Source organism: Panthera leo, chromosome A3 (assembly GCF_018350215.1).
Source record: "Panthera leo isolate Ple1 chromosome A3, P.leo_Ple1_pat1.1, whole genome shotgun sequence".
Classification (NCBI taxonomy): Eukaryota; Metazoa; Chordata; class Mammalia; order Carnivora; family Felidae; genus Panthera; species Panthera leo.
Genome location: NC_056681.1, coordinates 99349310 through 99480026, shown reverse-complemented (window position 1 = coordinate 99480026; position 130717 = coordinate 99349310). Strand labels below are relative to the sequence as shown.

The 130717-nt window shown below is 41.8% G+C and overlaps 1 protein-coding gene across 1 annotated transcript; it reads right to left on the bottom strand.

Annotated features, from left to right (window-relative positions):
• Window positions 1-52368: 52368 nt before the first annotated feature.
• KCMF1 (potassium channel modulatory factor 1) lies at window positions 52369-130515 on the bottom strand. The gene is made up of 7 exons (XM_042932849.1): window positions 130397-130515; window positions 82840-83007; window positions 78166-78305; window positions 62713-62814; window positions 59318-59492; window positions 56959-57241; window positions 52369-52992 (listed from the first exon to the last, which is right to left on the bottom strand). Exons 1-7 carry the CDS (start codon window positions 130410-130412, stop codon window positions 52731-52733), a joined length of 1146 nt encoding a protein of 381 aa, XP_042788783.1. The 5' UTR covers window positions 130413-130515; the 3' UTR covers window positions 52369-52730.
• Between the last annotated feature and the right edge of the window lie 202 nt (window positions 130516-130717).

Here is a 130717-nt window from a genome sequence, read left to right as displayed (position 1 = left end):
CCAGAGAGCTCCGGCGCGCACACACTCACTCGCATTCACACTCGCACACCGCTCACTCACACCTTCCGGGGGCTGCGCCTCCCCGCCGCGCGCACCCCCGCGCCCCCAGCCTCGTCCTGGCCCCCTCCCTTGCGCCTCGCCACGCACCCCCGGCGGTCCTTCCCCACCCTCCGGCCCACCCCTGCCACCCCCTAAGCATCCCCTAACTTTCTTCCAAAGAACCCCCACAACTCCTCACCGCTTCCACACACCCCTCCCACCGCATCAGCGCGCTGGCGGGCGGCACTGCCCCCTGCGGGAAAGCTTCGGACACACAGACTGGCCGCGGACACTCGCTGCCTGGAGTTCCTCGGAGCACTGGACCCCGCCAGCCTGCTCGCCCTCGCCAGATGCGTGGGGCAGAGGATCGGGCCTATTTATGGCATCCCGGAATACGCCGGGTGGCCTTCTGCTCCTGCTCCCGTGGGGTTCCAACGCGCCCCCTCCCTAGCCCGGGTTTTTTACCTTGTTCAGGTGCCTAAAGTCACCCGCCACTAAAATCCCATAGATCACCTGCGCCCCATAGTTCCCGACCGGGTCCTTCTTTAAACGAACAACTCAGTCTTGGTTTCAGAAAGGGTTCGGATTTGGTTCGTTGCGAAGGAAAATTGTGTGCTGGTGATCTCTGGAGTCGTTCACAAAGCTGCCTCGGTAGCCAAGGAGCATATAAAAAAAAATACCCAACCAGTCTCATGCTTACTTAAAGAAATGCCTCTTGTAATTACATTAAGCTAGCATCCCTCTCCAAACAGTTCCGGAAAGTTTTAAAAAGTAGATCCCGTGTCATCCACAGTAGGAACTGTTGGTGGTGAGAGCATCCATTTTAAGACCAGACTGAAAGGCAGTATGGGAATAAAACTGTTTTCAAAACTGCCAGGGGAGTTTTCTACAGCGATTCCTCCCCAAAGGGATAAAGTCACAGATACAAGGAAGTGCAAAGCAGCGGGGAGGTTGGCAAGGTGAGTTCTGGGTCTTACAGCGAGTGCCCTGCCCCGTGCAGCAACCAGCCCAACAGAATGAGGCCCCTGCGCCTAAGGATCCTAGACTGATTTTTGGAGAAACATTAAATGAAAGTCAGTGTATATGGCACTCATTCATTTTTGTCTTTTCAAAATTGCATATATGTGTTTGTACCAGCGCAGAAAAAAGTCTGAGAAGATGAGCAAGTTATCAAAAAATACATCCGAGAAAGTGGAGAGGAGAGGAGCCTGTCTTGTTCTGCTTTCTACATATTTTGTTGTCTGTAGCAACCAGAGATGCCTTATCTCCTGTTTACACAATTAATACATGAATGCAGTCTCAAAGCTTCTTCAAACAACATCCTTGGATCTCCAGTAGTATCTTGAGTAAAAGTAACAGTACCTCTTTCTGGCTTGCCACACCTCCCTCCTGTTAAGCACTGTTACTTGTTAGGTGTACCTTCTAGACATTTTTCCTGGGCATGTGTAAACACATACACAAATATTCAAATTTATTTTCACACATATAGAATTGTACTGTTCACATTATTGTGTGATATTTCCATTTTATAAGTTTTTTAAATGGGTGACGGGTATTTGGTTGTTGTTGTTTATTATTTTTTGAGAGAGAGAGAGAGAGAGAGCGCGCATAAGTGTGAGCGGGGGAGGGGCAGAGGGAGAGTGAGAGGATCCCAGGAGGCACTTAGCACAGAGCCCGATGTGGGGCTCCAACTCATGAACTCATGAAAAACCATGACCTGAGCCGAAATCAAGAGTCTGAAACTCAACTGACTGAGCCACCCAGGCACCCCTATACGTTTTTAAAAGAAAGTTTTTCATGTGGTCCGTAAAACATATTAGTTTGCCATGGTTGCTGTAACAAAGCACCACAAACTTGGTGGCTTAAAACACCAGAAATGCATTATCTCACTGTTGTGGAGACAGGAAGTCCAAAATGAGTTTCACTAAATCAAAATCAAGGTGTTAGCAGGGCCGAATTCCCTCCTGAGGCTCTAGAGAGAATATATTCCTTGCCTCTTCCAGCTTCTGGTAGCTGCCAGCATTCTGTCACATCCCATCACTCCACCTTCAGCCTCTGTGGTCACATTGCCTCCTCCTTTGTCAAATCTCTCTCTGCTTCCTTCTTATAAGGAAGGACACTTGTGATGTCATTTAGGGCCTACCCAGATAATCTTGGATAATCTCCCCACTCGAGATCCTTAACTTAATCACATCTGCAAGACCCCTTTTCCTTATAAGGTAACATTCACAGGTTCCAGGGATTAGTACTTGGACATATCTTTGGGAGTGAGCCATTATCAGCCAGCCACACCTATCAACCTTGAAGAAATGCAAACTGAAACAGCAAGAGATACCATTTTTCATCTCCTAGATTGCCAAAGGCAGAAAACAATAACACCCAGCACTGGGCCCTGTGCTGTAAAACATACAGCTGCTGGGCATGGTTGTGTCACATTTCTGAAGGGAAGTTTGGCAATAGCTATTAAAAACCTTTAAATGTGTGCACTCATCTATACACTTCTAGGATTTTATACTAAGAAAATAACCAGGCGCACAAGTAAACCTACAGAAATGTGTTCATCATAGTAAAAAGCTGGAAACAATCTCATTGTCCCCAAATAGGGAATTGTTACATAAAATCGTGATGCATTCATCCAATGGAATGTTATGACATTGTGAAAATGCTTGTCAATGTGGAAAGAGGCTCGTGACAGTGAAAGTAGCAGATTAAAATTAATGTATATAGACTTCTGCTTTCCATTCTAATGGAATACTAAGGTCAAATTGACTTTTCCATCAAGAACCATTATAGGGGCCCCTGAGTGGTTCAGTTGGTTAAGCATCCAACTCTCGATCTTGGCTCAGGTCATGATCTCACAGCTCGTGAGATTGAGCCCCACATAAGGCTCTGCGTGCTGTCAGTGTGGAGCCTGCTTGGGATTCTCTCTCCCTCTCTCTCTCTCTCTCTCTCTCTCTCTGCCCTTCCCCCACTCATGGTCTCTCCCTCTCATTCTCTCTCAAATAAATAAATAAACTTAAAAAAAAAAAACAAGAACCATTATAAATGTTGGATAAAATGCTAAAATAAAATGACAACAACAAAACCCAGCTGATTTGAAGGTATCAGAGTCAATCAAATCAGCCAGGACTTAAGGAGTCAAAGAGAAGGAAAGTTCACTGAAGGGAGTTTATATTTACTACTGTTTTATGCTCTTGGGGCGTTTGGTGACTTACAACATCAGGCAAAGAGGCCTAACAAAAAGCTACTGTTCAAAGCAGGCAGACTACAGCCTCCTGCCTGTTTTCATAGGTCCTGTGAGCTAAGAAGGTTTTGGGGTTTTTTTTTTACATTTTCAAATGGTTCCCAAATAAATCAAAGAAGGATAATAGTTTGTGATATGAAAATTATATCAAATTCAAATCTCAGTGTTGATAAATCAGGTTTTAATGGAACAGAGATAGCCATGCTAAGTTTACATGGTACCTTCACAGCTTTCACACTATCATGTCAGAGTTTAGTGCTTGCAACAAAGACTGTTTGTGGTGTTCTCATTGCTTTATGCCACTACTGTCTACAGAGTAGGGATGAAGCGTTTCAGATGCCATGTGTATCACTCAAATTTACAAAGCTTGTGAGGAAACAAGGTGTTTATAGCCTGTAGTACTTATTATATTATTCACCAGCAAGTAGTTTGCAGAAAATATTTACTTTTTTGTTTTGGATTCCTTTTACAAGGCATTAACTACCTGATGAAATTTTTTCCCAGGTTGTATTTTTTGGTTTACTATTTCTGAAGGAATGAATATTCCTTCCAGGTGGTCCAAAAGTTTCCTGGCATGCACCACCAAGCTTAATATAGAAGTATACATTTGAAGTGCTGTTCACATTGCTACAGTAGGTTCCTGGTGTATCTGCTGTGGTCATAATGAATTTTCCCAGCTATGCCATTTAGTCTTTTCGTAAATACGGAGTTAAGTCATTTTTATGGATGAGTTAAGATTTGAGCAAGAGGACACAGCCTACTCAAGTCAATGAGTTAAAGAATTTTCCCATCTATAAAAATCCCACTGAATCATCCCAATAAATGATTATTAAGCATTCTTTGGACTTAAAAAATAAAGTTGTGCAAGGAACCCATCTTTCCTGCTGTTCTTAAGGTGGAGAACATGCAAAATCCAAAGTCATGAGGATTTGGGCTTGCATTTGGGCTCTGATAATTACTATGTGATTCTCGCAAGGTCAAGTTAATGTCCTGAAGCCTTGGTTTCCTCATCTATGAAATAGGGAAACAACCACGGGTTGTCCTGTCTGCTCCTGATTATACAGCCAAATCAGTTGTCAAGGACACCTTTGGCCCAATTTCCAATTGGGGAAATATGAAATATGAGGTATAGAGGAGATGACAATTTATCAGCATAAGTCTTATTATTTAGTATTTTCCTCTAACAAGTTCACTTTCCTTTCACGGTTTACTGTGGACTTTCCAGCTTCTGATCATTTTGTGTTATCATTCTCAGCAAAATTACATAAGTGATATTTTCTTTTTCTCTCTGATTTTGAAAAAGGAGGTGGCACTCTAGTCCTTTCCTCTAACAGCAGCTTAAAACATATTCCAGTGTTGAGGCACCTGGCTGGCTCAGTCGGTGGAGCGTGGGACTCTTGATATCGAGATTGTGAGTTTGAGCCTCACATTGGGTGCAGAGATTACTTAAAAATCTTTAAAAAAAAAAAAAAAAAAAAAAAAGAAAGAAAGAAAGAAAGAAAAAAGTATTCCAGTATCTCAAAGTGGGGCATACTCAGTTTTGATAAAGGGAACTAATTTTTGCTACCAGAGCCCTATGATCAACCAAATTCTGGTATAAACTTGCCAATCCCAGGGGCACCTGGGTGGCTCAGTCAGTTAAGCGGCCGACTTCGGCTCAGGTCATGATCTCGCGGTCCGTGAGTTCGAGCCCCGCGTCAGGCTCTGTGCTGACAGCTCAGAGCCTGGAGCCTGTTTCGGATTCTGTGTCTCCCTCTCTCTGACCCTCCCCCGTTCATGCTCTCTCTCTGTCTCAAAAATAAATAAACGTTAAAAAAAAAAAAAAAAAAACTTGCCAATCCCAATTCCTATCATTTTTTGGGGTTATTTATTTATTTATTTATTTATCATTTTTAAGTAGGCTCCAACACAGGGCTTGAACTCATGACCTTGAGATCAAGTGTTGCACGCTCTACCGACTAAGCCAGCCAGGCACCCCATCTTTTGGGTATTTATTTATTTTTATTTTTATTTTTGAGAGAGAGAGAGACAGAGAGGGGGACAGAGGATCCGAAGTGGACTATGTGCTGACAGTCGCAAGCCTGATGTGGAGTTCACACTCACAAACCATGAAATCATCACCTGAGCCAAAGCTGGATGCTCAACCAACTGAGCCACCCAGGAGCCCCTCTTTTGGGTTTTTAAATAGTATTAATCTACTATCACTTTTCCAAATTAGGAAAGGAATATTGGTTCCCTCCACCCCCAACAATCTGAAGCAATACGCACCAAGCAGTAAGCAGTGCTATTTTCTGGAGATAAATTAATAGGGACTGGGTCTATTACCTTCTACATTGTCTGTGTGTAGGTATGTGTGTTTGTGTATATACATGTATTAGGTTCATACAAATATATATTGAAAAAAATTGTGCTTTTTTTAATAAAAAATGGACAATTCATAAAATGTTGAAAAAAATAGTAAAAAGATAAAAGGAGACAAAAGCATGTTGCAGAATTGATGTGGGCAAGACACATTTGCCATGGCTGGCACTTTACAGCGGTTTCCATCTCCCACATTGCTGGCTCTGTATGGTGGCTGGTGCTGCTGACCTGCAGCCCTGCTCCCCAGGGGAGCTCTACCAGGCTGCAACTACCAGTGCACCAATGAGCACGTGCCATGATTCTGCTTCATTAACTCCTGATTCAAGGTCCAAAGTGAGGATGTGCGCTTGCCAAAGTCTGGGTCATATATCCTGTATCACAGCTGTAAGGAAGAGTGGAAAGTGAGTGCTAGAAGAACAGTTTTAAGTCAGGCTCTCAGGAAACAGATTCTGAGAAGATTTGTGTGCAAGTTTCTGGGGACGGGAACGACATCTGCAAGTGAGGGAACCAGGCTGGGTTGAGTTCCATAGAAAAGCTGAACTGTAAAGCAGTTGCAACAGAAGACTCCCTCGATCCCACAGGGAGTTCTGGAGATGGAATATTCCTTTAGATTTGCCCCAGATTGAGGCAAGGAGCCAGACCCTTGTTCTCTTACACTGTCTACTCATTGAATATGGGCCGCCGTGAGAGTGGGGGCAAAGTCTTGGGCAAGGCCACTCCCCTTTGCCCAGAGCTATTTATAGGGAAAGATTCAGCCGTGAGCCATTGGTAGCCAATACTGGCAGCCGAGGAGATGAGTGTCTCAGTCCTAAAGGGGGAATTCTGTGTGGCACACCACAGCATCCACTATAGTCTGTCCCTTGCACCATCTGGATCTGCTTCCTTTCTGTAGTCAGTTCGCTTCATCTGGGAACAGCTCTAGGTTTCTGAATGATCTCATTTCCTGGGAGAACTTTTAAAAGGTTAGCAAGATCATCTACAGCCCTTGCTTCAGCTCGGCTCATTCCACAATCTCCCTCCTTACAACACATTCTAGTCTGAAATTTCTCTTACCTGCAATCTAGATGGCTCACCCGATGGATGGCCCAGATCCTGCATACTGGAATAGTCTGAGCCCATAGTCAGCATACTTTCTTAGAATACAGCTACTTCCTTTATCCATTTACCATAAATGTTGACGAGGGAGCAGCAAGAGAATTTTCAGTGAATCTCTTGGGTGAAAATGCATTCTTTCCTACCTGGATTGAGTACAGTCTCTCTCCTTCTGATGATCACAATTAGTTAATTAACCCCATGACAATATGGCTATGTCTTTCCTTTCTTGCTAGTCTCTTGTCACAAGGAACCCAAAGTGACTGGGCAGTAGCGATAGGGAACATTTACTCTGTCCCCTAGAGGAAGCATTCTTCTCTGGGAACCAGGAGCTCCAGAACTTAAAATAGAGGGAATAGGGGGCTACAATTTTCCAAGTAGGTCAGTGGAAGTAATGGTAAGTGGGTCCACTCTGACTCCTATTCCTTGGTTTCCTGACTCACATGGTCTGTCTGTTGTGGACACAATACCATATAATGGTCATTGAGGTAAGATGTATATTGCATCCTGGAGGATAATGTGCCGTTCTTATTGAGTATCATCTCTAAGCTGGTACTTCAGCTACACCTTCAAAAGGCTATTCCATCATTTTATCAGTCCAGAGGCTTCTGAGTGGTATGGTATGCGATAGGATCAGCAGATCCCATCATCATGTAGCCACTGCCACATCCTCCTTGCTGTAAATTGGATCTCTTGGGTCAGAAGTGATGTTATGCAGAATTAATTCCCTACTGGTAGATTACTCCATAAGTCCTCAGTTAGGGCATTCTCCGGGGTACTGCAGGCAGAAAAGCAAGATTATGTCTATGACATGTATTAATTCCCGTCAAGAGGAAGCAACACACCTTTCAGAGGGGCCCAATAATCAGCTTGGCACCAAGTGGCTCATTGGTTTCCTTGAGGGATGGTGCTATATCGGGGCCCCAGCTTTGGCTTCTGCTGCTGGCAGGTTAGGCATTGCATAGCAGTGGTAGCTAGACCAGCTTTGGTGGTTTGGAGCTCCTGCTTCGGGCCCATTCATAGTCTCCAAACCTGCCACAATGACTCTTCCATTCCTGAGCCGATTGGGTCAACACTGGGGTAGATGATAACAGGTTGGCTGTCGTCCACTGCCTGAGTCATTCTGTCTGTTTGGTTGTCTGGTGGCTTTTCTGGGGGTGGATGCTCTTGTGTGGTCATCGAAATGCAGTACAAAAATATTCACATATTTTGCCCACTTCCTTAGGTCCATCAATATGAAGCACTGGCAAACTTAAAGCCCACAGACCAAATCCACCCACTGTCTGTTTGTAAATAAAGTTTTATGGGAACAAAGCCATGATCCTTTATTTAGTTGTTGTTGTTTATGGCTGCTTTTGCACTACAACAGCAGAGTTGAGTAGTTGCAATAGCAACTCTTTGGCCTGGAAATCAAAAGTAGTTGCTCTGAACCTTTACATAAAATTTTCGAAGACTACTGATCTACTTGCTTCTTTCCAAAACCTTGTCCCCAATTTCCTTTCAGGTCCTTGGTCAGTGAAGCCATTTGCCACTGCTTCAACTCTGTATATTTTCACCTTTGGCTACTTCTCTTTCTACACTGAGTAGGTGACCAGATGTATCACCCAAAGTTCTCACCATTGGTAGGAACTCCCCCTCCCCGATACTTTTTCAGGGTCACTCCTGGGTGAGAGAGTACTGTACCAGCAGTCCGCTTTTGGCTTATACCCACATAGCAAGGCAGTTCACCCAAGAATCAGCCTTAACTTTTTGCTTCTATCTTGAGCTTGTAGTCTCAGGAAGAGGCATCGGTGCATCAGAGGAGGGTGACACGGGGCTCTAAGTGCTTGGGTAGCTTACTTTGGCCTCTGGCCCAACTTGATAGGTACTACTTAAATTTTATGATGAGTTGCTGCCAGGCTTACTCAAACTTATAACTTGGTAGGTCTGAGAGAAACCGGGTCATGACATGCGCCACGTGGTCACTCTATGTCCCATAGTCAGATTTTTCATCTCCGTCATGGTCCGGGAGCATTAGGAGCTGTTTTATAGTCTTGGATTTGCCATGCACTCCTCACAGGTCTTCTCTCACCGTAGGAACCTCCATTATCACAGTCTCTTGGATTACATGGTCCAATGGCAGGGTTGCTTGCAATGTCATGGGAGTCAGTTGTAGACTTTTCTTGTCCTGGGCCCCACCCAGTGTTGTCAGCCTTCCAAGTGATCCAATAAATAGGTCAGAGCAGTTCTCCCCATTATGAAACATTCTATCTCCAAAACCCAAAATGGCTATCAAAGTGTTGTGCTTCCTTATCGGTGGATCTTTAAACACTTTACTAATGTGGTGGGGTCCAGAATCTCCCAAGGATTTAACCTCACTTCTCTGGTGAGCATGACTTGCTATTTCTTCCTCACACGATCCACTTAACGCAATGCACTGTTATAGTGGACCAAGGTGATGCTCTTCGGGATGTTGAGATAGTCCAGATCTATTGGAACTATGTTATCATGGAGTGCCGTGCTGAATTTAAAATATGTCCACACATTTGGTAGAGCATGTGACTCTTGATCTCAGGGTTATAAGTTGGGGCCCCAAGCTGGGTGTAGAGATTATTTAAAAATAAAATCTTGGGGCATCTGGGTAGCTTAGTTGGTTAAGCATCTGACTCTTGATTTCAGCTCAGGTCATGATCCTACAGTTTGTGAAGGCCTGTGTCAGGCTCTGCACTGTCAGTGAGGAGCCCGCTTGGCATTCTCTCTCTCTCTGTCTCTCTCTCTCTCTCTGTCCCTCCTCTGCTTGCACTCATGCTCTTTCTCTCCCTCAAGGATAAATATACATTAAAAAAAAAAAAAAAAAATCTTAGGGGTGCCTGAGTGGCTCAGTCAGTTAAGCATCCAACTTCTACTCAGGCTCATGATTTCGAGCCCCGTGTTGGACTCTGTGCTGACAGCTCGCAGCCTGGAGCCTGCTTCAGACTCTGTGTCTTCCTCTCTTTCTCTGTCCCTCCCCCCCCCCCCCCCCCCCAGCAAAAATAAACATCAAAAAAAAAAGAAAAATTAAAAAAATAAAAACTCTTAGAAAAAATATGTCCACAAATTCTTTCACATTCCTTGCTTTAGGAGGCGGAGCCTAATGTCTCTTTTTTGTTCTGAAGGAAGTTAGCTGCCATGTTGTGAGAACACTTAAGCAACCACAAGCCCATGTGATGAGGAACTGAGGCTTCCAGCCAATATCCATGTGAATGAATCATCTTGAAAGTGAATCCTCCAGCCCCAGTTAAGCCTCCAAATGACTGCAGAACTTATAGATACCCTGATTACACTCACATGAAAGATTCTGAGCCAAGACCACTCAGCTAATTTCCTCCTGCCCTCCTGACTCATAGAAAACTGTGAGATAATAAATATTGTCTGTTCCAGGGCTTCTGGGACACGGTGCCATGAGATGCTTCTCCCTAGTTATACGTGTACAATCCTGAAGTGTGAGGAATCTTCATCAATGGGGGCAATAGCCAGTGGGCAAAAGCTCCTCCAAGCTTCTCAGATGGTCCCACAGAATCAAGCACTAGTTACGTTTTGTGGTGGCCAGTTCGTCAATGCATCCTTGTACTCACTTTCTCTTTTTCCTCGTTTCTCTCTCTCTCACTTAAAAAAAATTTTTTTAATGTTTATTTATTTTTGAGAGAGAGAGTGCAAGAGTACGAGTGAGGGAGGGGCAGAGAGAGGGACACACAGAATCTGAAGCAGGCTCGAGACTCCGAACTGTCAGCGCAGAGCCCGGTGCAGGGCTCCAACCCACGAGCCATGAGCTCATGACCTGAGCCAAAGCCGGACGCTTAACCTACTGAGCCACCCAGGTGCCCCTCTCACTTTTTTAAATTGAAGTAAGCTCTACACCCAACGTGGGGCTTGGACTCATGACCCTGAGATCAAGAGTCACATGCTTTACCAACAAAGCTAGCCAGGTATCCCTCCCGATTTCTGTCTTCTTCACTCTTGTTCTCTGGAATCACCTTCCCCAAAGGCGATCTTTTGTCTGCTTCCAGGAAGACCTACAAGATAATGGAAAAAAGGCACTTGACACAATTCAAACCTGGTTTTTATATATTTAACTGCCCAAAAGTTAGCATCTTATCTTACTTAATATAGAAATACTGAAGTCAGGAACAGTGCTGCTAGTGTCTCCACTATGATTTAACATGATTTTGGAAGTATCAGCCAAAACATACACAAGAGAAAGCATTTTAGACAAGAAATACAATAATTGGAAAAGAAGAGAGAAAAGGATCTCCATTTGGCAGCACACCTGGCAGTCTGCAGATGTCTTTTGCTTTGACAGTATTTGGATGGAACAGACCCAGGGATTCCCCTTCTCCCCACCTAGGAACACCCCCCAGTGTCCTCTCCATTCCCATCTCCAGACCATCTCCTCGTCCATCCCCTTGCCTCCCAGACCAGCTAACACCATTTTTTGTGCTTAGCCACTTGTCACCAACCAACTTGAGCTCCCAAATTCGAATTATTCCACCTACATGGAGGCCATCGTCAACCACCTGGACGACCTGCACCTGCTGGCCTCCAACACCTGTGTCTCCTGGGCTTCTATTTTGAGCATGAGGTTGTGGCTCTGGAGGGTGTGGCTCTCTTCTAGACCTGCAGAAGCCACCCCAAGATGAGTGGGGCTAAGCCCTGGACACCATAGAAAACACAGTGCCCTGGGGCACCCCAGTGGCTCTGTCCATTAAGCATCAGACTCTTGGTTTTGGCTCAGATCATGATCTCACAGTTGGTGAGTTCAGGCTCTTCACTGTCAGTGCAGTGAGAACTCCTTCTCTCTCTGGCCCTCCACAGCTTGTGTTCTCTCTCTGTCAAAATAACTAGATTAAACAAAAAGGGAGGAGGAGGAGAAAACACGGTGCCCCTGGAGAAAAACCCAAACCAGGGCCTTTGACAACCGCAACCTTGGGGTTCTGCCCACGCAGACCCCCACATCTGAGACTTTCTGGAGAACCACTTCCTAGATGAGGAGGGGAAACTCATCAACATGATGGCGACCACCTGACTCACCTCTGCAGACTGGTCAGCCACTAGGCTGGACAAGGATCTCTTCAAAAGGCTCACTCCCCGGGGCACCTGGGTAGCTCAGTTAAGCGATCAGGTCATGATCTCACAGTTCGTGAGTTCGAGCCCCACATTGGGCTCTGTGCTGACAGCTCAGTGCCTGGAGCCTTCTTCAGATTCTGTGTCTCCCTCTCTCTGTGCCCCTCCCCAGCTTATACTCTGTCTCTCTCTCTCAAAAATAAATAAGCATTAAAAAATAAAGGTTCATCCCTCAAGTAAGACTAACAGTGTGCATAGCCTGGCAGACTTTGAAGGGGTCCCTCTGGCACTCCCCTGTTGTCTGGGCTTCTGCCTGACCTTTCCCCTGCAGCCACCAAGAGGCTTTCAACCACCTTGGAGCCCCCACCCAAGCCGTGCACCAAGTGGAAACAATAAGGCTTTTCACAGCAAAAACACAAAACAAAACAAACAACAAACAAACAAAAAAGCAAAAACCTATCTCTGTTTGCAGATAATATAATTATTCAGGTGGAACATCCAAAAGAGTTGAAAGGAAAATAATCATAACAATAAGAAAATTTAGTAAAGTAACATGATATAAAATCAACATTAGAAATCAACAACGTTCATATACACAAACACTAAACAATTAGAAAATATAATGAAAGAGAAGATTCATTTAAAATAGCAAAGGGGTGCCTGGCTGGCTCAGTTGGTAAAGCATGTGATTCTTGATCTCCTGGGTGGTGAGGTCAAGCCCCATGCTGGGCACAGACTGTACTTTAAAAAAAAAAAAATTTTTTTTTTAATCTTGAAAAACAAAGTAGCAAGGGGAGCCTGGGTGGCTCAGTTGGTTAAGCATTCGACTCTTAATTTCAGCTTAGGTCATGATCTCATAGCTCATGAGTTCCGGCACCAAGTTGGGCTCTCTACTGACAGTGTGGAGCCTGCCTGGGATTCTCTCTCTCCCTCTCTCTGCCCCTCCCCCACTCGTGCTTACGCACTCTCTCTCTCTCTCTCTCTCTCTCAAAGTGAATAAACATTTAAACAAATAAAAATAAAGTAGCAAAAATAAAATAAAATATCTCGTGCAGACCTAAAAGAAATGTCCAAATGCTATATTGGTGAAAACTACAAAACATACATAAAAGATACAAAAGTGGACTTGAACAAATGGAAAGATGTACCATGCTCTGGAATAGAAGGGCTTATTATCATAAAGATGTCAATTCTCTCTAATGTATGTGATGCATTAATCATGATTTCAATGGAAATTACCATCGGGTTTTGCTTTTTCGTTTTCATAGAACCGAACAAGTTTATAATATAAATATGTTATAGAAGAATAAACAAGGAATAGAAACATGGAGAGGCTAGCCTCCAAGAAATTAAAACATTAAAGTCTGTATGACTAAAACAGTATAGAAGTGACACGTGAACAGACAGAAGGACAGATGGATGGAATTGAAGAGAAAATCCAGAAATAGGGACGCCTGGCTGGCTCAGTAAGTGGAGCATGTGACTCTCCCTCTTGGGGTCGTGAGTTCAAGCCCCACATTGGGCGTGGAGCCTACTTAAAAAAAGAGAGAAAGAGAGAGAAAAAAATCCAGAAATAGACCTAAGTGCAAAAGGAAATTTGGCATGCAACAAAGGATGTATCTCAAATCAGTGGGGGAAAAGACAAACTTTCAAATAAATGGTGTTGAGACAACTGTGTACCCATATGGAAAAAGGTAACATGAAATCCATTATTCTCATGCATTGGAATAAATAATAAATGAGTAGGAGATCTAAATGTGAAACATGGGGACACATGGGTGGCTCAGTGGGTTAGTGTCAGTCATGATCCCACAGTTCGTGAGTTCGAGCCCCACATTGGGCTCGCTGCTGTCACTGCAGAGTCTGCTTCAGATCCTCTGTCCCCCTCTCTCTCTTACCCCCCTCTCAAAAATAAATCAACATTTAAGAAATAAACAAATAAATTTGAAAAATGAAAACGTATAAATACTAGAAAGAAACTGGAGTGCATTTCCTTATAACTTGGGAGTGGGGGAAACAATAATTTGATAAATCAGAAGAAACAGAAGAAAAGGTTAATAAACTTTACTATGTAGATATAAATATGCTTTTGCAGGGAGAAAGAGAGAGAACGTAAATTTTCAAAAAGCAAATTGATGAACTGGGAAAAAGTATTTATAATTTATATCACAAATGGCTAATGCTCTTAATGTATGATATGAAGTATTCTGATTTTTAAAATGAGATCAATATATGAACATAGATAGGAAAAGAAATGCAAATGGCAAAGATGCTCAATCTTTTTTATAATAAAGGAAGTGCATATTAAAATTACTCTGAAATAACATTTCTTTCCTATCAGATTGGCAAAAATCCAAAAGTTTGACAACATACTCTGATGGTGAGATGTGGGGAGTTGAGCTCTCTTATATGTTTCTCATGGAATGCAGAGTGATACAATCTTTATGGAAGCAATTTGGCAATATCTAGCAAAATTAACTATGCATTTATCCTTTGATTTAGCAATCCTACTTCTAGGAAATCTATCCCAAAGACTCACAGGTAAGACTACGATCTAACATACAAACAAGGAGCATTTTGTACACTATTTGTAATAAAAAAGTCTGTACATAATCCAAAAGTCCATCAGTAAGGACCTGGTTAAATGTTACATTCATGCAATCAAATACTGCATAGATGTAAAAAGCAGTGAGAAACTCTATGGCTATTTGTGTCCCCTCAAATTTTACCTCTTGAAGCCTTAATTAACCCCCATGTGATCATATCTGGAGATAGGAGAGAGCCCTGCGTCAGGCTCTGCACTGACAGTGTGGAGACTGCTTGGGATTCTCTCTCTCCCTTTCTCTCTCTGCACCTCCTCCTTACCCTCTGCCCCACCCCTCCCCTATATCTCAAAATAAATAAATAAAATATCTCAAAATAAATAAACTTAAAAAAGAATTCTTACTTGGATATTTTACATCATCCAAGAAGATCTAGTCTCATTACAAATTTCTACTATAGAAGATGTTAGTGAGATGTGATGTGCAATATGTGTGTTTTTTCCCCTACTGAAAACTAAAAATGACTTTTTAGCCAAACTTCCTTAAAAATATAGTAAAAAAAAATAGTTAAGCTTAGCTTAATGTAACTGATTTCTTTACACAAAATTTTTATTTTTATTTATTTTTTTAAAGATTTTATTAAAAAAAATTTTAATGTTTATTTTTTTTTTGAGAGACAGAGCACGAGCCAGGGAGAGGCAGAGAGAGAGGGAGACACAGAATCTGAAGCAGGCTCCAGGCTCCGTGCTGTCAGCACAGAGCCCAACATGGGGCTCGAATCCACAAGCCATGAGATCATGACCTGAGTCGAAGTTGGACGCTTAACCAACTGAGCCACCCAGGAGCCCCTAAAGATTTTATTTTTAAGTAATCTCTACACCCAACGTGGGGCTTGAATTTACAATCCCAAGATCAGCTTCTGCCCACCGAGCCAGCCCGGTGCCCCTACACAAAATTTTTAAACAGCTTTATTGAAATGTATTTCACATACAATTGCAAGTGTTCAATTCAGTGGTTATTAGTACATTTACAGATAAGTGTGACTATCGCCACAGTCAATTTTGGAACATTTTCATCATCTCAAAAAGAAGTCCCAGCTTGATGGGAGAAGCTGCAGCCATATTGCAAAGGGGCATGCATACAGTAATGAAAGGAATTTGTGACCATTTAAAAACCAATCCATCACATGCAGTGACATCATATTGTATCAAAAAGCACAGAAGCTATAAAAGACAAATGGAGTAATTTCATTTTAAGAGAGAGAGAGACAGAGCATGAGCAGGGGAGGGGCAGAGAGAGAGGGAGACACAGAATCCAAAGTAGGCTCCAGGCTCTGAACTGTCAGCACAGAGCTCGAACTCACAAACCGTGAGATCACGACCTGAGCCGAAGTCAGACACCCAACCGACTGAGCCACCCAGGCGCCTCAAATGGAGTCATTTCAAAAGGGCACAGGGGACACCCTGAAGGGGCTTCCACTGGCCTAAGATGGGACAATTGGAATTTCCTTTAAAATACTCCAGAAAACAAACAAACAAAGTTGGGGTATGGATAGATGAAATAAGATTGGCAGAATGTTGAGAAACGTTGAAACTAAGTTATGGACACATGAAGTTTCATTTTCATTAATTTACATTAATTTTTAATGTTTTGCTTACATTTAGGAGAGAGAGGGACAGAACGCGAGCGGGGAAGGGGCAGAGAGAGATGGAGACAGAATCCGAAGCAGGATCCAGGCTCTGAGCTTTCAGCACAGAGTCCAATGCGGGGCTCAAACCCATGAACCGCGAGGTCATGACCTGAGCTGAAGCCGGATGCTTAACCGACTGAGCCAGCCAGGTGCCCTACTAGTCTCTTTACATTTGCTGTATTTGAATTTTCCTTAAGACAATTTTTAAAATATTATTTAATATGTAAAAATGTTAAAACTATTATTAAATTTTTAAAACTATTATTTAATATTCAGAGTAAAAAATTTAGGAAATACAGAAATATAAAGAGTATAGAAATTATCGATGAATCCCACCACTCAGAAATACAATTATTGGACTGTTCTTCTAGGCTGTTCCTATTCGTATGTGCAAACCCTGGTCTCTCCAGCATTGCTCAAGAGTGTCATTAACCATCATTAAATAAACACAGGCTTCTGCCACTCTCCAGGCAGCCGCACCTCACGGTTACCTGTGGGAGAAGCAACTTGCTTGCAGATTGGCACCTGTAATTTAAAGTCTCTGTCCCTGGCACTGTGGTTTTGGGGCACGTGTTTGAAACCAGGTTTTGTTTTGTTTTGTTTTGTTTGTTTTTTTGCCCTGAGTCATGATCTTACTTGGGCAGGTCCCTTCTGGCCCTCACACAGGTCTGTCCTTGAACTTGCTTAGCTGCCGATTTCTGCGCAGTTTGTCAGGGCCCACTCCCTGCAAAGGGAATTGGGAGTATGCCATAAACCCATATATATCTTTTAACGTAAGCTCTATGCCCACATGGGGCTTGAACTCACAACCCCAAGATCTACCGACTAAGCCAGGCAGGCACCCCGTATACTTACATTTGAAGTCAGCCCATCGTAAACGTACCCCATGCATTTGGAGAGACTCTGTCCTCCACCTTTATATATTACTGGGTAACAAGAAGCGCTGAATTTTTTGGTTTAATTTATATGGATTTATTTTGCAAACTTGACAAATCAGGATCATACCCTACTTCGTTCATGTACCATGAAATATACTTTATGCTATAATTTTTAGTGCCGGCATAATTTTCTGAACTCTGCATGTTATACATTGAAATTTTCCATAGCATTTTTCACAGCTCTAAATAATGCTGCAATGGGTGGTTTTGTAAATAAACCTTCCCCTCCCTCTCTATTTCCTTAGGACACGGTTCTAGAAACGGGATTACTGCATCAAGGCATTTGAACATTTAAAAACTCCTCCTATGCATGTGTGTAATATTTTTAAGTATTGTCAATATGTTATGTGAAAAATGGCATCTTCCTCTGATTTGCTTTTCTTTGATTACTAGTGAATCTAAAGCATTTTAATGATGCTGGGGAAAGCCCGGGAGATTTTAAGGGGAAAGAGGACACAACTCTTTTTTGAAGGACAATACTTTATGTAATTAAAAAAAACATTTTTTTTAATGTTTATTCATTTTTGAGACAGAGGGAGACAGAGCGCAAGTGGGGGAGGGCAGAGAGAGAGAGGGAAACACAGAATCTGAAACAGACTCCAGGCTCTGAGCTGTCAGCACAGAGCCCAATGCGGGGCTTGAACCCACGAACCATGAAATCATGACCTGAGCCGAAGTCGGACACCCAACCAACTGAGCCACCCAGGTGCCCCAAGGGAGGACAATACTTTAAATGTGTGTCATATCGACTTTAGCAGTGGTAAAAGTGAGTGGTAGAGAATGCCTGCGTGGCTCAGGAAGTTAAGTGATGGACTCTTGATTTTGGCTCAAGTCATGACCTCACAGTTCTTGAGAATGAGCCCCACATCGGGCTCTGCACTGACAGTGTGGAGGCTGCTTGGGATTCTCTCTCTCCCTCTCTCTCTCTCTCTCTCCCCCTTTCCCCTGCTTTCTCTCTCTGTCTCCAAGTAAATAAACATTAAAAAAAAAAAAAAAAAAAAGATGGGGCCCCTGGGTGGCTCAGTCAGTTAAGTGTCAGACTTTGGCTCAGGTGATGGTCTGATAGTCCCTGAGTTCAAGCCCCGATTGGGGTCTGTGCTGACAGTGCAGAGCCTAGTTAAAATTCTCTCTCTCTCTCTCTCTCTCTCTCTCTCTCTCGCCCTCTCTCCCTGCCTTCTCTATCAAAAATAAATTAATAAACTTAAAAGGAGAAGAAGAAGAAGGAGAAGAAGGAGGAGGGGGGAGGGGAAGGAGGAGGAGAAGGAGGAGGAGGAGGAGGAGAAGTGAGTGGTAGAGTGCTGAGGCCAGAGAGACTTGGGCTTGAAGTCTAGCACCTTCTAGAGTTGACCTTGGGCAGGTTTGTTGTTGGTTTCTGCATCTGTAAGAAAGGAGTCATGGGAGTACCTCCCTCCTTGTGTCCTGTGGAGACCTCCTGGGGCAACCCACCCACAGTTCAGCTTGTGCCTGCCCTGGAGTAAACACTCAACACATCACTGTCAGGGTCATGACATGTATGGACATTGGGAAATATTCCAAAATGTTAACAGTGATTGTAGCTGGATAGTAATACTTTGTGTGAGTTTTGGCTGTGTGTGGGGGGTGGGGTTTCCCTTACCTTGTTCTATATTTTTGAAGTATTTTACATTGATCATGTGTTACTTTAATGCATTCAAAAAACTTTCAAAAATGTGTTTTTTAAAATGCACCTCCCAGCTGGAAGTCCTCACTCCCCAAGGTTTGCAAACTTTTCAGCACTAAGCCGGCCCCCCAGGCAGCTGCCCCCCACCCCAGCCGCAGCTGCCTGCCCGGAGTCTCAGCAGGCTGCTAGGATCAGTGTCTCGGGGCTGCCTGCCAGGTGCACAGCTGTGACCCCTTGCAGCTTGAGCTGCTCTAGCCACGGTGAATCGAGGGCCCGGCTGGCCCGGGAGAGGGTCCTGCCGGAGTTGAGCAGAGATGAAGGAGCCAAAAACTGCTGTGCTCGCCCCAGCCCATCCGGTACCACCATCTGTGTTTCTGGCCTGGCAAACCCCAGCAGGCCTTGGATTATTTTTAGAATTGACAGAGGCCTTCCAGATCACCTAGCCTGTGGTTCAGCCTAGGCTGCACATAAGACTCATTCCGGAAGCGTCTTGAAACAAACGGATGCTCAGGTCCTACTGCGGACCTACTAGATCCGAAAATCTCCGGAGGTGGACACTGCTGTCCGCGGGTGATTCTGACGGGCAGACAGTCCAAACTCTGCAGTTCACTGTCGGAGGCCTGGAAGCCAAAGAGCGTCAGTCACATGGTACACTGCGGGACTCACACACAGACCTCAGTCTGTTAATGCAGACAGATCTTCCCAGTACTGATGTATCGAGAGGTCTGAGTGGTTTACAGAGATTTCCTTGGACATCATCTCAATTAGTCCCCATAACACGGGGTGAGGAAGGTGACTAGATATTATCTCTGCTTTGAAGACTAGGAAACTGAGGCCCAGATGGGTGAATTCCAAAGTCTGAGATAGACCAGAGCTCTAATCTGACTTAATTCCCAAGATGCCCAGAGGCATGATTCCTTCCAGGGGGAGACACTCAGGTGAGAATGCCTTGGAGGGCTTACATTCCTGAGCCCTGCCCTAGACCCACTGTATCAACACATCTGGGTGTGAGGGAGAGTATGTGCAGTTTCTAGAAACTCCTCAAGGGACTAAAGCCTGAGGATCATTTCAGGTGCATCCACTGTGGTGACCCGAGGCTAAATAACAACAGAATATGCCTATTTAGAATTTAGTTTCAATGGGCACGGGGTCGGGGGTGGTGCGGGACAGGGGGAGACTTCTAAGTTCAAGATGGATGAACAAAAGAAAACCTCAAAAACATTATAATTAATACTCTCAGAGAGATAAGATGCTACATTTATTCAAATAAGATAGGATGGTACTTAATTTTAAAAGGAATGGCAACATTGAAAAGTAAACAAAATTCTAAGCGACGGTGACTTTTAACCCCAAATCTTGGCTTAGCCACACTATCAGTTAGGTATACCTAAAGACATTTTCAGATTTTCAAAGTAAAAAATGAACCAAACGGCAAATAAACACACAAAACAATGTGTCCTTTCTCAGAAGGCTATTGTGTATCAGACCGAGAAACCAACCAGTTCAGATCGGAGCAAAGGGACAAAGGACGGAGAAATCTAGATGGATGTCTTCAGGAAAACAATGGACGGGATATATTTGAACCTATGGAAAATCATAACAAGAGGCATTATATGGAGCTGTGGGAATGTAGGGGAAACCTTGGCCAGAGACTTGGAGAAAGCTAAACAAATAAGAATGAGGCAGGGGCAGCTGGCTGGTTCAGTTGATGGAGGGTTGTGACTCTTGATCTTGGGGTTGTGAGTTCAAGCCCCATGATGGGTGTAGAGATCACTTAAAAATAAAATTTTTTAAAAAAACATTAAATATAAATTCTATTTTAGTTGTAAATGTTTCTAGTAAATAAACATTTGGGAGGGGCAGAGAGAGAAGGAGAGAGAGAATCCCAAGCAGGCTCCGTGCTGTCAGCATAGAGCCCGAATGTAGGGCTCGATCTCATGAACCGTGAGATCCTGACCTAAGCCGAAATCAGGAGTCCCCCAAAAAAGAAAAATAAATTAAAAAAAAAAAAGAATGAGGCAAACACAAAAAATAATGTTAGAAATTAAATGTAATTTTAAAAAAGTAATCAAAAAAAGAAGAGAGAAAAAAGGAAAAAAGAAAGGAAATGTAATCCAAATACTTCACCAGGCTTAGTTGTGAACAGTATTTCATAGGTATAATAATGGAAACACCGATTATCTATTTCACCAAAAACTGTGATACATTAAAAAATATTTAACGTTTATTTATTTTTGAGAGGCAGAGACAGAGAGACAGAGCATGAGCAGGGGAAGGACAGAGAGAGAGGAAGACACAGAATTCGAAACAGGCGCCAGGCTCCCAGCTGTCAGCACAGAGCTGGATGCAGGGCTCTAACCCACAAACCACAAGATCATGACCTGAGCTGAAGTTGGATGCTTAACCGGCTGAGCCACCCAGGCGCCCTGCAAAAGTGTGATACATTTATTTATTTATTTGTTTATTTATTTTTAATTTTTTAATGTTTTTTATTTATTCTTGAGAGAGAGAGAGAGAGACACAGAGTGTGAGCGGGGGAGGGGCAGAGAGAGAGGGAGACACTGAATCCGAAGCAGGCTCCAGGCTCTGAGCTGTCAGCACAGAGCCCGACCCGGGGCTCAAACTCACGAATCATCATGATCTGAGCCGAAATCAGATACTTTACCGACTGAGCCACCCAGGCGCCCCAAAAGCGTGATACATTTGAAAGCTAGGGGAAGGGGTGCTTGGGAGGCTCAGTCGCTTAAGCATCTGATTCTTGATTTCAGCTCAGGTCATGACCTCACGCTTCCTGAGACTGAGACCCACATTGTGCTTTGCATGGACAGCACAGAGCCTTCTTGTGATTCTCTCTTGCCCTTGCGTGCTCTCTCTTTCTCTCTCTGAAAATAAATAAATAAACGTAAGAAAACAAAAGGACATAGGAAGGAGGGAAGTGTAAGTTTGAGAGCTAACGCCCCTTTCTGCCACAATGGGAGAAAGTGAAGGGAGAAAGTGAAAGTCAGTGAAGACTGAAGGGATAATAAGTAAAACTGATTATCAAGAGTTAACAGAACATACATGATATCTAAAAATATAGAGGTAAATGCTAAGAGAAAATGAGAATAATTGAAAGCGGTTGCTGCTAGGGAGTTGGGGCAGGAAGAAAAGGGGAGAGAAGGGAAGAACCAGGAGACTCATGATTTTCTTAGACTTTTAGCCATTGTTTGACTTTTTAAGTTATATGTGTGTATTACTGAATCAAAAGAAAGAAAAAATCATTGCGTCCAAAGGTAAATTCCAAAAATGTTGGACCCCGGGGCACCTAGCTAGCTCAGTCAGTGAAGCATGCGACTCTTGATCTCAGGGTCATGAGTTTGAGCCTCATGTTGGGTGTAGAGGTGACTTAAAAAAGAAGAAGGTTTGACCCAACAGCATCTTTGTTTGGTTGAATATCAGGAAGGAAGGAGCACACATTTGCAGCACATGTGCCAATAAAAGATTTGTGGGGAGAATATGTAAAGAATTCTTTCTTACTCATCAATGAGGGAGGGGGGCTGAATCTAAAAAGAAATGGACAAAAGATATAAACAGGAATCATGAACAGTCCACAGATCTATGAGAAATGTCTCACTAGAAATCAGAGACACAAATAAAATAAAATAAAATACGATTAATAAAAATAAAATATCATTTTTTCTTTTTTTGCCTTTTGCTTTTTTCTTTTTTGATATGATTTTAACATTTTATGGTGTAGTCCTCTTTATTTTTGAAGTTTATTTTCTTTTGAGAGAGAGTGAGCGCAAGAGGGGGAGGGGCAGAGAAGGAGGGAGAGAGGGAATCCCAAGCAGGCTCTGCACAGCCAGCACAGAGCCGGACGCAGGCCTTGAATCCACTAGCCATGAGCTGAAGTCAGAGGATCAACCAATTGAGCCACGCAGGCGCCCCTTTTTGGGGCTTTTTAAAACAATGACATTTTAATTTTGTTTTGCCATCTTTTCCTTCTGCTAGTAGGGAATTCATATACACTTTTACATTCTTTTAGTAGCCAGGTATACATAAGAAAGTGTGGAGATAGTATCTTAACACTCTTTTTGAAAAAAAGCCAAGGATCTTGTGTATTTGTCCAGTATTTTAGTTTTGTGGTTAACTCTACAAATTACGCATTATGATAATTAATTATAATATACAGTACATATTCAGATTTCCTATATATTTACAGATTTCTTCGTTATTTCTTTTTGCGTTTCCGTTTTCTTCTTCCTGAAGTACAGGAGGAGACACTGTCAGTACCCCACCCAGATCTCTCTCCCTGGGTTGGTGCGCCCACTCCTGTAGCTGCAGTGAGTGTGGTCTGCCCAAACCTCACAGCCCTGCCTTGAGGACGGAGTGCCAATGACTACTAGCCAATGATGGGAGGGCTGGGACATAAGGCCAGCCCCCTTGCATCAGAGTGGGACAACTCGGAAGGGCCATTTGTGCTCCAGAGCTCCCCGTGGGATTAGTCTGTTGGTGGACTTCAGCTGACTCTTGCTTCCCTCATTTCCTTCCTAAGGTGTCTCCTGAGAGTACTATCTCAATAAATCGCTTGCAGGAGAACCCCAACACAGGCTCTGTTCTGAAGGATTCTGACCCCACGACGGCATCCTTTGTATGTGTCTACTCTTTACCATTTTCCCCATTTTGTTTCTCTGAAGCTGTTGATTTCCTCCTTCTTCTTGAAAAGAAGGTATTTCTTTTCCTCTTGGCCCTTTAAAGAGATCATTTTAAATAAACATGTGAGAAGATGTTCAGTATCATCAATCATTAAGGAAATGCAAATCAAAATCACAAAGAGATACCACTTCAAATCCACTAAAATGGTTATAATGAAATAGATGGGCAATAACAAGTGTCAGCAAGGATTTGGAGTAATTGGAACCCTCACTTATTATTGTTGGGGATGTAAAATAGTGCAGCTATTTTGGAGAACAGTATGGCTGTTCATCAAAAATTTTGACATAGGGGGCGCCTGGGTGGCTCAGTCAGTTGAGCGCTCGACTTCGGCTCAGGTCATGATCTCACAGTCCGTGAGTTTGAGCCCTGCATCGGGCTCTGTGCTGATAGCTTGGAGCCTGGAGCCTGCTTCGGATTCTGTGTTTCCCTCTCTCTCTGTCCCTCCCCCACACGCGCTCTGTCTCTCTCTGCCTCTCAAAAATAAAGAAAAATAATTTAAAAAAAATTTTAAAAATGTTGACATAGAGTTATCATATGGTCCGGCAATTCCATCCCTAAATATCTATTTCAAGAGAAATGTCCACACAAAAACTTTTATGCGAATGTTTATAGTACCATTATTCATAACAGCCAAAAAGTGGAAACAGCTTAAATGTTCATCAACTGATGAATGGATAAACAAAATGTGATATATCCATACAATGGAATGCTATTCAGCAGAAAGAAAGAAAGAAAGAAAGAAAGAAAGAAAGAAAGAAACTATTGATCCATACAACATGAAAGCAGGCTAACTGAAAGAGCTTAGACTCAAAGACCACATATAGTGTGATTCCATTTATATGAAATATTCAGAACAGGGAAATCTGTAGAGACAGAAAGCAGACTGGTAATTGTTTGGGGCTGGAGGAAGAGAGGAGAGACTGGGAAGTGACAGCTAGTGGATGTGGGATTCCTTTTAGGCGGGATAAAAATGTCCTAAGGTTGATTGTACTAATAACTGTACAACCCCATGACTATACTAAAAACATTGAATTGTGTACGTACTTTTTTTTTGTTTGTTTTATTTATTTTGAGTGGGGAAGGGGCAGAGAGAGAGGGAGAGGGACAGAGAGAGAATCCCAAGCAGGCTCTGTACGCTCAGTGCAAAGCCTGATGTGGGGCTTAAACTCACAAACTGTGCGATCATGACATGAGCCAAAGTCAGACAGTTAACCGAGAGAGCCACCCAGGTGCCCCTCAAATTGTGTACTTTAAATGGGTGAATCATATGGCATGTGAACTATATTTCAGTAAAGCTACTTACAAAAAGATATTAATCTAGCAATTGAATTCCTTGGTATTTACCCAAATGAATTCAAAACTTATGTCAACACAAGAACCTGAACAAAGATGTTTATAACAGTTTTATTCATAATTGCCCAAGCTGGGACACAACCAAGATGCCCAAACCAGGAAGCAACCAAGAGGATAAATAAACAGTGGTACATCCAGACAGTAGAATATTATTCAGCACTAAAAAGAAATGAGCTATCAAGCCATGAAAAGACATAGGGGACTCTTAAATGCTTATTACTAAGAGAAAGAAGCCAATCTGAAAAGGCCGTATACTGTATGATTCTCACTATCTGACATTCGGGAAAAGGCAAAGAAAGCTATGGAGACAGGAAAAGGATCAGTGGTTGCTACGGATTGGGAGAGGGAGAGATGAACAGGCGGAGCAGAGGATTTTTAGGGCAATGAAACAACTCTGTAACCTACAATGGTGGACACATGTCATTGTACATTTGTCAAAACCCATAGAATGTTCAACACCAAGAGCGACCGCTAATGTAAACGTGGACTTTCGGTGACAATGACGTGTCCTTTCAGGGTTGTCAGTTGTAACAAATGCACCACCCTGGGCTCATGTGGAATACATGGGAACTCTGTACTGTCTGTTTGGTTTTGTTGTGAACCTAAAGCTGCTCTAAAAAGAAAATCTATTTTGAAAAAAAGAAACGAAAAAAGTGACAAGCACTTATATTTTTAAGAAAAAGATATTTTGCCACCTTCTGGTTTCCATAATTGCTATGAGAAATCTACTGACTATCTAATTGTAGTTTCTTTGTAGGTGACCTGACCATTTTCTGTGGTCTTTTAAAAAGATACTCTTAGATAAGCTCTATGTCAGCAGCTCCGCAATTCACTGCACTGCGTCCAGATGTTGGCTTCTTTTTATTTGTCTTATTTCCTGCAGCTGCGAATCTGGTCTGTTTCAGTACATATTAGTCTCTTAGCCATTCAACGATATCACCCTTCCATCCTCTCTAGCCTCTCCTTCTGGAGTTCTGATGGACATATGCTGGGCCTTCCCATTCTACCTTTCTTGTTTTGTAACCTTCTCTTCATATTTTCTATCTCCTTGCCTCCCTCTCTTGCCATTCTGGATCATTTTCCTCTTCATCTTTGTGTAATCTATTTAACCTTTTCATTAAGTTTTTTTTTCCTTCACTTTTCGAGACAATTGTAGATTCACATGCACTTTTTTTTAATGTTTATTTATTTATTTTTTTTTAAACGTTTATTTATTTTTGAGACAGAGAGAGGCAGAGCATGAACGGGGGAGGGGCTGAGAGAGAGGGAGACACAGAATCGGAAGCAGGTTCCAGGCTCTGAGCCGTCAGCCCAGAGCCCGACGCGGGGCTCGAACTCACGGACCGCGAGATCGTGACCTGAGTTGAAGTCGGACGCTTAACCGACTGAGCCACCCAGGCGCCCCTAATGTTTATTTTTGAGAGAGACAGAGAGTACCCGCGCGCGCGCACACACACGCGCGCACACACACACACACACACACACACACACGCGCGCGCGCGCGCGCGCGCAAGGGGGTGGGGCAGAGAGAGAGAGGGAGACCCAGATTCCAAAGCAGGCTTCAGGCTCTGAGCTGTCAGCACAGAGCCCCACGCGGGGCTCAAACTCATGAACCGCGAGATCATGACCTGAGCTGAAGTCGGATGCTTGACTGACTGAGCCACCCAGGCGCCCCAATTTCAGGATTTCCCTGTACCAGTGATTTCCTTTGTCTCTCATTGTTTTGCTTTTTCAACAGGGACGTCTACAGCAGCTAGCCCGTCTGTGTCCACCGCATGTGGGGGCGGGGGGGCAAATATCTTTCCTCTTTCATTGCACAAATTCCCAGAGCAGGACCACGGCTGAGTACGGGAAGTGCACCTGAGGAGCTTCATCTACACCTGATCGTGACCTGGGAGATGAAATTCTGGACTTTGAGCTGATGCTGTAATGGAAAAAGACTTTGGGGGACCTTGGAAAAAAGAGTGAATGTATTTTGCATGAGATCCGGACGTGAATTTGGCGGGGGGGGGGGGGGGGGGGGCGAACGTGGACTGTGGGCAGCAGCTTCTAAAGAGGCCCTTAGTGATCCCACCCACAAGCGTTCCTGTGTCCCTCCTTGAATGTGGGCCGCAGAACCTAATACCCTTCCCGACACCAAGAGCACCTGAGCAAGGCACTCCAGACCCAGACGTCGTGGTTCGATGCATAACCCTGGGCAGCAGGTTCCCCAAGCCAGCAGGGCTGACGGACAGCGGGCCGTGGCATCTCCAGCGGCTCCCGAGACCCACGCTGCCCTGGCTCTCCCCAGCCTCTCTGCCTGCGGCTTCACGCATCCTGACGTCCTCCCCGGGCCTATCTGCTCTTCCTGCTCTCGCAGTCCCTGCGAGAGCACTACCTCCCTAGGCCGCAAGCTCCACACTCTCCCACAGAAACCTCACACTCCGCAGGGACCTGAGGAGGAAAGCAGTCGCGGTCACCTTGGAAGTGTCAGGGAAGGAAAACATTCTGATTTTTCAGGGACCCTAGCTCTCCTTAGAGCCCAGGATCCTCATCTCTGGAGGTGGGGACGGGCGCTGGCCCCTCCATGACGTTGCCACGTCCTTAGTCACCGCCCTTCTGGACAGACCTGCTGCTGCTGTGCCGGCGTCTGTGTCCATAGCCTGTTCCTAATGCGAAGGTCGTGCTGGGAGACTGCTGATTGACAGCTGGAGCTCCTTTGGGGCTCATTAGGGGAAGCTGGGTGGGGATCCTGACAATTGAGCTCTCTCCTGCCAACCCCAGACCCAGGCAGCAGGCAGGGAGCAGGGGGGACAGGGGGCAGATCTCCCTGGGCTGGATGTCCCCTGCATCCTGCCAGTTCGAGGCCCAGCTGTGCCCACGGCTGAGGGGGAGGCTGCACCCCTAAAGGCCCAGCACTGGACTGGAATATTTGCAAGTGCCGTGCCTCCTTCCCGTGGGTGTCCTCAGAGCCCCGCCATATGCCCTTCGCTGCTTTCCATTCTAGAGCCCCGCAGGCTACTCAACACCACTTCCAGACTCTTCTTCCCCCACTTCCTGGGCTCGTGACACACTGGCCTGGCTGTCATCATTATGACATGTTGATTTAATCTCCAAAGAGCTCTTTATGAACCATAGTGCTAAAAACTATATGTAGACTCTACGTCCACATCTCTATTCATAGCATAGGCTAATTTTCTATTTCTGTGTATACCCTTTTATGTTGTTCAAATATTTTTAAAAGTTTATTTATTTTGAGAGAGAGGGAGAGAGAGAAAGAGAGCAGGGGAGGGGCGGGAGAGAGGGAGAGACAGACAGAATCCCAAGCAGACTCTGAGCTGTCAGCACAGAGCTGACACAAGCGGGGTCTGAGATCAAGCGGGGCTCAAACCCATGAACCATGGTATCATGACTTGAGCTGAAACCAAGAGTGAGATGCCTAACTGACTGAGCCACCCAGGCACCCCTTGTTCAAATATTTTCGTATCTCTTTAGTTACTTTCAAAATCAGGAAAAAATAATAGAGATTTCCAATTTGGAATGTGATTATTTTCTCTCCTGGTGATCAAGTACAAGTACTCCAGAGGCTGGCTGATAGTACTTGGATCCCTGTCCTGAGTAACCTTGAGCAAGATACTTAATCTCTCCATTGCTTTAGAATCCTCACGTGGAAAATGGAGTGAATAACCGTCCCTCCCTCAGGGGGCTGCTGTGAAGATTAAATAAGTCAATGAGTTTGAAGTGCTTATTGATACATAGTTAGTCTTAAAAGAGTATTTGTTAAATAAAAATGGAAAATTCATGGGGCTCCTGGCTGGCTCAGTTGGTAGAGCATGTGACTCTTGATCTTGGGGTTGGGAGTTCCAGTCCCACATTGGGTGGAGAAATTACTTAAAAATGGAATCTTAAAAAAAAAAAACACACAACAGAATCAGGGGAGCCTGGGTGGCTCAGTTGATTAAGCGTCCAACTTTGGCTCAGGTCATGATCTCACGGTTCATGAGTTTGAGTCCCGTGTCAGGCTCTGTGCTGACGGCTCAGAGTCTGGAGCCTGCTTTGGATTCTGTGTCTCCCTCTTTCTGTCCCTCCTCCGCTCGTGCTCTGTCTCTTTCTCAAAAATAAATAAAACGTTTAAAAAAACATTTTTTTAAAATTAAAAAAAAACATCAGCTCAGCTGTCTGTGGAAGGCTGGTGAGTCACAGGGCCAATGACTCCCATCTCCGCCACTGCTCTGATCCTCCCCCCTGTGGCCCCTTCTCCCTAAGGTCAGGATGTCAGAATTTGCGTTAGTTCCAGTTACTGCTCCAAGCCATTGGTCCAAGACACTGCCCAGTCCGTAGGCCCCTGCAGGTCCCATGCACCTTCGTCAACCTCTGCCTGTGAATTCTGCCCTGACAACAACCAGGGCCTGTGGACAGGCCACCCACGATGTGGCTCTCTGACTTCCCAGTTCAATGAATCCCACCAGGATTCCTGTCCCTCCAGGGCCATCTTGGAGCCATAGGACCGTTCTGACCTTGAACCCAGACTGCAACCACCTGATCCGCCAAGAGCACCACGCCAGTCCGTTAGCCCAACCAGGTATGCTGGTCCCGCACTGTGGAGCATGGCTTAGGACCAAGTCCCAGCCTTCTTGCCTTGCTGAGTGTGAAGCAAGGAGCTCCTCTCTCTGCTAGTGAAGCCCTAGCAGGGGCTAGGTCACCCCTCTCTGCTAGTGAAGCCAGTGGTTCCCTCCTGAGGGCCCGCCACTGACATCATTCTCTTTCAGCGCCCCCACCCCTGTCATCACCACACACGTCTGCTTGTCTTGGGATAGAGAAGTTGAGTATTCACCCAATACTTGACTGTGGCTGAAGGGTCTGCTTCTAAGCTTTCTCAAGTTGTCGTATCAGGGTTGTTTTTCTGAGGGTCTCAGTTCCTCACTGGGTGTTGACTAGAGGCCTGCCATAGCTCTTTGCCATGTGGACCTCTCCACTGGGCAGCTCCTAAGGCAACTGGCTTTCCCTAGAGCAAGCGAGTGAGAGCGCCAGAAGGAGTCCCCAGGAAAGAAGTTTGAGTTGTTTTGTAACCTGTGATACAGCGAGAAATATATATTTGGCCTTTGTCCCCAGTGCCTGACACGGAGCTCCTAAATCTCAGGGAACTTCCTGTTAGCAAACATGAGAGCATCTTTTGCCCTAATGAGGCAACTCTTAGCAGACCTCTGGATAGCTTCAGGATGAATGCTGGTCACCAGAAAGACAAAGGTATGATTAGGTGGTTGGAACTTTCAGCCCTGCTTCCTCCTCCAACTCCCTCCTCCCCAACCTTTGGGTAAGGGAAAGGGGCTGGAGGTTAAGTTAATCACCAACTGCCAATGATGTTTTTAAAAATGTTTGTTTGTTTGTTTATTGAGAGAGAGAGAATAAGTGAGTGCGCACGAGCACGTGCAAGCCAGGGAGGGGCAGAGAGAGAGAGAGAGGGAGAGAGAGAATTCCCAAGTAGGCTCTGCACTGTCAGAGCAGAGCCCGACTTGGGGCTCGATGCCACAAACCATAAGATGGTGACCTGAGGCTACAACAAGAGTCTGAGGCTTAACTGACTGAGCCAGCCAGGTGCCCCTCAGCTGCCAGTGATTTAGTCAACTATGCCCACATAATGAAATTTCCATAAAACCCCAAAATGATAGAGTTTAGAGAGCTTCCAGGATGCTGATAACATTGAGGTGCCAGGAAGGTGGCACACCCAGAGAAGGCATCGAAGCTCTGAGACCCTTCCGCCATACCTTGCCTCAGGCACCGCTTCCATTTGGCTGTTTCTGAGTAGTATTTTTAAAAAAAATTTTTTTTACATTTATTTATTTTGAGAGAGAGAGCAAGCAGGGTAGGAGCAGAGAGAGAGAATCCCAAGCAGGCTCTGCGCTGGCAGCACAGAGCCTGATGTGGGGCTCAAACTCACGAACCACGAGATCATGACCTGAGCTGAAATCAAGAGCTGAGCTCAACCAACAGAGCCACCCAGGCACCCCTCTGAGTATTCTTCTTAATAATAATTTGATGATAGTAAGTAAAGTGTTTCCCTGAATCCTGTGAGCCATTCTAGTAAGTTACACAAACTGACAAGCTTGTTTATCAGAAATGCAGATGGCAACCTGGGACTTGTGACTGATATCTGAGGCCAGGGGGAGGGCGAGAGAGTCTTGTGGGACTTAGCCCTTAACCTGTGTGGTCTGTGCTAACTCTGGGTAGTTAGTGTCAGAAATGAATTAAATGTAGGACACCCAGCTGGTCAGAGAGATTGTTGGTGTGGAAAAAACTCACACATTTGGTGTCAGAAATGTTGTGACTAAAAATGGCTCAAAATTGAATCTTGGTTAGCAGAGAAAAGAAATCAAAGGCATAGAGTTTGGAAAGGAGGAGATAAAACTGTTTCTATTATCAGATAACGCGACGGTCTGCATAGAAAATCCCAAGGTCTCGACAAAAAAACTCCTTAAACTAATAAGTAAATTTAGCAAGGTCACAGGATACAAGGCCAATACACAAAAGGAAATCATATTTGTATATGCTAGCAATGCACAAGTGGAAACCAAAATATACAAAGAAATTAATACCATTTATAATACGAAAAAATGAAATGCTTAGGTATAAATCTAATAACACATGCCCAGGAAAACTACACCCTGATGAAACTCATCAAAGAAGATCTAAGTAAATGGAGGAGAGTGCCTGGCTTGCTCAGTTGGTAGAGCACATGACTCTTGATCTCAGGGTTATAGGTTCAAGCCCCACATTAGGCGTAGAGATTATTCAAAAATAAAGTTTTTTTAAAAATGGGGAAACATACCATGTTCATGACCTGGCATGCTTAACACAGTAAAGATGTTAGTTCTCCCTAAATCCATTAAACTCAATTCCAACAAAAATCCCATTAAGGTTTTTCGTAGACATAGATGAGATGATTCTGAAGTTGATAGAAAGGGGTGCCTGACTGTCTCAGTTGGTGGAGCATGAGACTCTTGATCTCGGGGTTGTGAATTCAAGTCCCACATTGGGTATAGAGGTTACTTAAAAATAAAATCTTTTGAAAAAATAAAATAAATAAAATTGATATGTAAAGGCTAGGAATAGCTAAAAATCTTTTTTTTGAAATAGCTAACATAATCTTGGAAAAGAAGAGTGAAATTGAAGAAATTATACAACCTGCTTATTTATTTAGTCATTTATTTTTAAAGTTTATTTATTTATTTTGAGAGAGAGTGAGCATGAGCAGGAGAGGGGCAGAGAGAGGAGAGAGAAAATCCCAAGCAGGCTCCATGCTGTCAGCACAGAGCCTGATGCAGGGCTCGATCTCACAAACTGTGAGATGATGACCTGAGCCAAAATCAGGTGCCCCATATTGTTTGTTTGTTTGTTTGTTTAAAATGTTTATTTATTTTGAAGGGGGGTGGGGAGAGAGAGAGGGGGACAGAGGATCTGAAGAAGCAGGCACTGTGCTTACAGCAGACAGCCCAACTCAGGGCTTGACCTCACAAACCGCAGGATGGTGGCCTGACCCAAAGTCGAATGTTTAACTGACTGAGCCACCCAGGTGCCCCCATACAACCTATTTTAAAGCTAAAGTAATCTTGGGGTGTCCAACTCTTGATTTCAGCTCAGGTCATGATCTCACCATTTATGAGATTGAGCCCTGTGTTGGGCTTTGTGCTGACAGCTTAGAGTCTGCTTGGGATTCTCTCTCTCCCTCTCTCTCTCTCTCTCTGCCCTTCCCTTGCTCTGTCTCTCCAAATAAATAAATCCCTTCCCCCCCCAAAAAAAAAAGAAACTAAAGTAATCAAGGGGTGCCTGGCTGGCTCAGTCGATAGAGCATGTGACTCTTGATCTCAGTGTTGTGAGTTCAAGCCCCATGTTGGGTGTAGAGATTACGTAAAATAAAATCTTAAAAGAAAAAAAAAGCTAATGTAATCAATACATTGTGCTATTGGTGAATGTTTAGATGCGCAGACCAATGAAATAGGACAGAGAGTTCAGAAATATATCCACAGAAACATGGAGATTTGATTTTTGACATTGGTGCAATGGAGGAAGGATAATCTTTTCAACAAATAATATTGGAACAATTCTAATCCATAAACAAACAGAAAACCCACTTTGACTTAAACTTCATGCCTTATTTTATTTTAAAGATTTTTTAAAAGATTCTATTTTATTAAAAAAATTAATGTTTACTTATTTATTAATTGTTTTGAGAGAGAGCCAGGGGACTAATTGGGAGGGGCAGAGACAGGGGGAGAGAGAATCCCAAGCAGGCTCCAGACTGTCAATGCAGAGCCCAACTCAGGGCAGAACCCATAACCATGAGATTATGCCCTAAGCTGAAATCAAGTCAGATGCCCAACTAATTGAGCCACCAGGCGCCCCTAAAGATTTTATTTTTGAGGGGCGTCTGGGTGGCTCAGTCAAGCGTCCAACTTCAGCTCAGGTCGTGATCTTGCGGTCCATGAGTTTGAGCCCCATGTCAGGTTCCGTGTTGACAGGTCAGAGGCTAGGATCTGCTTCAGATTCTGTGTCTCCCTCTCTCTCTGCTCCTCCCCTGCTCACTCTCAGTCTCTCTTTCTCTCTCTCAAAAATAAACATTAAAAACAATTAAAAAAATTTTTTTGAGTAATCTCTACACCCAACTTGGGGCTCAAACTCACAACCCAGAGATAAAGAGTCACATCTCCACCAACTGATCTGGCCAGGTGCCTGCCTGGTGCCTTACTTTAAGAAATCTGTGTATTTAATTTATTTTGTGTGTGTGTGAGAGAGAGTGCATTGTGTGATAGCTGGGGAGGGACAAACGGAGGGAGAGAGAGAATCCCAAGCAGGCTGATGGAGCCTGATGCGGGGCACAAACTCATGAACCATGAAATCATGCCCTGAGCCAAAATCAAGAGTCAGACACTTAGCTGACCGAGCCACCCAGGTGCCCCCTCATGCCTTATTTTTAAAAATTAAGTCAAAATCTGGGGCGCCTGGGTGGCTCGGTCAGTTAAGCGTCCGACTTCGGCTCAGGTCATGATCTCACGGTCCGTGAGTTCGAGCCCCGCGTCGGGCTCTGTGCTGACAGTTCAGAGCCTGGAGCCTGTTTCAGATTCTGTGTCTCCCTCTCTCTCCGCCCCTCCCCTGTTCATGCTCTGTCTCTCTCTGTCTCAAACATAAATAAACGTTAAAAAAAAAAATTAAGTCAAAATTGAGGCACCTGGGTGGCTCAGTTGGGTAAGCATCTGACTGCAGGCCATGATCTCACAGTTCGTGAGTTCGAGCCCCATGTCGGTCTCTGTGCTGACAGCTCAGAGCCTGGAACCTGCTTCCAATTCTGTGTCTCCCTCTCTCTCTCTGCCCCTTGCCTGCTTGTGCTCTGTCTCTCTCTCTCTCAAAAATAAACAAACATTAAAAAAATGCTTTAAAAAGTTAAGTCAAAATTGATTATAGGGGCATTAAAAACATTTGTGCATCAGAGGACATGAATAGATATTTCTCCAAAGAAGGCAAGAAGACAAACAAATTGCCAATAATGACAGAAAAAGATGTTCAACATCATCAGTCATTAGGAAAATGTAAATGAAAAACACAATGAGATACTACTACACACCCACTTAGGATGAAGATTGTTTGTTTATTTATAAAGAGAGAGAGGGAGCAAATGAGCGAGGGGCAGAGAGAGAGAGAAAGAGAGAGAGAATATCATGAGGAGCAGAGAGAGAGAGAGAAAAGGAGGGAGAAGCAAGGCTCGTGTTTTCTCCAAAGTAGGGCTGGAGCTCACCTGGTGTGGGACTTGAACTCACAAAGCGTGAGATCATGACCTGAGCCAAAGTCAGATGAGCCACCCAGGCACCAGAGAAAAAGGAATTCTTATACCTTGCTGGTACAAATGTAAAATGGTGCAGCCACTGTGGAAAAACAGTTTATTCTTCAAAAAGTTAAACAGAATTACCACATGACCCAGCATTTCTGCTGACTCAAAAGAATTGAAAACGAGTACTCAAGCAAATATTTGTACATATATACTGTATTCATAGAAGCATTACTCATAACAGCCAGAAGATGGAAACAACCCAAATATCCATCAATGGATGAATAGATAACTAAATTGTGGCATATATAAGTGACAGGGTATTTTCAGTCATAAAAAGAAATGACATTTTTTTACCTTTTTTTTTTTTTAAGTAAACCCTACCCCCACTATGGGGCTCGAACTCACAGCTCTATGATCAAGAGTCGCATGCTCTACCAACGGAGTCAGCCAGGTGCCCTAAAAGGAATGAAATACTGACACATGCTACAACATGGATGAACCCTGAAAACATGCTAAGTAACAGAAGACGTATTGTTTGATTTTATTTTATGCAATGTCAAGATAGGTAAATCCATAGAAACAGAAATCAGATAGATGGTTGTGGTTGCTAGGGGTTGCAGGGAGGGGAAAATCAGTATAGGTTTTTTCTTTTTCTTTCTCTCTTTTTGGAGAACTGAAATGTTTTGGAACTAGATAGAGGTGGTGGTTTCATAATATTGTGAATATACTAAAAGCCACTGAACTGTATACTTTATTTTTTAAGCTTATTTATTTATTGAGAGAGAGAGAGAGTGAGAAAGAATGAGCAGGGAAGGAGCAGAGAGAGAGAGAGGGAGAGAATCCCAAGCAGGCTTCATGCTGTCAGCACAGAGCCCAGTGCAGGGCTTGAACTCCCAAACCGTGAGGCCATGACCTGAACCCAAATCAAGAGTTGGACAATTAACCAACTGAGCCACCCAGGTGCCCCTGAACTGTGTACTCTAAAATGGTTAACTTTATTTTATGTGAATTTAAGCTCAATAAAAATTAATTGTATAGTTCTTGGATGATGTAACAGAATTTCGTGGTAAAATAAATTTGTAGATATAAACATATAAAGTAAAACCATAAAACTTTTAGAAGAGAACATTGGAGACAATCTTGGTGACCTGGGGTTAGGCAAAGAATTCTTAGCCATGATACTGAAGGAATGATCCATAAAAGGAAAAAACATTGAACTTCATCAAAACTAAAAACCTTTGCTCTGTGAAAGACACAATTAGGAAAATGGAAAGATAAGCCAGCAGGAAAAATTATTTGTACGTCATGTATGTGATAAGGGCTTGTGTCTAGAATATATGAAGAACTGAACTGAGTAAACAAACAACCCAATTAAAATATGGGCAAAGTAGGCATGTCACCAAAGAAGATATGTAAATATCTCACAAGCATATGAAGATGCTGAATATCATTAGCTAATCTGGAATAGTAAATTAAAACCACATTGAGATACCATTACATGCCCATCCAGATGGCTATAATGAAAAGAACTGCAGGGATTAGGCCACTTTGCAGGTATGTCTATTACCAATACACTTTGGGAGACGGAGAAGTGTCCACTGGGTAACACAAACCTCAATGCATCTACTCCGAACTGGACTTTGGCCAGAACTCCATTTATTGCCATTTATGACCTGACCCCTAGATGCTCCTATTCTTCTTTTTTAAAAAAGATTTTATTTTTAAGTAATCTCTACACCCAATATGGGGCTTGAACCCACAAGCCGAGATCAAGAGTTTCACATTCCACCGACTGAGGCCCCCAGGAACCTCCTATATGTTCCTATTCTAACAAGGGACCGTGATTACATTTTGGGTCTCAGGTCATCAAAGTCAACTGGGAGTCTGTGGCCAGTGGTCCTCAAAATGTTTGGGTATTTTCCTTTTCCCAATGCCCAATGACCCAAGCAAATAGCCATAAGTCCCTCTGGGAGAAGGCCAGAAGGAATCATTACACATTCAAGTGCCACATGTTACAGGGTCCTTCAATCCTGGAGTTCTAGACTCTTCTTCAATCAGCGGGTTCCGGTTTTGAAAACTGACTTTGGGTAGCAACTGGACAAGGCAGTGTGACTTTTTATTGGAGCAACTGCTCTTAGCTTCATCATCATGACCCTTGATGTTTCCTCTCGCTCCATGGTTCAATTTGAATAGTACCCTTGTTGGCTAACCGACTATTTTGCCTGTGGTTATGCCAAGTTCTATTAACTGCCTCCATAACTCTCCTCCACCCTGACCCTGCTGGCTGCCACTTCAGTCTTGCTGCTCACTGTGATAATTGCAGCCCCCTGGCTTCAAGCAGTTAAGCACTGCCACTCTTTCCATATTGCTTTGGAGTCCTCTCTGGCCACTGCAGGGGAGGAGAATGGGTCCACAAGGGAAATGATGGAGGCAGCTTTGATACGAGGCAGTCGGGCCCCAGACACCACACTTTTACCCAATTCCCACTACTGCCTGCGAAACCTAGAAAATAAATATTAAAATGACCCCTTGGGAGCCTGCAAGGGCTGAGGGCTGGGCACGGGGCTGCCTTTGCATTTCGTGTTGATCCACTGCCCCCACGTGGCCACAGCCCAAACTTCATCTTCGTTGGTTCCCCAACAGTGGCCTACCCTTCAGATTCTGGCCCCTGCTATAAAGACCCTCCAACATCACCCTGATGGGAAGCATACCCCCGCTGGCCTCAGAAGGCACTGTGTGGCTTTGGACTGGGTACTTACCCTCCTGGGCCTCATTTCCCTCCTTTCTAAAATAGGGTGATGATAGCAAAGTAAGTGAAATGATGAAATAAATTAATACAACTAAATTCGTGGATCAATAAGGGCCCAATAAAGATAAGCTCTGGTGCTGTAATGCTCAGAGGGGCGCCTGACTGGCTGGGTCGGTGGAGCATGTGACTCTCTATCTCCAGGTGGTGAGTTCGAGCCCCACAATGAGTGTAGAGGTTACTAAAAAAAAATTATTTTTTTAAATTAGGGGCACCTGGGTAGCTCAGTTGGTTGAGTGTCCGATTTCGGCTCAGGTCACGATCTCATGGTTTGTGAGTTCGAGCCCTGCATGGGGCTCTGTGCTGGCAATGTGGAGCCTGCTTGGTATCCTCTCTCTCTGCCCCTCTCCCACTCTCACTGTCTCTCTCTTAAAATAAATAAATCTTTCTTAAAAATTTTTTTAATGTTTATTTATTTTTGAGAGAGAGAGAGAGACCTAACATGAGCAGGGAGGGGCAGAGAGGGAGACACGGAATCTGAAGCAGGCTCCAGGCTCTGAGTTGTCAGCACAGAGCCTGACGCAGGGTTCAAACTCATGAGCTATGAGATCATGACCTGACCCGAAGTTGGATGCCCCACCAACTGAGCCACCCAAGTGCCCCTCAAAATAAATAAATATTAAAAAAAAGACTTTTAATTTAAAAATCAGTAGATAAATCAGGTGGCAACTGTCACCGTCCTACCTGTGCTACAGTGGGTGAACTGCGAAGTCAGCTGCCAATGTTGGGGCTCAGCCTTCAACAGTAGGCCATCCCCTTTTCAAGGTTCCTTGAGAAATGCTCCACTAGATTAGCTTGGTTCTTGCTGGCTTGACTCAGATCACTGCTGAGTAAAAGGTGTAGACATTGCTGAGATAATGGGAGGCCTGGCTCAGACCGTGATTTGGAGATTCAGAAGTCCCTCACTAGAGAATGCTCTACTGCTCTCAACGCTGGAAGGACCTTCGTCCCAGGCTGGGGTCATAGAAGTATGTGTTCTCCCCAAACCTCTCCTTCCTGGACCAGTTGTGTGAGACCACCAGGTGCCTTCCGGGACAGGATTTCTGCCCTTAACACAGCCAGCTTGGGCCGGAGCGGGGATTCAGTCCCAGACCTGACTCTCCCCAAGCTTGGCCCTGTCACTAGAGCAGAGCCTCCCTGCCTCCTTGTCAACACAGAGCCCATTCATGGGCACTGATCGCCAGCCTCGTAGACCCAGAAAGGGAGCCCTGCCCCTGCTCACCTACCCCCATCACTGCTAAAGTGATCCCTTCAACCACAGACACAAGCAGAAATGTATCATGAGCTGCGGCCTCTCGTTCCCAGCAATTAGCCAAGCTTGTCCATCTTGAGGACAGAAGAGACAGCTGGAAGACCAGGCTGGTAATTGAAGAAGGCGTAGGTGAAGGGCCACGACTCAAATGTTCCTAATGGGCGATGACCTCCAGCCTGCGGAATGCTAGATTTTGGAAACAATGTTCAAATAATAGTGTAAAGGCCACCAGTTTAATTCCTAATCCTGAGAAAGAAATTTATGTGTATTCCTGGGCCAGAGTTTATAAAAGTTTTCAAGTGGCTTTAAGTGTCTATCCCAAAATTTTCCCAAGGATGGCTTTCTAAATGTTCCCAGAGAGACTTTTCTGAGCTCTTGGCTCCTCTGAATTTGCCATAGTAAAGATAAGGCAGAGATTTTGAAGCGGTTAGAGAAGGACATTAGAAGAACAAATCATCTTGTGTTTTCTAGAAATGTCCTAATTTTAATTTACCGTCATATCAGATATCATGCCAGATGGATTTCATTCTGTCCGATTTGAGTCAGACCACCTGGGTCAGGATCTTGGCTCTGGCAGTGACGAGACCTGGAAAATTTATTTGATCTGCTGTCTTAGTGTTAAGCATTCCCCAGCAGCAGGGCGGTGGCCAGCGGCCCTGCAAGGATCATCACTTCAGCTGCGGGGCTGGCCAGCCACACCTCCACGGGCTGGGCTGAAGGAGACGCTGAGCACACGGGGTCAGACAGAATGTTTGTTACCTACACTGGCAGCAAAAGCAAAGTCAGCGTGACACCAGCTCCTTGTGTCCCGAGTCCCACAGGATGGCACCGAGCTGGGACCCAGATAGCAGATGGCACAGGCAGGGAGCCACTCTGCTGTGCAGAAGCCAAGTGTCACCTCTAGCCTAGCAGCTTTATGGACTTAGGCGGCGGCCTGCAGACGTCTTGTGGAAGCAGGGAGAAGGGGAAAGTGCTGCACTTCGGGCACCAGGAAGAGGGATGAGAAATGGCCCCGCAGCAGGCTTCGGGAAGATAGGGAGGTGGGTGAGAATCGGCCCCAGGGCAGCGGCCCACTAGGCCACTTCTCTCCAGCTGCTCTAGGAGGAATCGCTGGGCGCTGGGCGGGCCACGGCCCCTGTGCCAGACTGTCTATGTGGACATGTGCAAGGTCGCTGGGTGCCAGGGCAGAACTGCTCTCCTAAACTTACCCTCATCGTCTGTAAGATGGGGATATTAGGGATATCTAACATCATGGGGCAGCTGGCTGCAGTTCAAAGAGCATGCGACTCTTGATTTCGGGGTCGTGAGTTTGAGTCCCACACTGGGTGTAGAGATTACTAAAAAATAAATAAAAGTTTTATAAAAAAAGGAATATCTAACATCTAACATCTTTTTTTTTTTTTTTTTTTTGAGATAAAGTTCATATAAGGGGTGCCTGGCTGGCTCAGTTGGATGAGCATGTGATTCTTGATCTGGGGGCCATGATTAAGCCCCCCATTGGGTGTAAAGATTACTTCAATAAATCAACCTTAGAAAAAAGCTTATATAGGGGCGCCTGGGTGGCTCAGTCAGATAAGTGTCCGACTTCCGCTCAGGTCATGATCTCATGGCTCATGAGTTCGAGCCCTGCGTTGGGCTCTGTGCTGACAGCTCAGAGCCTGGAGCCTGCTTCGGATTCTGTGTCTCCCTCTCTCTCTGCCCCTCCCCCTGCTTGTGCTCTCTTTCTGTCTCAAAAACAAGTAAACATTTAAAAATTTTTTTAAAAGTTTACGTAAAATTCACCATCTTAAAGTGTGTCTAATTCTGTGGTTTTTAGTGTATTCGCAGAATTGTGCGGCCATCACGGCTACCTATTCTAGAACATTTTCATCACTCCAAAAAGAAACCCTTACCCATTAGCTGTCAGTCACTCTCCACCCTTTGCTCCCTCAGCCCCTGGGGAGCACGAATCCACCTTCTGTCTCTCTGGATTTGTCTGGTCATTTATTTAAACGGAATCATATAGTATGTGGCCTTTCCAGCTTCTATCACTTGGCATACTGTCTCCAAGGCCCATCTAAGTTGGAGCATGGGTCAGGACTTCATTCCTCTTTATGGCCAAGTGATATTCCATTGTGCGGATGTATCATGTTGGGTCTGTCCCTCCACCACTCGAGGGACATTTGGGTTGTTTCCACTCTTCGGCTATTATGAGTAATGCTGCTGTGAACATTCAGGTTTGCATTTTTGTGTGAACATATGTTTTTAATTCTCTTGGGTGCATACTTAGGAGTGGAATTGTTAGCTCATACAGTGACTCTGTACTTAATGTTTTGAAGAACTGCCAGGCTCTTCCGCTGGGGCTGAGTATTTTATACTGGTGTGTATTTAAAAAATTTTTTTAAACATTTACTTAGTTCTGAAAGACAGAGAGACAGAGCACGAGCAGGAGAGGGGAAGAGAGAGAGGGAGACACAGAAGCAGAAGCAGGCTCCAGGGTCTGAGCTGCTCGCACAGAGCCTGACGTGAGGCTTGAACTCATGAACCATGAAGATAATGAGCTGAAGTCAGACGTTCAACTGACTGAGCCACCTAGGTGCTCCGATATACTAGTATGTATTTTTAAAAAATCATGAAAACCACTCTTAACAGAGCCTGGCCCACAGTGTTCATTCTTTCATGCCTTAGATAGTTATGGAGCACCTACTATGTGCCAAGCATTGTTGTAGATACTATGATATAGTGGTGAAAGATAGAGAGCTGGCATTCATGTGTGTGTGTGTTTATATGTGTGTACGGATGCATGATTATATGTCCATGTACATATGTGTGTGTCTACATGTATGTTTGTGTGTGTGCGTGTGTCTACGTGTATGTGTGTGCATGAGTCTATGTGTGTGTGTGTCTACATGTGTCTGTGTGCATGTGTGTGTGTGATGGGAAGGTGATGCTGATACAAGTCATGGGGAAGCAATAAAGCAGGGAAATAAAGCAGGCTGGGGAATTCTGGGCGGGCATGGGATGGCTGTTTTTTGAGAGAGAGAGAGAGAGAACCAACAAGGGAGGGGCAGAGAGAGAAGGGGACAGAAGATCCAAAGCAGGCTCCATGCCGACAGCAGAGACCCCAATGTGGGGCTCGAACTCACAAACTGTGAGATCGTGACCTGAGCCAAAGTCAGATGCTTAACCAAATGAGCCACGCAGGTGCCCCATGGGATGGCTATTTTTCCTTCGATGTTTGGGGAAGGCATCAGTGACAAAGGGTAGGAGGTGAGGGAACATGGCCTTTCCAAGAAAAGACAACTGCAGAGACCAAGGTCCCCAAGTTGTGGTGTGCCTGAGGAAAAGCAAGGCGGCCAGCAAGGTCAGAGTGGAGGGAATAAAGATAGCAGGGGGTGGGCACAGGACAGTAACAGGAACCACATCCTGCAGGGCCCCGGGCCCTGATGAGAACTCTGGTTTCACTCAGAGAGATGGGAGCCATTGCAGGGATTTGAGGCTCCTGGCGATGGGGTCTCCTGAGTTCTAGCGAGGTCCTCCAGCCGCCGTGCTGAGAGGGAGTGGGAAGAGACAGGGATGCCACACTGCGGCATGCCCCTGACCCTGTAGGGGATGACACTGGTCTGGGCCAGGGACAGCCCTGGAAGTGGTGGGAAGGGTCCAGTTCCTGGATAAGTTGTGGCAAGAGAGCCAACAGGATTTGCTGATTAAATGGATGTGAAGTTCGAAGAAAAAGAAGAGTAGAAAATGATTCCAACAGCTTTTGGTCTAAGCAACTGCAAGGACAGAAAGTCGTGGTATGTGATGAGTTGGGGCATCTTCGCTTTGTTCACGGCAGAACCCCACGTGCCGAGAACAGTGCCTGGCACATAGTAGGGCTCAACCAGATGAGTAAATGGAAAGGTGACAGGATCCTCGGGAAGGCCTCTATCAGTACTTATTTTTTGACACCTATGATCACCACACCTAGGGTGACGCCTCCCTCCCCCTGGTCTCAAACTCTTCAGAAAAAGATTCTTGTGGCTTTGTGTGTGTGTGTGTGTGTGTGTGTGTGTGTGTGTGTGATTTTACTAGGTCACTGATTCTCATGGAGATTTTTGCCAGAATCTTTTACAAATGTTTGCAGTAGGGCAGGCTAATTGAATCAATGTATTGCCTTTACCCAGGTGCATGCGCTCTGTCTTCTGGGATTTGTTCCCAGGAGAATCCTGGGCTGTGTTCTCTGCCTTCTGACCTGCCACCTACTGTTTATTGAATGGTTACTTTGCACCCAGCACTATGTTAACGCAGTATTTAATACTATCATTAGCTTCACTTAATAGTGAGGAAATAGACATGCTTTTTTTTTTTTTTTAATTTTTTTTTCAACGTTTTTTATTTATTTTTGGGACAGAGAGAGACAGAGCATGAACGGGGGAGGGGCAGAGAGAGAGGGAGACACAGAATCGGAAACAGGCTCCAGGCTCCGAGCCATCAGCCCAGAGCCTGACGCGGGGCTCGAACTCACAGACCGCGAGATCGTGACCTGGCTGAAGTCGGACGCTTAACCGACTGCGCCACCCAGGTGCCCCGACATGCTTTTTAATTCAGGTTAACTTGACCAAGACCACACAGCTTGTTAAGCGGGTAGATCCTAGACTGAAACCCATCTGTGCTCCCAACCACTGCACTTCATCTTCTCCCTTTTCTGGGGTGGGTGTTCCCTTGGTAGGAATGTTTCCATGGCAACTCCTGCATTCAGAGGCAGACTGGACCTTTCCAACTCTAAGCTTTAATTCCAGAGCCCCATTCTCCAGGTTTCTCCCAAACGTTACCTGTAACTCACCTTGATTTCGAGCCACTGCTCTTGATACAAAATTGTGCATCTCTTAATCCTCACCATGAATTTTAAATTTTAACCTTTGACCAAGGAACACCATCTCTTCTCCTCTTCCTCCTTTGGGGTGAACAATACCAGTAATCCAGGGAATTCTGCAAATTTCAGACTCCTGTCTGGAATGGGCTGACCAATTATTGCCCAGGACTTACCTCCTAATTCAGGCACGATTTGGGTACTTATGAAATGGGAAAAGGAACCTCAAGATGATGAGCTCAACCCTAATTTCTTTGTTTTTAAATTTTTTAATGTTTATTTATTTTGAGAGAGAGAGACAGCATGAGCAGGGGAGGGACAGAGAGGAGAGAGAGAGAATCCCAAGCAGACTCTTTGCTGATCAAGAGTTGGGCGCTTAACCAACTAAGCCACCCAGGCACCCCTAAACCTTAATTTCTAAAACTGAAAATTCTTATCAATTCTCCTCATTCATTGTAATCTTTCCAACCACTTCTTTCCACCAGTCTTACTCCATTCTTTCTCCTGATTGCCATCTGTTATGTCTGGTTACAGAATTGAAAACATCTAAAAGCTGAGCATTTCCAAATACTTTGTCAAATACTGCCCTAAACTCTACCTGAAATGCCTCATAATAATGTATACAATGTCTGCCTTTTAACAGTATAATAAGATGTGAAAATCGGTATTAGTTGCATCCTTTAATAAATCTTAGCCAATCCTGGGGCTCCTGGGTGGCTTAGTCGGTTAAGCATCCAACTTTGGCTCAGGTTATGATTTCATGGTTCATGAGTTCGAGCTCCACGTGGGGCTCTGTGCTGACAGCTCAGAGCCCGGAGCCTGCAGCCTGAAGCCTGCTTTGGATTCTGTGTCTCCCTCTCTCTCTGTCCCTACCCCACTCACACTCTGTCTCTGTCTCTCTCTCAAAAGATAAATGAACATAAAAAAAAGAAAAGAAAAGAAAAGAAAAGAAAAGAAATCTTAGCCAATCCTGGGCTGAAGGCAATCTGAAACAGAGGAGGGTGAAGAGAATGTCTGGCACGAGAGCCACTGGACAAACACCTGGGTGAAAGTCTACACGGTGGGTTTTAGTTTACTCAGGTGGACATGTCTGGTGCTCTGTAACCACAGAACGGTGAACACTTGCACAAAAACTCTACAAAGAATTAAAAGTCTCGGGGCACCTGGGTGGCTCGGTCGGTTAAGTGTCCGACTTCGGCTCAGGTCACGATCTCATGGTCCGTGAGTTCGAGCCCCGCGTCGGGCTCTGTGCTGACAGCTCAGAGCCTGGAGCCTGCTTCGGATTCTGTATCTCCCTCTCTCTGACCCTCCCCCATTCATGCTCTGTCTCTCTCTGTCTCAAAAATAAATAAATGTTAAAAAAAAAAAAAATTAAAAAAAAAAATAAAAAAAAATAAAAAAAGAATTAAAAGTCTCATTGAAATATGCTTCAAGTATTATTAAAATATATACCCCACCTTCCTTCTCAGATACCCTACTTCATAGTCTCAAGCTCTAGAGCCCCAGGTTAAAGCTCTTGTTCAGGCTAGAGGCCAAAATTCTGTGATTTCCACCACCACTTTTTTTTTTTTTAAAGATTTTCTTTTTTTTTTTTTAATTTTTTTTTTAATGTTTATTTATTTTTGAGACAGAGAGAGACAGAGCATGAATGGGGAGGGGCAGAGAGAGAGAGGGAGACACAGAATCGGAAGCAGGCTCCAGGCTCTGAGCCATCAGTCCAGAGCCTGACTCGGGGCTCGAACTCACGAACCGCGAGATCGTGACCTGAGCCGAAGTCGGACGCTCAACCGACTGAGCCACCCAGGCGCCCCAAAGATTTTCTTTTTAAGTAATCTCTACACCCAACACGGGGCTTGAACTCACAACCCCGAGATGAGTCACATGCTCTACCCGCTGAGCCAGCCAGGTGCCCCTCCACCATCACTTTTAACTCTACTATTACCTGGAGGCAGTTTGGTGCTCAAAAAGGGAAAACCAACAACGGTCAAGAGGCCAACAGGGACCCTGAAGAGGAAAAACAGTTAATAAGGAGCAAAGCCTTGTCCTCTCTCTGGTCTTGGGTGGGTGGGGCTCATGTCACGCCAATGAAGAAATTCTGGCGAGTTCTTCCCAATTCCTTCTAGTCTCACTCGCCCTGTGAATTTGTAAGTAAGTATAAGTGAGTATTCCAAAGTCCTTTTCTGGACTGAGGACTGAGGCCACACCTCCACCTCTCAGGGTCAGCATAATCTTGGTGGTCTTCCTAAACGACATCAGCAATGGGTCTTAGGGTAATCTGGGCGGGGCCTGAAAATTCTGTAGGCAAACGGAGCTAAAACTTCGGGTGTCACCGGAAGCATTAATGAAACATACATGCACAGACAGAAGCCAGAAGGAAATAGAAAGGAAGCAGAGAGGGACAAGAGGAAAAATAAGATATCCATGGGGTGTTTGATACTATAAAATTCCCTGTAGAACAGCTAAGACACTGGTACCACAGATGTCTGAGTCTGTGGTTGGGCATTACTTATATCTTTTTGTAAGTTTTTTCTTTTAACGTTTATTTATTTTTGAGAGAGAGATAGAGCGCGAGTGGGGGAAGGGCAGAGAGAGAGAAAGAGAGAGAGAGACAGAATCCGAAGCAGGTTCCAGGCTCCAAGCTGTCAGCAGAGCCCGACATGGGGCTCGAACCCACGAACCACGATATCATGACCTGAGCTCAAGTCGGACCGACTGAGCCACCCAGGCGCCCCAAGGACACTACTTAGATCTTACAATGATACGATACAGCCACTGAAGTCAAGCTCTGTTATCCACATGAATGAAATGAAAAGTGATGTGCGTAACACAGTTTATTTATATATGCACCCAAGAATATATTCGGATCAGAAATCGTGGGAAAACTGGGTGGCCAAGTGGTGATGTTACAAAAAATAATCCACATATGGGTTCAGTGTAGCCTGGGAGCCCGTTATAATGTCTGCAATTTATTCTAAAATGCTACTGTGCAGTCAGTGTGATATTTTCCAAGGTAGCTTTGCTTCTAGGAGTAGTCCGCTAAGAAGGTGGCTGCCATCCAGCTGGGCCACACTCCAACGACTGCTCCGACACGCTCTTTTGCAGTTCGACAGACTTTAATCAGTACTGCACATCCGAAAATGGCTTGATTTTTTCTTTTGAAGATATTTATTTATTTATATTTTCGAGAGAGACAGGATGTGAGCAGAGCAGGGGCAGAGAGACAGGAAGACACATAATCCAAAGCAGGCCCCAGGCTCCGAGCTGTCAGCACAGAGCCCGACGCTGAGATTGAACTCACAAACCTCGAGATCATGACCTGAGCTGAAGTCAGATGGTTAACCGCCTGAGCCACCCAGGCGCCCTGAAGATTTTAGGTAATCTCTACACCTAATGTAGGGCTTGAACTCACAACCCCGAGATCAAGTCCCATGCTCTACCGACTGAGCCAGCCAACTGCCCGCCGAAATTTGTTTTTATTGGTGCAACTAGTCTCATGAGAGGCTGTCATAGACCAAATTAGAGGCATTCAAGACTGGCCAGGATAGTTTACGTGACTAGGGTATAAGAATCTATGAAGTCTTCATTCCCTAGAGATAGTGGCTGAGGCCTGCTTCCCAGCGGCCTGGTCCACTTGCTCATTTAGGATTACAAAATCTCACCCTAGGAATATTGCTGCTTCTACCTCCCGTAAACCTTTTATATAGGGTGTGGTCAGAGCGTCTGAAAGGAGAGCTGGGTATTCCTCCAATTTACAGAAGAGGATGTCCCGACTGTTTTGGGCCAGCTTTGCTAGTAAATGCAGACTGATGTTTAATGTGTCCAGCAGAATTTGAAACGTGCTCAAAGCTGGCAGCAAGATTTAAAGGAATAGCTCAGGGGTGCTTGATGGCTCAGTTGGTTGAGCGGTTGACTCAGGTCATGATCTCAGTTTGTGAGATCAAGACCCGCATCGGGCTCTGCGTGGACAGGGTGGATTCTGCTTTGGATTCTCTCTCCTTCTCTCTCTAAATAAATAAATTTAAAAAAGAAGAGAAGAAAGCAAAAAGGATAAGCTCACTCACCAGAGCGGATTGGACGCCTTCTCTATGAAATGCAAGACTTGGTGATCCTGAAAACGTTCCCAACTGGGTGAGGGAGAAAGGCTCTTCTAGGAAATTGTTTCTGAAAAATTCTCTTACAGGGAAATGTGTGTAAAAATTGCAAGTTGTAAATGATGCTTAGGCTTAGACCAAAGCCCAGTACCTACTGAGAGCTCAGAAAGTATGAATGAGGAGAGAGGACAGGAGTGGTGGTGGCTTATGTAGACAGAGGAGCCAACCAATCACAGGTCACATCCACTGTCTACAAAGGAAACAAAGTCAAGACTCGGTCCTTGGTGCGTTGTAAAGGATTAGTAAACACCTCTCAGACTGGAAGAGAAAAATCGTCAGTCTAGGCCTGAGGAAAGTGGCCCTTACAGGGGTTTGTGCACATGTCCACAGGGGTTTTCAAATCACATATGTGCACTCATCAATGTCTGTGTGCGATCTGTGTGCCGAGGAACATTATCAGGGACACAAAATCATACTTAAGGGTTTCTATTTTTTTTAAATGTTTTTTTAATGTTTATTTTTTGATAGGGAGTGCAAGCAGAGGAGGGGCAGAGAGAGAGGGAGACAGAGGATATAAAGTGGGCTCTGGGCTGCCAGCAGCAAGCCTGATCCAGGACTCAAACTCACAAACCCCGAGATCATGACCTGAGCTGAAGTCTGACGCTCAATTGACTGGGCCACCCAGATGCCCCTTAAGGGTTTCTTTTTAATTGAATCTTTTACCAGTTGCTGTAAAGTTCAACCGACTTTGTAAAACTGCAGGGAGCATCCTACTTTGTAATATGAGGAACCTAAGCAAGGCACTACCCACCTGATAACAACAGACTAAAATGCCATGTGGATTCTAGCCTGTGGGCCAGCTTCACTGAGAGATGAATAATCTTTCAAATCTGAAGGACGTGGCAACAAACATTTATATACGAGACGTGCTGTGGGGTTCCTTAAATAAGTAACTCCCCAGGCTCATATACTTATAGAACAATTATTTAACAGAGACGGGCTGAGAAAAAGAAGAACGAAGAGCTGATGAGTACTACTCTGAAACAAAGATAAAGCAGCATTTAGATGCTTAAGCATGGTTGAAGCTGATGGGCACAAGAAATTGGATTTTTACACTATACTGAAAAACAAAGTCACTTGAACATGGCTTTGGGACACTGTGATGAAATTACTCAGATAAGGCCATGTTTAAAGCCACAGGATTTCGTAACATTGTCACAAAAGCTCAGAAAGTCTGCAAACTGCTGCTCGACTTGCATTCCAACTGCAAATGCCTTCCCACTCCAAGCTGGGGACAGGGCTTTGGTTACCATGTCCGTCCGAGGGAGATCTGTTGTGGTTTTAAAGTGTCTAGTGGAGCTTTATAAAGAGCACAGAAAAGCATGACCTTTGTGTCAGCATTAACCTCAACATATAATTCTGGGAAACTTTTGTACCTAGTGTTTTACTTACTACTGCCCGTGAAGTAAGTTTTACTTGTGCCTCCAAAGCTGTGCAAGCATATACTTTAAAAACACAAGGTATCTTATATAAACATGGTTGTAGGCTTTCTTTTACTAAACTGGTACATTTGTCGAAGAGCTTTTAGTGCCTACTCCTCGTTTACGCTTAGTTTTTATACAGTCCAGTTTCATAGGGCCGTACTAATTGTATTAGGTCCCAGTTATACTAGACTTATTTAAACAAAATTTTTTTTATGTTGATTTTTGAGACAAAGAGAGGCAGAGCATGAGCAGGGGAGGGCAGAGAGAGCGAGTGAGAGACAGAATCTGAAGCAGGCTCTGGGTTCTGAGCTGTCAGCACAGAGCCCGATGCAGGGCTCAAACCCACGAACTGTGAGATCATGACCTGAGCTGAAGTCAGACACTCAGTCGGTTGACTGAGCCACCCAGGTGCCCCTAGACTTATTTTTTATTGAACAATGTTCAATGGCAGGGATCCCACTCTGACCTTTTTTCTCCAGCCACCTCCTTCCACTCCCCTTCCTCTTGACCAACTCCCCGTTTACTTGCCCTTAAATAGATAATGGGATGCAGTTTTGTGTTACTTCAGTTACTGTAATATTGGATCTGCTATCGTAAGCTACATTTCTTTGGGGGCCAAAGGGAGAAAGGACTTTTTATATTATCTGAATCTAATAAATGTGGTAAGAACCGGCTACTCTGTTAAGGAACAAACCTGGGTTCCAAATTTTTTTTTTTTTTTTTTTTTTTTAAGTAACAATACAATCTAGATACAAATCTGTGTACTTCACTGGAGATATTGTATACAATACGGATATTGTATCTTACGACTGCAGCTACAAAAAAGCATAGGTGTTTCTTTTTGTTCAAAAGAGCTGAAATATTTTAGCAAATGGAATGAAAAACAATCTGAGGAAGTCATGAGATAGATTCTACATTTCAGTCAAATCCCAAATTCCATTGTTCTCCGTGATGAAATATCCAGGAGTGTGAGGTCTGTAAATATCCTACACACAATTATGGCTTAGCGGGAGTTACTTTGGGATTCTTAAACACACATTGTGTTCCATAATTCACACAGAATAGAAACAAATATAGTTTTGAACATTCTCTGAAGGGCGTCTTCTTCACTATACATTTTTTTTCTTGGGTTCTGTAGGGTCATGACATTAAACTCCTTCCAGAACACCTTCAGCATAAAGAAATTATATCCAAGCAGGAAATAAAGACAGGAACTATAGAAGAGCACTTCAAACTTATACCCTAGACACTCAACACTCAACAAAAACCTTGCAAAACTCAGGATCTGGTCCTTAGAAACTTGGAGGTGTCGTAAAACAGTGGCATATCGATTTTGTCTCCTCCACATCAAAATCTTTGTAATTATTTTTATTCAATAAATCCAATAATATGTTAATTCAGAAACTAAAGAAAAAGGACACAAGAATTTGAAGGGCTTAAATATATTTTTTATATTGATAGTCTGTGTCTTTCTACCCTAAAATACATTATTATTGATTACATACAGGATGAGGTGAGGTATTTGTAAAATATCTGGTAAAAAATAATTAATATACAGTATTCTACATGAGATGGAATCTTAGGAACCTTTAGGTCTTCTGAAGTGTTCAACTGATCATCTAGATTAAACTGCCCTGAATGGATTTACAGTTGTTCCCTCAAACCATGTCAAAAAAGGAAGGCTCTTACATTTTCCCAGAATTTGTGAAGAAAAGGGAAAGCACATAATTGGCAATTTCTATTTCTCACATCCACAGTAATGCATTCACACAAAATCAGGACCTCCACGTTTAGCATAAAAAGAAAAAAAAATCCTGGATTAGATATATGATATCCATGAATAATGAATGGTTAGGCTAATTCAACAACAGCAAAGAAATTCAAGTGGTCAACAGTCTTGAAAATGCTTTATTGAAATGTGTGACTTATGTGCAGAAGATGTGTTTGAAAAGACCACAGCTTGAAAACTGGTTTTTGAAATGTCTCAACAACCAATTGAAAAAAAGGAAGGAAAAAAAAAAAAAAAAAAAAGGAAAGAAAGAAAAAGAAAGAAAAAGAAACAAAAAAGAAAATCCCTACTGGGCTGGACTTCTAGTATAACCAGAAGCCTGGTGTAAAATTTTCCTTTAAAACGTTTTCCATCACAGAAACTAAAGAAAACAAAGCTATTATATTTGGAAATTGTTGTGGAGTCTGAAGTTTCAAAGCAGGAGAAGAAACAGTTTTTAGACATGTGGGGTGACTTCTTTTTTGGTTACATTTGGACGAACATGGACTTCACAGTTCTCAGAAGAACACCGAGGGCGTTCAAGTCTGTATGCTTGTCGTGTTGAAGGAACGGAGAAACACAGACGGGAAAGGAAAAGGACGACAGGAGAAAGAGAGGAGACTGGAGAAAGGAGAGCTGGAACAAGACATGATTAGGTTAAGTCTAGTTATAAATTTATCAGAAGCTGTGCGCACCTTTTTTAAAAGTCCTAAATTTACATTCCAAAAACTGCCCCCCAACCCCCAAACCCGCTGTCCCTGCCTTGGAGCCATTGTGAAAGTCTATGCACAAAAACTGAAACAGAAAATAAAAAATATCCCGGCCCCTCCAAATCCCAAAAAGCTGTACATTTTTTTTTTTTTTTTTTTACACATAGGATTAATAATATAGGCATATAGGTGGCATGATTCAATTAAAAGGCTTTTACTTTTTATGCCGGAAAAAACCCAATAAATAAAAGGTGCTAGAGTTAGCATTAAGAATTTGGTTGTGATATACTGACAAAATCTGGGAAGGCAAATCCTCAAAGCTCCCCTGATCTGATCTGTCTCAGCAAACTATGAAGCAAGTACACAAATAACGCAAAGTATGATTGAGAATGTGAGATTTTCAAAAACAAAGACAACATAATCCAGGTTAACTTTGTTGAACAGTGAATAAATGAAATTCATCTACACCTGAATAAAACATATTTAACAATCGAAAAAAATTTTAAACAACCACAAAAAGTAAAAACTTTAAACAAACATGAACAGGATTTGATTTTAGGGCGCACAAACGCCCCTGCAGCAGATTCCGACAGTAGCTTTACTGGTGCGTCTTCTAGAGATGAGTTAAGAGAGACAGGCTGAGCTCCGCACGGGTAAGAGGACTGACAGGGCGACAGGACAGTCACACAGGGCGGAGCGCGACACCCGGCTACGACCCCCAGATTCCGCTGCAGAGCCGGCTTTGTGCGTAGGAGGCACACAAAGAAAGGTGATTCAGGCAGACATTATTCAAAAGCTACTTCGTCACGTAACTCTTTTGCCGTGTAACCCTTGAATAATGTTCAGGAAAGCTTTGGGCTTTTATTTTTGTTTAAGTTTTACTCCTTGTATTTAATTTTTTAAATAACAAGGTCACTAAAACTCATGCACGCTGCAAAAAACCTCATGCAGTAGTTAAGGTAAACCATCCAAGCAGTTTTTATTCATTAATATTCATAAATACACACAGCAGCTTCATTAGAGATTTCAATTTTCCTCTTCAGTTTGAATGTGGAGTATTAGGAGAGCCTTTTGCATGTCAAGGTACAGGAAGCAGAGATCACCCCTGCACTGCTACCTACATTTACCTGCTAGAAGTAAAAATTAGTTAAGTGGAAATGATTATCATATATATTTTCTCTCTTCCTTTGAATGTACACAATGTAACAAGAGTGACAGACCTGAAATTACAATCACCAAACAAACCCAAGATAGTTGTTGTCCACTTTCATTGGCAAATACAGCACAGAGGACATTGTCTGCGAATTGGGATGTCATCAAAGAGGAGGTGGTGGAGGCTCATTTCCTTTATTACTCTCTTTTAAATTTAGGTTTTCTAAAGCAACATCTAAAGGCATAATATCTACACAGCCCATAGCACCGAAATCTGCCATCTCCCCCCGTTCATCCTCGTCGGAGGACGAGCTCTCTTCGCGCACTAGAGTGGACAGAAGGAGCTCTTGGACAAACAGGCTGCGGTCCGCGCGCTCACTTTCCATGGACTGGCGCTCTGTTTCCGACATTTTAGGATCGTTCAACCTGCGAAACAGAAAAAAGAAACGGTCTTACCGGTAAGATGTCAGCGCACAAGTGCAGGGTCAATTTCGACAATGTCTTCTGTGCCAGCTTTTAGGTGGCAGAACTCGGACTCTGAGACATACTGCTGAAACACTCTGCTCTAATGTATCACCTCCATCATGTTGAGGTGAACTCCCCACACTTCGAGCAACACCGCTACCCAAATCTACGCTTTCCTTAGGTTCAATGAGAAAAAATACACTTAGACTTCTCATGCTCCCTCTGGAAAAAGTGGTGGTGAGCACTTTTCAGAGGAAAACAAAATTTCCAATAGGTAGTATGCTTGACGAAGTAGTGAGTTCCTAACCAGAATTTCACCCGTGGGCAGTAAAACGAGGAAAAGGAGCAACACTGGTCACAAAAACTAGTGACTAGAATATTTGCCTGAAAAAAACCCCTAGAAGTTCCTTTGACTTTTCTCTATTACTTCCATCCAATTCTTCCTAAAATGAAGATACCTCCCGAAGGGTGAGAGGTCAGGAAAACACACACACACGCACGCATGCGCATGCCCTCCCCCCCCTGCCCCAACCCTGTTTCTCCTACCCAGGACTGAGCAGCAGGGTGGACTAAGAGCCGGGTATGCTCATCTGATATATGCACTTATGAAATCTGCATCACGCTGGGAAACTTGGTTCATCTGCATGGACACTGGACAGATGTTAAGAGCTGAATTCTTGTTACTCACCTGATAAATGACTTAAGCAAAGTTCTGCTTAGTTTCAGTTATTGATTTTATTTCTCTACATTCTTAGTGTCAAAGAAAGAAAGGGAGGGGAGCCTGGGTGGCTCAGTTAAGCATCCAACTCTTGGTTTTGGCTCAAGTCATAACAGTTTGTGAGATCAAGCCTGCTTGGGTTTCTCTCTCTCCTCTCTCTCTGCCCCTCCCCAGCGTATGCACACACGCTCTCTCTCTCTTACTCTCAAACTAAATAAACTTTAAAAAAAGGGGGGGGGGAGTAAAGAAAGAAAGGGATACTAGCTGGAGCACTGGGGTCAGGACAAGTAACCAAACAGGGAGAAGACTGTGAGAGTGCAAGGGTGCCTGGCAGGCATGTATGACAGGTGCCTTGCCCAGAGATGGTGCACTTAGAGCCCATGCTCCTCAGGGACAGGCACCTGCTCTCTGCTGTCCTATCTATGCTGAAAGTGACAATACATACCGGGCCCTTACTATGGGTCAAACTCTGTCCTAAGTGCTTTCTGTAGGTTATTATCTCTTTTAACTCCTATGAGTTAGGTCATATTACTAACATTTTACAGGAAGAGGAAGCTGAAGCAGAGGTTAAGTGACATGCTCAAAATCTTAACAGCTGTCAAGTTCAAAACCACTGGATGATTACATCTATGGCTCAGAGACAAATGAAAAGATCTAAATTTCAGAACTTGAAGCAAAAGGATCTGAAAAGTAATTACATAAAAGCCATTAAATTCACACTGGAAGGAAATGACTGATGATACACAGAAGACTACCTACACAGTGAGCAAAGCAGAGACATATAGCCTGAGATCCCCAACACTTTGGAGAGCATGTAATTGCAATATTACTGTTTTTTTTTTTCTTTTTTAAGACGATTAAGAGTCACATGCTCTACTGACTGAGCCAGCCAGGTACCCTATAATATTATTGTTTTTATTTTTAGTAAATAACTGAGAAAATATTTCATTCCTAAAAAGTAGATAAAATCTGGTACCAGGGCTAGATCTCCTAATGTGCCAAACTTCATTTGGGATCTAGAAGTAACTGCAAAGCTTGTGAAGATCTTCAAACTGGGAGTTAGCCAGTTAGCTGACTCTATTGCCAAAAAGACTGAAATCTGACCCAAGCACTGCAACAATAATTTTCTAAAAGATCCACAGTTTGGATCCAAAGGCAACGGTTTCCCCACGATGAGTTCCAGGGTGTCATGAACAGGAACTGTGCCTGGTTAAAGAGGCCAAAGATAAGGCTTGGGCCCCACATAGATCACATAAGGGCTATGTGACCAGAGACCAGGTTTTTTCTTTGGAAATACTACAGCCTTGAAGCTTTCCTCCCCTTAAAGATTCATAATGCGTATTAATATAGTTAAAGTTCTGAGAAGCCCAATAATAAATGAGCTACTTTTGTTAGTTAGTTTTGCCCAAAATTGTTTGTCAAGAAAAAAAACCTGAACATAAGTAACTCTACATGTTCCTTAGAATATATAAAGTCCCAGGTAACGTTTTTCTGGAAATACTACCTAAGATAGATCTTACCAGTCAGGATCAAATGATACAGTGAAAGGTAGGAAAAGTGGTCTGTAAACTGTAAGATATGTGCAACGTACTGTTATCAGATGACAGAAGGGGCCCTTCAAGAAGCTATGACCAGAATCCAGGAAGGCTGCTCAGAGGCCACCCACACCACGCCCTGGGAGTTGGGTGTGGTGTAGAAGAACTAGAGAGAGAAAAATCCCAAATCAAGCCCACTGAGTTTCAGGCTAAAGAAAAAGAACGGGCCAAGCGTCAAGGGTGAGAAGATGTCTTTTCCAAAGACATTCATTCATTCCACCCACAGTCAGTGAACTCTCAGTGGATATACACACTGTCAGGTCTCCTGTTTGAGGTAAGTATCTAGATCTGCCAAGCTGGAAGACCCAAAAAGGTAAGGCTACATGGTAGCAAGGGTAGCTCCATCTGTGGCTCTGCGGTTTATGTCGAAGCAACCTTTTCTGGTAATCACCAAGCACAGTTACTGTCTTTGCAGAGATAATCCCAAGGTAAATTCCCCCACCTGAAACCTCCTCCTTAGACCCCTAACAAATGAGTATAACGGGAACCATTAATTGGGCCTTTATTATATGTCAGATACTGAGCTAGACCATACATATACCAATATTCCATTTCATCCTCAAAATAATTCTCTTTCTCATGAGGCAAAACTCACAAGCTGTTGATGATAAGATTGAGGTATAGAGAAGTGATTTGCCAAAGGTCCGAACTAGGTAGTGGCAAACCTGGGGCTCTAGACAGGGGTCCGCAATCATTTTTTATTCTGCATCCAAAACATATTATTTATAACTAGGCACAGGTGCCACTGTACCAACAGAGACATTTACAAGTATGATATAAATGAAATATACAGAGAACTAATATTGTCTTCTAGCATCAGTTTGGAGATAACTGATACATTACACTGCTTTTCTCCTTCACTTCCCAGTTTTTACTTTATATTCCTCTATGCTCTGTTAAAGGCCCAGATTAGTCCAGGTTCATTACCTGTTGAGCCTAAGTCTTCTCATCACTGCTCTTTCTAAAATTCCTTATGTTCTTAAAAGTCACATAAAATGCCGACAGGCCTGGGAGAAAAAGATGTTCAGTTGCTGATGGTAATTTTCAGAAGCAGGTAAGAACTCTATTCCATCCAGTAAAACCATTTTCTGTATGTACTGCATACAGTCTTTTTTGCATTATGGTAAAAATTTTTGAAAACTGTCACTTTTGTTTGTGCCAATTTCAAGAACTTAAATCCTGCTTCTTTAAAAATTCTCAGGAGAAAACCACTATGTTGTGAAATCCTCTCCCCTACCTTTTATGTTTCACAGCTGACTGAAACTGGCAATAAAAGGAAAGCAATGTTAATTATGACAATAAAGATGCCTAATATGTCCCCAGAATGTAATGAGAATGGTGTTTCAGTTGTACGGGCAAAACGGGGAAAAAATTCACATGAGATGATAATTTACTGTCAGAACGAGACCACTAGCAGTTCTGTGTTAACCACTATTCTTCATATTCTCGGAGAAATACTGAATATGCGGTTTTGTGGAGAGATTGTAGTTTTAAGGGTCGGATCAAACACAGCCTTTAAGAACACGGACAAGGCACAAGAGAGAAAAGATCATTTCAGACCACGTGGCGCCAGCCAAACACTGCTTGTCAAAGCTGTGCGGACAGACGAGCTACCTTGTTAAAAGAAACTGGGAATTGTGGACAGTCTGCGGACTGCTTTCCGTGTTGGCGATGTTGGTCGCTGCCGTGGACTGCGTGATCGTGGTGGTGACGCCGCTCGTGTTAGCGCGCCGGGTGGCGTTGCGGGCGGTCTCCAGCTGCTGCCGTGCCGCCTGCGCGTGCTGCCGCTCCAGCTGCAGCTGCATCTGCAGCTGCTGCAACTGCGAAGCGGAAGGGCCCGAAGAGTTAAGCTGTCCTCCCGCGGACCGCCTCACTCCTGACAGCTGAGACAGCAGCTCTGCCAACGGAAACGAAGGGGGTTAATGTCTCGTCAGATGCTGCGGGAAACAAAAGGCTGAAGGTCGCGCTCTTTTAGAGGAGCATTAAAAACGATGGCCAACAGGCAGGTGGGTATCCATGGCAACATAAAGTTCAGCTGGGAGCTCAGCACCTTTCCTTTTATTAAAGATCTTATTTGTAGGTAGTAATCTCTACACTCAACGTGGATCTTGAATTTAACAATCCCAAGACCAGGAGTCGCATGCTCTACTGACTGAGTCAGCCAGGCACCGCCCCTCGGTACCTTTTAGAATGCCTCCTGGAGGTAGCGGCTGTTGTGCATGGAGAATGCAAATCCATGAATATTAACCGACATACAATTATTTTTAAGCAGAACATAACAGATTGTTGCTTAATGGACTGATTTAGTTATACTTTCTCTTAATATTGTAGTAAATTAAAGTGGATCATCTGCTGGCCCAATCATAATATAAACCTTCTCCATACAAGCTCCATGAAAGGAGGGGTCAAGTCTACCATTTATACTATTCCAGCTCCTAGAACAGTGCCTGGCGCATAGTAGGCCTCGAACATTTACTCAATGATTGAATGATGATCCGAATTACATCCAAGAGGCCCAGATCATTTCTGTGACCCTTGCACCACTCATCTTTGCCTTGTCTCTGGTACTTTCTGGTACTGTCATTTGAGAGTCCTGGAGTACCACTGGACTATCACTGGTGATGTTCAGTAAGGCTGACATGCTCCTGACTGTACAGCCTAGTTAGTGGCCTGTTACAATCCAGACTCTCTTCTTTCGATAAGGTTGAACTCATCAAGAGCAATGTGGACCTTTGTTCCTGAGTCCTCGTCTAAGTAGGATGCAGGAAGCGCCTTGTCCCACATGGGAGAGTTCCACCTAGCTCACATGGAATTACGTGGAATTGTCTGCCTTACTAGCAAATACTCTTCATCGTTAAAATTCTTTAACGGGTGTTTCTGTTTTCTAGCTCACTGTTGTTTTATCCCACAGGTTCTTACACCATTCTTTCATATAGCCTATAACTAAAATAAACTAATTTCCATCGGCAGAAAAAATTGGAAAGAATTTCTCACTTTTGAATTTTGTTTCCAGAAATGAACTTTTACAGCCTACTAACAAAGACAGTAGGTAAATATTCCCTTTGGATGAAGAAGTATTTTTTAAAATCCCCAAAACTCAGTTCACAGGGTTTATTGCACATCCAAATGCCCAAAGCACATTTGGAATTTAGAGGTTATATCTGTAGGTCTGTACATTTTTAAGAACATTTTATGAGTAAAACTGTTCCTAGTTTGTACCACAGATCCACACTTACCAGCGTCCCAGGGTGTTCTGCAAGGTGCATCACGATTTTCAGGCACATATTCACCATGCGCACACATTTCAGAACTTGTACAGGCTTCCCAGAGTCTTACCTTAGCCTGTCTGTGTTTCGTGCATCTTACAGTCTCATGCTACTGTGATTTCTGACATTGTATTTTCACCTCCAACCTCTTTGCTCTGCTGCTGGCTTCCCAGGTTGGTCATGTACTAAGCCCAGAAGACTTGGCTATGAACTACATTTTCAAATGTTGTCGTTTTTTAAATAAGATTTTCTCAAGCTACTGAAACACATACTTTTCAGTATGTTCCCTAAGAGTATAGTTCTCAAATCAAGGCAAGAACAGAGAAACTCCTACTTTACTTTCTTCTATGAGAAGAGCTTAATTCTCTAGTCTTGTCAATTAGTTTTATTATCTGTGTGCTTGTGGGGGTTGAACCATGGAACTCTGAAATCTTTGATCATTTTCTTGGGTTTCAATACAGGCCACAAATAGAACCCAGAGCCATTTCTTAGTATCTTCTGCTCTAAGTGCTTAAAGAAATGTCAGAATGATATGAACTACTTTATGTTGCCCACTTTTAAAATATTTTATACTAATAAAATTCGGGGGAGTTCTGTGAAGGAAGGTAGGAGCATGATGAGAGACTAAAACGACAAATTCCACCAAAACATTTTAAAGGAAGGCCCCCTCCCTGGCCATTTCCTTTATTAATGGGAAACTAACTTACCAGCTATAGGATCCATGGCCTCCCTATTGCTTGGAGAATATGAACTCTGAGAGGAAGAAAGTCCACCAGTAGAACTGCTAGTAAAGTGCATGTTTGATCTACGAGCACGAGGACCTCCTAGTCCCCGGCCAGGGTGAAACATTCTACGTACATGTCGAACACCACTCGATTCATCGTAACTCCAAAGTTAAGAAAAGAACCCAAGTATTTCACAGAAAGAAAAAAAAAAAAATCACTCGAGCCCCTGTTAGACAGACATGCAGATTTCCTAAATTGTAAGCATTTAAAAATAGCACATTTCATTTAGAATGCAAACATCACAACCATATCTACAAGAGCTATTAACGCTAAAAAAAAGACACTCAAATATAAAGCAACATGTGAGTGAATGAGTGAGTGAGTGAGTGTGTGAGTGTGAGTGTGTGTGTGTGTGTGTGTGTGTGTGTGTGTGTGTGTGTGTGTGTGTTTTCAAAGGGAAAAATGTTTTTCCAGATAGGAACAAATTTCTTCCTAGCCTCCAACGACAATAACCGGGTGGGGTAAAGGGCACCATTGGGTCAGACTCCCAAGATAAGGCATCGCCTTACCCTGACCTCAGGGCTGAATTTCATATATGTTCATACTTAAGTAACCAAAATTAAAAAGCATCAATTTTTTTTTATCTGAGGGGAGCTATGCTAATCAAATCTCAATTATCATCTGGAATAGAAAAGAAAGGTATGAGCAGTTTTATTTACATTTTTACAGTTTTTTACGTTTTATTTATTTAAGTAATCTCTACACCCAACATGGGGCTCGAACTCACCAACCTGAGATCAAGAGTTGCATGCTCTCTGACTGAGCCAGCCAGGTGCCCCCAGCATGAATAATTTAAATTCAGGAATAAAAGACTCCTTTTGGTTATTAGTTTTAATCTGTCTTCAAGTTGTTTTTTAATGCTGCTGCTAAACTGAAAACTAGATTTGAATTTTTTAATAGCAGTGGACAGAGAGAGAGTAACACCACATTTATCAAGAGGTCAAATTCTGAGGGGTGCCTGGCTGGCTGTCAGAAGAAATTACTTAAAAAAAACAAAACAAAACAAAAGTCAAAGCTAGCAGCCTCACCCACCTTCTACAGCTGACTCAAAGTAAAGAAGGTCCTGAACAGCGAACAGCCACCCAAACTCATGAAGACAACACTGTTGTTTCCACACAGGTAAATGTATGGGTAAAGCACAGCCAAAGAGACTTTTCTTTCAAAGCAGTACACGGAACAGCTATATGGTACAGAATGACTTTTTTAAAAAAATGTTTATTGAAAATATTTTTGAGAGAGCCAGAGAGAGAGCGCAAGAAGGTGAGAGGCAGAGAGGGAGTGGGGGACAGAGGATCTCAAGTGGGCTCTATGCTGACAGCAGAAAGCCTGATGTGGGGCTCAGACTCATGAATCGTGAGATCATGACCTGATCCAAAGTCGGGACACCTAACCGACTAAGCCACCCAGGCGCCCTGGTGCAGAATAACTTTGCTGGCTTCCCAGTTTTCAGTCGATGATTTTGGAGTGATTTAAGGATAGGATGAGTGATTACTGAAGCCCTCAGGTGCCATTATAATGTGTACTGTTTCATCATGGTATTCATGATAATGGCTTAGGTTCTACAGGAAGTAATGTTATGATCACCATATTTTGTTTTTAAAAAAGCATCTAGGTGTAAAAAGTACACTTTAGGAAGGTTCCATCTAAACAGCAAAAAAAAAAAAATAAAATAAAAAAATAAAAAAATAAAAAAATTCTGGTGCCTATGAGGTTCGGAGAGAAGCTATTCCCTCATGACAAAGTCACCACACAGAATCACTTGAAGTACCTGAAAAATCAGTATATTTCCAGGATAACTGCAATGTCAACATTTTGTTTTCCACAGCTTAATGGCAATACTCGTTAGGAATCTAAAATGTAACATATGCCTTCTCCTATTTTTATTTTGCATAATTTAATGTTCTCTTGATAACCAGGGACTTATAAAAATCTCACAAAAATGGATGTAGGTGACATGGGACATTCTACTGAATGGATACTAATTTCATTACAGGACCCCGAACTTGCTGAAAAAGTTCAGGATTCAGGATAACAGCCTGGCTTGCAATTACTTGCCTAGCTTCTCCATGAAGATGGTGCAGAACAGGGATCAAGCATAACCCCGCTCCGTATTGTTGTAAGATTCTTTCATATAAAATGTGAAGTGACTCAAAGACTTAAGCATTCTTGGCCCATTCAGGTTTTCTTATTCTCTTCAAGAAAAAAACAAAAAAGTCACAACTTTCTTCATTATGCTTTCATGTCCTCAGCACTTAGGAGAGAGGAAAAGTGGTGTCATCTGTTCCTCTGTCCTTGACTGGCTCAGGTCTGGCTGACATTCTCATTTCTTAGGTTGGCTCCATATCTTTGTATTCGCTTTCGTTTTCTTTTATTCCCCTAACTCTGAAGGGCCATGCTGCCAATTAGAACATTGGGAACTGTGAGCAAGGGATGGGAGCTGGGGGACAAGAAAACCGTCAAACCAGTTTCTTCCTCAGTAGGACTATGGCTGGATTATGGTTGCCGGGAGGCAATCAAAGAAATCAGAATAAAGTCTGGCAAAGAGGAAAGTCGTGATTAGCTCTTGAACCACTTCAAACTGCAATGAATACTGAAACCTTTACATGAAAATGGACCCCTGAGTTAATAGGTGACAGTTTTCGAAAAACAATTCATAACTTGAGACGAGAAGCACACAGCGTACAAAATTAATTACTCCGGTGGGCTGTTCATCTCTTGAAGATCACAGGGAACATCACCAGCAACTGCTGAGAGACAGACTTGTGAAGGGGAAGCAGAAAGGAAAGCGGGAAAGGACTTCAGAGCTGGCCGTGAACTGATGCGATCCTACTCAGAGACTGGGCAGGGAATGGTGGTCTCTGGAGAAAGGGGCTCCCAAGGGAGAGGAGCCCCGGCATGCACTCCTGCTCATCATCCCCCACTAGAACAGGGTACGGCAACAGAGGACACAGAGGGGAAGCACATAAATTCTCCTTGTACTCAACTAGATTTTAATTTGGATTAGTGTTTTCCTCTTTTGTATGAAAACACCCTACTGAAGACTTATCACCCGGGCAAACGGTCTTAAGGGAATCTGACCGAAACGAAGTGAAGATGACGAGCAAGGCGGCTTTCAGTGAGTGTTGTTCATGTGACGGGCACAGCATGTAACAAGAGAAATAAATTGCATCTCAACACCGAGTCACTTTTAGGAAAGGTCAAATAAACTCAAATAATTTGGAAGTTAGTTTATCTCTTTGGGTATATTGTCCTTAAAAATAATCAAAATGACAAACATTACAAACAACTCTATCCCTTCTTGCCTCTTAAAAGGATATTAAATCTCTAGGGGCTCTGTGTTCAAGTGTAAGATGAGCTGCAAAGTCATCCGTGACATGATTAGGATCGCCTCCAGGTAATGCTGCACATATTGGACAAATCTGAAATGAAAGTAAAGAAAGCAGATTTAATAGATGGATATTGATCAGACATCTTGTTGGATGAATATTTTACTATAACTGAGTTTTAACCAGGCAACAACACAGTAGAGATCCTGAACTAGTAAACAGCAACGGAGGCCTGAATATGAACTACGGCACATCCACGCTGTTACTTACAACTCCAACAGATAACCTCTCAGGGTCAGACACAACGGTTCTAGACAAACAGCTCAAACTTGAGCTCCGGTAAAGCCTTCTAACAGCCTGGCCGATTCATTTGCATGGTCTGACAAAACACTTTCCATAAAAAAAAATTTGTTTAAAGATGTGCTATTTAATTAGTGCACATTCACATCTGACTAAGTTTGGTCTTGAATGGTAAAGACGGAGACATAGGCCTCCCCAAAGTAAGCTAGATTTGAGGGCCAATCTCCAAATACGACAGCAAAGCTCTTATTAAAATACAACTATACAAGCTCATATATTAAGACAGTGATTACTGGTAATGTGCAAATATGCTCTATAAATTCATGAATAGGACTTCCAAGGGAAAATGGGGATGGGAGCCCATTTTTAGAACTCTATCTTTCAGAGGAATGGGAGGCAGAACAAAAGCTTGTTCAGGTTAAGGTCAAGGAGTAGAAGACCAACTTCTTGTGCGACTTAGGGCAAGGGATAGGAGAAAGGAATAAAGTGGTGTGTGCACACGCAGAGCTCAGGGGAGCCTTCGGAGGCTGGAAATGTGGTTTCTGAAGCAGTAGGTTAGAGAGGAGTGGTGACACAGGAAGAAGAGGGGTAGGATCAAAAGAAAGGAACTTTGAGAGGAAAGGCCCCTTCTCTTCCAGAAATCCAAATGGGTAAATGACGGTCTAGGAGTGGAAGCCAAGCCTTGAGGTGTAAAGAACTTGAGAGCTAAAGAACAGAACCAAACAGAAAGGTCTGATGCAAAGGGGCACAGCCAAAGGGAGCCCCAGGAAGTGTACAAAGCTTTAGGCTTGCGTCTCTCTAGGGAGAAAAGAACTGAGGCTAGGATATGTGACTTATGTTGCCAATACACGTGTTGTATCTCTGAATTCTTTCACCTGGAGTAAAATTCAGGCACTCGGTTGACCTTGCTGCCTGCCTGTGGTGGTGTAAAAGAGATGAAGAGGCAGGTGCAAGGCGAGACTTGGGAGGCCAATGCTGGCATACGGACGGGAAAACAAACTATCTGATCCCCAGAGCCTATGCCAACGCATATCACCATCTTCTCAGGACTAGAAAGCAGAAGTCCCCTGAAAGTCTGACTCAGATTTGATTCCAGTTCCTCTTATGCCCATTCAGCTGTTCTGATTATATCTGCTTCAGGAGTCTGAGAAATATCCTTAAGAAAACCTAAAGATGCTCATGAGAAATAACACTTAAGCAGGACAGTGTGCAAAAGAAGAAGGGAGGTCACACAGGAACGTGCCTGCAAAGAAATGAAGAAAGCACTGGATAAACATGTGCCTGCCTTTCTTAGAAGATGCCACAGAGGTGTTCAGACGTTTTTTCCTCTGTCAGAGAGAAGAGCAATTGTATCTGTTCATAAATTTACAGATTATCAACTCTCTTTCCCAGGAATTTAGGTTTTACTGTCTGTGTCATTCCTGTACTATGAAACTGCCAGTCAGTGTCTGCTGTACTTATTTTACTTTTTGTGTGTTTCTGTCTTGCCTAGCTAGATTGTCAACGGTTTTGAGAAATGCAGGACAGTGTGATTTGGTTGTTGTTTGGGAACCGTGACCAGACTTGCTTAAAACAAAAAGACCAACAGGTTTGGAGAAGCAGAAACAACCTCTGGTATAACAAATCAAACAAACAAGCCAGCTTAGGTATTTTTGAGTCCCTCAATTTTGCAACAATTTAACAGGTGCTGGACAATGCAGAGCTTTATTACAATGCGACAAGATTACAAGTGTTAAGATTTTTATCCAAAGAAAAAATAACCATTAAGAGGAAAAGGCACCTTCCTTCTAAGATATTTGCTTTAGACTGGCCTTTGGCCAAGGTCTATGCACAACTTGAACTGCACAAAAGATAACTGTAGAAGTTTCAGTACTTTGAGGACACACGCAAATGTTCTTAGATGAGAGAAGTATCCTTGAGAATATGCATTCCGGAAGGAAGACAAAATGGGAAAGTACAAATATCAAATGTACTAAGAATGCCCTAACAGGACCGACAGCCTCCTATACCCTAGAAAAGCACCTTCGAGATGGGGATGTAGACTAGTGCTTAGTTTTGAGTGTGTCTTTACTCCCACACACCCAGTATCTTGCAGAGGACAGAAAAATTCCACACAAAAGATATGCTGTTAACCCTAAACTTACGAGTCTGTCAACATTAATATTTATCATGCTTCGACTGCCACATGATATAGTAACATCTATTAACTTGAACAAGCAAATTCCATGTAACACATTATCTTAACGCAATGACAACTTGCCAGCGTTCAGGCATATTGAACTGGCTTAAGTCAGTGTTTCGTGAAATTGGCTGAGGATATAATTCATCCAGAATATTTGGTAAAAACACAGTTCTCTAGGCCCCTGCCTGGAAACTGATTCTAGGAGATTTGAAAATCTATATATATATATTTTTTAATTTTTTTTAACGTTTATTTATTTTTGAGACAGAGAGAGACAGAGCATGAATGGGGGAGGGTCAGAGAGAGAGGGAGACACAGAATCTGAAACAGGCTCCAGGCTCTGAGCTGCCAGCACAGAGCCCGACACGGGACTCGAACTCACAGACCATGAGATCATGACCTGAGCCGAAGTCGGCCGCTCAACCGACTGAGCCACCCAGGCGCCCCTGAAAATCTATATTTTTGACAAGGGTCCCAATTATCTTATAATTAGGTAAGTTTGGTAAATACAGCTTAAATATACAACGGTATTTAAAAATAATAAATATCCTGAGGAATGAAACATGAAATGTTGTATTTACTATCCCCTGGCTCAAATTTTCTTTTTCTTTTTTTTTAGTGTTTTTATTTTTGAGAGAGAGACAGAGCACAAGCGGGGGAGGTGCAGAGAGAGAGGGAGACACAAAAACAACCACAGAGGGGTTAAGTTCTCATGATGTAGTGAGCTCTTCTCCTTTTTTTTTTTTTTTTGGATGGGCTTCATTACAAGTTTCTTGGCCATTCTGTTCAGTGTTCCAGAAGATGCATTTTAAAAAACTGTCTATCTGATCCAGCATATAACCTGGCTTGAACTGAAGCTACTAGACCACAGTACTATAGAGAGATCGGTCTTACACCAAAATCATTCAGCAGATGCTGAGAGCTAGGCTGGTTCTTTACCATGAGGCTGACCCACTTTGGAGCATCATCCTCTCAGACCACTTGAAACTGCCCTTGAACTCAGATTCTGGGACACTAAAGCTTCTTGTTAACAGTAAACACTTTTTTTTAAAGTTTATTTATTTACTGAGAGAGAAACACAGAGAATGAGCGGGGGGCGGGGGGGGTTTGTTGAGAGGGAGGGAGAGAGAATCCCAAGCAGGCTCATCAGTGCAGAGCCCGACCTGGGGCTCAACCCCACGAATTGTGAGATCATGACCTGAGCTGAGATCAAGAGTCAGATGCTTAACTGACTGAGCCACCCAGGAGCCCTGTAGCAGCAAACACTTTAAGCGAAATAACTGGTTTGACAATTGGTATTTCTTGACTAGGTTTCTGAAACTTGATAAACTCATTTATTTCATTTATCTGATTAATTTTAGATCTCTGAGAAATACGTTCCTTTTGAGTAACTGTTCAAAAGCTGTGATTTCCCTATATCATCTTCTATTGTTACTTTCTAGTAACACACCAAATGTTTGATGCATCGTTTGTCTGGCAATGATGATCTTACGGCAGCACAGCTTCTTTGTAGTTCATTTTTTGGACCCTTTTTAAAAAAGATTCATTTTCATCCACATAATCATTATGATTAGGTTCATCCTGTCACAAAAGGACTACAGAATCACTCAAATCCTACCATCCTTCCATTCCCAAGTAAAAGCCCGGGTGGCATGATGGCGGAGAAAGTAACATTATTCCTCTGTACAAATGTCAAACCTCTTTATTATCCACCAGACCAAGTGGACAAATGTTCTCGTTTTAATGGTTCTCTAGTATCTGGCCGTACTCACCTGATTCCATTTTATTTCCCATTATTTCCCACAACAATCAATACCTTACCATCCCTTCTGCCTATGTTTCTTTCTCAATACCACATCTTAGTTCATGTTGTCTCTTCCCTCTGAATAATGCCTTTACCTTCCCATTCTGTCCACTTTTTGAAATCATACCCATTTTTTCAAGGCCTACATGAAGTCCCAAAGCCCTCTGACTCCCTCCTGTGTTATTCTCCAATTGTGTCAAATAAGCTAGTTTGCTCTTCAGATGGGCCATAAAGTCTGTGTGGGTTGAGGCCACATGTTTTACAGTTGTTATGCTGAGAGCCATTGTGCCTTACTCCAAGAATTCAGAGGCCTCAGAAAGCACTTCACACTTTACATACTAAACGTAATGTTCTTGGTTAATACTTGGGGAGATATGTTCAGAAGTCACGAACATTTATCTAGAGAAAGGCCACTAAAATCTCCCTTTCCAACTTGTCCTTAATAATTGACCCAGGAATGATCTAGAACAGAGAATCTTCTGACATTATCCTCTGAGGGCAAAGAAGGGAAGGTAAAGTGAGTGTTGTGTTCTCCTCACCCTCTTCCTGTTTATAACTAACGACTCAATTTCTCTCAGGCACCCACACATTTTCTCACACAAAGCCCTTCTGCAGCCCCCCACCTTCCTGTTACTTTGCTTTCTGTCCAGTCATTACATGAACATTCCTTCTCCTTGCTCCTTTTCTCTACTACAGCTGTGGGTCAAGTTATGAAGTGAATCACAGTTAAGAAGATTAAAGGTATTACTCTTGTATCTGAGGAGTTACAGGTTCTGGACAAAATTACAATGCAGTGAAGAATAACTGCCACGGCTCTACTGCCTTCAGAAAAGCTGCTTATTTACTTGTGTTCGGTGAGTTTGTGCACCCCCCACATCATAAGCACAAGAAAGATAAAAACACAATTCCAAGTCAAATAATTTTCCTTTGTTAATATTATACCAACTTTCTTTCTTTCTTTTTTTAATACATGGGGAGGAGAGAAAGTTCTTTTTTCTTTTCTTTTTTTTTAATGTTTATTTATTTTGAGAGAGAGAGAGAGAGAGTGTGAGTGGGAGAGGGGCAGAGAGAGGAAGAGAGAGAATCCCAATCAGGCTCTGTGCTGACAGTGCAGACTCCTACGTGGGCCCCAATCCCACGAACTGTGAGATTATGACCTGAGCTGAAATCCAGAGTCAGACACTTAACTGACTGAGCCACCCAGGCGCCCCTCTACTAACTTTCTAACACAAGATTACATAGGTTTTTCCTAAGCTAGCTTCGAAATCAAAATTCACCACATGATGTGTTCTGCCAACCTCGTACTTATTTATTGTGCTCTGAGTTTCAAGCTAGGTGTCCAAAGGACATTTACAAAAATAACTTCTTTTTAAGTTGGTGTTTTCTTCTTCCTTTCTTCTCATATGTGTAGGTTATATAAATTTAAATGAAAACATGTAACAAAGCCTTGTGAGCACTGTTTCAGATACGGGGCACCTTCTGGGACTGCAATAAACACGGTTTCTCTTGTGCTACTGTTTACAACTGCGACCGTTTTCTAGTTAAAGATCTATGCCAAGAAGTCCAGGTGGGCTACTTAATGCAAGTTAATGAAAGTTCTCACCAGTCAAATTTGTTATATTGTATAATTTTGTTACTATGGATTAACTAATTCATTAAGTATTTACTGAGGACCAAATCAGTGTTCACTTAATATCCTGGGTTATAAGATTATTAAGAAACGAAGACAGTGAACATGGTGATCCTGCCACCATTCAAGTTCATACAAATTCCATTTTTTTTTTGAGTTTCATCTCTTCTTATAAATTGGGATGTATTTTTCATTATTTATTCAAACCAGATTACAATTCATGTCTCTTCTTTTGAAGGGCTCTTAAACTCAACTCTAGATATATCCCACGCTTGTTCTGTTAGGCAAAATTTTCTGATCACTTGCAATATAATGGGATGTTTTTAACAGAATTTCTTTTACTGAAAAGTGATGATCCAAAAAGAGCTATTAGAATTTAAGGCCAAGACACATAAAAAAGCCTTCACATGCATTTTAATCCTTAGAGTTAAACAAACATAAAGTTGATAATCTACCAAGCTAACTATTGCTGAGGTTTATTGGTGATGTCAGGTTTTTGATCTCCTACCCAATTAAAAGTGGTTCATCTTATAAAATCTGTAGCTATAATAAATGTAAGACTGAATGCTGGAGTTTTGCTTTGAAGAGATACATAAAGCACTACTGGAAAATCTTTTGGGCCTAGAACTATCTAAGTTGTAGCCACTTGCACCTTAACCATCCAGTTTGCCAATAGAGACATAGGTCCTTTCAAGACTTGAGTGAGCACACCATTCAACTGGATTACAATCTAATTTTCTATTGTTACAGCGCAACACTGAAATTAACTTATAATGAAGTAGGAGTTACTTCATATTGAATTTATTTTTCTCCTCAGTTCCATTCTCCCCATTTTAATACTTAGGTTGGAAGTGTCACATGCTTCTAAAGAGTAGCATTTAGAATTTTAGGAGTTTTTGCTATATACAAAGGTTTTAATTTTCCTTACATTTTTTTTCAATTTTTTCATTTAAAAAAATGTTTATTTATTTTTGAGAGAGAGAGACGGGTGGGGGGGGGGGGCAAAGAGGGAGGGAGGGGCAGAAAGAGAGGGAGACACAGAATCTGAAGCAGGCTCCAGGCTCTGAGCTGTCAGCACAAAGCCCGACGCGGGGCTTGAACTCACAAACCGCGAGATCATGACCTGAGCCGAAGTCTGACACCCAACCGACTGAGCCACCCAGAAGCCCCTTCCTTACATTTTTATACATGATTTAAAAGTCCTAAATAACTAAGTTTTGGTTTTAAATGTTATTTTACTTACTTACTTAAAGATTTTTTTTTTTCTTAAGTAGGGCTTCATGCCCAGCATGGAGCCCAAGGTGGGGCTTGAACTGACCCTGAGATCAAGATCTGAGTTGAGATCAAGAATTGGATGCTTGGGGCACCTGGGTGGCTCAGCTGGCTAACTGATGCTTTTGGCTCAGTCATGATGTCAGGTATGTGGGATCGAGCCCGCATCGGGCTCTGCACTGAGTGTGGAGTCTGCATGGGATTCTTTCTCTGCCACCACCTCCCTGCTCCATGCGTGCTTTCTCTCTCTCAAAATAAATACATAAATTTAAATATTAAAAATAAGAAAAAGCTGAACGCTTAACTGACTGAGCCACCCAAGTACCCCTTGATTTTTCACTTTTAAGTAATCTCTACACCCAACATGGGGTTCAAACCCACAACCTCGAGAACAAGAGTCATACCCTCTACCGGCTGAGTCAGCCAGGCATCTCCTTAAATATGTTTTTTGGGCAGAAATTTAAACTATATGTGTACACTGATGGGGCTCCCGGGTGGCTCAGTCGGTTAAGTGTCTGACTTCAGCTCAGGCCATGATCTCACAGTTCGTGGGTTCAAGCCTTGTGCTGTTGGGCTCTGTGCTGACAGCTCAGAGCCAGAAGCCTGCTTCAGATTCTGTGTCTCCCTCTCTCTCTCTGCCCCTCCCGACTCGTGCTCTGTCTCTCTCTCAAAAATAAAAATAAAACATTTAAAAAAAATAAAAAAAAATAATTTAGCAACAGTAAAATATAACTCCAAAGGATTCAGAACTGTCTTTTTTCTTTATCCTGCCCACAATTCACTCTAGATATGAGCACCCATGCTCACCTAGAAGAAAAACCCCAATGTCAGCTCCACTTTCTTAATCTAACCCGGTGCAAGCTATATTGATTACCTGTAGATTTTGAGAAAGGACATGGGAACCTCTTACCTCTTAGTGGTATCAAGAAGAGCCTGAAAGATGCAGGGAGACAGGGGCAGGGAGGCAGTGCCTGAGAGCAAGAAGCAATTTTAGTGAAGAATCAGAAATAAACTCTACCTTAGTGGGTCTGTGTGGTTTACAGTGAGTTTAAGTTAGAGTCTGATGAGGACTGAAGCTTTCTGCATGTTCCCCTTCTCAAGGGCATAACCAGTTTGTCAAGTAAGACTGAGTTTGCCAGAGCTTCCTAGAAAAAGATGACCTCAGCTATGAACATCAAGACTGGCATCTTCAAATAATTTTACCAGTTTTTTTTTTTTTTTTTTCTAAATCTGAGGGGCAGGTCCGGAAAAGAAGAGACAAGACTGAAAAGCATTTAAAGAACTTCTGAGTCACCCTGTAATTTGCCAACAGTTGTCGAAGAGCTCCCATCTTTATACCATCCTTCCTACAAATCTTTCTACAAACCCTGCAGAACATTTCTTTGACTTAAAATTAGCTGTCTGGACACTGAACTAGACAAACCAGTATTTTATAGGACAAAGAAGAAACCAGACTAGTGGCTAAAGAAAAAAAAAAAAATTCAAAATGAATGTGTGTAACACCTGCTATTTTACCCAGTGCTCCCCTTCCCATTCAGAAAACTGCCCGTTTTCCTTCCCTTACAGGATTTTAATTCAACTTCAACATAGGAGAAAGTAGAAAGCAATGAAAACCCTACCCAGGAAAAACAACATACTCTCAAATAGCAGGCATTTAAGGAACTTATTTCTTACAGAAATAGATTTTAAAAATGTCATGACACATGTATATAGGATTATCCCAGAACAAATCTGGAATCCCCAAAATATCTCCTATCATTTCCTTCCCTGCTCACAACTCCAAAAAATCTGCTGGGGTACTAATAGCTGTATCACTCTTAAAATCAAAAGTACTATGATCTTGGGGTGCCTGGGTGGTTCAGTCATTCAAATGTCCAATTTTGGCTCAGGTCATGATCCCACAGTTCGTGGATTTGAGCCCCATGTCTGTGTGGACAGCTCAGAGCCTGGAGCCTGCTTCAGATTCTGTGTCTTCCTCTCTCTCTGCCCCTCCCCTGCTTGCACTCTGTCTTTCTCTCAAAAATAAATGTTAAAAAAAAAAAAAAGTACCATGATCTGATTTTAAACAAGTAAATGTATTCAAAGTAACTATTATTTAAAAATATGCAAAGACAGCCAAACACTAAAGACAGGAAAAACTGATTTATAAAATAGAAAGTGTTTGGAGTCAAAAGTAATGAAAAGCACAAATTGTAAAAGTACCAAATCCTAATCTTCTACAATCTCTCCAGCTAAATGCAGCTGAGCAGTGGCAATATGGTTTCCCTGCAGCAACTGTATTTTTCAAATCCTATGTATTTATTTCTACAGCATTATTAGATAAAATACCCTTGTGAGTTCATAGAAAAGCAGATAGCATCCAACTGCATTCTCTGATAAAGAATGCAAGCAGTAAGAGTCAAAACGTTTTTTTTTTCTTTTAATGTGAGTTTGGCTTTTAAATGCTTACCTTTCCTGATTATCTGATTAAAAGGGTAAGAAGGCAGTTACAATGTTTAAGAAAGTGTATAAAATTAGATTAAAAGAGATGTACAAACTGTGGTTCACTCCACTGTTGCCCCTAGTAAGGAAATAAGTGCGGAAGTTAGCTCTACATATCGACATATTAAAACAGTCTCTCAATGAAATACAGATAGATTGATGATCAGGATTTAAAAGTCCTATAGACAGTTTAAAACAGATGTCACTTCTCATAGCCTTCATGAATAAATCATATCTATCATGTTAATTTGGCTGGAATATTTGATCTAATACTTTCTTGCTTGCTTAATTTAGAGATCAAATGCATCTAATTGTTTAGTACAAATTTGCCACGACAATGATGATAAACTATTCTGTGCTCTATGACATTCAAACAACTGTTTAAATATTAAGTAAGTTACCAGCTAAAATTGATTATTCTGAATCATGAAAAAAAATTCAAAGGTCCTTTTATGCCATCGTTTTCTCCATAAGAACTGTTGTCATTAGTTTTTAAAGCGTATGTATGTATGCATGTAATCTCTACACCCAACGTGGGGCTCAAACTCACAACCCTGAGACCAAGAGTCTCATGCTCTTCTGACTGAGCCAGCCAGGTGCCCCAAGAATTATTACTCAAAATAAAATTGTCTAAAGTCAGACTATGGGAAATTTCCAAAATCATTCTTTCTCCGTGATTTTTAGTTCTTATAAATAAAACACAGTACAACCGTACTATTTCAAAACTAAACTCCTTTTGTTAAGAACACACCTAAGTCTTCATTAAAAAGGGGAGGAAATGGGGGCACGCGTGGGTGGCTCAGTTGATGAAGCATCTGACTCTTGATCGGCTCAGGTCATGATCTCACAGGTTGGTTAGTTTAAACCCCTCATAGGGCTCCATGCTGACAGTGCAGAGCCTGCTTGGGATTCTTCCTCTCTCTCTGTCCCTCCCCTGCTCGCTCTCTCTCTTAAAATAAATAAATAAACTTTATTTCTTTTATTTTTTTTTAAACTTTTTTAAATTTTTTATTTATTTATTTAAAAATAAATTTTTTTTTAACGTTTATTTATTTCTGAGACAGAGCATGAGTAGGGGAGGGGCAGAGAGGGAGACACAGAATCAGAAGCAGGCTCCAGGCTCTGAGCTGTCAGCACAGAGCCTGACGCGGGTATCAAACTCACAGACTGCGAGATCATGACCCGGGCTGAAGTCGGACGCTTAACTGACTGAGCCACCCAGGCGCCCCTAAAACTTTTTTTTAACATTTATTTACTTTTGAGAGACAGAGCACAAGCGGGGAAGCAGCAGAGAGAGAAGGAGACACAGAATCCCAAGCAGAATCCGGGCTCTGAGCTGTCAGCACAGAGACCGACACGGGGCTCGAACTCACGAATGGCAAGATCATGACCTGAGCCAAAGTCAGACACCCAACCGACTGAGCCACCCAGGGGCCCCATAAATAAACTTTAAAAAGAGGGGGGGTTGGAGGGATGCTTGGGTGGCTCAGTCAGTTGAGCGTCTGTCTGACTTCGGCTCAGGTCATGATCTCACAGTTCGTGGGTTCAAACCTTGTGTTGGGCTCTGTGCTGACAGCTTGGAGCCTGGAGCTTGCTTTGGATTCTGTGTCTCCCTCTCTCTCTGCCCCTCCCTCACTTGCACTCTGTCTCTCAAAAATATATAAACATTAAAAAGGGGTGGGGGTAATGTTATCAGTAACATAAATGAAGAGCACCTAAAAGCTGGACACTACCCTACCCCTTTTCTGGAAAGTAATAAAAATGAGTAAATCAAATGAAAAATAGAAAGCAAGAAGTTCCCAGCAATGACCTATTAGAAGACTGCTGTTATTATGAACAGAATAATACATTAATACATACATTTCTGGAAGAGGGAAGAAAATGTTGGTAAACCAAAAAGTGCTTTTATCTTTTAAGCATAATATTCTTCAGATAAATTACAAGAGATTTACTTTAACAACTGAGAGCAAGCTAACTACATGTCATTAATGAAATGTAGCAGCACATTTCACCTAAAAACAAAATCTCTGACGGCTTTCAAACTAGCTACAGTGCAAGCTCAAATACATAGGATTTAAGAAAAAATTCAGGAGTCACTTCTTTTATGTCCGAAGAAAAGTTTTTCTACCTACCATGTTTCTTCCACCATCCTAACACTTCCTCAATAATCCTTCATATCTGCAATCCCATTTGACCACTACTGCTCACTTCTGCTACTAGATTGATGGATTTTAAAATTACATACTGTACTACACTTCCCCTCTTAATTCTTTCCATTACCCAATCTACCCAATCTCGTGGTAACTGTGCGGGATTTTAAGAACTTGTGCTTAATCTCAAGATCACATTGTTTACCATGTTTAGTGTTTACATAAAGACTCCTGAGGGCTGCTTGGGTGGCTCAGTTGGTTAAGCATCCAACGCTCGGTTTCAGTTCACGTCAGGATCTCATGGTTTGTGGGTTCAAGCCCTGCATCGGGCTCTCTGCTGACAGTGAGGGATTCTCTCTCTGCTCCTACCCTGCTCGTGCTTGCTCGCCTGCTCTCTCTCAAAATAAACAAATAAAAGCTTAGGAAAAAAAAAAAAAAGACTCCTGAGGCTATGCCCAATCCACTTTTTAAATTTTTAACTAGTAATCACCCTCACTCATTCTATGTCAGATGTTGTTTTGCATAGTATCTGGTTTTGAAGGGTCCTCCATACCCTCAAAATCAAAGTCTCTTGAGTAATCCCAAATTAATCTTAAGAAAGGGGCAAATCTTATATGGGGCCTTTAGAGTCCCTATTTGAAAAAGAAAAGAGACATATAGACAAGGTTATAAAGTTGTCTACAAAGTTGTTGTATTTTTTTCTTTTTTAAAAATGTTTATTTATTTATTTTGAGAAAGACAGAGAGTGAGTGGGGGCAGGGTAGAGAGAGAGGGGAGAGAGAGAATCCCAAACAGCCTCCGCAGTGCAGAGCCTGATGCGGGGCTTAAACTCATGAACTATGAGATCATAACCTGAGCCAAAGTCACACACTTAACTGACTGAGCCACCCTGGCGCCCCTACAAAATTGTTTTAAACATTAACCTTCAGTAGACTTTCTTACCAGCTATGTCAGGTATCAGTAAATGCTTACTAGTGGTGACAATAATACCTACAGTGACATTCTTTTACCCCTAAATGTTCCAAATGGATGCTGGTTAGAGGAGGGAGATCCTTAAGTCCCATGAAGTTACAAACCGGTGGCCTAGCCGACACATGGAAGAAACACAGGAGCAAAGCAAGATAGCACATTAAGCATTTAGAAAGAAAAATGTAGGTGGGGCACCACGGTGGCTCAGTTGTTAAAGCATCTGACTTCAGCTCAGGTCATGATTTTACAGTTTGTGAGTTCGAGTCCCACACTGGGTGAGTTCGAGCCCCACTTGAGGTAAGCCTCGCTTCTCTCTCTGTCTCTGCCTGTGATTCTCTCCCACTCCTGTGATTCTCTCTCTCTCTGCCCCTCATTCACTAGTGTCTTCTCTCTCTCTAAAAACAAAAAAACAAGGAAGAAAAAAAAGAAAAAAAAAGGAAAGAAAAATGTAAATAGGAATAGAAAACGGGGTACACATGAGTCCCCCGCCAAAATAACATGAGTCACTCTTGAACTCCAGAAGTTTTCCACGTTTGACTAACCATGACCTCGGCAAAATACTGGGGAGGGCGGTGGGGTGAGAGGGACACCTAGTAACACCTAGTAACATCACCTGGACATTTATAAATGCTTCACACGCATGCAGAGAGGCACTCAAAATACTTAATAACTGGTGGCATAGGCACCAATCCTTCAGAACGGACACCAGTCAGTAAGCCATATGTGGTGCCAGCCCTGGACTGAAGAGGACAGGACTCACAAGATTTGAGGAAGAAAAAACCCTGTACCTTCATATCAAAGATTCTTGTTTGCTTGCCATTTTTCACTTTGAAACGCCTGGGTGGAAACAGAGGGCAAATGTGGTGTTCATGCAGACTAAGGGCTGCTGAGGAGGGAGCAATCCTTAAAATACTCCACAAAAACCAATTTAAAAACAGTATGGCCACTGTCTTGAACTATGTACAAAAGCTTGGGAACTTAACAAAGGCACATACTGAACATGCCTTATAAGAGACAGACCACTAAACCATTTGTAGATGGTAAATATTTAATTTTCAAACTGTGAATCAGGTGTAGAGGAGTGTAAACAAATTATGAGTATTTACTTACAGGAAAAAAAAAATCAAGGCAAAGCTGCTGAGGCAGAACTACTCATTCTTATTTCAAAAGACTAGCTTTTCGCTCATGGAAGGACTTAACTTTCTGCTGGATTCTGCAATTTGGGGTGTGGAAAACTGAGTAGCTGTCCTGCCCCAGTGGAGTGATGAAGTACTATCCCAGGGCCTACTGGCTAGTAAAGATTTTAAGAATGCCTGGTTCAGTAAGAGAAACCCCTCTCTGTTGTATCCAGTAACAGAAATTAAGTCAAAAAGAAATTATTCCAAATTTCCCACAACAACGAGGATGAGATGCGATCAAGTCCACATTCCTCATACTGGTATCTGGGACTGAACCAAAAGGAAGCAAGGTCACCTTTACAAAATAAGAACAACAAATTAAGAACAGTAGTAAAATGTGTCAACAGTGTTCTGAGGCTCCAGATGAGAGCAGTTCTGAGCTGTTAGATACGAAAATTTGGCTTTGGGACTACATAATGTCAATTTACCAAATGGTTGACCTACACACCTTATAAGCAACTTTAAGCATCCAACTAAGCAGTGTGAATGGGAATAAAAGTGAACCTGTAGTACTCACAGCTGTAACAGCAGGGCTGTAGCAGAGATAAAACAGGACAATGGTTAAGTAGGGACTCTACAACCCAGAGGGACTCTGGCTGACTTCAAACACCAGGCTCTGCCCCTCAGCAGCTGTATGTCCTCGGACACCCTATTTCTTGAGTTTCAGCTAATTTGTTTTGAATACATTTAGGGGCGTATTAGTTGATGCAATGTGCAATTGCTTGTGCCAAAATTCTCCAAATCCCAGACCTACAGTTCCATTTCTCATCTCTCACTTTATCTATTATTACAAATAGTAAAGGTGGGGAAGGGTGCTCTTTTGGGTGTACTTTATCGTTTCTTAAAAGTTGAATATATGCTGACTCAGATGTCAAGTTAAATACCCAAAAAGCTTTCAAGCCAAGATTTCCTTTGTGCATTATTCCAGGTCTTTGGCTCTTAGCCAGTTGGGAAAGATTAGAGTAGAAGGAACTTGTAGGGACCTTAGAGCTCCGACCAATGAACCAAGAGATCTGACCTAATAAAAACAAAGCGATATGTTACAATGAGATGTGACAATGGATTATTACTTATCACTTAAAATTTTAAAATTTCATTATGAAGGCATTCTTGTAGAAGAAAAATTAAGCAGGTAGCAAGAATACCTGCTTTTTAGAAAGAGCTGTGCTTCAGGGTGGGGTGCTTTTAACCTGTTCACAGTACATTTGCTAAGGGCTCCTGAATTTGGTCAAGATTCCACACTGTGCTTTTAGCAACAGGGCGAGAACGGCTAGTGTGAATAAATGAAGCGTGTTATCTTGCACACATGCAACCTCCTAGGATGTGTAAAACTTGCTGTTAAAAGAGCATTTTAATAATTATTATGCAAACAGTATCAGTACACTTAGTAGGAGACAGAGGACAGTGACCTAGTTTTACTTTTGTTAGAAATGATGTACGTTAACACATCACTTTAGATACAAGGTTTCTTCACTTACCACTTCTGTTGATGTTTCTGCATGCTCAGAAGTAACATGTTCTTGGAGAGATGTCTCCGTATAGCCCATTTTTCCACAATAGGGACAAGTAAAAGACTGTGGCTGCTCTACAGAGAAAGCTTCCCCACCATAGTACAAATCTGAAAAATAAAGTGGAACTGCAGTGAGAAATAATAATTATTGTTTTCTTTTATCACATGAAAATGTAAACATATGGTAGGTACAATAATGTAAAACAACAGTGTCCCTGAAATCTCCAAAAACCTCACCCTGTCAAAGAGTGCTTAGGTACCTCATATGTGCAACATCCTTATTTTGCCTGGGACTCCATGCCACCCCTCCAAAACTCCTTTTTCACCCACAAAGCTATTATTTCCTTAAGAGAAAAACAAACAGGGACACCTGGGTGGCTCAGTCGGTTGAGCATCCGACTTCAGCTCAGGTCATTATCTCACATCACAGTTCGTGAGTTCAAGCCCCGCATCTGGCTCTGTGCTGACAGCTCGGAGCCTGGAGCCTGCTTTGGATTCTGTGTCTCCCTCTCTCTGCCCCTCCCCTGCTCATGCTCCTTCTCTCTCTCAAAAATAAAGAAAAAATTTTTTTAACGTTTGTTCGTTTTAGAGAGACAGAGAGAGACAGAGCATGAGCAGGGGAGGGGCAGAGAGAGAGGAAGACACAGAATTGGAAGCAGGCTCCAGGTTCTGAGCTGTCAGCTCAGAGCCCAACGTGGGGGCTCAAACCCACAAACTGTGAGATCATGACTGAAGCTGAAGTCAGATGTTTGACTGAGCCACCCAGGTGCCCCATCTCTCTCTCAAAAACAAATATACGTTAAAAAATTTTTTAAAAGAGAGAAAAACAAACAACTTTTTATCCTTTCATTTAACTTTGAATGTTTTTTTAAGATATTTTTAAGTAGCCTCTATACCCAATGTGGGGCTTGAACCCACGACCTTGGGATCAAGAGTTACATGCTCTTCTGACTGAGCCAGCCAGGCCCCCTCCCTTCATTTAATTCTGAAACATCTCTCATTTCACATCTAGTTCTAATTTTACTGTAATTTATTTTTTCTTTATCTCTGTGGCTACTGTACCAATGCCAGTGTCAACACAAAGAAATCAGCAGAGGGAGAGGTGCCCAACTGGCTCAGTCGGCAGAGTGTGTGACTCCTGATCTCGGAGTTGTGAGTTTAGTTCTATACATTTGGTACAGAGATTACTTAAAATAAAATCTTAAAAAAAAAAAAAAAAAGAATCAGCAGGGCATATCATAATACAAGAACACAAGTGCTCGGAATAGGCAAATGTGATCAATATGCCAATCCCCAGACGCAGCTATCTGTCTAAAGCACACACCATTCTTACAGCAGGAAGGAACCTGAGCAAAAATGCTAACTTGAATGGAGTACTACCACAACAGACTCTGTCCATATTGGTTACTGAAGAACTGATGAATTAGTGATATTCTATGGGAATAATCTGTTTGCCTCATTAGTAGATCTCAAGAAATAAATTTATTTTTCTCCATTAGTAACACAAAAGGAAATGCATTTGAAAGTATATTTAGTATGTTATGTCACTTCATTCCAAAGAACTATACTTAACATGAAACAAATGCTTAATTTAATAGGATATGAGGGGGCGCCTGGGTGGTTCAATCAGTTGGGTATCCGACTTCGGCTCATGTCATGATCTCGCGGTTCATGAGTTTGAGCTCTGCATCAGGCTCTGTGCTGACAGCTCGGAGCCTGGAGCCTGCTTCAGATTCTGTGTCTCCCTCTCTGCCCCTCCCCTGCTTGTGCTCTTGTCTCTCTCTCTCAAGAATAAACATAATAATTTTTTTTAAAAATAGCACATTATAAGAGAAAATTTTATAAGAGACAACATTTGCTATGTGAGAGATTTGTTCACATTCATTTTTAGGAAGATTTAGGCTATCTTAAAAGTATTTGCCCATACACACTTGTGCACACACACTCACACACACACACACACACACACACACACACACACACACACACATTATTATATGTATAAGATTTGCCAGGTATGTTTGGGATAGGTGGGGATAAATATATAAAAATCAATAAAACTTCACTTGATAAAAGACATCTACAAAAAAACTATAGCTAACATCACACTTATTGGTGAAAGACTGGATGTTTTCCCCCCTAAGACCTGGAACAAGACAAGAGTGTCTGCTTTAGCCATTTCTATTCATTATTTTACTGGATGGTCTAGTAATTAGGCAAGAAAATGAAAGGAAAAGCAGCTAGAGGGAAAGGAAGAAGTGGAACCATTTGTAATCAGCAGATGACATGACCTTGCATATAGAAAATCCTAAAAAATCCAATTAGATCCTATTAGAACTAATGAACAACATCATACGATATAAGATCCATACAAAAACCAATTATTTTTCTATACACATGCAGTGAACAATCCAAAAATAAAATTTTAAAAATACACTTACAATAACAAGAAGAATAAAATACTTAGTAACACATTTAAAGAAGGAAGTATAAAACTTAACCTCTGGTAATTACAAAACTTTGTTGAAAAATATTAAAGACAAACTAAACAAATGGAAAAACATCTCATGTTCACCAACTGGCAGACTTAATACTGTTGCTCTCCAAACTGATCTACAGACTTAAAACAATCCCCATCAAAATCCCAGTTGGCTTCTTTGCAGAAATGTGATGAGCTGATCCTAAAATTCTTTCATAGAAACTCAAGGTATCTAGAATACTCAAAACAATCTTGAAAAAACAAAAAAACAAAACAAAGCTGGAAGACTCATACTTGTCAATTTCAAAGCTTACTAGAAGTTTACAGTAGTTAAGATTGTGGTACTAGCATATAGACAGATATATAAATCAATGAAACAGACGGAGACTCTAAGAAAAGACACATTTATGGTCAACCAACTTTCCTAGTAGCTTTATTGAGATATCTCAGACATATAAAATTATGTATATCTATGATATCCAACTTGATGTTCTGATGCAGTATTCACTGTGAAAAGATCACCATGTCTACATAGTTACCTGTGTGTTGAAAAAATTTAAGATCTGTCCTCTCCAAAAATTTCAAGTATACAATATAATATTGTTAACTATGATCACCATACTGTACATTAGCTCCCCAGAGCTTATTCATCTTGCATAATGAAACTTTGTACCATGTGACCAATATTACACCAATCCCCTACTCCTTCCACCTCAGGTCAACTGATTTTCAACAAGAATGCCAAGACAATTCACTGCATAAAGAATAGTCTTTTTCAATAAATGATGCTGGGACAACTGGATATCCATATGCAAAAGAATGATCTATCTCATCATTCCATATACAAAAATTAATGCAACATGGAGCAAAGATCTAAATGTAAAAGCTAAGGGGTGCCTAACTGCTCAGTAGAAAGAGTATGTTACTCTTGATCTCGGGGTTGTGAGTTCGAGCCCTACACGGCATGTAGAGATTACTTAAATAACTAAAATAAAAAAAGTAAAAGCGAAAACAATAAAACTCTTCTAAGGAAACAAAAATGTAAATCTTCATGATCTTAGACTGGGTAATGGTTTCTTAGATATGACACTAAAAGCAAAACAAAAGAAAATAAAAAGATAAACTGGACGTCATCAAAATTAAAACTTTTGTAGGGGTGCCTGGGTGGCTCAGTTCAGTTAAGCATCCGACTCTGGATTTTGATTCGGGTCATAATCTCACGGTTTGGGAGTTTGAGCCCCGCATGAGGCTCTGCGCTGATAAGCACAGAGCCTGCTTGGGATTCTCTCCCCCCTCTCTCTGCCCCTCCCCCACTCACTCTCTCTCTCTCAAAATAAATAAACAACAACAACAACAAATGAAAATCTTTGTGCTTCAAAACATACCATCAAAAAAGTGAAATGACAACCCATGAAATGGGAGACTTCTGCAAATCATCCACCTGATAAGGAACTTGTATAAAGAGTATATAAGGAACTATTAAAACTCAATAATAAAAAGACATATTACCCAATTAAAAAAATGGACAAAGGATCTGAATAGACATTTCTCCAAAGTAGATATACAAATGGCCAGTAAGCACAAGAAAAGATGGTTACTATTATTAGCCATCAGAGAAATGCAAATCAAAACCATATGAGATACCACCTCACACCCACTATGATGGCTAGAAACAGAAAAGCTCCGTGCTGAGTGTGGAGCCTGCCTAAGATTCTCTCTTCCTCCCTCATGCGTGTGTCTCTCTCGCTCTCAAAACAAAAAAACCCCAAGTGCCGACTAGTTAAGAAATTATAGCATGAAACATTTATAGCCTTTCTTATGGATTAACAAGGGCTTCTAATCAACTGCAGAAACAGAAACTGTGCTTTCTGGCAGCCAGAGCAAGAATACTTGTGTACTGCTAGCACGAACAGTTCCTTTATTTTACTGAGGCGCTCCTTCCATCTCATACCGTGTCAGTTTTCTAGATAGATATCTGAATCGCTTTTATGAACAGTTGAGCTATGATTATGAGAATTCTTTAGAATACAAAAGTAAGAGTCATGTTATTTTTAATGTATGCTATCGGGAATAGTTTTAGAACATCTTGCCTTTAAACTTCTTCACGCACATGCACACAAAATTCTAAATGACAACCCATTAGAATGAGAAATAAATACGTACCAAAATCTACCCTTGTTAATATGCACTGCATTGGGTGGTCAGTTGTATGCCTTGTGGTTGTTGCACCACTTTCATAACAAGATGCACAAAGATCGTAATCGTAGCAAATTAAACACTTATATCTGCGACCTCGAAAATTTCCTTTTAAACATGCATCACAGCTGACACCTATTAAAAAAAAAAGAAATATCATTAATTAGCAGCTGTAATAGGCCCCACTCCATCTCATTTTTATAACATTTTTTAAGTACAGATTTAACCCCAAATTTCCTTTCCCAAATGACCAGAAACAACATAGTCAGATGATACGGGAATAGCTGACACTGTGGTGGATTTGTTACTCTGATTTACATTCCTCATGAAAATAAAATATTTGATAAAAATGTAAAATCAGCTTTTAAAATGCCTTGATAAGCTAGCAGGCGGATAAAAACCAAGCGAAAGAGGAACTGGTAACCAGAATCACTAAAGGGGGCAAGCATTCATTTACCAAAGCAGGTAAAACTCTGAGCTTGGATTTTCACAGCGTTGCAGGACAAAGCACAGGAAGTGAATACCAAAGTCTGCCGAAGGTGGAGTGTCTAACAAGCAATTCCTTGTAAGGCTGAGACCCTAATATACTCTCAGTGCATGGGCAAGCCAGAAATCCTCCCTAGGGGATTACAAAACTTGCCCTAGTGAAATTCCCTCACCCGTTTGCCACAAAACAACAACAAAAAGCCCTGAAAAATCATAACCACAAACCAGCCCAGCCCTGTAATGAGTGAAGAGTCCAAATTTAATCTAACAAATGGTTCCAAATGGTTCTCAGGTGAAGAGTCTAGTTTAAAGTGGTCTGGGGGTGCCTGGGTGGCTCATTTGGTGGAGCGTGCAGTTCTTGATCTCAGGGCTGTGAGTTTGAGCCCCATGATGGGTGTTGGAATCACTTAAAAACAAAATATAAACAAACAAACAAACAAACAAAGTGGTCCTAAGGGAGCAAACACTACCACCAAGCCTCTGGCAGAAACAAACTTCCACAGTATGAATCCATACACAAAATATACACACACACACACACAAAAACACAGCACCATGAGAAAGAAGTAGCAGAAACAGCCGAATCAGACTGGGAAAGAGTTTATATCAGAATTGGATATGAGGTAATAGTTAATAGGGTAAAGTAAATAAAAGAGAAGTTTGAAAAGAAGAGGCAACCAACAGATTTGAAAATGAAGCAAACAACATCTAAATATAAAAAAATTAATTAGAATTTAAAACTTGATGGGCAGGCATAATAGTAGGAAAAGCCTCTTATTCACAAGTAATATGCTTGGTTATGCAAAAACCCAACACAGCTAAATTATTATAGTTATTTTAAGCAAGGTTGATAAATATAAAAACCAATTTAATAAAGTATTGGTTGTATTTCATAACTCCAAAAAAGAAAAAATTATTATTAAAAACATGTCATTTAAGATTGTACTCACATGAGGTACTTAGGATTTGTAAAATTCAGAGAAAAAGTAGATAAGTGGTTACCAGGGACTGGGTAGGGTTGTTAAATGGGTACAGAATTTCAGTTTGGGATGGTGGAAAAATTCTGGAGTTGGTTGTGCAACAATGTGAATATACTTAAAGCCAATGAGTTGTACGTACAAAAAATGGTTAAAATGATAGATTTTGTGTTTTACCACAATAAAAAAAATATGACATTTGTAACAGCATTAAAAAAAAAATGCCTATGAATTGGGATGCATGGGTGGCTCAGTCGGTTAAGTGTCTGACTTTGGCTCAGGTCATGATCTCCTAGATCTCACTGACAGTGCAGAGCCTGCTTGGGATTCTCTCTCTCTCTCCTTCTTTCTCTGTCCCTTCCCCACAGGTGCTTTCTCTCTCTCTCAAAATAAATATAAAAAACTTTAACCAAAGATGGCCCTTTATAAAGCTAATCAGTAAAAATATATTCAGGGATGCCTGGCTGGCTCAGTTGGTGGAGCATGTGATTCTAGATCTCATGGTTGTGGGTTCAAACCCCACACTGGGTGCAGAGATTACTTTAAAAAAAAAAATCTTGGGGCACCTGGGTGACTCAGTCAGTAAGTGTCTGACTCTTGATTTTGGCTCAGGTCACGATCTTATGAGATCAAGCCCCACATTGGGATCTGCATTGGGCACTGACTGCTTAAGATTCTCTTTCCCTCTGGGGCGCCTGGGTGGCTTGGTTGGTTAAGCGTCCGACTTCGGCTCAGGTCATGATCTCACGGTCCACGAGTTCGAGCCCCGCGTCGGGCTCTGTGCTGACAGCTCAGAGCCTGGAGCCTGTTTCAGATTCTGTGTCTCCCTCTCTCTGACCCTCCCCTGTTCATGCTCTGTCTCTCTGTCTCAAAAATAAATAAACGTTAAAAAAAAAAAAATTAAAAAAAAAAAAAAAAAGATTCTCTTTCCCTCTCCCTCTGCCCCTCCCCTGTCCATGCATACATGTGCACACTCTCTCAAAAAAAAAAAAAAAAAAATCTTAAAAAAAAAGTATATGTATATTCAAAGACATTAAAGGACTTAAAAAAATAATAATATCAAGTTCACAGAAGAGAAGGTTCAATGAAATGAAATGTCAATTCTCTCCAACTTGATTCGTGGATTCAGTGCAATTCTAATCAAAATCACAAAAGAAGTTTTTGTGGAACATGATAAGCTGACTCAAATTTTTATGCAAGTTACAAAGGGCCACAAATAACCAAGGTATTCCTGAAGGAAAATAAGATGGAGGGATCTGCTTAACATATCAAGAGCTATTGTAAAGCTAAATTAAGACAGGATGGTATCAGCACAGACACAGATCATTTGACCAATGAGAAGAGAATTGAAAGCCCAAAACAGATACACCCATGTTGAAATCTGTTTTATGACAACAAAGTCCCCAGAGATCAGTGGGGAAAGGAGGGAGTAGTAGAACAGGTGATCATCCATATGTGGGGAAAATAAAATCAGATCTCTTCCACAGATCCCATACACAAACACCAATTCTGGATGGCTTAAAGAGAAATGTCGAAGGAAACTAAAAAAAAAAAATATATATATACATATATATATATTTATAATATACTTTATAAAATATTTATAATTATAATATTTATACTATTTATAATATGTTTTATAAAATATTTAAAATATATAAAATATATTACATATTTATATAATAAAATATATTTTATAAAATATTTATAATTATATTTATAATATATTTTATAAAATATTTTTAAAAAATATATATATATATTTTTTTTAATTTAAAAAAATCCCTCAAAGGCCATATAGGGAAATAATTATATGAGCTTGGAGTAGGAAATAATTTCTTAAAACACATACATATGGTCGAAACCAAAAAGAGAGACATTAAACCACATTAAAATTAAGACTTTTTCTTTACCTTCTAATGCCCTAGAGTGATGGAAAGACAAGAAGGCCCTGAAACTGGTGATACGTGTAACATACATGACAGACAACAGTTTGGTATTCAGAATACATCAAGAATGTGGGCCTATCAGTAAGAAGACATCCAATAGAAAAATGGGCAAAATGGGGTGCCTGGGTGGCTCCGTTGTTTGAGTGTCCAGCTTTGGCTCAGGTCATGATCTCATGGTTTATGAGTTTGAGTCCTGTATTGGGCTCTGTGCTGACAGCTCAGAGCCTGGAGCCTGCTTCAGATTCTGTACCTCCCCCCCAACCCCACTCTCTCTCAAAATAATAATAATAAGGGGCACCTGGGTGGCGCAGTCGGTTAAGCGTCCGACTTCAGCCAGGTCACGATCTCGCGGTCCGTGAGTTCAAGCCCCGCATCAGGCTCTGGGCTGATGGCTCAGAGCCTGGAGCCTGTTTCCGATTCTGTGTCTCCCTCTCTCTCTGACCCTCCCCCGTTCATGCTCTGTCTCTCTCTGTCCCAAAAATAAATAAAAAAAAACGTTGAAAAAAAAAATAATAATAATAATATTAAAAGAAAAAAAAAAGAGAAAAATGGGCAAAGACTTCAATGGGCACTATAAAGAACAAACACAAATGACTGATAAATATATGAAAAGATGCTCAATCTCATCAGTCATCAAAGAAGTACAAATAAAATTTTCAGGAGCTATCATTTTACACCTACCAGTCTAGCAAAAACCTAAAAATCTGATGATTTTGAGTGCTAGTGAAGATACAACAGAAACACTTCTACTTTGCTAGTGGGAGCATACATCATCACAACAACTTGGAAAATTTTGTTCACATTCTAGTCAAGTTAAATATGCGCAATTCCAATGACTCTGAGGTTTCACTCTTACGTATATTCCCTGGGGAATCTTTTGTCCATGTGTACCAGAAGAATGGAGAAGAATGTTCACAGCAGTTTTTGCAACATGGTAAGGGAGGGGGGATGTTAACAACCCAAAGGCCCATCAACAGTCTATTACAGAATGAATTAGAAAATGCATCATAGCCATAGGTAAAGACTTCAAGAATTTCAGATGTATCAAAGAAAGTCTCAAAGAACACACATATATTTCTTAAGTTATTTATTTATTTATTTTTAGAGAGAGACACAGAGAGCGAGCGAGGAAGGGGCAGAGACGGAGGCAGAGAGAGAATCCCTGGGAGGTTCCAGTCAGTATGAAGCCCAATGCAGGGCTTGAACTCACGAACCTTGAGATCATGAAAGAGTCAGAAGCTTAACCGACTGAGCCACCCAGGCGCCCTGCAAAGAACATATATAGTTTAAAGTTCAAAAACACTATCCAGTTTAGGAAATCAAACATGTAGTGAAACTATAAAAGGAAAATAGGGAATGACAAAATTTTGGTCAGTGGTTTCCTCTGGCGGGAGTGGAGTACTCAGCGATCTTGGAAGGTAAACACTTTCACATCTAGCAGAGAGGATCTGTAGTACCACTCTTTTCCTTTACATTTATTTGAAAAACGTCCTCAACTATCCCTCAATTTTTCTTCAAGTCTCCTCCCCCTTCAATAAAAAACAAACAAACAAAAAACAAAGCTTATAACAACCCTTGGGCTGTCAGTTCAAGATGGAAAACTAGCATAGTTTTGGCAGATTACAGATTCTCAGTAAATGTTTACTGAGTAAGTTTTTATTTAAAAAAGAACATGGATTCTTGTTATTAACCATGGGCTCTTAGGCAAACCACTTATTGTACTCTACTACATTTCTTCATCTATTAAGTTTGCTGTGAGAATCATATGAGAAGAAAAATTTGAAGGTCTTAAATTTTATTTTATTAAAAATTTGTTTCTTTTTTTTTTAGTGAGCTCCAAAGTGAGCTCCACTGACAGCAGTGAGCTCGATGTGGGGCTCAAACTCATGAACCATGAGATCATTACCTGAGCCGAAGTTGGACACTTGACCGGCTGAGCCACCCAGGCTGAGCCACCCAGGTGCCCTTGAAGGTCTTAAATTTTAAAACAAATACTTATTTATTTTTAAGTAATCTCTACACACGAGCGGTCTTGAACTCATGACCTTGAGATCAAGAATCACACACATTCCTCTGACTGAGCCAGCCAGGCGTGCCTGAAGGTCTTACATTATTTTATTCAAATGTGGTAGGACTATGTTATCATATTTTCTGGTATATAATTTGATATCAGTAATAGTATAAACAACCTTTTATTTTTTATTTTTAAAAATTTTTAAAAATGTTTGTTTTATTTTTTGAGACAGAGAGAGACACAGCATGAGCAGGGAAGGGGCAGAGAGAGAGGGAGACAAAGAATGTGAAGCAGGCTCCAGGCTCTGAGCTGTCAGCACAGAGCCCAACGCGGGGCTCGAACTCACGAACTGTGAGATTGTGACCTGAGCCGAAGTCAGACGCTTAACCAACTGAGCCACCCAGACGCCCTTATTTTTCATTTTTTGAGAGAAAGAGTACATGTGCACACACACACACAAATAGGGCAGGGGCAGCGGGAGGACAGAGAATCTTAAGCAGGCTCCATGCTCAGTGCAGAGCCTGTCAAGGGATTCCATCTCATGACCTGAGCCAAAATCAAGAGTCAGAAACTTAACTGACTGAGCCACCCAGGCACCTTTATATACAACCTCTTAAATCGGTCCTCAAAATATCCTTCACGATTGTTAAGATTTCCAGAGATGTACTGAGATCTCACCAAGTTACACTGAAAGCCAAATGATGGCATCAAGCCAGTAGTTTTCCAGCAAATTCCATAAATATCGAGTGCCTACTATGTTCTAGGTGGTGGGGAGACAGCAATAAACAACACAGACAGAGCTCCGCCCCTATGAAGCTGCTAACACTTTGGTGGGTGAAGACAGGTATAAAAACACATGAAGCTGTAAAGCAAGTTAGAAGAAAGTGCTATGGAGGAAAATAAAGCAGAAAACAGAAAAATTGTGTGGGCAAGAAAGCTTCACAGAAAAGATGGTATTTGAGCAAAAGGATGGAACACTTCAAAATTTGCTCATTCAAAACAGCTGCCAGGCATGATAACGCTTTAAACATAAAACATAAACATAAAACATAAAAATCTTGAAAAGCAGTAAATAACTGCTTAGATTCACAAATGGAAGTTTAATCTAACTGGATACAATAACTTTGCCAAACAAATGTAGCATGAACTGTGCTAAAAAGATGCCAGAAAGGTAAACCCAGCTTTGAACACTAACTTTCTGGTGTGTCCCATCTGACGTTACTGTGTAGGCCTGACCTTCCTTCCCATGGTGGGGATGCTGGCTGACCAATAGAACGTGAACAAACCTTACGGCAACCCTGGATGGTGACGCTACCAAACTGCATCCATCACGTTCAGTAGGAAGGTCTGCAGGTGCTTATCCCTTGCCTGTTTTACTCTTCTGATATAATTCAAGGCTATCTAAATCTAAATGCCCATGGATCTTGAGGCGCCTGCGGTGCTCAGTGAGTTAAGCAGCCAACTCTTGATTTCGGCTCAGGTCATGGTCTCATGGTTCATGAGTTCAAGTCCCACATTGGGCTCTGTGCTGACAGTGCGGAGCCTGATTGGATTCTCTCTCCTCATCTCTCTCTGCCCCTCCCTGCCTCTCTCTCTCTCTCTCTCTCTCTCTCTGAGTAAATAAACTTTAAAAAATTAAGAAAGGGGCACCTGGGTGGCTCAGTAGGTTGAGCGTCCGACTTCAGCTCAGCTCATGATCTCACAGCTCGTAAGTTCAAGCCCTGCAGCAGGCTCTGTGCTGACAGCTTGGAGCCTGGAGCCTGCTTCAGATTCTGTGTCTCCTTCTCTCTCTGCCCCTAACCCATTCCCATTCTGTCTCCATCTCTCTCAAAAATAAATAAACATTAAAAAAAATTTTTTTTAAATAATAAACTAAAAAAAAAAAAAAAAAAATGCCCATGGCTCTCCTAAGAGATAAGGGTATGAGGTGGTGGGAGGCTTCACCTACAACCAAGCTGGAGTTTAGTAACTGTCAGATCTTTAGGAAATAGCAGTGTTGGGATGCCTGGCTGTCTCAGTCAGTAGAGCATGCAACCTTTGATCTCAGGGTTGTGAGCTCGAGCCCCATGTTGGGTGTAAAGACTATGTAAAAAAATTAAATCCTAGGGGCGCCTGGGTGGCTCAGTCGGTTAAGCGTCCGACTTCAGCTCAGGTCATGATCTCACGGTCTGTGAGTTCGAGCCCCGCGTCGGGCTCTGGGCTGATGGCTCAGAGCCTGGAGCCTGCTTCCAATTCTGTGTCTCCCTCTCTCTCTGCCCCTCCCCCATCCATGCTCTGTCTCTCTCTGTCTCAAAAATAAATAAACATTAAAAAAAAAACTTTTAATAAAAAAAAATTAAATCCTAAGAAATAGGGCTGTTGTTATTGTTTTTAAATTAATATTAACTATTTTTGATGGAGTCATTTCTAAAATGTATGTTTTCTAACTTCAAGTCGATAGACACAACTTTTATGATTCAAAGTTATAATTTCAAACACAAATATACAGTTCAGCCATACCATCAAACATTATGATAGGTAAGTTCTTAGCAGGGTCTCTTAAAACATAAGAGTTGCTTTATAAATTATCTATGGTGTCAAATATGCTATGGAGGATTTCTGTGATTAGAGGACTATGAATAAAAAATCAAGGAGGTGAAAATGTTTTGTATCAGTTTTCCACACAGCCTGCCCTTCTCATTGTAATAGCTCTGCCATTTAACACTTCTAATTTAATTCTTCGAATCTGTCAACATAAGCTTAAATCAATACCTAATTAAGTCAGTATCTTAAGTTTGTAGAAGATTCCATACCACCTTCTACTTGCAAGTAGCTCTAAATCTGCAAACAAAAGCACAGAAGCATACACAGGCTCTGCAGCAGTTTCCTGATAGCGACCATGTCTCCCTTTCCCCCCGCCCCCCACTGCCACTCTGAGTTACCAAATCTCGTTTAGCTTTGACAAAGAGCCCAGATTTCCCACTTAGAGTCCCTTCTGAGTATACCTGTCTGAATTCATTTTAATCACACAGACTAACAAAATTTGCTCCCTTAGTGTCAACTACACACAATCTATGGCTCCTACTAGAGGAAAAAAAGTTAGCTCTTTGCTGCACAGCCTCCTGGTTAGCAGTTGTGGTCGTACCTGGTACCAGGAGGCTCGGGAAAGTCTGAAACAGAACATATATGCGGCTCATGTCAAATTATCAATTCTTTAATAGAAGAATGGAGCTGCTTCTGATTAGATGTTAAGGATAAAGTTCCTGCAGAAAAGCATGATGTCACAACAGAAACAAGAGTTCAAATACTTACTGTCAAATAAAATATTGCCTTGAGAGGCAAGGCTGGAAAACCATTGGGTGTTAGCACTGAGATCTACTGGATTAACAAAATATGTTTAGGTTTCGTTTGTCCTATATTAAATACAGCTTACAAAAACTGAGTTAACCACATAATAAAATACGCAAACTCATCTTTGAATAATCTAGCTTTAGCCATATTGCAACATAAATTAGGATAAGCACTGGTCTGTAAAATGTAACTGCACAAACAGCATCATAAAGTTATGGTGGGATATTTGTGATCCCCCATCTAACCAAGCTCACTTATGAGGTAAAAATGCTAGGAAATATGGTTTGACATCAATTTTGATATTGGCACAGATGAAGCTTAAATGAAGAGAATGGTGTATTTCTGACAACTCCTATCTATAAGAGGTGTATCTGAACACATTCATATCCTCAACATTTATCTATTTAAAAAAATTTTTTTTAACGTTTATTTATTTTTGAGAGCGAGCGAGAATGCAAGCGAGGGAGGGGCAGAGAGGGAGGGAGACAGACACAAGATCTGAATGAAGCAGGCTCCAGGCTATGAACTGTCAGCACAGAGCCCGATGTGGGGCTCCAACTCGTGAACCGTGAGATCATGATCTGAGTGGAAGTCAGACGCTTAACTGACTGAGCCACCCAGGTGCCCCTACATTTATCTTTTTATTTAGCAGTTCTGTAAAATAAATATACAAAAGCTATGAATTAAAATCAGAGGAAAGAATGCCCTCTAGTGGGAACAGAAAATAAAGTTTTAAAAAGCCACTAACATAATATGTAAAGTCTTTTCTCCCCTTAATTTTCTAAAATGAAACAAAGAGGCTGCTATATTTATTTATGACGGTTTACTTATTTGTTTTAAAGATTTTATTTTTAAGTAATTTCTACACCCAATGTGGGGCTCGAACTTCTTTACAATGCTGAGATCAAGAGTCACATGCTCTACCAACTGAGCCAGACAGGTGCCCGTATTTACAGATCTTTAAACTTTTTTTTTTTTAATGTTTTTATTTATTTTTGAAGGAGAGAGAGAGAGACACAGCATGAGCGGGGGAGGAGCAGAGAGAGAGGGAGACACAGAATCAGAAGCAGGCTGCAGGCTCTGAGCTGTCAGCACAGAGCCCGACACAGGGCTCAAACCCATGAACTGTGAGATCATGACCTGAGCCGAAGTCAGACACTTAACCGACTGAGCCACCCAGGCGCCCCCCTATTTACAGATCTTTAAAAAGGAAAAACCCAAAGGGTGATACAGCTTTTTCTTTTTTCAATAAATTTTTAGGTAGGGAAGAGCTGATGGGAAGGGAAGGTCAATAAAGGGCAGTGATCTGTCAAGGAATACAGTGACAAGGAACCCAAAAGGAAAGAAACCGCCTGGAATTTGAAGGCCTGGGATTATATAACATAGTATTTGTCAATGACAATTTATTTTGACTTCTAGTGCCAGGTAATTTGGGGAGAAGACCCTCTTTTTACTTTAGCAAAATATCTAAGTATTATCTCTTTAGGGCCTCTGTGTTTCTTTTCTTCTTTTTTTTAATGTTTATTTATTTTGAAAGAGAGAGCGAGCAAGCACACAAGTGCAAGCAGGGGAGGGGCAGAGAAAGAGGGAAAGAGAGAATCCCAAGCAGGTTCCACACTGTCAGCGCAGAACCTGACACAGGGCTTGGACTCACAAATTGTGAGATCATGACCTGAGCCCAAATCAAGAGTCAGATGCACAACCAACTGAGCCACTCAGGCACTTCAGGGCCCTTGCATTTCCAATAAGTGTGACTTAGAAAAAACAAAAAACAAAAAAACCCAGTATATTATATTGCAAATGCTATACAATAATTTTAACGTTGAGAATGGCAGAGAACTGTCATTAAAACAACTTTATAATGATAAGGACAATTTCCAAGAAAAGGTTCTTTGAATTAAGTGGTTGAAAAATCATGCAACCCTTTGAAGAGGATCTCAGATGAACATGGAAGCAATTCATGAACCACTTACTGTAACTCAGTGAAAAGCAGAAGTAGTCAGAATTAAAGAAGATGGTCAAAGGATATTTCCAGAAGCAAAAATGCAGGAGGAAGGAATTTAAGACAAATTTTAAAATGCTTCACAATCTGGGAGCTTAGATCAGGAGTGAAAAGCTTTCCTTCTGTCTATTAAAGAATCACAGAGGAAATTCAATCATGCCTTGCAAAGGTAAAGTAACTCCAGGAGTTTCCCACACACCACCACCAACCACCACCACCAAAACTCTATACATGTTTATTTTAAAAAATCTCTACGATGGTGAAGGGAGAAAATCAAGAGAAGAGAAAACTGGGTAGAGAAACTCATACAAACATATACCATTCAAGAAAAGACCTATAAAGAGAGTCCAAGGGCAGAGAAAGAGAAATGAGAAAGAGGTACACAGTTCGGGGGAGGGGAGGGGCAAGATTCAGAAGGAAGAGAACAGAGTGACCGAGAGGAACACTGAAGTATGGAAAACACCGAGGAGTTTGCAGTATGCTTGCTCTTCACACTTAGTAGACTCGCTTGAAACTGATACATTTACCTGGCAATTTAAACCAACCCTTTATTACCGAGACTCGGCTTTTTTACTTTATTGTTTTCAGGTAGAATTCTACAAGTTCTGTCCTATGTGACAATAAGGGGCATCCATGTATCCTTTCATTATTTACTGAGTATCTAATATGTGCCAGATACAGCAAGGAACAAAAATCTTTGCTACATAGAGCTATACTCTAGTGGTGTCAGTAGCAACTTCTATCATTACTGTGAGCCAGAAAGCTTACCTATATTACTTTATTAATCCTCACAACAAAGTGATGAGGTATTTGCAAAGTGTGATAAATCTTCTTCTGTGGCTAAGGAGGATTCAAAGCCGGTTCAGATTTGCCCCAAAAAGCGGACAGAAAGGCAGGGGCTGGATGTTATATTACTGAGTTCCTTACTCATTTTGTCAAAGAGGGAAGTTAAATTCTCTACAATTCTCTAAAAGCTTTCAGTGCACAGGAAGTTGGCCCCTTTGGGAACAAATGAGTGGTTTGCTTGGTTTTAAAGAACTAGTCTACGCTCTTAGTTCACAGAAACACATCCCTGGCCTGCAAACGGAAACCCATCTTAGTAACAATGGACTTGCTCATTGATGAACAGCCTTTCAGAAACTCTTATCTGGAAACAGAGAAGATTCTATATTACTCAATCTATTATTATCTTCAGCCATGATTAGAGCTGTTTTCTGACTCACACATAAGATGAAGGAAGAGGAGGTACAGAAGGATTTCAGTGAATATCTGATGAATGAATGAAAAGAGAAGGGGACATTTTTCCTAGAGTAACGAGATAAGAGCTCATTTAAAAGAGAAGGGAAAAGGGATTAATGTGTGTCTATCATAGACTTCTTGACGTAAGAATGACTGAATGATGAAAATTGAGGGGGAAGAGAAAGGAACAGAACAATAGGGATTGGTTTCCCATAGGAGAAAAGAAAACGAATTAGGTAAAAATGCTGTGCCAAATACTTCTAGGCACCAGCTACCAGTCAGCCACATCAGCCCCGGAAAGCTTGGTTGGCAGCTGTAACAAAGGGCAGGGTCGGTGGTGGGAGAAACAGGTTACTGTCAGCCACGGTTTAATGTGTAAACCCAGGATTCTCATAGGTATGTATGTATAATTCAGTTTCTGCACAGAAACTACTCCTCTGTTTGAAAATCCTTCCCAGGCAGGTCTATGGTACAGGGCAGAGTGCTCCAGCCCTCCCAAAACAAGGGTCCTTAGAGAAGGTGATCATTTTTATGAAAATATCTAGTGCTTGCATTTTCCAGAGTTTTCGAAAAGTGAATACTAGTAAAAAAGACACTAAATCTCAAACCTGGAGGGGCTACAGAAATTAAAACACTTAAATGGGCATAACACAACATAGGAGAATCTCCCTCGGCTCATCTCTACCCAGCAATGGTTCCTTCAACAACCAATCAGTGTTTAACTGACCCTGATGCCCCAGGCACCTGCTGAAAATGGTGTGGTCACTGACCTGTTGTTCTTTTACAGATGAATAAACTGAGGACACAGGCATTAAGTACCTTGTTCCAAAAGCACACTGTCATTAAGTGGCAAGCCAATGATTACCATGCAGGGTCATCCACTGAGGCATGCCTTCTGACAACAATAAATCCATTTTCGCTTGTTTGTTTCAGAAGTGGATGTCTTCAGTACTTTTTATTTGCTGTGGCACAGGGATACATTTAGTGTCGTGTTTACTATTTCTAAGAGACTCTAATTTTGTCAATCATATAACTTCTCTAAAGTGAAACCCTGAGGTTGAGGAATTACTTCTGAGACAGGTACCTATAGATATTTATTTACAGAGGTTGATAATCAATCAAACACAGTTCTACCTAAAGTCACTATTTTACAAGTTCTTACTCTAGACTAGTATTTTGTTTTTTAAGACTAATTAAAAAAATACTTATTTTTGAGAGAGAGAGAGAAAGCGTGTGAGCAGGGAAGAGGCAGAGGGGGAGGGAGTGGGGGGTGGGGGGCACAGGATTCAAAGCAGGCTCTGTGCTGATGCAGAGAGCCCAATGCAGTTAGAATTCAAGAACTGTGAGATCATGACCTGAGCAGAAGTCAGACGCTTAACTGAATGAGTCACCCAGGAGCCCCTCGAGAGTAGTATTTTCCTAATTTTTGAAAACCTATGCCCTATCTTGGTAAATGGTTTAAAAACATTACCATCTCCTTTATTTAAAATCTCAGTAAGGTGGAAACATGTCTGGCCTCACTCCTTCAATTCACAGCAGAACAATAATCAATACTGACTCTCAAATATATAATTTATTTTTCATTTTTGGTCTTTTCAGACATATAAGGAAATCTGGCATACACACATCTTCAAACTTGGTAATTAACAGCCTATGACACAATACAATCATACAATGAAACGCTATAACACTGAGCTCCACACACCAATTCCCATCAGTCCTCACAGAAAAACAAACTGTGAAAGGATACATGCTTACTATTTTGAACCACTTATGTAAATTTAAAAATACACAACAGGGGGCGCCTGGGTGGCTCAGTCATTAAGCATCTGACTTCCGCTTATGTTATAATCTCACGATTCATGAGTTTGAGTCCCGGATTGGGTGTGAGCATGTGCCATGCTTCGGGCTAAAAAAAAAACAAAAACATGAGCCCCGCTTTGGGTGAGCCTCGCTTCTCTCTCTCTGCCCCTCGCTCACTTGCTCCCTCTCCCTCTTTCAACAAATAAATAGATAAGTAAATAAATAAGATACACAACACAATATTCTATGACCATTTATGGACACATACATATGTGGAATGCATACTGAAAGGCAGACAGAAAGAATACATACCAACTGCAAAAAGTAATGCCTCTGGGAGGTAGAGAGAGAAGGACGGACATGGAATGGAATCAAGGAAGGATATAAAGTGGAATTCACCTGTATCTGCAAAGCCTTAATTCTGTGTTTAAAATTTTCTCTTTAAAAGATAAACAAACAAACCAACATGGATAAATTTCCCATGCCATCTCAACTTATAAAGTGATATGGAAGAGGACTTTTAGTGATAATGTCTGGTTTTGTGCAGAAGTATAAATGGGAAAAATAGCTGACCTAGTGAAATTATGAAATAAAACTCCTTTTTTTTTTTGGCCCTAGAGATGGGGTCTACGTCCCATACTGGTTAATTCCTGCTAGAGTATAAATTAGTCACTGAGTTTCAAGCTAAAGCATTCAAGAATGACCTTTCCCAAGCACAGTATGTGATCTGGGCATGCTGAACAACTCAAAGGCAGTGTGAAGATCGTACTAGTGGACAGTGACCACAGCAGAGGAGTGGTTTAGAATGCCTTCCCGATGCCTTGGCCAATAAGCACAAATAGCAGTAGGGGACTTACTGCCTGGAAAGACAGATTGTATGTGTGTAAGAAAAGAGTGTCATTCCAAACAACTAAAGGGTTAAACGTACTTTAATGGTATTAACCTCCCACGAGCACCCCGGCCCCCAACTTGTGCATCCTGAACTTCCTGGCCTATGGTTTAAATATTTTGAAACTAATTTTCTGCAACTGTTTGAGGAAAGGAGAAGAAAACTGGAAATCCTTAATGTACCATACGACGGACAGGAAGGAAGCAGAAAACATATGATTTAATGATACCTATTTAATGATATTTGAGCTAGAAATGTCTGTGCATGCACTTGTGATAAATTCCCAGTCAAGCAAGGCACATGACAGCTCTTTCTATTGTGGAAAAGATTTGGCCTGGATCGATATTAGGAGCTAATTTTGCATTGACTTACCTAAACAACATTATTTCAATCAACAAAAAAATCTGAACACCTATAGTACCCATTTAGTGCTTAAAATTTAATAGGAAATAAAGATATGTAAACAAGCAAACTGCAGTATGAAGAGTGAGGGACAGACAACTATGGAAATGCATCCAACATAGAAACAAAACAAAACAAAACAATAAAAGATGAACTATTCTGGTTGGAGGGGTTTAAGAGAACCCAGTTAGCCTCCCTCTGACACAACTCTTGGTACCAAGCAGTTCCTGAAGTACCTTCTCTCTTCAAAACAACCTCAGGTCCCTTTCTTCTATGTTACCCACACATAGAACAGTTATTCTAAACTCATTCTCAGAAACCCACTACATAGTTTAAGACAAGAATTCAGTCACTGCCTCCTCTTGTCTAGGCTAACCAATTTAAAATCTAACAGGTCCTCAAAAATGTTACCTTCAACTGTTACATATTTTTCTTTATTCAGCTCCAGTTCCTTCACTGATTTTAAACTAAAGGGACCTACAGCAGACACAAAACTCTGGAGGGGACTAGGAATAATGAACACAAAGTACAGAGAATGCTCTAGCACCAGGAGAAAAGAGATAGTGTAAGTCTGGTTTAGGAAGCATACTAGTCTAATTTTAGACATTATGTATGAGATGATAATGAAACATACAAGTTGAAAGATACTGTAAACAGGCTGATCTTTGGGAGATTCCTTTTAAGAGAGGACATATCTTTGTATCAGGGACAGTGATATACAACAGTATGGACAAGAAAGAAGGAAAGAACAAAATGAGGAAAACGAACAGTGCTTATAGAGTCTGAAATAAGTCTCTAGGAAATCAGCTTAACTGGTATTCAAATATAAGTATATATCTAAAGCTAAAAATAAAATAAAAGCATTGGCTTTTAATTTAAGTTTATTTATTTTGAGAGAGAGAGAGAGCGAGTGCACACATAAGCAAGTGAGGGGCAGACAGAAGGAGAGACAGAATCCCAAGCAGGCTCTATGCCATCAGTACAGAGCTTGACGCAGGGCTTAAACTCATGAACCATGAGATCATGAGTCGGACGTTTAAGTGACAAGCCACCCAGGCACCCCAAAGTACTGGTTTTAGAAAAATGTTTATTTATTTTGACCGGAGGAGGGGAGGGGGAGAGAGAGAGAACACAAGCGGAAGAGAGGCAGACAGAGGGGAAAGAGAGATCCAAAGCAGGTTTTGTGCTGTCAGCACAGAGCCCAACATAAGCCTCAATCTCATGAATCATGAGATCACAACCTTAGCTGAAATCAAGAGTAGGACGCTTAACTAACTGAGGCACCCCAAACCTTGTCTTTGATATAAATACTATTCATGTTTCTTCTTCTCTCTACATATGAACATTTCTAGCCATGATTCTCAGCAGTATGACCCTGAGTAGGGCAACATACAGAATATGCATCCAGGTTGACAACATATCAGTAATGACTTTGAAATGCAACACTCAAAAAAGCAGTTCACCCACTGAAAAAAGGTATGGTAATAACTCCAAGGTACAAAATTCTAGAGCAAACTTTAGGAGCAGGTAAACAAATTACTGGCAAAGATTTGAATCCTGCCTGACTGCAAAGTGATTGCTTTTTTTCATCAATTAAAGAAAAAAAAAAGCATATAATAATCTTTCTATATTGCAGGGCTGTCACAGACATATTAACTTCTCTTCCCTTCCTTCACATTTCAAGGACATCAGGGGCATCTGAATCCAAGAGTAAGGTACTGGTTATTACTACTATTTCTCAGCTTCAAGCCTACCCTTCTTTTTTTTTTTTTTTTTTTATAAATTTTTTTTTTTTTTTAACGTTTATTTATTTTTGAGACAGAGAGAGACAGAGCATGAACAGGGGAGGGGCAGAGAGAGAGGGAGACACAGAATCTGAAACAGGCTCCAGGCTCTGAGCTGTCAGCACAGAGCCTGATGCGGGGCTCGAACTCACAGACTGTGAGATCATGACCTGAGCCGAAGTCGGATGCTCAACCAACCGAGCCACCCAGGCGCCCCTCAAGCCTACCCTTCTATACTTTGCTCTGCAATGCTGGGTCTAGGAGGTGGTTCTTAATCAGGGGCCATTTTGCCCTCCAAGAGATATCGGGCAATGTATGGAAACATTTGATTTGGAGGGAGGGAGATACCGGCATCAAGCCGGTAAAGGCCAAGTATGTTACTAAACATCCTACAAAGCCCAGTATAGTCACCTGGCCCAAAATATTAATGGTGCTGAGATTAAGCAACCATGGTCTCGGGTCTGCAAACTCAATTATTCAGACTGTCTCGGCAGCTGGCTTCTGGTTTACATTCTGCCAATGGGAGGCCCTAGCGGGAGAGAGAAAGCATCCCTCCAGCAGCAGAGGGGCTCCAGCCCCAGCATTGCCATCACCAGCCAGTTGCATCCCACTCAGAAAACTAGTAACCCCACCTTTTCCCTTTTTGTAATGATGGAAATGTCTATATCTGTACTGTCCAATGCAACAGCCCCTAGCCATTAAAGTACCTTATCAGCTGAGGGGGGTCTAGAAGCAGTGATGCTCCGGTAGCAATGAGCACACACAGCACCATGATCTTGGTTTCTAAACAGCACCCTCCACTAAGAGGAACCTGAGCTCCCTGGAAAGTTGATTTCAGGGACTGGGGCAGGGCGAGTACTTGAGCCTGTAATATCTAGTTCTAGAATGAATGATGCAGAAAGAATGATGGATACATGTCAAAAGGATACAGAAGAAACTTTGAAGGGGTTTCCATTGGTCAAATCTAGGATAATTTGAGCACCAAAATAAATAATAAAAGTACCAGATTATAACCCACTGAATATAGGAATCCATGTGCTCATACTGATATAAGAAAGGAGAAGAAAATAGGAAAAAATAATTTCCTTATGGTAAAGGAAATAGGAAAAATTTTTTTCCTTATGGTAGATATGTTGATTAGTCCTCCCAGGGGCACATGGGTGGCTCAGTCAGTTGAGCATCCAACTTTTGATTTCAGCTCAGGTCATGATCCCAGGGTCATGGGATCAAGCCCCATGTTGGGTTCTGCACTGAATGTGGAGCCTGCTTAAGGTTCTCTTTCTCTTTCCCTCTGCCCCTCCCCCACTTGCATGCTCACTATCTTTCTAAAATAAAAAATAAAAAAGAACTTACTCCCAATTCTTACTTAATCAGCATTGGACCTGTGCTGTCTAGTCTGGTAGCTACTAGCCACATACAACTTTTTAATTTTTATTTATTTTTTAAAATTTATTTATTTTGAGTGAGTGAGAGAGAACCAGTGGAGGAGGAGCAGAGAGGGGGGGGGGGACAGAGGATCTGAAGTGGGCTCTGTGCTGAGTCTGACATGGGGCTCGAACTCATGAACCATGAGACCATGACCTAAGCTAAAGTCGGATGCTTAACTGACTGAGCCATCCAGGTTCCCCGCACATGTGACTTTTTAAATGTAATTTCTTTTTAAGTTTTTATTTATTTAAGTAATCTCTACACCCAATGTGGGGCTTGAACTCACCACCCTGAGATTAAGAATTGCATGCTCTTCCAACTGAGCCAGTCAGGCACCCCTAAATAGAATTGCTTACAATTAAATATAAGTTATTTAAAAAAATTTTTTTAATGTTTATTGAGAGAGAAAAACAAAACGCGATCAGGGGAGGGGCAGTGAGAGGGGGAGACAATCGGAAGCAGGCTCCAGGTTCTGAGCTGTTAGTCCAGAGCCCAATGTGGGGCTCAAACTCCTGAAATGCGAGATCATGATCTGAGCTGAAGTCAGACGCTCAACCGACTGAGCCACCCAGGCTCCCCAAAACTAAATACAATTTGAAATCCAGTTCCACACTAGCCACATTTCAAGTGCCCATATGGCTAGTGGCCACCAGACTGGGCAGCAAGGTACTGACAACTGCATTTGAGACTGAGCCATAATTTTTTAAAAATGAAGTCTTCTATAGAACAGGCAACAAGGTAAAATCTAATGCTGTTCTTTTCTGAAACTCTTTAGTATTGGAATTTAAAAATTGACAATTTCATAATGATAGAGTAAGAGTAAACAATAGCAACAAAATTTGGAAGATGGAAAGTAGACGGATGAGTGGTAATGGGCTTAGGAAATTGAAGACAGCTGAATCCTAGAATGGGTAAAGGGGAAAGCTAAGAAACAACCCAATTTATAGTGCGGATACAACAAAATGTCCAGGACTGGCAGTATCAGGTACCACTGGAACGGAAGTCAGGGTGGAGAACTGTAGACAGATGTAATATGTAAAAGCTCTTTGAGAAAAAGTTAAATTTTTTTTTTAAGGTTCGATTTAAATCCAGTTAACATATAGTGTAATATTAGTTTCAGGTGGACAATACAGTGACTCAACACTTCCATACATTACTTGGTGCTCATCACAAGTGCACTCCTCGATCCCCATCACGTATTTAACCCATTCCCCCACCCAGCTCCTTGCTGGTAACCATCAGTTTGTTCTTTACAGTTAAAAGAGTCAGGAAGCATTTAAATTTCTAAGTTGTCTCTCCAACAGTACACTCCAAGCGAAAAGTAAAAGTTTATTGATTAAAGAGGGTAAAACAGAGGGTCTCGAACCTAGGGAACTCATGTAAAGAACATTTTTTACTGAAAACAGAGGAGCTGGAGTTAAGTAACTGAATTACTTCCAAGAGAAAGGGTGGGGGAGAGAAAGAATAGAGCATAAAGAGAAGAAAATTGGAACACTTGTCCGGAAGTTTCAGTATCCTAAAAGTGGGAAAATGGAGGGGAGGCAATAACCAACAAAATAACTGAAGAAAACTCAGAAAAAAAAGGATATTAATTGCCAGAATGAAAGTGCCCATAGAATACCCAACACAGTGGATAAAAGGAGACCTACCAATCACATTTCAGAAGAGCAGACATAAAAAAGAGATTCTAATTCTACTAGCTTCTAGAAGAGGGGTGGGGAGAAGAAGGGAGTAGAGGTTACACACAAAGATAAAGAAAATCTGATGTTTGCAACAGGTACACTTGGGACAGTAAAAGGTGATGCATTAATGTCATCAAAGTTCTAAAGGAAAGAAATTTCCAAATTAAAATTCTACACCAAGGGAAGTTATCGTTCAAGTGCATTTTAAGGTGGATTAGGTTCCTTTTTTTTTTTTTTTTAAGTTTTTATTGAGAGAGAGGGGGAGGGGGAGAGAGAGAGCGAGCAGGGGAGAGAGGAATCCCAAGCAAGCCCAACGTGGGGCTTGAACCCATGAACCGTGAGATCGTGACCCGAGCCGCAATCAAGAGACAGTAGATACTCAACCAACTGAGCTGCCCAGGAGCCCCACGTGTTGCCTTTTATAACCTCAGCTAGTAATGTGCACGGATGACCGTGAAAACGCTGCAAGCATTACTATATATGTATGTATGTATGTATGTTTATACATATATATGAACAAAATGGAAAATTAATCTAGAACGTTAGAAGTCAAGATAGTGGGGTGCCTGGGTGGCTCAGTCAGTTAAGTGTCCGACTTCGGCTCAGGTCAAGATCTCACAGTTCAAGGGTTTGGGCCCCGCATCGGGCTCTGTACTGACAGCTTGGAGCCTGGAGCCTGCCTCCCTCTCTCTGCCAATCCCCCACTCATGCTCTCTCAAAAACTAATAAACATTAAAAAAATTTTAAGAAAAAAAAAAAAGAAGTCAAGATAGTCACTTGGGTAGTTACTAGAAGGGGCATGAGGAAGACTTCTGGGGCTTTGGTAATATGCTGTTACTTGATCTAGGTGCTGCACAGGATGTGTTCACTTTGTGAAAACCAAGCTGTGTTTATGATTTGTGTACTTGTCTGAATGTGTTAAACTTCAGTAAACAGTGTAAAACAATACTGTGGCCTAAGGATCTGGATGATGGCCACTTGACATGTATGGCTTTGTGAGTCACTGCTCTCACGTGGACTAGTGATTCTGGGGGTTGCCACTTTATCACCTAGCTTCCTAGTGATTTTTTTTTTTTTTTTTTTTTTTTTTTTTTTTTTTGAGAGAGAGAGAGAGAGCGCGCACGAGCGAGCCACAAGTGAGCAAAGGGCAGAGAGAAAGAGAATCCCACCAGGGAGGGGGAAAGGGGGAGGGTGGAGAGAGGGAGAGAGAGAGAAGCAGGGCTCACCCGAAGCGGGACTCGTGTTTTACCCGATGGGGGGGGGGCTTGTGCTCACCGGAAGTGGGGCTCAAGCTCACCCCATGTGGGATTCGAGCTTACCCAAAGCAGGGATGGAGCTCACCAGATGCGGGACTCGAACTCACAAACCGTGAGATCGTGACCTTTGCCAAAGTCAGATGCTTAACGACTGAGACACACAAGCACCTGCTTCCTGGAGATTTTTGTTGCTGCTTTCTCTCTTGTATTGGTCTTCTGATTCCTAGATTCCATCTTCCCATTGTTTTCCTCTCATTCTTTTGGTAGCATATACTTCTATAGTTTCTGGAGAAAGGATGCAGGGGAAGTAATCTTAAGAACTTAATGCACCTTGGGGTGCACTGCTCTGTCAATGCAGAGCCTGCTTGGGATTCTCTCTCTCCCTCGCTCTCTGCCCCTCCTCCTGCTCGCACACACACTCTCTCTCAAAATAAATAAATATTCAAACAAACAAAGGCAACACTCTCCCTTCTTGTTTCTGCCCTCATATTTTAAATAAGTGTCCTTTTCATGGCCTATTTAGTGCCATGGTTCTTACCTTTTTGTACTGTTTATAGGTAGTTTCACAGTTTAAAATGGCCCCTAAAGGTAGTGCTGTAGTGCTGTCTAGTGTTCCTAAGCATCATAAAGCTGTGATGTGTCTTACAGGGAAAACAGATATTAGAGAAGCTTTGTTCAGGCATGAGTTGTAGTGCTGTTGGCTGAGTTCTATATTCATAAATCAACAATATATATTAAGTAGGATGTCTTTCAACAGAATCACTTATAAAACAAGACTGGTCTACTTATGAAAATGTGACCAGAGGCTTACAGGAACCTAACCCTGAATTTCCCCTAGAAGCAATTGCTCAGTATTTGCTAATTCAGTGTTCATGGAAACTTTACAGGACTACCACAAGTAATAATAATCAACCACACACACACACACACACACACACTCATATAGTTTTGTGCATTTTCTTTTTAATCTGAGGAAAGAATGATGCCCAGGGAGTGTGGCTCAGGCTCAGCTGTTTGTCTGGACTTGGTTGGTCGTGGCTGTGTGCTGTTGAAGTTCCTATTCTCCCCTCCAGGACAGAGGTTCAGCTGGGGACCCTCATTTTACCCAAGTGTTCTACTCTGACCTGCTCATGGGAGCAAGAGGTGGGCCACAGTGAGCACCCATCCTATTACCACACCTCTGCTGGAAATCTACCCTGGTCCCACACAAGGGCCCAACCAAATCCCTCCATCTGTGGTGGCCCTGAGTTTCCAAAGTTCTCTCATGACCTCACCCAATGACTTCTCCAAGTTTCCTCACTGGAAAGTCTCAGTGAGGCTGAAGGCAGACTGGTCAGCTTCTCCTGTCCTCAGAGCTTTCCCCAACAGTGCAAACTGCCCTTTCTTCACACAGCGAGGTTGTTACTCCATGTTTCATAACTAAACAATATGTTGCTCAGGTAGGAATAGATACATTGAGGGTTAAAGTATAGAGAAGAGCAAGAGGATAATTAAGACAAGGGTCCCGACAGTGGTTACTGATGTGTGTGAGATGGTCTACTTTGTCATATGGGTGATAAAAACAAAGATCTATCTTTCTACTGAATACACACATTTTGTATGCTCTTCTGAATGCAAGACACATTTTCACACATATGTAAAAATTCATTTTTAAAGGACTGACTCTCTGGCCATAGATCTTAAAAATGATAAATATGGTTTAGGTTTTTTTGAAGAGCTAGAAAGTTAAAACTGTAAGAGGATATTTTTATTACCTGTTAATGGGCGAGTTAAGACTGTCTAAGCAACACAGGGAACTTGAAACCATAAATGGGGGAGAGCACACTGTAAATCTGATAATAGAGAGGTATGCAACTTTAATAGTGACATAAGATTCCATAAACAAAGTCAAATGATAAGACGAGGAGAAATATTTGCAGCAAATATAACAAACAACGATGGGCTCTTAAAAATTCAGAAAAAGACCAACAGGAAAAAGAAATAGAAAAATGGGAAATGATAAATGACCAGGCATTACTGAAGAGGAAGTATGTGATTCAAGTACATCCTTGGTAATAAAAAAAGTATCTAAAGTCCTCCAAAATTTTCAACGCCATTCATAAAAAGGCCTAATTGAAGTAAGGCTCATGAATATCTTAAAGTGGAAGATTCAGGTGAGACCAATAAAATGAAAGGTAAGCTATCAATCCTATGAATCACAACTGGCTTCATTCTTAGGTAAAACTGCCCCCCCCCCCCCACCCCCCCCCTGCTACCAGACCTTCCTCTAAAAAATTCAACTGCTCTCATTTTGCAAGAGTTCTAGCTTAGGCACCACCCACAGTCCACAAAGAAGTAACACTGAATCAAGACCTTCACTCTTTGCTAACATTTTAGCTTCCTCACATAGTTACATACTTGCTACATCTTTTCACCTGCCACTTATCTTGCACCACTGTAAGGTCCTGTACTTGACCTCATTCTATATAATATTTTTAATAGTGACTTAGAAAATGACAGAAAATATACCTATAAAGCTTGTGGATGAAAGAAACAGCTAAAATGCTGGGTGACAGAACAGCAATTCAAAGAAAGGTGAATGGTTGTGCCAAAATAAGCTGAATTTTTAAAGGGAGTCTCATAAGGTTTTGCCTTTAGATGTAACAGCAATCCATGGGATAAAAAATTCTGAGTGAATTAACTAAGCAGAACTTCAGCTTCAGTATTAGCCTAAAATCAGATGCAGCTGCTAAAGAAGCCAGCAAATAAACAAGCTCAGGTCATAGTAGCAAACATATAAGATACATAACTACTATTCCCAAGATGTTTTACTCTTGGACTGTATGTGAAGAACTGCATTTAGGGGCACCTGGGTGGCTCGGTCAGTTAAGTGTCTGACTCTTGGTTTCGGCTCAGGGCATGATCTCACAATTTCGTGAGTTCGAGCTTTGCACTGGGCTCTGTGCTGACAGCGCAGAGCCTGCTTTGGTTTCTCTGTCTCCCTCTCTCTCTACCCCTCCCCAACTCAGACAGAGACAGTCTCTGTCTCTCAAAATAAATAATTTTTTTATTTACAAAAAATTTATTTTATTTTATTTTTGAGAGCACAAGCGGGGAAGGGACAGTGAGAGAGAGTGAGAGAGAGTGAGAGAGAGAGAGAGAGTGAGAGTGAGAGAGAGAGAGTGAGAGTGAGAGAGAGAGAGAGAGAGAGAGAGAAAATCTGAAGCAAGCTCCAGGCTCTGAGCTGTAAGCACAGAGTCTGATGCAGGGTTCAAACCCACAAGCCGCGAGATCATGACCTGAGCCAAGGTCGGATGCTTAACCAACAGAGCCACCCAGGTGCCCCACAAAATAATGAAACTTAAAATAATAATAATAATTATTATTATTTATTATATATTTATTTATAATAAAATAATATAATAATAATTATTATTATAAAAGAACTGCATTCAGTTCTGGGTGTCTTGTTTTATTTATTTTTTATAGTTTTATTTTATTTATTTTGAGAGAGAGAGAGACAGAGAGCATGGATGCAAGCACACACAGGACAAGTGCTGAGAGAGAAGCAGAGAAAATCCCAAGCAGACTCCTGTTGCTCTTAGCACAGAGCCCAATGCGGAGCTCAAACCCACGAACTGTGACATCATGACCTGAGCTAAGAGTCCAATGCTCAACCCAGGCGCCCCTTGGGTGTCTTGTTTTAACATGAGAAACGAATACAGTATAATGACAGAATGGCAAAGGATTTATGCACTCGTTCTCTGCAGCTACTGAAGTCAAAACTAGGAAGCACTAAATACAATGTGCTACCCTATACTGGATCCTGTAACAGAAAAAGGCTATTAGTGGAGAAACTGGTAAAAATTCAAGTAAATCTCCAGTTTAGTAATAAACGCACCAATGTCAGGTTAGTAGTCTTGACAAATATGCCATGGTAACATGTTGACATTAGCAGAAATGAGTGAGGGGTAAATGGGAAATCTCTACACTATCTTTGCAACTTTCCCGTAAATCTGAAATTACTACACAGTTAAAAGGTTATTAAAAAAAAAAAAAACCAAGGAGGCAGATGGTTCAACAAATGATCCTCAGATAGTGTAGTAAGTGCTCTAACAAGGCATGCGTGGGGTATGTTCAGAGATTAGACAAACTGAAATATGCCTTTGAAAGGATATCTGCCTATTTCACGGGACACTGGTATCATTTGTACTGGAGGTCACTAAAATCTACCTTGGAGTCTGAAAGCCAGAATGTAAAGAACAAAGCTAACTGAAGCAGATCCATCAACACTAGGAAGTAATCTTACATTTCCAATAATGTTGCAATTGATTCTTCTGCTAGTTTTGAGGAAGATGCAAAAGCCTTCTGTGTTTTTCAAACTAGAGGTCATGACTCAATGAAATCAGTTTATGCACACTAGCTCTCCTTGGAGGTACCACTCCCAGGGGGCATACTGGAACTCTGTGGGGGTATTTTTTGTTCATCACAATGATTGGGGCTACTACTGAAGTTTATTGGGGGGAAAGCACCAAAGATACTAGGTGTCTGGACATGCAGTAAAGAACTGTTCAACAATCTCAATAAGCTAGGCCAAATTTCCCAGGAGACATTCATGTAGGAAATAAAATAATAATAACAACCTTTAAAATTATCTAATCATACTACTAAACTCCACTTTCCCCATAAACACAAAATATTTCTGCAGCTTTAAAAACACTGATTTTCCAGGTATGCCACCATCCCATAAGTTAAGAAAAGTCCATTTTGCTTCATTTATAACTTTACAAAAGACTGTTTAGCATTTCAGAAAATCTGACAACGAAGCTGTTTGCAATGATGGAGCTTCTACCACCGCATACCTGTACCACAGTGCTTTTGCAGCTATAATTTTCAAATAGGTAATAGAGACTATTCGGAATACATTTATTTCCAAACATGATTTAGCAGGGACTTATGAAATAGAAGGTTCTTTCTAAATTGTATTAACATTAAACATATTTCACATCAAGGTTGTCCTATACATACTTAACTTTTTGTTGCAGAATGATTAGAAATCCATGTTTGTGAAAATTAAATGTTAAACTTTATCTGGGGCTGTTATTTTCTTTTTTACTCTAATAATGCCGCCCAAAGCCTCCCACACAGCCGCTGTTTCTTTTTCCAGGCTAGCCTCAACTCCGTATTGTTTACCAAAGAATTTGCTCCCCAGGTGGGGGTTGAAGACTAGAAGCTGATTGTAGGTTGCTAATGGTGGGTGTTCCACTAGGTTTTCCATGAGACTTCAACTTCCTGGTCTCATGCCAAGTCATTTCACAGGGAATTATTTTGACGCTATACTCATAAACGACAAACTCATTGGTGAGTATACAGTGCTACCCACCTCTCAACTGAGAGATCACGACCTGAGCCGGTATCAAAAGTCGGACGTTTGATGGACTGAGCCACTCAGGTGCCCCTAATGATACTTTTATTTATTCAGTAAGATAGATAGTCTAATTTGTCTTATGTTATCCCTATATCAAGTAAGATTATTTCTCTCTTTATATTTTCCCTATTTTAAAAATTTCCCTCTTTCTCTTATTTCCCTTTTTATTTATTCTAACGGTTTTTATTCTACTATCTACATAGATCTCAACTCTTTCATTTTCCTATACTTTTTATAGGGTATGTTTTCTGATCTTATTTCTTGTAAATCCAAAAGTATTTACTGTAAGTAGATGTAGGCACTCAACAATGTACTTAACTTTAACATATAAGGTAGTTGATGACTTATCAATTAACTTTATTTCAGAACAATCAACAGTGTTAAAATATTTATTATACAAATAAATGAGGCACTGATAGGGTTGAGAATCACTGATCATAAGCACAATTTCTTGAAAAAGCAATAGAAAATTATCAGAGTGCAGTGCAAATAGGGTAGTTTCATGAAACTTGTGTTTCCATTACGCATGTGTTTTCTGGGTGTTATAAAAATCGATTTCTTGCTAAATTCGGGGTCAAATAAGCAAGCTGCAGTTAATAAACAGGCCAGTGGTCAACAATTCTCCTACAAGGTCCTTCCCCTTCTGGGCTTTCAGTCTTACTCTGTGATGTATTTCCCACCTCTAAGTCCTCCTCCTCTCTCTAAAGCACATACATTCAATTTCCCCACTTCCCACATGTATGTGTTTAACTCACTCCCTCAATTTATTTTTTACCTTTTCTGTCTAAAAGCAAGCAAGCTAATAAACAGAAAATTATGGGCATGGCAAATGGCCAAAAAAGTGACCTCTTTAGGGGTGCCTGGTTTGCTCAGTAGGTAGAGCAGGGACTTAATCTTGGGGTTGCAAGTTTGAGCCCCATTGTTGGGTGCAGAGATTACTTAAAAATAAAATCTTAAAAAAAAAAAAAAGTGACCTTTTGGGCCTTATGAAATCCAGAAAGCATAAAGAAAAGGCAGAGCAATGTCTTCTACAACAAAAATGAAAATCTTTTGGAGGAGCCAAGGCACCACACATATACAAGGCCAATGCGACTGGGAAAAAGTCCTATCATATCAAAAAGGTTTCATATCTTTAAGACTGACAATAATCAGGAAGAAGCAATGAGGGGAAAAAAGTACAACAGAATATGTTAAATGAAAATTAGTCATACCTTATGATCCAGCAATTCTCACTTCTAGGTATATAAACACTTACTAAATTATCTCATTAATTCTAATAATTTTTAAGAGTCCCTTAGGTTTGCCAGGCGTAAAGTATTATTAGCAAAAAGAGATGTATTTTATCTTATTTTCTTTTTTAATAAAAAAATTTTTTTAATGTTTACTTTTTTTGAGAGAGAGAGAGAGCGTGTGAGCAGGGGAGGGCAGAGAAAAAGGAGAAGAGACTCCCAAGCAGGCTCTGTGTTATCAGCACAGGGCAGGATGCAGGGCTTGATCCCACGAACTGTGAGATCATGACCTGAGCCAAAATCAAGACTCAGATGCTTAACCGACTGAGCCACCCAAGCGCCCCTATCTCTCACTTTCAAATGTTTACTCATAGTAGTTATTTGATTTTCTGCCTTAATATATTCACTTAACGTAGATTCTTAAAGAGGGTAACATTACTTTTGAGAGGACATTTTGAAAATTTGGTTATCACAATGACTGGGTAATTTACCTCAACATGTGGGAGGTCAATGGCCAGGGATTCTAGAAACTTGTAATGTGATGGACAATATTACACAGTGAAAAACTGTCCCACTTTTCCCATGACTTTAAAATGTCCCAATGGAGGGGTGCCTGGCTGGCTCAGTCAGTAGAGCATGTGACTCTTGATGTCAGGGTTGTGTTCCAGCCCCAGGTTCGGTATAGAGTTTACTTTAAAAAAAAAAAAAAAAAAAAGTAGGGGTGCTTGAGTGGCTCAGTTGGTTGAGCATCCAACTCTTGATTTTGGCTCAGGTCATGATTCCAGGGTCATGGACTCACACTGAACTCAGGTCGGGCTCTGACTGAGTATGGAACCTGCTTAAACCTCTCTCTCTGCCCCTCTCCCCCACTTGCGCTTGCGCTCTCTCTCAAAAAAAAAAAAAAAAAAAAAAAAAAAGAGGTTCCTTGGTGGCTCAGTTGGTTAAGCATCTGACTCTTGATCTTGGCTCAGGTCATGATCTCACAATTCATGAGTACAAGGCCTGAGTGGGGCTACGTACTGTCAGTGCAGAGTCTGTTAGGGATTCTCTCTCTTCCTCTCTCTCTCTGTCCCTCCCCTGTTCGTGCTGTCTCTCAAAATAAATAAACAAACAAACAAAAAAGTAAATAAAATGTCTCAATGGAAAAACTGTTTATAATGACCTGAACTCAGAAGATAGGTCAATTTTACATATAGATATTAAGTACTTTTTGCATGATTTTTACACACATTGAAATCACCAGTAACACAATTGTTCGTGTAATTGTGTAGAACTTGACACTGTGAGTTGTTCAAAAAGGAACCGCATCAACGGCAACATTGTTTAAGGTATCTGAACTGCCAAGATGTCTGTTAAGGATTTGCATTTGAAGCTGTCACATTCGCAGTGATTCTATATATTGGTACAAACTCCTCATTATTTCCTCTAATATAATTCTGCCTGAGCATTTACATCTTGAAAGACACATTATTTTATTATACATCATTTCATTTTTATTTTTCCTTTATATTACAGTGATTTCTTTAAAGCATATATGACTAAGAGTTCTTTACAGAAAAATTCCATTGAATAAACACATGAAAAACTGTAAGAGCTGGAAAATCAACGTCTTGCAACCACTATGAAGCAAAAGATCCAGGCAGCTTACATCACTGACAGCCAATGGAGGGACAGGCTGACATCTGAACCTACTGAGACAACCAGACATTATGGGCCTCTCAATGTGATATAATAAGAATTATTATGAAATATTTAGCACCTATGAAACGGTCTTATCAAAACAAACATACATCTGAATCAAGCTTCTAGAACTGAGTACCACATAAATACGGGGAAATGAAAGAATATGTTAAAAAGACATCATAAAAACGTGAGCCAGAATGTGAGACATACTATTAAAGAAATAATCTAGCTTCTTCAACAAATAAACAGCACTTTTAAAAGAGGAGAGGACTGTTACAAATACAGATTTTAAAGGACATACCAACCAAATGTAATATGTAGACCTTGTTTAAATACTGATTTTAACAAACTAACTTTAAAAAGACATTTTTGAGGGGCACCTGGAGTCAGTTAACCAACTTCGGCTCAGGTCATGATCTCGCACTTCGTAGGTTCGAGCCCCGTGTTGGGCTCTGCGCGGACAGCTTAGAGCCTGGAGCCTGCTTCAGATTCTGTGTCTTTCTCTTTGCCCCCCCGCCCCCAACTTGCACTCTCTTTCAAAAATTGTTTAAACAAACATTAAAAAAAAAAAAAGACACTTTTGAGACAACTGGAAAAACTGAACATGAACTGGGTATTAGATAATATTAAAGAATTATTGTTTTTTCTGTCAAGTGTGATAATGATACTGTGGCTTCACATGCAAGCATGTATGTTTAATGCATCCCTATCAGCTAGAGATAAATGCTGAAATATTTGTGGGTAAAATGATATGCAGGTCTGGGATTTGTAAAATGTTCAAACCCTAAAAAAGAGAGGCGGCTGATATAAAAATGGCAAAATGTGTTGAAAACTAAGTAATAGACCAGGGGAACATATTAATAATTATGTGTTAATCTCAGTTGACTTTTTTAAAAAGTCCTAGAACATAAAAAAGATACAGAATCATCTCCTTAGTCCTGCCTTTAGGTTGCCACTAACCTATGGATCAACACTCTGAGCTACTCAACCAGTGAAAAGTTCCTCTTACATCCTCATCTAATAATATCTATGTAGCCTTCTTAGTACGTACTCATTTCTGCCTACTGCCTTGGTTGGAATATCTTCTGCTTCTACTCTATCCAAGCAAGTCCCTTCTCCACAAAGATGGCTCACATCCCTTCTCCTCAGTCTCCATGCCTTCATCGGACACTTTGATTTACAGAATATCAGAAAAGGAAGAGAGTATCCATAGCTTTCATTGGCCTGTAAGGGTAAGCTTTTGTTATCTCCTGTATTTTTATCCTTCCTTCTTCAATAGAATACAAATTCCTTGAGTGCAGGGACTATATCTCAAATAAGAAAATATAATTTGCATATTGTTAGTGCTCAAATTATATGCGAAGAATTTAGAAGTGTGAAAAACAGCTGTTTTCTACATCCAAGACACAAATGAAGGTGGCTCAAACAATTTTTTTTAATGTTTTATTTATTTTTGAGAGAAAGAGCACGAGTGGGGAAACGGCAGAGAGCAAGGGGGACAGAGGATCCAAAGTGGGTAGCAGTGAGTCCAACGTGGGGCTTGAACTCATGAACCATTGAGATCATGACCCAAACCAAAGTCGGACGCTCAATCAACTAAGGCACCCAGGTGCCCCTTTATTTTTTTAATTTATTTTTTATTTGTTTAATTTTTTTTTAAGCTTACTTATTTTGAGAGAGAGAGAGAGGGAGGGAGCATGTGCACATAAGGAGGAAAGGGAGAGAGAGAGAGAGAGAGAGAGAGAGAGAGAGAGAGAGAAAGAGAAGGAGAATCCCAAGCAGGCTCTACACTGTCAGCATGGAGCCTGATGTGGGGCTTGAACTCACGAACCATGAGATGACGACCTGAGCCAAAACTAAGAGTCAACTGCTCAACCGACTGAGCCACCAAGGTGTCCCCTTCCCCCTTGCTTTTAGAGAGAGAGGGAGAGACAGTGCAAGCAGGGGAGAGAGGCAGAGGGAGAGAGAGAATCCCAAGCAGTCTCCACACTCAGCACTGAGGCTCACACAGGGCTCCCAAGACCCTGGGATCATGACCTCAGCAGATATCAAGAGTTAAGATGCTCAACAGACTGAACCACCCAGGTGCCCCAATGAGTGATTATATGCCAGTCACTAGCCTAAATTTTTATATATAATAATCAATCGACTAAACACCCTGAGATTAAGTAAACATTATGCCCATTTCATGAAATGATGCACAGAGAGGTAAACAACTTATTGACGTCACAGTGAGTAAGTGACTAAGGAAGAGTTTGAACCCAGGCAGTCTGGCTCCAAAATCCCATCCTTAAATTTACTATTCAGCATCTCAGAAAAAATTTGAGTACACAGGAAAATTCTATCTAATGCAGAAGTCTAGCCTCTAGTATTAGTCTACAAACTAACAAACTCTGAGCCCTCATCCCAGCAGCATATACAGTAGAAAATGGGCTGGAACAAGAGTCATGGGATCTGAATTCTAGTCCTCACTATGATCTCAAGTAGTATGACTCAGCCTTTCTAGAACACAATTTGGGAAAAAAATAGAAGGTTGATTTCCTTCTGGACCAAAAGGTCTATTATTCTATCTTCCTCTTGATTTATTGGCGAGAAAAGAACGAAAATAAACTAATTCATTACCCAGCTGCCAAACTGGCCTAATTCCCACAGTGAGCTCTCCTGTCTGGAACTGTATCACTACAGCACTGCCACAGGAGACATGGGGCTTTCTACCTCTGTGCTCCCTCTTTCTTGCTACTTTGAGAAAAAAGACAAGGGTCATAGGCTTCCAAACAGACATTTACCTACTAAAAGGTTTGGGGAACTCAAGCCCCAGTAAACTGGAGAGAAGAGCAACAGTCACATCAAGTCTTGATTTCATTCACTCATTCAGCCAGTTCAACTCCAGGTCATTCATCCAAATGGCCTAGACAGCTCTGCCTGAACATCTAACAGACATCTCTAACCTAGTGTGTCTGAAACAGAACTCCTGACCTCCACCTCCAAACACGTTCCTTCCCCCCTGGCTTCCCTGTCTCAGTAAATGGCCTTCTTCGTATCCACGTGGTTTTGCCTACACTACACCAGCAAGTCCTGGTAGCTCGACATTCAAAGAATTAAGTTCAAATGTCTCATCATAGCCTCTAAGTGCCCCATATAATCTGGAGTCAGTCCATCGCTACCTCTTCTTCTCTCCTCATCCTCCCATCTGGTCAGCTCCAGCTACTCTGTTCCTCAAACAACCTACTTTACTCTAACCCCAGGGCTTTATACTTGACTAAGTCTCTGCTTCAAAGGAGCACATCCTCTGAAAGGCCCTCCTGAGCATTCTTTTAAAAATAGCTACATAGAGCACTCATTCACCTTCTACCACATTTAATCCTTATTCCCTATTCCCTCACTCTGCTTTATGCTCTTCAGAATATTTATCATGAACCAAAATTATATGATACGTTTCTTTTTTGCCCCCCTAATGAGAACTTATCTTTCATTACTCTACCCCACTTTTAAATACTATACTAGTAGTAGGCACAGTATTGAATGAATGATTTTCCCAGTCTCTAATATCTGCCAAAACCTGCTCCAGGTGCTAGAGATACCTTTCACTGTTGACATCTCTCCTTCCCTTCACAGTTAAATCTTTAGGGAGTATTCCTAACTTCTCGTGTTCTTTCAGGATTTAACACCCTGCAGTCTGGGCTCTAGCCCACTCCTTTGAAAGTGCACATCAAGTTCCACAACCTTCCTCACTCCAAGAGCTCCAGCCAGTGAACACTTCATTTCTTATCTTCTTGACCCATCTGCAGCAATACTGACTGAATCCTCCTTCCCAGAAAATCATCTTCCTAAGTTTCAATGCCAACATTCTCTCCTGGTTCTCTTCCTACTCTCCAGGCTATTCCCATTCAGTCTCCTGTTTCTTAAATGTTAAGTGTTTCCAAGGGCTTATTGATCAGTCTCCTCATCCTCTCAATGTCTATGTTCTCACCATCACTGAGCAACCAACTCTACTACTATGGATTACGCCCAAACTCATGAATTCTAGACCCCACATGCTCAACTGCCCCTGGAAATCTCTACCTGGATTTCCCACATGTACTTCAAACCCAACATGCTAAAAATGGAAACCACTTTTCTTTCCCCTGCTTTCCACCTTCTCCCTCAAGGCATGTTTCTTAGATATGCAGCTTGATGAATGGTGCTGCCCAACTAACCAAAACGCTATTTTCCTAGACTTTTCACCCCTCCATAATCCCTGTCTAATTAATCACCAAGTAGGTCTATTTGCACCCACTTCAGCAATTATCTCATCTTTTCTGTTTTAATTAAAAAAAATTTTTTTCTTACTTTAGAGAGATAGTGTGAGCAGGAGAGAAGAGCAAAGCGAGAGAGGGAGAGAATATTAAGGAGTCTCCACACTCACTGCGGAGCCTGACTCAGGACTTGAACTCACAACCCTGGGATCAAGACCCGAGCTGAGATCAAGAGTCGGACACCTAACTGACCAAGCCACATTAGGAGCCCCCAAGACATATTTATTAAATAAATGGATTAAAGCAGGGGTCAGCAAGGGTGCCTCGCTGGCTCCGTTGGTAAAGCATATGACTCTTGCTTTCAGGGTTGCAAGTTCAAGCCCCACACGTTGGATATAAAGATTGTTAAAAATAAAATCTTAAAAATATTAAATAAATTGGTTCCCTGGGTGGCTCAGTCAGGTAAGCGTCCTAGGTAAATCAATCATTCTAATACCTCACTCCCATAGCAGACATACAGGAGTCTTCTGTTCCAGAAACCCTGGTCTCAGTGTTGTCCCACCCACCTCTCTTGAGCACATCTCAGATTTGCGTAGCTCTGTAGTTTACCCTCTACCATTCTCTCACTTGGTTGACAGCCCTATTTCCAACTCTTGTTATAAAAATACGGTACTATAGCATAGAGAATAGTCATTAATATTGTAAAAACTTTGTATGCTGACATATGGGAACCAGACTTGTGGTGATCACTTCATAATGTATACAAATACCAAATCACTATGTTGTATACCTGAAACTAACATAATATTCTATGTCAATTATACTTCAATTAAAAATACCCGCAGTATTTTTTCAAGTCTTCAGTCTAAATATCAAACTTTTGGAAATGCCTTCTCTGACACCCAAAAAACATTCTATTCCACTTGCTAATAACATCATGGAACTTGTAATAACTGATTTGACACTTACTGCTCCAGTTATACTACAGCTAGTTTATCTAATATACTTAGAACTTCCAATATCCCCCTCCAAGAGGAAAAATTGTTTTCCATTTGTCTCTGTACCTATCACAATACCTTGTACATAAGGGACTCCCAAGTTTTGGATTAGATAGCATTGGCCGTGTTTTTCAAATAGCAAGTCACAAACTGAATAGAATGGGAAATCAGTCTAGGAGGTCACAACTATTTTTCTTTTAAGCAGGCTTCACACCCAGTGTGGAGCCCAACACAGGGCTTGAACTCAAGACCCTGAGATCAAGACCTGCGCTGAGATTAAGAGTTAGATGCTTGACTAAGCCACCCAGGTGTCCCTAGTATTTTTGTTTTTAATGAAATAACAGAAACAGAATACATCTCTCATAGTAAAGATAAGTACTGTTTTGTGAAACTTATTTCTTTACATATGTATGTAACTATTGGATAATATCAAATACACTTCTTACTATGAGTTATATTTTTTTAAAGTTTGAAACCTGCTAATATTGATGACCCAATTTCTAGGCTCAAGGGTTTTACATTCAAACCAGGGAAATATCTGATCTCTACCAAACCCCTCTATCTATTTCTAATGTACAAGAAACATTAGCTAAATAGAATACATAGATACATGGGGGCTGAGGACCACAAAGCTTAAGAGTAAAGAGTGTAAGGGAAAGTTTATAAAGAAATGTTTCTTAGAGATGTTGGAATGCATTGTAACACCAAGTATTTAATTTCCAGCCTTTGCCATTTGTTTAGCCAAAAAGACCGCTCTCTATAGAAGGGCTTTGAAAATGTTTTTCTCGATGTACTCACAGGTAAACAGTCTTTACTACAGCCCACAATACAAGGGTCTTCAGGATCTGGCCCTGGCTATGGCACTTTCCTATCCCTTCCCCCCTCAATCACAGTCTTCCAGTCACAGTGGCCTTGACGCTGTTCCCAAAACATTCCAAGTTTCAGTACCTCTGCACTTGCTATACCTTCAGCCATATCCTTCCTTCTTTAAATATACTTCACTTAATTCAATTTTTTCTTTTAATGTCCCATCTTCAAGAAGGCCCTCCCTGACTACAGTATCTAAAGTAGGCCCCCACTCTCTATTCCCTTAACCCACTGAATGGTTTTTCATAATACCTGTCAACTCCTAACACTTTCTTACATATCACATATTTATTCTTTTATGGTCTACCCCAGAGACCCACAAGCTTTTTCTGTAAATAGCTAAATAGCAAATATTTTCAACTTTTTCTGTCACAATTACTCAACTCAACCCTTACAATATAAAAAGAACTTAGACAATATGTAAATGAGCAGATGCAGCTATGTTCCAATAAAACTTCATTTATAAAAACCAGCAGCCAATTAAATTCTACTCCTGAAACCAATACTACACTATATGTTAACTTGAATTTAAATATAAATATAACTAAAATAAAATAAAATAAAATAAAATAAAATAAAATAAAATATAAAAATCACAGGGGCATCTGGCTGGCTCAGTTGGTAGAACATGTGACTCCTGATCTTGGGATTGTGAGTTCGAGCTCCATGTTGGGTATAGGGATTACTTAAAAATAAAATCCTAAACAAACAAACAAAAACAAGCAACCAGCCAGGTTTGGCTCACAGAACATATACCCCTGATATATTCCTTCTAATAGAATGTGAGTGCAACAGGGACAGGAATCTTCTCTGTTTTGTTCACTATGGTATCTTTCAAGCCTCAAGTATACATTCAATAAATTCAGTAAATGTGTGTTGAGTAAATTTATAGTACTGGTCTAGAGTGGGGAGCCACACTTCTCTCTCACCTCCTCAGGTGACAGTAACATAGTGTTCAAGAAGAATGAAGTCAAGGGGCACCTGGGTGGGTCGGTCAGTTGAGCATCCGACTTCAGCTCAGGTCATGATCTCACGGTCTGTGAGTTTGAGCCCCGCGACGGGCTCTGTGCTGACAGCTCAGAGCCTGGAGCCTGCTTTGGATTCTGTGTCTCCCTCTCTCTCTGCCCCTCCCCTGCTCGTGCTCTGTCTCTCTCTGTCTCAAAAATAAATAAAAACACTAAAAAAAAATTAAAAAAAAAAAAGTATAAAGTCAAGGTCAGCAATTGAATTTCTGTTTGACTGGTACCATACCATAAAAAAATTGTATCACAACCATTGTGTGTCCCTGTCACCAGCGATAACCATCTCACACATAAATGCTTTTGGTCATAACTGGGTCCAGGTAAGAAGCTTGTGAAAACACAAACTCCTGGGCACCACCTCCAGAAACTCTGATTCAGTGGGTCCAGGGCAGCATCCAAGAATCTGCATTTCTGTCCAAGTTCCCAGGTGGTGCTAATAGCGCACGTCCTAAATTACCCTTTGAAAAACACTAGGTGAAAGCACCCAAGCCATACAATACTAGTATTTTTACACTATTAAAGAAAAAAAAAGCCATAAATTCCTGATGTTTCAAAGATCTGGCTGTAGGGGGACTGAAAAAGAACAGAACCATAAAACCCACTGCTCTGTGGAACTGCTGCTTCAGTGAAATGAAGGAAAAAAAACACTAGGTCTTTAATTTTTAACAGACTATCTCTGAAACAGTCCATTTTTATTTGCAAATCTAGTTCTAACTGGCTAAACAGCACACCAAACAGGTAAAAAAGAGAAATCACCAGTGGCTGGCTAACCTTGACAATGGGCTGGCTATTAGCTCCATAATCCATTTTCTTAAAATTACTTTTTAAAATTCTTTGTTTTTTTTTTTTTTTTTTTAAAGTAACATAGGTTTAAAATGCTCAATGTGAGGCTTGAACTCACAACCTGAGATTAAGAGTTGCATGCTCTACTGAGCCAGCCAAATGCCCCAATTTTCTTAAGACTGCTTTAAATAAGAGTCATAACCATCTGTTTTTCTGTTGTTAGATGGCAAAGGCCTTTTCCAGATGGATACTAGAGACCCAATCTCATTACAATGAAATACACCTACAATAAATTACCAAGCCTGGATGTCACTTTCTTCAAATGATGAAAAGTCTATCCACACCAGATAGAACCCAAACAATCTTCGGATTCCACCATAATAGAACCTGCAATGGACTAGTAACAATTTTTATAAATTTTACATTTGTCATTACGGAGGACTTAAAATAACCCCACAAACTCACATTAAAATCACCCTGAGGCCATTATTTACTCTTCCAATCTGAAGGGCCCAGAGGGATTATAATTTATATACATTTATAGCTGCTTATAAAGTAGTTTTCTATTGTAATGGTTAAATGTTGCTAATGTAGGTTAAAAAAAATTTTAAGTGAAAAAGGTAAAATCTGGGTTCTTAGGAAATTAATTCAAGAAGCAAAAATCCAGAATGTTAATGAACTCACCATTGAGCAGATGGCAATACTACATCAAAACGTACCTACAGAAAGAAACTATATATGGTCTATTAGCAGACTCCTAATGTACAAGTCTAAAGATGATTCTCAGATGATATGAACTAAAGTGTGCTAAGTGTAAAATATATACTAGAATTTTGTAACTTTGTAAGAAAAAAAGAATATAATAATTTTATCTTGATTGATTAATGTTAACTTGGATATACTAGGTTAAAGTATTAAACTATTTAAATTTAATTTCACCTTCTTAGTTTACTACTGTGGCTACCAGAGAATTTAAAATTACATGTGCCTAGGGGCACCTGGATGGTTCAGTTGGGTAATCATTTGACTCTTGATTTTGGCTCAGGTCATGATCTCACCAGTCATAAGAATGAGCCATGGAGCCTACTTAGGATTCTCTCTTCTCTTTCTCTCTCTCCCTCTGCCCCTCCCTCACTTGCGCTCAGTGGCTCTCTCTCTCTCTCTCAAAAAAAAAATTACATGTGGCTTAAAAAAATAAAAATAAAAAAATAAAATTACACGTGGCTTGCACTTCTAAAAAGCTTGTAGAAAATGACATGGAGCAGTGAAAGAACATGAAGTGATATCATACGCCTAACAGGGAATGTCAGGAAAACCATGGGTCAAATGCTTACCCACTGTCACTTCAGGTGCTAATCACCATTTTTCCTATGGAAGGGAAGATCAGTCCCTCCTCTGCACATTTTACGTTAATTTCAAATTGCAATTTACTGTATCAGAGTCCCTAACAGTGTTAATCAGGCTAAATGTAAGATCTCAGATTATGAAAACTAGAAAACTATGTGGTTCCCAATACCCAAGCACCCCCAGCTCCCAGCATGTACTTATTTCATTCTTACAGAAGAGACACATCTGTAACAACTCCTTTAAATAATCCCTGCCTGTTTTACTGCGATGCCGTTAACTCCTAATTTAGAAAGATTCTCATTTCCTTGCACTGCCAAACCTCTACAACCATAGAAGACACCAAAGAAGAATAATGGTTGAGGAGAAATAATAAAAACAAGTACCATCTAGGTACTCCAACAGTTGCTATATAACCATTAGGCCTTCACACACAAACTATACTGAATACAAAAATTAAACATTTAATCCCTTGAGTTGTTTTCTAAGCATCAAAGATACTTATAAACCTATGAGTTTTACTTATAAACTTATAAACCTACTTGAACATACTTTCACATATGCAGATATGTGTTGAGACGTTCACAGTCTAAGGACAATATTAAGGAAAGAAATGTACTGCTGGGCAGAATTAGAATTGAGAAACTTAAATGAAAGTAGGCTTAAAAAGAGGGGCGCCTGGGTGGCTCAGTTGGTTGAGTGTCCAACTCTTGATTTTGGCTCAGGTCATGAACCAGGGTTCATCGAACCCCACGTCAGGCTCAGTGCTGAGTGTGGAGCTTGTTTAGGATTCTCACTTTCTCTCTCTCCCTTACTCCCTTGCCCCTCGCCCCTGCTAACATGCTCTCTCCCAAAAAAGGAGGGGTGGATGAATATTGTCAAAACATTAAAGTATTTACATGATTTAATTACCCTGTCATAAGATATAAATTTTAAGGACTAATTCCAGCAAATTGTAAAAGAACCACAGCCTGTGCAACAGGAAAGCATTTAATTCCCAAAGGTGTTTCAAACCCACTGAATATTATCAATGCTGCAGCAAGGGTCAACAACTTGCGGCAAGCTCTCGAGATGATTTTGAGTAGTACTCAAGTAGGAAGTCCATAAATACCCACTGAATGAATGAATGAATGAATCAGAAAACTCACACATGGTGCAATTAATATTCAGAACCCATAGCCAGTTAATCCAAAACCAGAGACAGAAGTAGAACAAAAAAATAGTACCTGAGTCTAATCCCAAGTCATTCCCCCAGGAGTCACCTTCCTTTAAGTTTTCACTCTACGTAGTTTATTCATCCCCTCTTACTTTTATGAAAGTTCCAAATCTTTCCTACCATCTCCCTCCTTCTTAACCAGCTTCCCAGATAAAAGCAGAAGACAGCAGTTTCTAGTCTCACCATTTTTTAGACAAGTAATAACATCTCTAACAATCACCCACAAGTGTTCAAATGTCTGGCCTCCGACAGTCCAGACATTGTGCTTGGTGGTAGGGTGCAAAGGTAAGTGTAACACTATACCTGTCTTTCAGGTAACTTGTTGGGGAGGCACACAAGCAAACAATTACGGCATAAAAAAATGCTTGGAGAATAAGGCAAGGGTGCCACTAGAGGGACCCTCCACTTTACTAGGTGGGAGGGGAGGGTGACAGTCTCAAAAAGAAACAAAAGCCAAAAACAAAAAATAAATTATAACTGATTATGCCTGTGACTGTTCTAATAGGTCCTCAAGTTAGCACTCTAAAGTGACTCTCCTTATGAAAATCCTCTTAACAGAAAAAAAAAAAAAAAGCTGAAGTTCATGACACTAGCACTGAGAACCAGTGAGGGGGGGGAAAAAAACAAACCCACACAACTCAGTAGAACATAATGCTAAACCTAATTAATCATGATGTCAAGAGGCTTCACCCATTTATTGTCTGTCCCTCCTAGCTGAAGGTGACTTGACTGACCCACTCTCGTGATTTTAGTTGTTTTTTTCTAACAGCAGTGATGGACTTGCTGGGATCCATTCATACTTCCTCCCTGATACTCCTTACAGCCATTGGCAAGGTCTGCTGGACTGCTGGTTGGCACTGTGGCTGTGGAAGAAATAAATGGACCATGTACATGAACTGGATAGACCCATGTACGTGAACTGTCTTTCTATTCAGAAAGACAACAACTAAAAGCACGATTAACAAACACTGTGGGAGAGTGGTGAGACAGGTAGTAGGGATGGCACCCTGGAAGGTGCCTAACAAGGAAATTCATCTATTGCTAGCTTCACAGGAAGATGAATTTTCACCTCCTGGTACTCAGCATGAAAGGTGGTCTTCTGTCTCTAACTTCCTGTGGCTACAGATCATTTCCAAGCTTCATGTCCACCTTGCCTAACTTTCCTCTGACGGCACTGGCACTGTCCTGTCCTCCTATCCTTACCATCCCAAGAACACCCTCTCTTTTCATGATCACTCGCTTCCTTCCTATGTAATCTAGGTAGTATGTTCCCTTCGGGAACTGTCTGCCTTATCCCCACTCCAACACGAATCAGGACATGACTAATACAAAAGTTACCACGTTTTAATTTTTTTATTTTAAAGTTTATTTATTTATTTTGAGGGGGAAGGAGCAGAGAAAGTGGTAGAGACAGAGAATCCCAAGCAGGGTCTGCACTGTCAGCACAGAGCCCAAGGCAGGGCTCAAACCCACAGACCGTGTGAGATCCTGACTTGAGCCAAAACCAAGAGTCGGAAGCTTAACCGACTCAGCCACCCAGGCGCCCCAAAGTTACCACATTTTAAAAAAGTTCTGATCTGTATACCTCTTAAGGGCTCTTTCCTCAATTTAATAAATAACTTCAGCAATTGAAAAAACCATACCTTATCATTTAAAAAAAAAAAAACCTGAAAAACATCATGGTTCCTAGTATAACACTAAAATTAATATGGAATTAATCTTTCACACAGATTTTAATTACGGGGGGGGGCACCTGAGTGGCTCAGTCAGTTAAGGGTCTCACTTCAGCTCAGATCATGATCTCACAGTTTGTGAGTTCAAGCCCCACATCAGGCTCTCTGTTGTCAGCACAGCACCTGCTTTGGATCCTGTCTTCCTCTCTCTATCCCTCCCATGCTCATGCTCTGTCTCTCCCTCTTAAAATTAAACAAACATTAAAAGAAAAAAAATTACTTACTTAAAAAACACAAAACAAAGATTTTAATTATAGGGGTGCCTGGGTGGCTCAGTTGGTTGAGCATCTGACTCTTGATTTTGGCTCAGGTCATGATCCCAGGGTCATAGGATGGAGCCCTGCATCAGGCTCTGCCCTGGTCAGGCTCCACCCTAAGAGTGGAGCCTGCTTAAGATTCTCTCCTCCTCCACTTGCACTCTCTCTCTCTAAAACAAAAACAAAAACAAGCAAACAAACAAAAAAAAACAAACAGGGACACTTGAGTGACTCAGCAGAGTGGCCAACTCTTGCTTTTGGCTCACATCACAATCTCATGGTTTGTGAGATGGAGCACTGAGTTGGGCTCTGCACGGAGAGCACGGAGTTTGCTTAGAATTCTCTCTTCCTCTCTTTCTGCCCCTCCCACATGCTCTCCCTGTGTCTCACATACAAAAATAAATCAATAAACATTTTAAATAAGTAAATAAAAATAAAAAAGATTTTAATTATGAACAGGGTTTTACTTTTAACTTTTACAAGCATAAAATGTAGGAAATGTTTCCTTTGAGTTCATGCTCATGACAATAGCTCCCCAGCAATATTTATAATGTAATTAAAAGACACACTATTTCTAGGATAATTCAACCACACTTTAACCTTCACTAGAAACAGCTTTTGGAGCCTCCAGTTTAAAACAACAACAAAAAACAAGCCTCAGCAAATGTATATGGTAGATTCTCTAAAGCTGATGTTTTTAAAATTATGAGTCGTAAGTGCATGGATTTCTTCATTTTTAAGATTTGCAAGCCTAATCGAAGGGATTTGTTTTGTTCATTTCACATCAGAAGTTTAAGTTTCTATCATAAAAAAGTTTTTCTTTTAAACAAGATTGCTGCTAATATTTCTTCAAGTTCTAAGACTGAAAGGAGTTTCTTCCAAATTAAATTTCTAATTTAAAACAAGAAAGTTTTATTTAATGACATTTTAACTTAAACACAAATGCCAAAAATATGGGACAAATGAGCTTCAAAATCAACTTTTTATGAAATGAAATTAAAGACCCCAGGAATAAAATATTTACATTTTTATCTATCCTTTATTTAAAATCAGGGTAAATATAATTCATGACCTATTGAACTGAAAAAGCCTTAATTAAGAATGTCATAATCTTTTAACAAATCATAGTTAAAGTAAAATAAATGGTCTGACATGTTAGCAAAAATCAAAATCTTTTCAGTGGGAGTCAATTTACTTCACTTACAGGAAGGCAAAAGTCATCACCTTACAATCACAAGCCAATTACCAATCCTGGCTTTTGCAGTCCCCAAATCCTGAAAACAAAATTCTTGCACTTCACTCTGGGATCATCTGCATGTGAGCTTTTAGGGTCAGATAATATTTTTAGAGACGAGGAAATGTAAATCTACTAACAAGAGCAGTACAATTTCAAAAATGGTACAACTTTCAAAAGCTAGATTAATGGCCTACATACTTTTATACTTTACAGTCTGAAAATAAACAATAACAGATGGTTCTGAGAAAAACGTAACAATAAGATCACCTACCTGTTCACCTACTTGCTCTCACTTTTACATGTGAAAGTCTTCTAAAAGCTAGGGGAAATATAAATCTGGTAAAGATAAGGACTCTATTTGAAATCTCATTTTTTCCCAAAATCAAGAGGAGCCCACAAAAAAGGAAAGCGCTCAAGAAAAACAGATTCCCTCTCTGAAGTGGGGCAAAACCCATTAGGAATAAAGTTGATAATGATTTTGTCCTCAATTCATTTATCTCCTTACGGTCTCCCATTGTGCTGTAGAAGCTGTATACACATGCATCTTCCCACCAGACTCAAGGTGAGGAGCCACGTCTCATTCATCTCCACACTCCTTGGTTCCTAGGAAAGTGCCTTATACATAGTAGCAACTGAAAAAAGGTTGACTGATTTAAGGCAATAAATGTGTTCCTAATTCCAGGGAATCAACTAGGCTCAAACTCATGCAAGAGCATTCATAATTTCATTTTATCTAATAAGCACTGAGTAACTTGAGGTTTTTAATTTGCCAAGCTATTAAATGCATTTTAAGCTCTGAATAACATACCTATATTTAAGAAAGTGTGTAGTGAATCATTAAAAAAAATACTCTTACAAATAAAAAAAGATGACTGATTTCACTGTGTAACATGGAACTAGATGGCGTTGGTATGGTGAACATAAAGTGACTGGGCACTGATGTAAAAAGTTTGATAAGATGACAAGAATGTTACAAAGCGAATTAAAAGACAAAAAAATGGAATTCTGGCTAGAAAAGTCATAATGGGCAAGCAGGAGACTTAATGTAGAGTACTGCCGACTCCACTCAGACATGGTCTGGGAAGGTGGGGAGCCTGTTTTTCACTCCTGAAGAACAATTACTTCTCTACCAATCTCCACGGTGCGGCTGGAAACTGAGGTACAAACCATGGACCAAACCAGTTACTCCCCATTACCATTACCCAAAGGAAATGATGGCATGAATACCAAGCACAGTGGGCCCTTTATGAGTTCCATCAACTCTCGAAAGCTCTAGGTGAGAAAAGAAGTAGGCAAATTATACCCCACAGGTCAAAGTGGGCCAAATTCAGCCACCTCCTGTGTTTGTACGCCTGCAAGTTAAGAATGGTTTCTACGTTTTTAAGTGGTAAAACAAAGAATCATATTTTACGACACATGAAAATTATACAAAATTCAAATGTCAGCATCCAAAAATTAAGTTTTCATTGGAACACTGCTGTGCTTATTCATTTACATGTTGTCTACAGCTGCTTTTGCACTACAATGGCAGAGATGACAGAGACCTTATAGCAAACAAAGCCTACAATATTTACTACCTGGCCTTTTACAGAAAAAGTATGCTGACCCCTGGCTAGAACATTTCTTTATGCTCCTGGTTGCATCTCCTTTCTCAGACGTGGTCCACTGCTTCACAAGGTAGAGACTCAGCTTGACATATGTCCACCTTGGGGCTGAGTTGTCCAAAGTTACATCATTACATATATCATGCAACTCATTAGGGTAGGCACAAAGACAAAGTAACAAATTACATGCATTCGGAAGGCACTGAAAAGGTAGCGCAATCCAAGTACAACAATACAGGCAGCACATTTCATATGTTTTACCAGACTACTACATCCAGTCTGGGTCACAGTGCAAAAGGAAACAAGCACCACAGAGAATGTGGAGGTGGGACAGATGATTAAAAGAACTCAAATATCATACCACTAAAGAAATGCTAAGAGAAATGAGATTTGCTTGCCCAAAAAAGAGAAAAGTGAGAAAAGAACTATAATAGTAAGGGTGTCAAACTCTAAATTTGTTGATTAAATTTTTACTGATGAAAATAATGGCAGCCTGAACTAATAATCCACAAAACATATCTAATGAATTAAATGTGATTCTTAATGAGACTGCCACTCCTGCCTTAGGCCATAAACTAGCCCCTCAAAAGATAATCACTTGTCAAATATTGTACTATAAGTTTTCAACTAATGGATTATATATAGCAATGTTTCATTTTGAGAAACATCTGGGATTGTGTAAGTTACCAGAAAAAGTGTGCTATTAACTTGCTGAGGTTCAGTAGTATTCAAGTAAGTAAAAGGTAATGTAAGTTTCAAAACCATATGCCTTTCCACAGGATCAAATAGGGGGAAATGGGCTTAAATTACAGAATTTGTGTTATATTCAAGAATGTTCACACTGTGGGACTTTAAAAGATTACTGGGGGTAAAGGAATCTTCCCAGGACATCATCCAATTAGAATGGAACTATCTGGATGTTTTCCTGAAGCAGGAGAATGGGTCTCAAACCCATTCTTCCATTGCTGATTCTGTAGTTTTAACGCTCCCAGTTCTTAAGAGTAAGAGAGCCTGCGGCCATGCTCCGTTTCATTTTGTCTTAAAGGTGGTCTATGTACACACAGCTACATCTAATATAAACTTTAACATCCCAAATTAAAATTTAGTTGTAGCTTTAGTAACAACTTCTTTTAAATTACAGAGATAGAGAACACATTCCCATTAAGTAGGAAAAATTGGGAAAATGGACACAGTTTCTATGAGCCTAAGTCCCTTATTGCCTTACAATGTCCAACACTTGCCCACAATAAGTGAAGAAAAGACAGTATATTTCCTATTAGGTTTGAGCCTTTTAAAATACAGAATCCTTGAACACAAAATGTTCTTTAAGTCAATCTCAACAGCCCAGTTGAGCAAATTCTGAAACTTGCCCTAAATATAATTTTAATCCATCTAAGTTTTTCGACCTCAAAATTCTAAGGCCTGCATTACCTTAAGAATACCCTTCCAATGGTGGGAAACACACTAATCTGACTCACTAAACTTTCTCCACTCCTACATCACCTATACAGGATTTTAAAAGCAAGAGTACATAATACTTGAAAGCCACTTCTACAATCTTGCATTAACCTTACCAGGATAAACTTTTCGCCAAGTATGTTAACACTTTTTATTTACTTAAAGACCTGTGGTAGCGAAACAAAGAAAACACAACCCCCTCCCCCTTTTCTAAACCATATGGCAGTAAATTGAAGTTAACTTATTTATTTATTTATTTATTTATTTATTTTTTTACCGGCTCAATGCCTATACATCGTTCCTAAACATGTTTCTCTTTGTGCCCTGGGACTGGGCTAGAGCTGTCTGCTTATCTGCAACTGTACCCCAATCATGCTTTTAGACCGAAAAACAAGTCCAAAACGCCCCTGACCACTAACAGACTACACCACGGTCATTTACCAAAACCTGGTTAGGTAGGGTAGTGCACGCCAGGCGAGGGGCCCGCGGCCCGCCGGGAGCGAGTCCCGCTCTGACCGGGTGATCGAGCAGGGAGTTTACTCGCCGGGGCCGGGCCGGATCCGCCCCGGGAACTTGGTTACCCGAGCCCAGGGACTCGCCGAGGCCTAGCCGCGAGGCCGGGGCGGGCTCCGGGTGGCGGGGGCTTCCCGTTCCCCGGCCGCAGAGCCTTCCCGCCCGCCCCGCGGTCGCCCGCAGGCAGGGGCGCTCGCCGTCGTCTCCCGGCGACCGGACGCGCCTACTGGGTCCACGGAGGGCTCCTGTGTCTCCTGCTGCCGCCTGGGGCCCCGTTCGGCGGCCGCACCGAGCCCTTCCGGGGCGGCGGGAGCACTAGGCCGCGCCGGAGCCCGCGGCTCTGGGGCTGGCCGGGCGGGCCGCGGCGGCCGGTATCAGTCCCGAGGGCCCGGCTCCCGCCGGTAACGGGCCCCGCCGACTCCCCTCCCCCTCCCCCGCCCCATGACAGTGCAAACCCTCCGGCCGGCCCGGCCGCCCCGCCTCCGGCACCAGGCCCAGCTCAGGGCCGCGGCCGTGGTGGCGGCGGCGGCGCCGCGGCTCTCCGCTCTCGCTCGCTCGCTCCCAGGCCCGGCGCCTCGGGCCCGGCTCGGGCTCGGCCGAAGTCTCCTCCGCTTCCCGGCCGCCCTCCGCGGCGCCTGGCCCGGGCGGGGTAGGCCGAGGCCCGGGCGGTGGGGGTGGGGGCGGGGGCTCCTCTCACCTTCATGTCGGGACATCCTAGTTCAGACGGTGGCGGCGCGGCCCCTCCCGGGCTCCGGCTGCAGTGTCCCCGGCGGGGTCCCGGCGCTGCCCGCGCCGGCCGGCCGACTCCCACTCGACTCCCGGGCTCGGCCGCGGGGGCGGGGTGGGCAGGGGAGCGCTCCCGCGGCGGCGGCGGCGGCGGCGGCGGCGGGGAGGCGGCGCGGGGCGGGAATGGGGCCGGGCCTGGCCGGGGCTGAGCTCCTCCAGGAGGCGGGTCCGACGCCGCGGCTCCGCCGGCGCCCGCCGTGACTCGGTCACTCTCGGGCCCGCCGGCTCCCGG

Excerpts from the sequence above, each read along its gene's own strand:
- KCMF1 (XM_042932849.1), bottom strand. Across the intron at positions 78,306-82,839 it reads ATTAACAAGGGTAGATTTTG|ATTTGTACTATGGTGGGGAA; the intron begins GTACGTATTTAT and ends TTTATTTTTCAG. Across the intron at positions 62,815-78,165 it reads CAGAAACATCAACAGAAGTG|ATTTGTCCAATATGTGCAGC; the intron begins GTAAGTGAAGAA and ends CTTTCATTTCAG.